At 39.8% G+C, this 138,951-nt stretch overlaps 7 protein-coding genes across 13 annotated transcripts in view; 5 read left to right on the plus strand and 2 right to left on the minus strand.

Moving 5' to 3' along the window:
* Positions 1 to 19,332: 19,332 nt before the first annotated feature.
* grhl1 (grainyhead-like transcription factor 1) lies at positions 19,333 to 36,077 on the plus strand. 2 transcript variants are annotated; one of them, XM_039785753.1, is made up of 16 exons: positions 19,333 to 19,511; positions 21,748 to 21,937; positions 22,212 to 22,285; positions 23,089 to 23,222; positions 23,317 to 23,435; positions 24,159 to 24,241; positions 24,573 to 24,726; positions 24,833 to 24,944; positions 25,349 to 25,443; positions 27,953 to 28,196; positions 28,800 to 28,927; positions 31,372 to 31,400; positions 31,629 to 31,711; positions 33,302 to 33,387; positions 33,927 to 33,991; positions 34,695 to 36,077. In XM_039785753.1, the coding sequence occupies exons 1-16, from the start codon at positions 19,492 to 19,494 to the stop codon at positions 34,807 to 34,809; spliced, it is 1,731 nt and encodes a 576-aa protein (XP_039641687.1). In that variant the 5' UTR covers positions 19,333 to 19,491; the 3' UTR covers positions 34,810 to 36,077. The 2 variants fall into 2 exon arrangements, with proteins under 2 accessions (XP_039641687.1, XP_039641686.1); XM_039785752.1 differs by having other exon boundaries at positions 19,334 to 19,511; positions 23,317 to 23,552.
* Positions 36,078 to 49,671: 13,594 nt separating this feature from the next.
* Positions 49,672 to 53,509, plus strand: klf11b (Kruppel-like factor 11b). Its single transcript, XM_039785754.1, has 4 exons — positions 49,672 to 49,861; positions 50,688 to 50,966; positions 51,492 to 52,455; positions 52,699 to 53,509. The coding sequence occupies exons 1-4, from the start codon at positions 49,823 to 49,825 to the stop codon at positions 52,998 to 53,000; spliced, it is 1,584 nt and encodes a 527-aa protein (XP_039641688.1). The 5' UTR covers positions 49,672 to 49,822; the 3' UTR covers positions 53,001 to 53,509.
* A 1,821-nt stretch (positions 53,510 to 55,330) lies between these two features.
* On the plus strand, positions 55,331 to 57,867 carry dnaaf2 (dynein axonemal assembly factor 2). The gene is made up of 2 exons (XM_039785756.1): positions 55,331 to 57,322; positions 57,406 to 57,867. The coding sequence occupies exons 1-2, from the start codon at positions 55,613 to 55,615 to the stop codon at positions 57,811 to 57,813; spliced, it is 2,118 nt and encodes a 705-aa protein (XP_039641690.1). The 5' UTR covers positions 55,331 to 55,612; the 3' UTR covers positions 57,814 to 57,867.
* A 76-nt stretch (positions 57,868 to 57,943) lies between these two features.
* lrr1 (leucine rich repeat protein 1) lies at positions 57,944 to 64,305 on the minus strand. The gene is made up of 5 exons (XM_039785757.1): positions 63,660 to 64,305; positions 61,017 to 61,115; positions 59,582 to 59,834; positions 58,747 to 59,212; positions 57,944 to 58,641 (listed from the first exon to the last, which is right to left on the minus strand). The coding sequence occupies exons 1-5, from the start codon at positions 63,840 to 63,842 to the stop codon at positions 58,386 to 58,388; spliced, it is 1,257 nt and encodes a 418-aa protein (XP_039641691.1). The 5' UTR covers positions 63,843 to 64,305; the 3' UTR covers positions 57,944 to 58,385.
* Positions 64,306 to 66,676: 2,371 nt separating this feature from the next.
* LOC120549153 (transmembrane protein 151B) lies at positions 66,677 to 71,448 on the minus strand. 2 transcript variants are annotated; one of them, XM_039785820.1, is made up of 2 exons: positions 70,774 to 71,448; positions 66,677 to 68,675 (listed from the first exon to the last, which is right to left on the minus strand). In XM_039785820.1, exons 1-2 carry the CDS (start codon positions 70,891 to 70,893, stop codon positions 67,047 to 67,049), a joined length of 1,749 nt encoding a protein of 582 aa, XP_039641754.1. In that variant the 5' UTR covers positions 70,894 to 71,448; the 3' UTR covers positions 66,677 to 67,046. The 2 variants fall into 2 exon arrangements, with proteins under 2 accessions (XP_039641754.1, XP_039641753.1); XM_039785819.1 differs by having other exon boundaries at positions 66,677 to 68,678.
* Positions 71,449 to 71,465: 17 nt separating this feature from the next.
* rpap1 (RNA polymerase II associated protein 1) lies at positions 71,466 to 87,666 on the plus strand. Of its 2 annotated transcripts, none has more exons than XM_039785818.1 (27): positions 71,466 to 71,551; positions 72,130 to 72,329; positions 73,014 to 73,162; positions 73,873 to 73,965; positions 74,251 to 74,437; positions 74,564 to 74,728; positions 74,893 to 75,132; positions 77,429 to 77,544; positions 77,647 to 77,745; positions 78,347 to 78,448; positions 78,534 to 78,701; positions 78,960 to 79,139; positions 79,259 to 79,393; positions 79,507 to 79,677; positions 80,471 to 80,628; positions 80,845 to 81,015; positions 81,110 to 81,305; positions 81,609 to 81,718; positions 81,958 to 82,153; positions 82,356 to 82,502; positions 82,711 to 82,853; positions 83,149 to 83,581; positions 83,808 to 83,926; positions 84,020 to 84,251; positions 84,431 to 84,607; positions 85,185 to 85,241; positions 86,489 to 87,666. In XM_039785818.1, the coding sequence occupies exons 2-27, from the start codon at positions 72,134 to 72,136 to the stop codon at positions 86,636 to 86,638; spliced, it is 4,290 nt and encodes a 1,429-aa protein (XP_039641752.1). In that variant the 5' UTR covers positions 71,466 to 71,551; positions 72,130 to 72,133; the 3' UTR covers positions 86,639 to 87,666. The 2 variants fall into 2 exon arrangements, with proteins under 2 accessions (XP_039641752.1, XP_039641751.1); XM_039785817.1 differs by having other exon boundaries at positions 71,492 to 71,602.
* Positions 87,667 to 124,865: 37,199 nt separating this feature from the next.
* The window catches only part of ltk (leukocyte receptor tyrosine kinase), a 70,496-nt gene continuing 56,410 nt past the window's right edge, over positions 124,866 to 138,951 (plus strand). For 2 of the 4 annotated variants that reach the window (XM_039785659.1, XM_039785660.1), the window contains exon 1: positions 124,866 to 125,111. In XM_039785659.1, coding sequence (XP_039641593.1) covers positions 125,060 to 125,111 — 52 coding nt within the window. In that variant the 5' untranslated portion in view covers positions 124,866 to 125,059. Of the gene's footprint in view, positions 125,112 to 125,443; positions 125,847 to 126,949; positions 126,969 to 138,951 lie in introns of those variants that run through there. The other 2 variants (XM_039785661.1, XM_039785662.1) reach the window with 2 other exon arrangements.

Genomic DNA, 138,951 nt, shown 5'->3' on the forward strand with positions numbered 1-138,951 from the left:
TCTGGTTTCCTGAAGGTCTAAACATACATTTATATTTTTAGGTCATATATGGCTTCTTGTGCAAACCACAAGTCAAGTCTTAGAGAGTTTCATAGTGGAGAAAGACAAAAGTTTGTAACCTGTTTTTGTAATGTACATATTATCTACATGTCCCAAGCTGTAGCATGGCAGACTGGAAATGTAGTTCACACAATACTGTGCTTCTGTAACCCTGGCATAATTATCATGGACCACATGAAATGGTTTGGGGGGTTGGTGTTAATTATTAAAGTGATGGTTCGGAGTAATTTCACCCTAGGGTCCTTTGCACCATGACCTCGAGCCAAACACGCCCCAGAAGCTTTTTTCACCTGGGTCTAACATTGGGAGAGTTAGCGTAGAGTAGCGTTAGCCGCTGAATAGCTTAACGCCAGAAGTTGGTGGATCGTGTCACTTAACCATTACCCAAAAAAAGTTCGAATAACACAAAGGTCTACACTAGTATATATAGGTTATGCACTCATAAAACGATGGATTGTAAAGTTTGTAAGTACACCAGAAGTTTATGTAAATAACACTTGCCTGCTGGCTTCTGCTCTCTGCTGTTGTTGTTGCTGCTGTAAGACGAGTGCTTAGGGACGTCTACAAATTACAACACCGAAAAGAGATGCAACAAAAATATTTATTAATTTAACTTATTTTTTAAAGTAAGTGCTGTAGTATAACTAGCAGGAGACAAGTAATAATTGAGGTAAGTTTGGAGACATTACCTTATTTAATCATTAAATTAATAAATATTTTTGTTGCATCTCTTTTCGGTGTTGTAATTTGTAAATGTCCCTAAGCACTCTTACCGCCCGGTAGTAACAGCAGCAGCAGCAGCAGAGCAGAAGCCAGCAGGCAAGTGTTATTTACATAAACTCTCGCGTGTACCACAAATTTTACAATCCATCGTTTTATGAGTGCCAACCTATTTGTACTACTGTAGACGTTTGGTATCATTTCGGGCATTATTAGTGGGGTAATGTTAAGAGACACTTCGGATCCATTAGCCTCTGCGCTAAGCTATTCAGCTGATAACGCTACGCTACGCTAACGCTCCCAATGTTCGACCCAGGTGAAAAAAGCTTCTGGGGGGGTGTTTGGCTCGAGATCATGGTGCAAAGGACCCTAGGGTGAAATTACTCCGAACCATCACTTTAAGTGTCTGAGTCAATTCCAAAGCAGGCAAATAGCAGCAGAAAGGTCACCAGGAACAGGGCACCAAGCTAATTTCTAATGATTAAAAAGTACCCTGCTATCATTTCCAGCTAATAATTTTGATGCTACTGTATTCTCAGATTTAACCATCACACACACCCATGCGCTCACATAACCCCTCGCTTACATGCAGATGCTCGCCCACGGTCCCTTGTTCTTGTTCTGCAGTTTGTGTAAAACAGAGCAGGCCATCATGAGTTTTCATCCCCTCCTCCCTCCCCTGATTATTCTAACTGACAGTGCACTCTGTCTTTTCTGGGTTGCCTCTGCATGCCTCTGGGGCACAGATTGGCACAGAGATAAACTTAGCAACCACTAGCCGGGTCAGACTGCAGCCCTAATAGAGAGAGAGAGAAAGAGAGAGCAAGAGAAGAGGAAGGGTGAGTGAGTGGGGGATGCAGTTTATGCCAGAATATATGAGACACAGCAGGTAAAACAGGTCAGCTTGAACACTGAAATTACGGAAAAAAGTTAGTTAGTTCTGTTGGCTTGTTAAGAATTTTACTGGATGTAATGAAGACAAAACGAGATAAACACTGTACACATATCATTAATGTTTAAGAAACTAGTTTTTTTGTTGAAAGTTAGATGAGAAGACTATAGTCTGGTACGTAACCAGCTGTGAACCATAACGTGTCGCTTTAGAGGTGGGAAGGTGGATTTTGTTACCTCTGAACCAGCAGTGCTAGCTGTGTCCTCCTGTTTCCAGTGTTTGTGCTAAGCCAAGCTAGCCAGCTGCTCACTGTAGCCTTATATTTAGCATATAAACATGAGGGCAGAATCGATCTTTTCATCTAACTCTCAGCAAGAATGCAAATAAACATATATCCCAAAACATTTTTAAGTTTAGTTTTGAACATGTTAAATAAAAAAGAACATGAACATTTGAGTACAGGCAAGAAAAACCAACACAAACAAAATCCTCAGCAAACACATCTTTCAAAATTCCAGCAACCTATTGCCACAAATCACTCCATCATACCAAGGCCATTCAGCTAAAGTGTTTGCTGTGTTGAGCTGCTGACATTTCCTTTACAACATTACACATGATATGAGAGGCTCTTTGCCTTTGCCATATTGTGAGCCCCTTTATCTCCATGTCTATGCTTTTATTTCCACCATGGTTCATTATCATTTTATCAATTGATTTACTCTCTCTTGACTCTCATGTTACAGATTCATACTCTTTTGCCTCGCTTACTTCCTGCTGTGGTCTTGTCACCATAGCAATGTGAGCTGCCTGCCTACTCTTTCTATTATCACTGAAAGACAATGGCTCTGTCGAAAAGAATTAAAAACAGAGAGATATTTTGAGTATCTAAGGTAAACTTTCATTTCCATTTCCACTTTTGCTGTATTATTAGAGGTTATTCTATAATAATAATTTATAATCTTTATTGATCCCCAATGGGGAAATTACAATTTACACATTGCTATTACACACTACACACAGGCTTGAAATACACACATATATGCTCAGGTCCTATACTCGCACTAATGGAGAGATGTCACAGTTAGTGGCCTGCAACTGCTGAACAGGTGCACTGAGCGGAGTTCGGTGCCTTGCTCAAGAGCACCTTGGCAGTGCCCAGGAGGTAAACTGGCATCTCTCCAGTTTACAGTCCACACTCCGTACGGGGACTTGAACCAGCGACGCTCCGGTTCCTAACCCAACTCCCTACGGACTGAGCTACTCTCATTGTGACTGGTAAAGAATAAGTGGGCTAAAATGTCCTTATTATTCATTATTTCTATTTGTTTACTATGCTAAACGCTATATTTGGAATAGGAAAGGAGCCAGGACTGGTACAAATATCCTGTGGCTATAAACACACAAAGGATATCCCTGGAGGAAGTACTGCCACACTGTCTTCTGGACACTATGCTTCAACAGGAAGTGATTTATGAACCAAATATGGAAAATCTGATACGATGTTTGGTGCTTGTTAGTGTGTTTCCTCCATATTTTCATCACTTTATGTTTTTTCTCATTCTATTCTCTACAAACATATTTACAACACTGTTGTATGTCCTGTTTATGACAGGAGTGTGAGTAAATCTGTTTGTTTTGTTTAACTTTAGGCTATTGTCTGATATTGTCTGATTATGCAACACTACCAGACACACACAGATGGATATCTGCATGATCTTCAGCTTTGATACTCGATGATTTTTTTCCACAAGCACAAAACTGTCGACACAACGGCTTTGTTTCACTGAGGTAATCTGGATAAAAGGCTGAGAAGCACAGACGGCAGAGCAGAGAGAGACAGAGAGAGGCTTCAATCTGTGTCCAGGCCTCAGGTCACGTTCTGCTCTAATGACGAGCACTCTGCTGTCCTTTCTATTTTTTCCTCCTCTTCTCCTCCTCCTCTCCTCCTCCTCTCCTCACCCAAGGTGACCCTGCCTGGTGATGATGCAGCAGAGAGCTTTTGCACCAAACTCCTCTCCTTTGTCATCTGTTGTTTGTCCTTTTCTGCTGTCCGCCATAAACCATTTTTTCACTCTGTAGCCTGCATACTAAACATCCATATTGCAATTTAAAATGTTTTATTTATGCAGGAAGTCACATTTACATTTTGTATCCCCTTTTTCTGATCCTTTGTCCTAAAATAGCCACCTCAAAATAGATAATTTTGTTTAAACTGTTTTAGATTACACTGAGAGGTATTTTTTAATATTTTGTTCAGCCCATTTATATCAATGAGGGTACTAAATAATAGAAACACCTCTTAAACAGCACCAAAAACCCTCTACCTGAATCAACACTTCTCTAAATGAAATCCTATATAGAGTTTTATATATATGTAGTATATTCGTTTTAGCTAAGTGTACTTAATACCTGGGTAATTAAGTGTATATCTGTTACTGTAGAGTGAGTGTGCTCATCCAGTCACACTTTAAATGCTTAAAATGGTCTGCATCCTGTTGAGATTTATCTCAAAAAACCTGCCTCTTTCTGTTTCTCCTTGCTTTTTCTCTCTCCCACTCCCTGACTTACTCCCTAACTGTTGCCATGGAGACCAAAGGCAGTAAAAAAAAATAAAAAGATTGACATGCTCACTGGAATCACTGTGTGATCTCCTGGCAGTGAGGGCATGTGGTGCATACAACACCAATAGAGAGACAGACAGACAGACAGATGAAGAGAGTCAAAAAGATAATTTTTTTTTGGGGGGGGGGCAGACAGCAGGAGGATGCCACGAGAGTGTGTCACTGCTGACTGGTCAGTAATCTGGCAGACACCTGGTACTACACACACAAAGGAAGAATGACAGAATAAATGGTGAGTCTGTGGCTTCACTGTGGCTTCTAGTGTTATAAGTAGAGGTTATTTTCCCTCTCTTTAATAGTGACTCTTGATATGACTCCATCAGTGCTGTTTACATTCCACCATGACAGTTGTCCCAGGGCATTAACTTGGCTGATAACTGGACTGCAGCATGCACCAGTAGACACAAAAAGAGAAACCAGACAGAAAGACCAAGACAGGAAGGTGTGTGTATAATTAATGTCATTTAGAAAGTATTTTTCAAAAACCTTTCTTCACAAACATTTTTTTTTTGTGTGTTTTTGTCATTTTCTAGACATGGAATAATAGTAATATATACTTATACGTTTAGCAGATACAAACAGTAGATTGAATAAGAGATGGGAATGGCATGCAACAGGGAATGTTGCGATTATATAGTGTGCATTTTAGCCACTGGACTACCGGGACACCCTAATAAAAATATATGTAGGTGGTCCACTTACTAGCTTTTTGCAGAGCTTTCAACCTCATCTCTTCAGTTGTGTCCATGACAATGAAGCAAACTTAATCCACAGAGGAAGACTCTGAGATGAGAAGCTCCAGAAAAAGCTATTTTGGACCTTTAGTTCTCTGTTAAACTGTGGATTAATTTATTTAGAGACAAGGAGAAGGAGAAAAAGACATTAGAAAGAAGGTTAAGTTACTATAGGTATATTCATTATTAGGCCTATTATGAGAAGTTTATTTATTGGTTGTACTTGTTTGTTTATTTAACAGGGACGATACTGAAACACATTGGAAGGACAAATGCAACAGATGTAATGTATCATTGAATGTTCACATCTTTCTTGTGTTTAAGCCATTGTTTCTCTTGGACATAATACATCCATGTGTGCTGTGGAACAAAAGAAACAAGAGGATATGTTATTCTTGGACTCTTACGTGTTGTGTGGACAGTAAAGTCGACCACATCAACACCCAGCACGCTGCCCTCGTCATGGGGATGAATGCAGACTTTTTTTCCCCTCTAGTGGGCGTGCACAGTCCCCTTTTTTTCCCCACTGCGTGATTCTTAATACATTTTCAAGCAGGCCCGACATGCAGCAGTTTCCATGGTTACCAGCGGCACGCCAACGTTTTGCAAGTGCAGGGTATTGGGAAGGAAGGGAGGTAGGCTACATGGGGACATCTGTGTGTGAGTGTGGTGAGGAGGAGGAGGAGGAGGAGGAGGAGGAGGCGGAGGCGGAGGAGGAGGAGGAGGAGGAGGAGGAGGAGAAGGAGAAGGAGGAGGAGGAGGAGGAGGAGGAGGAGGAGGAGGAATGATGTTGCCGCACTTCCCGTCTTGATATCCTGTTTCCTGTTTCCTCTCCTGAGTGGAGGGGAGTATCTGTCCATTCTCCATCTGTCTTGTTATAATATAGCCTACTGCCTTATCAGCCTCAGTGCATGTCTGTGGAACATGCAGCACAGAGCGTATTTCCCCTTTAAATAGATTCTTAATTGCGGCAGAACTCATTTGCAGATATCGGAGCGAGGTTTCGGGTTACAGACCCCTCGCTGTTTAGGTAGCTCCCTCGCCCTCCTGTTCACGGGTTTAATTATCTGTCATAATAAATTCCTTTTTTTTTTTTTTTTGCTTTGACATGGACACAAACAGATGAATGCCATACCCCCTCAACGCACTCATCAGGATGAAAGAAAAGGAAAGGAGGGGAGAATAAGATAAGAGAGCAAGAAGGGGTTAGAGAGAGAAGCATGAGCAAAACTCAACAGGGGAAAGAAAATGGTGAAATATTCATGAGAGAGAGAAAGAGAGAGGCGAGCAGAAAAGAAAGAGACAAAGAGTCAGACACAGTGCATGCATGTGTGTGTGTATTATTCCTAATACCAGGCCCTCACATATCAAACATTTTCTTTTATCTGCAGCGTCAGTTTAAGCCTGCTATTAATTTCCATAGACAAGAGCATCTCATCTTTACACTGTCCCTACAGGAAGATATTTACATAAAAATAGAGGGGTCAGAAAAGGCTGAGCGTGCATAAAGCCCTCTTTAGTTGTGTGAAGATGCGTTGTATGAGGCAGTGTGTGTGTGTGTGTGTGTGTGTGTGTGTGTGTGCGTGCGTGCGTGTGCGTGTGCGTCTGCGTGTGCGTGTGTGTGTGTGTGTGTAAAACTCAGTTTATTGCCTGAAGGCCGAACAGGACAGAAGGTGTGTTGGAACAGATCTTTAAAAAATATCAATGTTATACAACCTGTTTCTTTTATATGTGGAGTGGGTTTGATTACTGCATTTTGATTTCACATAAATGTTATCATATGCTGCCCTCATCTGGCTTGTAGCTGACACTGTTGCACTGTTAAATATGGTGCTGTCTCTGTGAGTGCAGAGAGGGGGGGATCATAATGATGCATTGTTGTGTCTGTCGTCTTATTACAGGTGTACTAAAACAAATACGACGTGTTTAGTTTCATTGTGCTTCTACTGTGCATTTATTGTATTTCACTGATCACCTTAGATTTTCAGTTGACTTTTAAGAAACATTAGTTATTTCCATGAAAGAAACATTGTAAAACTACACTTCTTCTGGCCTTTCCAAACAAATAATCCTGTCTTTTGTCTCCTCTCATCCAGACCATTGTAATGCAACGTCTTGTTGTTTCAGTCCAAAAAAACAGTGCCACCATTACAGTATTTTCTAAATTATGCTGCATGATTACATAAGAGTCTACGGAGATGCCATATCGCTGGCTTCCTGGTAAATTTAGGATTGAATTCAAAATACTTCTGATTACATTTAGGGTCGAACACGAGTCCAACATATATAATAATAGCCATAATTGCTGCCAAACAGGGATTTTAATCAGAAATACTGAGGTAAATCCTAGATGTGCCTTTTCGGCCTGGTTTAATTGTAAAAATTTAACTATTTGATCATTTCCAGACACATTATTTTAAAAAGGGAATTCATTTAAGGCTCGAAAAAGTGCAAACATGGCTGTAAAGAAAACAGGTGTGTAGGCTGACATACATCATGTATATCTTATTTTAATAATCACATTTGTGAAATTTTTCTTTAAAAGTTGGTCAGTGATTATAACCCTAGTAAAAATCCGACTAAAACTTTAAATTTATACAAGGCAACAGGTTTCTAAATCTCCCACAACCCCAAAAAATAGGAGGATATGACCTCAGTTTCCTCTAGCTTTGGGCCTGCATATACACCCACTAGGCTTCTCAGGTCATTAGAACAAGGTTTCTGGGTTCTACTAACTTTGCTGTGCATTTATAGCCCGGCTGTTTAGGTGCCTTTTTAAATAAGAAATCATGTCTGGTGATGAATACAATCCAAATCGTTATGTCTTGACAGCAGTCATTTCCAGTCATAATTTAAAATTGATTTACAGAGTTCAAAATACTCAAAAGTGAATAAAAAAAAGAATATTCCATATGTGTGTGTTTACATACACGTGCCACATACATGCCTATGGACATAGCTCTACAGCACACAATCTGAAACAATGACCCACATAAAAAGCAAAAAACAAAGGTGACGGTTAGCCTAACCCAGCTTGTCAACCGCAGTGATTTCTTTGCTCCACCCTGGTAAGAACAAGGACGGAGGTGTTGCTGGTTTGACTGGTCTGTAGATCAGCTAACAATAGCCATTCATGTAAAGAAGTTATTTTAGCAGCAGTTTCACACTCCCTCTGAGCTCTGCGCTCTGTTCACACAAAAAAGCCCAACACCTGATGTAGATGTAGATAGAAGAAAGTCAAGACTAAAGCAATTTGACTGATTTACTGTTATCAAACTGTTTATCAACTGCATAGATTATCAAGATTACAACAACGTTTATTAAGTAAAATGATTATCAAGTAGAATAAAATTTTTTAGATTAATGTAAGTACATTTTATTTTTAAATTAATAATACTTTCTCAACTGTATTTTCTGCATTTGCAACATAAACTCAACCAAACTAACTAATCTCTAGCTAAAAGACCTGTTTTTAGTTTTTTTCTCTATTGTACCTTTATATAGATTATATTGTATATTTATTTCCTGGAAACTTCCTACAAAATTATTAGGAAATACAGGCCCTTTGAGAAACGCAAGGTTATTAATGTCCTAACAACAATCTCTCCATGCTGCCAGGAATAACATTTTGTTGGGGCAATACTGAAATGTTTCTTGATTTATTTATTTGTACTAAAAATAGTCTGGTTTTCGAGTCAGTCTAACAAAATGGAGACGTTTTTGGAATATTTTTGTGTGTGTGTGGCATTTTTAGGCCTTTATTACAAAATGGACACGTTTTTAACTGTAAACTCCCTCACTAAAGCATATACAATACTGCAGATAAGGAAACTGTCTGCCATATTGTACTACAAATCAACTTTATATTTTTCTATAATGTAGTGTGTTGAAAAATCTACCCTGTTTCTCACCTCCCCCAGGCTCAGAGGTTTGGCCCTGGTTCAAGTGAAACTCCTCTGTTTTCTTCCACTCTCTGTCAAGGCCTAACATTAACTTTTTTTTAGTGTGGCTGTCTTGTCACTTGCCTCCAATCTATCTTTTGAAGTTCCTCAAGGATTCCCCAAAATCTTTCTGTTCCGGAGGAGGCAGGGTCCTGCTCAGTGTTTCAGCGAAGTTGATGCTTTTCTATACGTTACAGGTTAAACAGGTGGAGAGGACAAATGGGTTTCACTACAGCAGCTCCTTCACAACATGAAGATCGCAGTAATCGCCAAAAAGCAACGGTTGGCTTGAAGACAACAGAAACTCCTGCAGGTTTATACATGCCCTCTGAGAACCTGCTGACTGTATCACCACAGAGAAATTAAATCTGAGACTGTGTGTGTGTGTGTGTGTGTGTGTGTGTGTGTGTGTGTGTGTGTGTGTGTGTGTGTGTGTGTGTGTGTGTGTGTGTGTGTGTGTGTGTGTGTGTGTGTGTGTGTGTGTGTGTGTGTGTGTGGGTGTGTGATTTATAATCCCTGATTGAAACTTCTCCTATATTTCTTGTTCTAAACCTCTTTTGATTGTTGTGAACACTAATGAAAAAAAAGTGGTTTGATTGACACTTTTTACGTGTAAAATCTCTCCTCACAGGTATTCCCCTGTGTAAAAAATGGAGTGAAGTTGGAAGAATAGAGGGATTTGACCTCTGATAATTACAAAATAAAAGACTTTTCAAGGTTCAAGTTTCAAAATGGCAATGCTTCCATCCTAATCAACCCACACAGATTAACAAAACATCAGAAATTAATAATAAACCCATAGAGAAAAACAACATCAAACTATATGTTGCATGATAAAGCTGTGAACATCTGTTAAAAGAACCATTGAAATACAACTCAAAGACAAATGGCCACCTTACAAAGTTCTGGTTGTACTGTCGTATCCTCTGTGGAATGTGTTTAGGGGGAAACAGTGAAACAGAAAGATGGCCCGATTCCACTTTGACCAGTGTTGAAACGTCTCTACCAATAGGCAGGAAAAGGAACTACATCAGGTCTGGTCAAAGTCCCCTCAGTTAACTAAAAAAATCACAGCTGCAAATGAAGGCGGCGAGTGCGAGTGCAGCGGCTCTTTGCTCTCCAAATTGATGCATCCTGTAAGGATTATTTATTGTATTTATTGTATGCACCCAGTGGAGTTGCGCTCCTAATTTCGCTGTATTGTGACAATGACAATAAATGACAATAAAGGCATTCAAATTCAAATTCACTGATACTTGGGGTTTATGCATTGTGTGTTTATAGGCCTATATCGTGTCATTTTGACAGTTGTGAAAGTAAATTAAAGACATCATTTATCTAAGAGATATTACACTAAAGCTACAGGAAAACATCCAGCCAAATTAAAATGACTGGGAATGTCAAACTGTTGTTTTATAACAAAGTACATTTTGCAGAAACATGTAAAATTCTCTTTTTGTTTCCTCCTTCCTCCTGAAGACACATTTCAGGTTTGACAGCAAATCTGTTCAGGAAGGATTCCTCTCTGCTGGGTGGTGTGACTGAGTGTGTCACGCAAATGTGTTTGTGTGTGGGTGAGAGGGAACGTACGTATGCCTGACTACATGAATGTGACATGAACTCCCACTGCGCGCATAAATTCAGCTTTCCTTTCTCCCCTTTACTTTTTGATAGCTGCAGTTCTTTGTATGTCTTCTCTCTTGGGGGAAACGACATGTGTGCCAAATAGTCAATTCAGTGCTTAAAAGTAACTAAGTACATTTACTCAAGTACTCAAGTACCGAAGTACTACGATGAGGTACCAGAATATTTCCATTTTATGCAACCGTCTACTCCAACTTCACTACATTTCAGAAGCAGATTTTTACATTTATTTCACAGCTGTAGCTACTACAGTAGTTACTTTGCAGATAAAACTTTTAAAAACCTTTATTGAGCAAAAGATATAAATTGCATTGAATCTACAACACTATGAAAAATGCCTACATTGCTCTCTGTAAATCCTTTGCATAGTCCTGCATATTTGCAGTTGACCATGTGCACATTTTTATACATATATTATATACAATAGATTGCCTTAAAATTGAGTCATATGCATAATTTACATACATATTCATAATTTAATTTCTTTTATGTTTGAACTGAATCTTTAAAAGAAGTTAAAATGACTTCCACCTTGGTGTGCTACAACATTAAAATGCTACGTGCATGTTAACGCATCAGTCCAATGATATACAGATGTAGAACACTCACACTCACAGCTGTTTTTCTGTGTTATACCTATATACATTTTGCTGACACGTAAGTAGTAGAACTAAGTAAATACAAATGTTAATGTCTGGTACAAACTCCATTAAAATATATTTTTTACATTGTAGCATTGCTACTTTTACTTGAGTAAAAAAAACGGACTACTTCAGTGCAATGAAGAGTGAGGAGGCTGTGATTGCTACTTATTGCTGCAGTTAGAATCAATCACAGCAGAAAGAAAACTGGACTGGGCAGACTGGGTGGTTGAACCAGGTGACAAGTGGCAGAGCTTGTTTAGCAGTCTCCCACGCTTTCTTCAACAATAACTGCCTTCAGTCACAAGTCCCCTCACTGCTCCCATCCACGAACTACATTCAGCTCCCATGTGACATATAAATAAGGCCCACAGTTTTGTCTGCATGTTTCTGAAGTCACAACACCGCAATTAATAAAGGTTGAGCAATTATCAACCACAGAAAAAAAGGCAAAAAGGTGCTTTTGTTTGATTATTCTAAAACTTGATGCTTTATCAACATTGATATTATAAGACCTGTGAAGGTTGTAAACATCCAGACATTCAAGTTTCAAGTTTCAAAGTTTTTATTGTCATATGCACAGTAAGGAAACATGTACAATGAAATTCTTCCTTTGCTGTCCACAGAATGCCAAACAATGTAGAATCTACAATTCAAGCAGATAACAATAATATAATAAGTTTATTTAGCACCTTTTACAGAACAAAGTCACAAAGTGCTTCACAAGAGTAACAGTGTTAAAAATGAGACCAAAAAACAGTAAAAAGAACAAGCAATGAAAAAGAATGAAATAAAAATGGAAAATAAAACTTAACAAAATTGAGACAAAACATAAGACAAAGGCCAGTTTAAATAGGTGCGTCTTCAGCTTCAGCTTTAAAAGTGTCAACAGAGACCACAGAACGTCTGTAACCTACTGGTAATATACGGACGGAGCAGGTCAGAGATGTACACAGGTGCCTTAACATGCAAGGCTCTATATGTCAGAACAAGAACCCTAAAATGAGAGACAGATCCAGACTCACCACTTATGTCTGAGGCCTGATAAGAAGATTGAGGGATTTCAACTGTGGAGATCTCATCTGATCAGCATGTTACAGCAGCAGAGGTTGAGTTACAACATCACACTTACTCACCACTAAAAATAGTGGATTGGTTAAAACTGGAGATCGTAATCCCAGCTGATAATAGTGAGCTGTTTTTTTTTTCTACAGGTAAATTTAAAGAGTTCTGTCATTGTGTTTCAAGACATACATTATGTCTCTATGTGTGTTTTAAATGAAGGTGACAAGATTTCCCATGGATGTAAGTCTTAAAATAGTACATTGAAGCGACCATGAACACTCAAGAATGTTATGTGTTCTGTTGGCCTGCATTACTCAAACCTCACTCACTTATAGCTGACTGTAAATACAAAAACAGTCACTTTTTATCGAATTAAACATGTTACTAAATAGATACTTAGCCCAACAGTTACAGTTGGGAAGATAAAGGATGCACACAACATTTCCTCTAATAACAGCAATAGAATATTTGTTGAGTGTAATTTGGGTATATGCTACCTGCAAACATCCTCCTACATTTACCCATGGACATTTCAGAGCCTGAGTAACTTCTCCACAACACGGTTCTGTTTTCTATTTATCAGGTGGCTGAATCCCACTAACGTTTCACAGATCATGATCTCACCTCCAAATGAAGCTGAAGTCACAAGAACGCAAGGAGATGTAAACCTTCATTTGGCTTACAGTTTTACTGCAGTAGTCTGTTTTACAATATGAGGCATGAGACACCCACCCTGGATGGTCTTTGTTCATAGTTTTTTTGTTGTTGATAGAATTAGATATTTACTGGATCAAGTCTGTGAACATGTTGGAATGTTCTCAAATTGCAGCTTCACTTTCTCTGTTGTTTCACCATCAACCAACAGGTGCTGCCTCAGTAAATTTATGCTGCATATGATACATATGGTGGTATGTTTAAATATTAAGGGTTATGACAGTGTTTTTAAAGTTAAAAGGAAAATAAGGGATTGCTGGGGTTTCAGAGTATTTGGGATATCTATGCCGACCACTTTATAAGGTAGCCTACACCTTGCTAGTAAAGGGTTGGACCTCCTTTTGCCTTCAGAACTGCCTTACTTCATCATGGCATGGATTGCTGTGCTGGAAACATTGCTCAGATTTTGGTGACATGATATAGCATCACGCAGTTGTGTGTTTAAGAAACAGGTTGAGATGATTTGAACATTGTCACATGGCACGTTATCCTGCTGGAAGTAGCCATGTCTACATGCCTAAATGCATTGAGTTGCTGCCACGTGATTGGCTGATTAGATATTTGTGTTAACAAGCAGTAAAGTGTGACTGTATATGTAATTGATGACGGAATGTTTAGTAGAAAAAAAATAATTCATAATTAAAAGATTACCGAAAAGCAGAACCAACCCCTTTAATCGGACTGAATGGTCAGTGACATCCACAGCTCAGAGCTAAAACATCAGCAGTGTTTGAGCTAAAACAGCAGCAGTGTTGTGACGCAAAACACACAAACACTCAAGAATCCCAGAATCCCATAACACCTAAAATAAGTACTGACCTGTTTTCCTCCTTTGTGTGTGTGTGTGTGTGTGTGTATGTGTGCAGTAGCTCAGTTGTTTTAGGAGTAGCCCAGCAGCATGCGGGTCTGCCGTGCCCTCAGTGTATGTGTATGTTTTTACTGTCATCAACAGTGTGATACCATCTAAACCCGGCCTTAGCAAAGCACTGAAAAATAACAAGACCATGGAGGAGTTCTGATGAGGATGTATTGGCAAAAGAAAACCACAAGTAATTAAATACAGTAGCAATGACAATCCCACAAAGTCAATAAAATTATATTTTGGCATCAGACCCATCTGTCATCCAGGTAGAGTTGAGCAGATGCAAATAATATTCCTACAGATCATTTCAAACTTCAACTGCTCTGTGTCAGTCTGTGTCCACATATAGTATGTCTGTCAACATTTAGTGAGACAATAACCAACAATGTGATAATGATCTTCAAACACACTACAACACTGTTTCATTGTTCATGTAGGCTCTTCAGCTGTTTACCCAACAACAGCGAGCTTCACTGTGAGCTCCCAAACTTCAAACCTACTCTGACATTTCAGTGTGATTCAAACAGACCTCAATACAGTTACAAGCGCTCTCAGCTCAGACAAGTGCTCACATGCTAGAAAAGTGGGGATGGATTTGCATCTTATTTCCATCCCAGTTAGATGCCTGGAGTTAGGCGAAACGGCATTAAAAACCAACGGCCTTCTAGGAGGAGGGAGGTGGAAAAGAGGGATGGGATACAGGACAAGGGGGGGGGTTGAATCCCACTGAGCAAATTGATGACACAAGGCGTCCTGGAGGGTTTGAGTCGTTGGAAACTGTTGGGATTGGTTTCATGTTGCATCCAGGCTGCACTGACACATGCTTGGATGTCCACTGTCTGTGCTTTATTGCAGCACCGCCGCCTTTCATTTCTCGCTGTATGTTTGTGTTTCTCTTCCAAACAGTCATGAGATCATCTCTTTGCCTCGAGCTATTGAACACCAGCAACTACTGCAAGCCAGGCCAGGGTGTGTGTTTAATTAAAGCAACAACAAAAAAAAGCTTGCATTGAGTACTTCTTTTGCTTCGGATATCAAGATTATTTTCTCTCTTCAAGACAGGTTTTCTTTCTCTTTTGGCATGTTTTTAGGGTTTTTACTCCTGTTTTTGACTGTGTTTAAGTAAAGGGAGTAAATGTGTTTTGCACATTTGTAGTTAGATGTCACGAAGTGTTTCACAATAATAATAATAATAAAAAAATAAAAATAATTTAAAAAGTTTACTGATTGTTGTGCACAAATCTTAAATCCAACAGGAGAGAGTCACAAAGTTTAGGAGCCATGACTGAGTCTGGAACAAGGTAAAACAAATAAAACCAGATCAGAGAATCTTAGAGACAGGTTTAGGCAGGTGCTTGACCATACAGACCTCTAAAAGTAATCACAAGAATTGGGTTTTGAATTTGATGGGGACCTGGTCTAAAGCCCTGCAGCAGCAAGTAGTCTGGACCGTTTGTAAATGATTGAGTGAAGTTTGCTTACATTAGACAGTTGAAGATGAAATAAAAGCATGAATAATTATCACCATCTCAGTTTAAGACACAATAGGTCCAAGTTAAGCAAAATTCCTCAGCTGGAAAAACAGGAACAAATCAAACACTTCACATACTGGTCAAGAGATGAGTGCCTCTCAAAAGTGTCACGTACAGTAAAGAAGGAACCAAGGTTTTCCTGCACCTCAGGGACAAGAGCGGCAGGGGCACAGATAAACCTCTGTTTTATCAGGATTAAGTTGTAGAAAGAATCAACCATACATTCTAATCTTATTTAGGCATTCATGTTAATTAAATCATGTGTTGAGAGTGAAGTGTATTAACATCCTATTTTATTCTGCACATTCTATAACTTGTGTTTAAGTTATATCTGAACTATCTATATGCATGATGATCCGGATTAACCTTACCCTACTTTCAGAGGACACCTCTCTGGAAACATCTGGAAAGTGTTATCAATGGGGCCCCCAAGATGTTGAAAAGAAGGCCAGTTGGCTTGTAGCCATTGGTCAAGTATTGATCCCACCCTAAGTTATGAAGAATAGATATACCATGTGTTAACAGCAGAACCTCAGAGGACCATTCAGAGAATCGGGGAAAATGGTCATCTCCGGGCTCTTCAGAGCTTGTAAATTGATGCTGAATTCTTTGATGTAAATAAACCTTTATAATCAAGAAACAGTGTCGGCATATTCCTCTCTACACAGCAACGCACCATCGTTACTATACACTACAAGAGTTAAGAGAGATGTTTAATTGAATATCATCTGCGTAGCAGTGATCACATTTCATGAGTTTCTGGTTCGTTTCATTGATTATAAAATGTAGTATATAAAACCCGACGCAGCCTTGCTCCACTGTACTCTATCTACTCTATCTATCAGGACTTTTAGGTCAGGAAAATGAAATGTGCTATATGAATAAAGTTTTGCTTGCTTTGATTGATAATATATACTTTTAAAACATCTTAATATGTATACAAAGCAAAAGAGATTGGACCATAAACAGAACCCTGGGGCACACCACAAGACAAAGATGCAGAGGACGCAAAGTTGAAAAACTCCCATAAGAGAGGTACTTATTAATTTTCTTTAATTATCTTTGTATTTGAAGCTACCAGCACATTAAATACAGATTTAGATTTTACATTAAAAAAAAACACATGCTAAGATTAGAAAACACAATGCATTGTTAAATAATAAACCTGTGGTTTATAAGCTTTTTGGCTTGTGACCCCGTACAGAAAAGCAGTGTCTACTGTGCGCTTGTTAAGTTTCAAGTCTAACAGTTGAGGTTCAGAGAGGTAAAATGATCCAATATTTAAAAATGTAACTGAGTTTAGAGAAAAGTTAAAAAAAGTGAATACAAATGTTGCTTTTTATTCTTTCCTCTCCCATTAATCATCATCTCACAACTATACATTTTGCTAATAATTCTGAACTTTTACTTAAGTAGGATTTTAAATGCAAAGACTTCTACTTGTAATGGAGTATTTGTGCATTGCTGTATTTGTACTTTTACTCAAGGATCTGTCTAAATCTATCTATGTATCTATCTTCCACCTACCGAGAATAACTCTGCAGGTCTTTTCTCAGGTTTGATCTCTCGCTCTTTTTCGTTTGTCTGTTTTCCCCCCATGGTTTGGCCTCTCGGCTTCATGTCGAGTCAGGATCAGGTCAGACCCACCATCAGCACTCCAGGCATATATTCCCAGCTTCACACACACACACACACACACACACACACACACACACACACACACACACACACACACACACACACACACACAAACACACACCCTTGTATCCTCTCTCACTGTATTATCCCATGTCCTCAGTGCAAACACAAACAAGCTTCAGGAGAAGCAGGTGTCCTTCCATTGGGATAAATAAACAGTAAACCAGGATCTAGGAGCAGGAGGTTGAGTCCGTTTTGGTGTGTGGAGAGAGGAAGCGTGTGTGTGTGTGTGTGTGTGTGTGTGTGTGTGTGTGTGTGTGTGTGTGTGTGTGTGTGTGTGTGTGTGTGTGTGTGTGTGTGTGTGTGTGTGTGTGTGTGTTGGGGGGGGAGGGATTTATGTTAGTTTCTGTCTCAGTGGTGTTTGTGGGGAGAAACTTTGAATATTGCTGATAGCATCTTTTAAGCTCCCACTGTTAAGCTGTTTGTTTTCACTCAGGGTGTTTCTTTTCATCTCCTGTTTTGGGGTTTTAAGGTTTTATTGTAAAGTTTTTTTTTTACTTTTAAGCTTTTTTTATCACAATCATCACAGCTAGTTGTAGAGGATTATGAAAAATAAAGCCATGCAAACACAGTATGTCACATCGGACCAGCTCAAAATATCTGATAGATTGATAAACTTGTTTACAGTAAAGTTGGCAACTAATTGTTTAAATTTTTCATCCCAGGTTTCCATAAATAAACTCCCTGTTTCATGCTACTTGCAGCAGAATGCTGCAGATTAGATGTTAGCCGTTAAGAGTTGCCCCCCCTGATTTGGTTGTATGCTAATTCAGTTTTTCATTTGCACTTTTGATGGTTCTGGAGGTTTTGGGACTTATTTGCCTCTCACCTGCAGCTGTGCAGGCTGATGGTAATCTGTCCTCAATGAGAATGTCAACAACGTCATTATCCAGTAACACTGGCACAGGTGGGAGTATTTCTTCATAAAATGTGGAGAAAGTTAACCTAAGCAGAATGGAAAACTGACTCAGCCATGTGGAGGAAAATGTTACATATATTTTATTTTATCAGTTTGCAGGTGGTAATCTGATAAGATTTTAGGATTCAGTTTTCTTGGTGTCTTCTGGGGATGTAATGGAGGAAAGAAAACCTAACCTAAACTCAAATTACCTACGTTTACATTATGTTTTACTTCATTTTATTATTTTATTTATTGAAACAGATTTTTCCAAATTTCCAAGCTGAAAGATGTAAACGGACAGATCTAGAGCATTTCAGTCTCTGAATTTTGAACTTGCTGTAAAAGACATTAACTATAGAAGATACTCACTTGATTTGTCTAAGTCAGACTGCTGAAGCCTCATATTTTCTTCAGGTAAACTTTAGAGTATAGCCTATATGTACAGAACAAAGTGTGGGTTTTTTAATGGCCACAGCAAGTAAAACCTGTTTCAATGTTCATGTGGGCAACTGACTGAAAATGTTGAACCAACCCTTTAAAAACAGCTTCTTTATCGATGTCATTATAAACTGATCTTATTTTAAGCCTCATGTTAACTTACATGAAATGTATTTTAATGATCTCCATGCAGTGATGATTACAGATGTGACATTTGGGGAAAAGAGAGCACTGTATCTGGTCAGTCAATACCTGCAGATACAGGTGCGTGTATCTATTATTATTATGTTTGATTCTCATTGGAGGGCAGGCATTCCATACATATAGACTACATTACTGAACATAAAGTCTTCTTATCTAAAACATATGTAATTACCATTACTACCCATAATGCTATACCCATAAGAAGTTCCTTGCTCCTGCAGTCCTTAAATTAGCACCCCACCACTGATTTGTGCAAATAGCCTACATTCATCAGTTGTGTAGTTATAATATTGATGCATCTTTATTTATTTTTTATAGTTTTTTTTCCTTTAGTGTTTTATCCGCTTTTTCATTTAATCACCTTTGTTTTAATTTTAAACTCTTTAGTCACGTTTTTAACGAATTATGTAGGCCTAGCCAATTTGAACATAGACATATATTTCTTTCCAAATGAATAACCCAAATGATAAAATCACAGCTGTTAAACCCTGCTCCTCCTTTGGATCACCCTGAGTCCCTCTACAGCTCTCAGGTAGGCCACCAGATGAGCCAATCACAACCTCGGAGAGGGTAATTGACAGTGTGGCCCCGCCCTCCCAGACACCTGTAATCCAATCCGCTGGCCTGTCACAGGTAAAACCGGCCTTAATATCTAAGCATTGCCCCAAAAAAGCGAGAAAAGCCGACAAAACCCGTTCTCTCAGTAGGGGACACCTTGTTTGTTGCCGCGGCCCTCATCCAGCGTTAGCGGCGGAGTTTTTCACGGTAAAGAAGACGGATCGGATTTTCAGTACCAACTAGAAAGTCCAGTTCGACCGACAGAGATGTCACAGGAGCATGACAAGTAAGTTGTCCTGACGCTCCACTTTTAGCCTGCAGAACGAGCACGAGACACTATAAGCTTGTAATACTGACTGTAAATATTTGTTGGAATTTTTACACTTTTTCTGTGAGTTCATTGCACAGACGGATTTTAAAATCCGAGGAAACTTTGTGGTCAGCCTCTGACCTGCGGCTGCTGATATTTAAGCATTCTTTTAGGATTGTTTATTATAGCTTCTTTCTTTTTTAAACAAGGGAAGTATACTTAAGACTGGGCTGCCAAGTGGGAATGCGATTATATCTCATAGTTTCCCATGGTGTAACAGCGCTCATTTCACCTGTCATGTTCAAGCCTGTACAGGTGTATCTCCACCTGTCGTGCGAGTAGAGGCGCCTGTTAGAATAAAAACTGTCCCGTAGCAATGGGCGGTTTAGTGTTTGGTTTTGCTTTAAGCTCTAGAAGTTATGTGGATAGTCTTAATTATGTTTATTCAGGAATAAACATGGACCTCAGCAGGGAGCTGTCAGCTAAAGAAAGCTGGCTCTGCAGATGGTTATTCTATTCCTGTAAGAGTTTTGATCAACAGCTTCACAAAAATAGTATTCTTTTTTTAAAGACGAATAATTTTCATGTTGGTATAAATGCTTAGCCTATATTCTGTATGTTTTTTGAGGTCAATGACAAGGAGACTTTTAAGGGGAGTGAAATTGTACACCTGCTAGGCGTTGGCTCGCCTTTACACAGACAATGTAAGCAAGCACAGGGCCTTATGAGGTTTTGGTGGATTTTACTATAGGCTATATGACTATATGACTCAAATGTTTTGGGTGTCAAAAATTAGAGACTACATGCACACTTCTCTAAATGTTTAGTTTTTTTCATGCTTTTGTACATTAAAAGTGACAATTTGTTAATTTATGATGCATTACTGACTACAAGCAAAATCTAATTTTAATCTCAAAACAATCAAAGTCTTCTTTGTTTTGGTTTACTAATGGATTACATTTCCTTAGAGTTTTATTGCCAGTTAATAATGGATCTTATCAGGTTGCATTTTATGAATAGCACAATTAGATATAGGATTACTAATTATCACTTTGCTTTGACCACTGAGAGGGAAAGAAGCTATGTTTGTTGTAGATACTCAATGTGGAAGCTGAGCCAGTCTGTTTGCACTTCATCATAATTACTTTGTTGTGGCAGAAAATCCAGCAGATAGATTTGGTGGCGGGATGATTGAATGTGTGTGTAGTTTCCAAAGTTTGACAAGGAAAGCTAATGATCTATATGAAACTTTAATAACAAGAGCTCCACTAATGACTTTTCCTTGTTTTAGGCGTTACGCTTAGCCCATCTAAGTAAATAGAAGCTGAGCAAACATTACAATTTACAGTAAATAGGCATGTTCAGTGTTGAAATGTTGAATGTATCTCCCTTCTCAAAACTGAAGCTTTATTTCCTTTTAAATTTAAGCTGTTTACATGAGTTCAATGAACTTAAATGTACCCCTTTAATACCATTACAAGCAGATGAGACGCAGAAACACAAGCTGGTGTGTTCTAATTTGTCTAACTGAGTTCTGTTTACAAATACGTAACTCTAAAGGCTCTAAATGTTTGCAATGACTCTAAAGGCCTCACAAGGCGGAATAGGAGGAGAGGGATGCAGCCGGTGACTTAGATCATGATTTTATTACAAAAAAAACCAGTAGCATGGCGCTGGAATGTGGCAGGGTCAGGTGCGTCACTTGCGGTCAGTTCTCAGCCAATGAGAAGTCCCCGAACCAGAGTCGTCACACTGGATGAGCCTGTAGAGCGTCTTTCGCTAGAGACACTTCAGTGGTTCGATGGCTGAGATTTGTTGTGCAATCATCGAAAAGCTTGAACAACAGGTCTTACAGATAAAGAACATCTACATGGTTGATCTCTCACTCTTATAACCTGTTTGTGTGTTCTGAACGAGGTTGTGGTTGTACGTCTTGGCTTTGTAAACTGGTATACGTCAGTGAGGAAAAGCTATAATAAGAAGCTCATATAATCCAGAGTCTATATCTGCTCTTTGTCAACATGTATAAGTTGCATCCATAGAGCATATTTAAAGTAATACCATCAATTGTTGACATCAACTGAAACATGATTTGATAAAGCGTTTCAAATGACATCACATAAGCAGATCTCTGCATTAAAAAAAACATTAGCATCTTAATAATTTGGTTAGTACACAGCAACTTATGAAACATGCTCATCTTTTCTCGCAGTAAGCGTGCGGTCCTGGTTCTCCAGAACGAGCCAGGCTATGGCGGCCAGCGTCGCTCCTTCACCACAGAAGATGAAGCCTGGAAATCCTTTCTGGAGAACCCGCTGACGGCTGCCACTAAGGCCATGATGAGCATAAACGGAGACGAGGATAGCGCAGCAGCTCTCGGCCTGCTCTACGACTACTATAAGGTAACAGGAAAACCTTAAGAATACTGTCTTGACCATGCGGGAAATAATTCTCCAACTTTCTGAGCTCTTTTGTCAAAAATTCACAGTGGATCCGGAAGCAATCAAATCAGGCTTTACCTATATGATCTTCTTCCATACTGGCATCCGACAATGAAGCAGCATCTGTTAGACAGAGCCCTATGTCATGTAACTGATCTATAGACAGCAGGATGACCCGGCTTGTTGGATGTGATGTGGTCAGACGCTGAGCGGCTGTGTTTACCCTCCCATACAGGTGCCCAGGGAAAAGAGAACAATAACCCAGAGCAAGCCAGAAACCCTGGTCTGTGATGTGGATCCCAACAAAAGGTAAGCAGCAGCCCTTACCTAATACCACCCCTCTTTAAAAAATAAGAGCATGAAAAGCTGAGGCGATCTACGGCATGAAAGGAACAGAGGGATTCAAGCTATTTCACATTCTCTGAATTTTGCATGTTTATGTAGAAGCAGTACAGTGTGCAGCCTTAACTGCTCATTTATTAAAATCTATTTAAAACTGTACACATATTCATCTGTGGAGGAGCACTTTGTTTCTCCAAAAAGACTTTTCAGGAAGGAAAACAGCCTTGTTTTTAGCTTGAGGAGGCTTTAGGAGTCTCTCCGCTAGATTTGCTCTTCATTTAAAGTTAAAACACAGTTATACTAACTTTTTTTATCAGATGATCTCACTGAGACGCAAAAAGAATAAATATAAGCAGTCATTCGTGTCATAAGTGTAAAAAAATACACACGTAAAATAACAGATAAAGCTTTAAAATATCTAAGGAGAATAAAAGAATTAAGCCTGAGAGCTACTAATTCCTCCATCTAAGGGTAATCAATCAATCAGTTTCTCTCTTAATTGGTTGCATAGCAGTGAAAACATAAAATAAAAACACTAATCACATGAACACATTTACAAAACAGAAAAAAACACTAAGAACAGGTTAAAATATGAGTAAAAAAAAACATATAATCTTAATGTTAATTAGAATATAGGTCCTGAAAGGGTATACATGCTCATGTCAGGGTATATGAAAGAGTTAATGTTAGTTTTAGTTAATGGGATTCAAAATATGCTGGATAACACTTCAAATCCAATACTACACATGTGCTGTTTTTCTTTGATGCAGACACCAGCTCCAGTCTGGACACACCATGGCTCCTCATCAGGACAGCAGTATGGAGAACAGGATCCAGGTCCTTAAGGGGCCCTTCAATATTCTTCAGCTGGCCCAGGACAAGAGGGCCCAGTTTCCCTCACCAGGTCTGTTCACATTATTTTAAAATAAAAAGACACAAGCAGCTTAAAAACAGAAAACCTGATCGTCAGTTTGCTGATTTTTTTTTCTTCTACTCAGACACGACCGTCACTGTTTCTATTGCCGCCATGCCAAACTACCCATCCGTCAAGACAGAGGTGCCTACCCATGGCTTCTCAGTGACCGTGCCAAACAACTGTGCCGAAACTGACGGCCATGTGAGTGTCTTTGAACGCCAGCTCACCCACAACACGGTCCAGTTCAGCCCCAACACCCAGTCACGCACGCCCCCCGACTCCACCTTCTCTGAGAGTTACAAGGATGGTTCCCAGGAGGTGTGTGTTTCGATCCCCCTTTCTTAACCCCACTAATGCTCTCCCTATACCCCCCCTTCCCTCCTCTTTGCTCTCCTCTCCACTCTCAGATCTCTCCCATCACACAATAGGATATTCACCTGATCCCATGGAGCCAGCGGTGGGCTCAGCCTTCCCTGGTTTTATTTGAACATGCCAAAATAGCGGCCAGTGTGTTATTATGCCATTGTCTCACCAACACAATAAAGTGCTGTACTTTTCTCCTACAATAGCCAAAGCCCTTTCTCTCTCCTCTTTTTCTATTTAACCTGGAGGGAAATTACCTTAGAATAGAGTAACCCAACAAAACCCCTGTAAGGGAGGGGATGAGGGTGGGTTAGCAACATGAGGGAACTAAAATAAATGGGGATGAAGGGGAAGAACAGATTAATAAAATCTACACAAACTGTTATAAGTGGCGGAAGAAAGAGAAGAAAATCCCTGAGGGGCACTAAATTAAAGTATTCCTCTGGTGAATTATAAGAAGAAGATACTAAAATTAATCATTTCAGCAAAGTAGCTGTTTAATATCCTTTTTTTGCTGAGCCTTACTTCACACTCTTTATCTGTTTTCTTTGTGCGCTGCAGGTGTTTTCATTCCCAGGGGATCTCCAGTTACGTATGGCCTCCATGTCGCCTCGGGACTACAATCAGTTTAACCCCGTGCAGGGGTAAGTTGTACTGCCGCCGGCCCACCGTCCGACTTCCACCGCCATTCAGCTTTTTGACACAAGACAGCAGAATGGCCTCATTCATCAAAGTCACAGGGGAGACACCAGACTCCCCTTCGTTTAAAGTACAAGAGTCTGCACACACAGGCTTTATCTGGCCCAAAATACTGACTTTAAGGTCATGTTTTACCTGCAGCAGCTAAAAGAAGCGTGCACCATGCTGAATGCTATTGTTGCATTTTTCTCCAGTTTTACAAAAAAATAAATGCACTTTCTTCATGTTTTATTGTTGATGGTTAATTAATTCTGCTGCTATTTCACCGTATTTTAGGAATAACTTTGAGTACACTCTTGAGGCGTCCAAGTCTCTGCGTCAGAAGACCGGTGACGGGACAATGACTTACCTGAACAAGGGCCAGTTTTACCCGATCACCCTCAGGGAGGTTGACAACAAAGGCATGCAGCAACCCATCACCAAAGTCAGGGTAAGAAAGAACAGAAACAAGTAACAACATAGGATTACTGACATTAATCACATGCTAAATTCTCATTATAACATACTAAGTTGTCATTGTGTGTATGCATTGTCAGAGTGTAGTGATGGTGGTGTTTGGAGAGGAGAAGTGCAGAGATGATCAGCTGAAGCACTGGAAGTACTGGCACTCTAGACAGCACACTGCCAAACAGAGGTGTCTGGACATTGGTAAGAGCCACTTTTATTTAAGCTGTCAATTACAAATTGAAAAATATGTACTATTTGGCAGAACAAGAGTGCTGCAACAAAGGCTCAAATTAAAAAGAGTAAAATAAAGTCAAGTGTAACGTCTGAGACACAGATGGTGGTGATTTGAATGATCCAATGATTCATTCCTAGTTTTCATTGAGCAGGCGGATTAATCCTCCTGTGTCTGCACAGTTAAGTGTCTGGTTGAAAGGGCAGCTTAGCAGTAGCTGACAGAAAAAAGGTGTGTTTCTAGGGATTTATTCTGCAGCCTTTAAAACCTCAGCGTGTCTTACCGTAACTTAGTGAACAAAGTTTTTAATACACTTTTACGCTAGCCTGGTTGGTTCAGCTGTAATTAGTAAACTCTTGTTTTATTGTCACAGCTGACTATAAGGAGAGCTTCAACACCATTGGCAACATCGAGGAGATTTCCTATAACGCCATTTCCTTCACCTGGGACACCAATGAGGAGGCCAAAGTAAGACAATAAATCTAACATTCCCACACTGCTTCACAGATATACAACTGAGTGACACCATCTTCCAATCACCAGGCTGCTTCTGACATCATTCATGTAAGAACAAGGATAGTGTTTGGTCCACAGGGTTTCCACATACTTCCTTGTCTTGAACTCTTAATATGAGCCTTGAACCTTTTACATCAACACAACCTTAAGCCAAATAGACTACTCTTCTTTTTTTAAGGTCTTTTTAAGAACCAGAATTAAGGTTTCAGGTGTTGTTACCCTTTGTCGGTGATAGTCAGTGGCTTTGTTCATGTGATCCTCCAAAACAGTCGTTAAGGACAATTGGGGCCCAAATAGAAGAGTGGCGATGCTTTCACGTCGTTCCTCCCCTCCTCTTGTGTGTTTAGTCTTGTTGCGTAGAGACATGGAGGTGTGTGGTATGAGTTTTTCTTGACTGGTCCAACCTGCCTGTCACCTCTATTGTGATGCTGCGTGTTAAGGTATTTCTGCACACCAGACAGAAGTAACAAAGAGTGCAGGAATGAGGAAACTCAGCAGGGGAGGATGAGGACCAATCAGAGAGTTAACAAATAAAATCCTGTTCAACGAGTAGGAGAGATGACTGAAAGGAGGAGCTCCTGGCCTCTCTTCCACTCTTTTTTGGTTGTTGTTGACCCTCATGTCAGACTGCTCTGCCACTGATCCACTGTCAGTCTGAGATGGAGGATGACTGACAAGCTAACAGACGAAAAAGACAACGTGGCGCCATGGCTGATCTCCAGCGTCTTGCTCTCTGTAGGCAGTAGCTTCCCGTTGACTGCCATTCATTTTGGCGTCACTTTGACAGCAAATAACTTTACATCTGAAGCGTTTAAAGACTTTATTTGTCCATTGTTTATTTCTAAAGAAACACGACAATGTATAAAAGGCTCCATTACCTCTCAATCTCAAGTTATGGCTCTGTAGCAGACATTTTTGTAAAAATAGGCTAACGATTGTGTCATAACCACGCGACTTACTGTCGCATAGTAGAGGAATTATCGTATACTACAGGAGAAGCTCGCAGGCAGTTTCAACTTACATTAGCTGTTTAGTTTAATTACTAATATTTACTAGCATTTTAGTTAGCAATAATTAGCCTGTTCCTATGTTATGTTTACGCTCTCCGTCTCTGCAAGATTGGGAATGATTGAGATTTCTCTTGGCACAGCTACCAGAAGACTTACAACTTTCAGACAGGTTGCTCACGTCACATCTACATCGGCAAGCTCAGTTTGCAGCTGTGCAGTAACGCTCAGCGCTCACCGGAAAAGTGCTTCTAATAGACTTCACTGGTCTCTGTCCAGAGCAATGGGCTCTGTTGGTCCGTGTATTTTACTGTCTATGGGCTACACTTCCATCCTAAATAAAGTCACATGCACAAACCTTTCTGTCACGCAAGGTCACACACACACACACACACACCAGGATGTGAGTCTAACTGCCTTATGACTCGAGGCCTGTGTCCATAGGATGTTCTTGGTGTGTGTATTCTGTGTGTGAGAGCCGGGGTGTGTATGTGTGGCTTGCCCCTGAGGTAATTGCTCTGCAGCATATATGTATTTGTGGTGTATTTGCAGAAGGCAGCTTCTCTCTTATGTTTACCTGCTCTGGGGGCAGTTTACTGATGTTATCACAAAAAACATATTTTAATGACAATAATTTCTTGTCTGCTTTAAGTATAATTTAAGTTGCCAGAAACTCCCAATACAAGACAAATTAACACAGGTGCTTCAAAAAATTTACAAATCTTTATTAATAATCACTCCAAATATTATCTTATAACACTTCCAAGGGTGTAGAAAATAATGTTATACTATGTATACACACAAATACAGCAAAGACATGTAACAAATACAACTATACAGTATATTTACATGTGATTTTAATCCAACTCGACAGCCATAAATTAGATCAGCACTTTCAACTGGTTTTCTCAGCTTGTCTCTACATAATGTATACATAAAGTTATGTTACTATAAATAAACATGCTTAGTGTATTCACTGATAAATAGATGGGCTCCCAAGGATTTTACTTCTTAATGCAATGCTCAAATACATTCACAAAGAATACATTTCTTCCCTTTTAATAATATATATCAGCGTTATCTGCTGCTTACCCCTTGGTTCCTCTTTGTCAGGTGCTGCCAAACGCTATGTTTTAATAGTGTGTTTTGTTGACACAATGATAACCTGTTTTCAATACAAGCACCAGGAGGGCAAGGGAAAAGAAAGAAAGAAAAAAATATGAGCCTGTGATTACAAGAGTCAACCAAAAGAGGGCAACACAGAACACTGAATGTAGTCTGGGGACTGAACTGCAGAAAGGCCTTCAGTGTTTCACACATGAAGCTAATTGGAATTGGCCTATTATAGTGAAAACCATCTTTATGATGATGCTTGTAGATGTTTATATGTTTAATTTCTCCAACTTTGTACAGGTGCTTTAAAACACAACTGTTCCTCCTTCCTCCCTCCACAGATCTTCATCTCCGTCAACTGTCTAAGTACAGACTTCTCTTCCCAGAAGGGCGTGAAGGGTCTTCCTCTGAACCTGCAGATCGACACCTACAGCTACAACAACCGCAGCAACAAGCCCATCCACCGCGCCTACTGCCAGATCAAAGTCTTCTGTGACAAGGGAGCCGAGAGGAAGATCCGAGACGAGGAGAGGAAGCAGTCCCGCCGGAAAGGGAAGGTCACGGAGCTCAACCCTGGCCTGGCCTGTGAGTCCCTCAGTAGTACTTTACCTTGCACAAGCCATGCACAAGCGGGGGACTGAAACCACTGTTATTTGATCTACATTCTTTTCCTACCTAGTTTAAGTGTGTTCATGTATGGTATAGTTATACAATCTATTACACTTCTTAACAGATGAAAAAATCCACACACAGCCTCTTTCTTATCTCAAATCACCTATTTCAGAGTTATAAGATGATCTTTCTTTGTCTTAAAGCTGCACCAATCCATATTTTTACATTAACAATGGGTCAATGAACCAAAGGAGAAATAGGCCTATCACCCAACTCTGCAGTTCCTCTCAGCCCTACAGAGCGTTTTAGCTTCTTTCGGCTCATTATTTTGGTTTCACTAGCTGCAACTTACTGGACTGTTGGCCGAGACACGCGACTCTAAATAAATGCCAATGTTGCTTTGTGTTTTCTGGATGTGTAAATTGTAATTTTTTGGTAACACATTGTTAAAACCTCATAAGGTGTTCGCTTGTTGTTTTGCCCCCAAGACTTTGAAGATGTCCTTCTGCATTAATAGACACCGATGGACGCCTAATGATAGACTAAATGGCTCCCTGTTGTGTCTTTTCCTCTCAGATGTGGATGTCAAAATTCCCGTCCTTCAGAAACGCAACGATATGACCATCTTCAAAATGATGAACGACCACGAGACCCAGCCTGTCCTTTTCATACCTGACATTCACTTCTCTACCTTCCAGCGCCATGTAAGTGCCAGTCACAGACACAGAAGTCTAGCATGGATTAACAGTTCCTACATGTCATTTCTTTGACATCAACATTTTGTTTTGCTACATTTATGTAATATTCGTAGCATCTTAGATTGTCCATAAAGATGTTGTTTTTCTGCTTCTACCCACTCATAAGCCTGCAGGCTGAGGTGACCTGCTTGCTTGCTTGCTAGTTGGCATTCACAGTGAGTTCTGGTTTAGAACTCTGATAGGAGTTCTACATACCAATGGCTGTATTTCAAACCGCTTACTCACAGGATGACTCATTTACCAGTGACTCAAAACAAACCGGGAGTTTCAGAAGATACTACCTGTACTGCCAACTTAATGTGTTTGGATGCTCAGAGGAAATGGTGATGGAGAAAGGACTGCAGTTTTGTTAATGATGTGTAGATGTGGCACTATTTACAGTTTTTTTTCGATTGAACGACAGTGGGCACAACTGGAGTCACATGTGCAAAACTCTAACTACAGTCTCCACAGCAGCAGTTCATGTGGACCAAACTTTAGTTCATTTTTCATTGCTTGAACACAGTTTTCAAAACTCTACACACTTATCCCATGACTTTAACCACAACGTGCACAACACTGTAGATTTACAGCACTTTGTTCAAATGCTAACACACTGCTGTCAAAACTGTTAACCACACATTCAACACAGAATAGATTTCAGTCTGGTGCCTATCAAACACTGCTGATTGCAATTTTAGCTGAAAGCCTAAGCAAGTGTCTTATTTTAGACTAGTTAGTGAACATATATGGTATTTATACAGAGAAAGCTCAGAAAGTCTTTTTTTGTATACAAACACCAAATAAGAATGAAACAATTCTACACTGTACTGTTTGAGAGAAACGGGTAAAAGAGCAAAGCTACCAATATGTCCAGGTAAGATGTCTGAGGTTATGTAAACAGCTATAAAAAAAAGTGAAAAACACTATATCTTTACAATAGTAAAACTGCGTTCTTACTGTTTTTCAGAAAGTAATGGAGGTGAAAGCAATAGAAACACCACATTCATTTGTATTTAGAGATGATGCAGACATCCAATGTGATGAAGAAAACCTGCCACATGATGCTGGAGAGAGGCAGGATTAGTCACACTATTCGTTGGTACTGTTATGTACCTTTAGTTTTTTTTTCCCCAGTAATTCCATAAATTACTAGAGACAAAATACTTTATTGAAGAAAACTGCTGATTTTCATTCCTTCTTGTTTACCTTATGTAAAAATTGGTATGCTATACAATCTATATTTTTTCCTTAAATAAACTGTTGAGTAGTCAAGTCACTCAGATTGTTCAAACTGTAAAGATGAGAAAGTTTGTAATTTCTGTATTGGTGTTTGATGCTAGTGTTTTTACCCTCAGTGTGTTCTGAGTGACAGTGTGTGTTATCTCAGTGAGGCCTGTGCATACTGTTTGAGACGTGTGTTAAGAGTTGTGTTGCTTTGAATGAGTTTTGCAGGTGATGTGAACTGTTTAGCTCAGGTGACTGTAGGTAGTGCAGACTGTAGTTTGAGTTTTGCACATGTGACTCCAGTTGTGCCCGCTGTCGTTTAGCAATCGAAAAAAACTGTAAGCATGCGTGCAGTTTGTCAGGTTTTTATCTTCTCTGTGAGTGGACTCTGTGCTTTGCTTCTTCCTGTCAGAATGAACACGTCACATGACTCTTACAGAGGGGTGTGTGAATGTACATCTGGCCAGAACACATTAATTTTTTGGCTCAGTTCAGGCCCTTTTCATGTTTTAAAAAAAAATACTTGGAATACTTGTGGCCTATGAGTGCCCTCTGCTGGTCACATTATGAGCAGTCCCAGCTAAGTACAAGTTATAAAAGTACTCCCTTTATCCCTTTATCTCACTCTTACTAAGTTTACATTGCTACCAGCAAGGCTGAGGGGGGGATAGGAGCTTATTATTGTTGTTGTTGTTGTTGTTGTTGTTATTGTTGCCAATGACCTTTAACCTGACTGAACTGCTATCAGTTTCTGATAAACTCTGGGTTTACTGGGTTCCCTCTCAGAATAGAATTCTATAAACGGTAAAGCCTTCAATCAATCAATCAATCAATCAATCAATCAATCAATCAATCAATCAATCAATCAACAAAACAGCAGCTTTCCAAGACTTAAAAAAAACAAACATATTTTGATTGATCTTATCCATTATAACATTGTATTAAAGTTTGTACTGCAGCACTTGAAAAGTAGGACATTTTAAACATGCATTGCAGAATATATATTACAATTATATTTAACTTAATCTTAATTTCTGTTATAGCCATGAATATTGGGTACCTTATTCTCAGACATCTGTAGCTGATAGTATTAGCAATTTAAAGTAATCTCTGATACTATATATGGGCTTAGTTTTTGTTATCTTCCATATGAGTTCATTTCTCTGTTTCTGTTTCCTCTGCAGCCTTACCAGACAGAAGATGGAGAGGAGAGGTGAGTTCACTGAGGCCTTGGTTTCATACTTGCTTTTTTCACACATGCTTTTAAAGTAGTTTTGAACCGAGACAACCTTTGGCACCCTCCCAGTAAAAGGCATACAGAGACACATATGTTGTTTCTAGGAAATGCCCTGGGCTTTGTGCGCGTAAATATGAGTTTTATAGCCTGTTAGCTGGTTGTTAAGGGCATTTAAGCAGTGATTTGTGTGTGTTTCCACTGCAGCTCGGGCATGAAGCGATTACCCTTCAGTGATGATGAGTTCGGTTCACCCCCAAACAAAATGGCAAGAGAGGAAGCAAAGAAAGGTAGTGTGTGTGTGTGTGTGTGTGTGTGTGTGTGTGTGTGTGTGTGTGTGTGTGTGTGTGTGTGTGTGTGTGTGTGTGTGTGTGTGTGTGTGTGTGTGTGTGTGTGTGTGTGTCACTACTTCCACATACGCATGCAAACAAGTCTATGCCCTTTACCCTATATCCTATTCATAGGCATACAGCAAGCTTTTTTTCAATACTAAAATATGTAAATAAATGCTTTAGGATTTGTTATATCTAGAAGAGGAAAGTCTTGGGGTTTACCTTGATCATTTAAAACCTGTTTCACACAGATTTTGCCTAAATACACCTGCATATATTCAAGCTTCCCAAAGGCAGACTAGATCTTGCAAAATACGTTTGTGCAGCAGGATTTAAGTCTGGAAACGTAAACCATCGACGGAGAACTGATTGAGCTGTTCAGATGTATACCAAACCAATCAATAACTACAGTGAGGTTTCAAGGGGTCAACAGATGCTCCTGTTGCACAAAATAATGTATTTTTCCCCTCTGCTTTTTTGTGAAATACTGCATACCTTCACCTCATCAGGCCTGTAAAAGTCCTTCAAATGAACAATCCCCAAAGCCTTAATCACTCTTTGGTGATCTTTAAACTGCTCACAACTCATGTTACACTATACCAGACATTAACCTGTTATGAAAGGTGACAAGTAGACTTCTGAAGTAATTGTTGATGATTGAGCAAAAAGCATGTTCAATTTGTCACCTTAAATTTACTATAAATCAAATTAAATTCAGTTAATGGTTTAGGTGAAGTTTTTATAATCTTTCCACGACAGCCATCATGTTTTATTCCAGTTGGAAAATTGGCAGTGGTGCGATGGTTTGGAAGGGAGAGTGCTGCCAATCTATGTCAATGATGTCTTTCTCAAACAAAGTTATCCATGGCAGCTCCAGACCACAATGAACTATGGCCTATATATGCTGTAGCATTTATGAAACACCACCATATAGCCACTTACCAAACGCTTGTTTTTGATTTTGATTTTGCTCCATCCTGGACCTCAAACTAGTGAAAAGTCTTGTGTACATAGTTACGTCTTTAAGTATTTGTTATATTTAAAGGCCAAATATATCACAAGGTAACAGGTTGGAAAACAATACGAGAAAATCTATTCAGAGCATTATCTATTTTGAGACGACTAAGTGTTGTGAATGAGAGGTGGGTCTGACCATGTATGACGAGTGTGCTTCCTAGGTGTGCTTTGTCTGGGCCCAGTGCCACTTCTTTAATTATGGCTGATGGCCCATGCAGTCTGGCAGGGGAGTATTTAGTTAAAATGTCCTGCAAAGTTATGCAGTACATCTTCAAATTTACTAATGGATTAAACATATGTGTGCATGTGCTTGAGCTTCGATGCTACAAAATGTAGACTAGACGGGGATGCAGTAAAGCCACAAATCCTCAAACCCACACAAATAAACCAAACCAGCAGTTAAGCTGTTCAGACTGACGCAGTGACTTTTGTTTAAGGCCAGATCTGGGGTTTGTTTTTGTATCCAACCCATGAACATATGTGCTTTGCTTTGACGCCTTCTCGTCTCTTCTTTCTCTTTTCACCACACAGTACTGCTGTACGTGCGCAGGGAGACGGAGGAGGTGTTTGATGCCCTCATGCTGAAGAATCCCACGCTGAAAGGCCTGGTAGAAGCTGTAAGTTGTCCTCAGTTCATTGTACTGGTGGTGGCTCGTATTGCATTTCATGCACTTTTGTTTCTTATTGGTGGGCTCGGGCCATGCACTTGAAACCCAGGAGGGAGGCAGGTTAAATAAGCTGTGACAGGACACCCACCCAGGAATAATGTCGGGAAGAATAAGTACATGGATTGGATTGGGAAGAGAGAGAGAGAGAGAGAGAGAGTTAAAAAAAGGGACACAAGTGAACCATAAAGTCAGTAATGGAGGGGAGGGATAGGAAAAAAAAGTTGTGGAAGGGGAAACGTCCTGGGTAGTGAGAAGTAGAGGAGAATGTGGGAAAAGGGTGTGAAAAATGCAATGAGAAATAGAAGAATAGAAAGAGGCAGGTGTGAGGTTACTTTAGGGTACAAGGTTCATGTACAGTAATTATGGAGAACCAACAGTGGAGTTGATGAACAGGTGAACTGTTTTTTTTTTTGCATATGAACTTTGTTCAAGCTTTTATGTTTCTTGCAATAGTTTAACATTGATTTGTATTTGTTTTTTTCAACCAGATTTCTGAAAAGTATGAATTACCTTTGGATAAGGTTGAAAAGGTCTATAAGAAGTGCAAGAAAGGGTGAGTCAATAACACTGCACTACACAATGTCTGAAACTTTGTGAAGGACCAAACCTGACATTAATGAAAAACCAAATAAATATATTATATCTCCTTCAGCAGGATTTTCCCCAGGGCCTCTCTCAAATTGTCTCTTTATGTCATATCCCTGTTACAGGGAGGACAAACACAACACTCCTTTACACTTAACACTAAACAAAATTGACATTTTGCCTGATATATAGTTTAAAACGTGTTCATAATGGGAAATTTGCTTATTATTAAGTTAGATGAAAACATTGATACCACTCTTACAGTATATATGATAAGCAAACATGTAGCTGTAGAGAGCAGTGGGTTAACTTAGCTTAGCACAAAAACTGGAAACAGGGAAATGACTAGCCTGGCTCTGTTCAAAGGTAAGCTAACCGGCTGCTGGCTGTAGCTACATTTTGAAGAAAGTGTATAAGAGTATTTCCCAAATTGTCAAAACATTGCTTTAAAAGTAGAAGATAAAATAGTAACTGTACAAGTATTTTACACACACCTACTGTATATGTATACAGTAGTAGTAGTAGTAGCAGTATTTCCAAATAAGTCAGGATATTAGTCTTTCATTTTTTTTTGGATGAGGAGATATATATATATATATCTCCTATATATATATATATATATATATATATATATATACAGGTCACTAACACCCATATCCATGCTATAATAGGATCCTAGTCCACATGGATGACAACATCATCAAACATTACTCCAACGAAGACACGTTCCAGATCACCATGGAGGAGATGGGTGGCATGTTCAAACTCACGCTCACTGAAATCTGATTGGACAGGAAGAGGTGACCAGAGGGTTGGAGGATGAAGGAAATGGAGCCGTCAGTAGAAGTGGTTTACACGTCTAGCTATGTAGTGATTATGGACTTCATCTGAAACTTTAATTATGTTGTCTTTGTATTGTGCTATATTAATGTCAAGCAGAAGTCCCACAAGAGGTATTTAAAAAAAAAGCCATAGCTCTTAATAGACTGCAATGTTGATTAGATATGTAAGTTATACATTTTTGATTCATTTTAAAACCTTTTTTGTGCATACAAATCAACAAGTGACAACAGGTTTGATTGATGTGACACCTTCTTTTTGTATTCAGTAAGTTGCACCTCAGATAATAGTGCCTACTTTTGTAAATGATTGTGCAAAGCATTTGTGGTGCTGCTATACCTCATTCTATGCAAGCAGCAGTGTTTCTTTTAATGAGGAAAAACAGCTCATCTTTCCCTTACTAAAGCCATAGCACTGATGATTACAATCTGTAAAGTTGGGTATTTAGCACACAAAATGAAGACAGCAAATTGTTGATGGAGCCCCAGTGGTTCAGTGTATTAATACTAAACAACATGGCAGTATTTAGTGTGTAAAACTATCTTCAACCATCTTACAATTAGGGTAGAATATTGTAAATATGTGTGTGTTTTTTTTTTAACATAGGATACATGTTGTTTGTAAATGAAATGACTTTTCGTCAGATCAATATAAATAATGGTCTCTTTGAAAGTATTAATTAGTCACTAAATATATTGATAATAATGCTAAAACACAGCTACCCTTCCCCTGTAGTAGTAGTTTTCTGAATGTTGATGAAAAAGTTCGATGAATGTCTATTAATCCAGGCAGGCTGTTCTGGAAGTGCAATAAGATATTTAGGTTCAGACAAATTCAGAAAATGAATCTCCTATTGCCATAACTACAGTATATAATACATATTAACTGTTAAACCAGATTGTTTTTTAAAATGGAAATATTGTTGTATATATCCACTGAAAACAAAATGGATCTTTATGATCTCTCATTTTGTAACTCAGTACTTATTGTGTATATATTTATAAGAGCTGGATGTGGGTCATTGTTTTTTTTAACATATATATCCAAATTTCTATTATTCCTATTAATATAATGTTTGTTTTCCTTTTTATATGAAGTTATTCTAACATTACATGTCAAGGGACGAAACCTTAACATGTTTTCAATTGTTTTTGTTTTTATGTAAAGGATTTGATGCACAAAGTGCCCAATAAAGGCTCTCCAGTAGCTTCTGTTTTGGTTGTCTGAGACTTTTTTCTTCTCTAATAGTGTTCGACTTATTCTTTTCCTTTTCAAACATGGCCTACATAATACAAACTGCCCATCTTACAACCAGACGTGTATAAGTACTAGAGACCCATACTAGAGTAAACGTACAAGTGCTCTATCAAAAAAGTGACTTAAGTAGAAGTGCTCTTTAAGCACCACACTTAAGTAGAAGTACTAATGTATTCAACATTTTTTGTACTTAAGTATTGCAAGTAGTTTATTTTAAAATGTACTACTCAAGTACTGAAAGTAAAAGTACAAATATTGTGTTATTTAGTTATTAAAGAAAGCAGTCAAAAGTTTGAATGTCATATTGTTTATATTATTTCAAATGTATAGCCTAAAGGACACTGTAGCCAAAGGAATTAACAAATATTAAATATATTAAAAATAACAAATATTAACAAATACTGAAATAAAATGTACAATTATCACACTGTGCAAGTAAAATGAACATCCTCTCCAGCACAGTAACGATTAAAGCCCCAAAAAACGTATCACACACTAGCTAGTAACATGTGTGATGTACAGGAAAGTTAGCAAGCTAGCAAAATACAGATAAACTAGCAGCTTCACATCACAGGGTCAAACGGTTAACATTCAGGACTCACTGCAGACTGAAACTACTCAGGAATAGCTTCATCTGCTGCAACAATAACTAAATATAAAGAGTACAAACTTACATCGTCTCTGACTTCTGAACGTGCAACCGTAATGAAAAGAAAAATGACGCGATCTCTGGGATATCTTACGTTACGTACGTAACTAACGTACACACAATAACCTACACATTCTCCGTAGCGTAAGGAATTCACAACAGTAACGAGTAACGATGCAGTAAAAAAAGTATCGGAGTAAAAGTATAAAACTCATCGAAAATATGTACTCAAGTAAAAGTAGAAGTAGGAGAAAAAAAATAATACTCCAGTAGAATACAGATACAGCTTTTTAGTACTTAAGTAGATAGTGAAGTAGTTCTACTTTGTTACTATACAGCTCTGCTTACAACATACTTGTAATCTATGGATATGAAATGGTTTAATTAAGTAATAGTAGGTCTGTGGTTGATGTGTTGAGCTTCAGCAGAGATTAACTTTGCCTGTGCCAATGTTTTCTGTCTGTCTATAGGAACAGATGTCTGGGCATCAACCCTAACCCTGTGCACAGGAAACAGGCATGACAGGACAGCCTGGTGTCGGAAACTTGGCCACAAATTCTTGCATAAAGTAGGCTATTATTTGATATTTTAGCCACACCAGTGGTGCGGCTGTTGGGGCAGTAATGTCAATCAGCCGGTCCACCAGACTGAAATATTTCCACATCTATTAGGATGAATCCTAATGACTCTGGTGATCCCCTGACGTTTCCTCTAGCTCCACCATGAGCTTGATATTTGCGGTTTGAGTGAAATGTCCTGACAACTATTGGATGGTTGGCCATGAAATTTGGAACAGACATTCATGTTCCCCTTGTTATTGTAAATTACTTAAAAGCAGGGTTGGTAATGTTGTAAAGCTAGTAAGATTTGAAAGTAGCATCTCTTCGGGGCTCCGTCTAACCCCTCCCCCTGCCCTCGGGGCTCCAACCCACACACAGACGTGTACAAGCAACGTTACATCGCTGATTCAGAGCAGAGCAGAGAAAGTTTTACTTCATGTCTCTTTCACCAGTAAGCAAACACCTAAAATCATACCGAATGTTTAAAACAAACATCACTAATGTTAGTAAGGCTGCAACGACCCGCATTGAGCTTAGGCTTGTACACAGGAGGGGTAGACTATGTGCTAGTGATGGGTCGTTCGCGAATGAGTCGGCTCTAAGAGCCGGCTCTTGTAGGTGAACGACGGGAGCTGGCTCGCTAGCCGAAGAGCCGACTCTATTTTTAAAAATATAGCCTATAGAAATTAAATCATTATGTAATAATGAAATAATGAGTGAATTTTATTTTATTTAAAATAATTGACTAATTCAAAGAACAAAAAAATAATTATATAGGCACACTTGTTTTGAATGTTGTTTCTATACATTAAAAAGTTGTAATTTAAATGCAAATGTTTAATAGTATTCTTTTTTCATAACAAATCAATGCATTTTTAAAGAAATTGTGAGACACTGTGAGTATGATTTCATTTAATAATTTAATTAGAATTGTTTTTCACACCTATCATAGTCAAAACATAATTTTTTTTAAAGAGCCGTTTGTGAGCCAAAAGAGCTGGCTCTTTTCAGTGAGCTGAGTCAAACGAGCCGGCTCACGAAAAAGAGCCGGAATGCCCATCACTACTATGTGCAGCGGGGTAAGGAGGCATTTCATTGGTTCTTTCCAAGTGGACTGCAAGGCAGTGATTGGTTGGCATTTTTACAGGATTACAGCAGCTACAGATGACGGATCTTTTTCGCTCCTTTTTCAGAGCCTATAAGTTATTTATTGCTGTCAAGTAGTGAAGACCATTTCAAACAATATATTAAAAAGTGTATTGGAAACAGTTATCAACCCTGCATTTAACTTTTCATTTGTGTGTCTCAGATTCTCATTTTCTTCTTGCATGATTTCCTTTTTCTACATTTTAATGAGCATTCTTAGAGGGAGCCTGAGATCTAAGATTTTTGTTGCCAACGACTGCTTCTCTGTATTTGTTGTGCATATGACAACTTGAAACATGTAACACACTAAACTAACATGGTAACGAGTATATTTCATGTAACTGTCAGATGATGGACTCATGATGCCAACCACCTATCTATGTAGCACATGAGACTCTCTGAAGGTTCAGGTGTGCAGGTACAAAAAAGCCTGAAGTCTCATTTAGTTTTAATTTAACCAACTAGCTGCCAACATGCTGCCCTCTTCCCCTTTAGTGTAAGACCATCTGCACTGTAAACCCAGATTTAGTTGTAATTAAACTTTTCATTGGTCACTATTTATTCTTTCATGTTTTGTTAAAAACCATATACAGCACATACACAGACAGCCAGGTTGCCTCTTTGATGAAACCGCAGTAGTGCATACGGGAGAGAAACTGAAACTAAAGTATCGATCTTATCACACTGGTATAGATCAATATCAATACCAACGTTGGTATCGATATTATCAATATTTGGATCGATCCGCCCACCACTAATATTTGTTATGTTTCTTTGCAAGCTTTTGTGTGTAGTTTCTGTCTCCCCCATGAGGAATTCTAAGTAATGACAACAACACTGTCGGCACATCCACATGATACAAGCCTTCTGTACCACCCCCATCCCTCCCCCATGCAGTTGCTAGAAGCCAAGGAGGACACGGAGGATTAAAAAAACATGGTGGATGGTAAAATATCTTCACAGTTTCTGAACATAGCCCTACTGAGAAATACAGAGAGAGTTTTGTGGAGGTGATAGTCTAAATTAGCTTTGTATCAACTCATTTGGCAATGGCTTGAACGTAACGGACGTTCATTAATATTAAAAAGTTACGCACTAAAGCTTTAACTTAACATGCTTATTTTAGACAACATGACTCCAGAAAAAAATTATTGATGTTTACTAATGATTTTTAGTGACTACTAATGTAAACTTGATTTGTCTACTGCATCAATTTACCACTCTGTTTTAATACAACTTGACCTGTTATGTTTCACCTTGTGTAAAAACTTTCTAAAAAATGTCCAGTAAAGTCAACAAATTTTGGATAACAGTGTGGTCTGTCTCTCTTTTACTGTCTCTCTCATTCTCTACTGAGATGTCCTCATTTAAACCCACAGTTAGTGTCAGGATGCAGCTCCTGTCTTCTGTATAGATGACTCTGAGCGAGGTCAGGAAACTGGCCAGGCTCACAACTGGGACATATGGTCTAACTCTTTGTTTTCCATCATGCTTTCCTACTAACAGTCAAATGTTACATCAACAGAATAGCAAGTAGAGAATAATCTGGGCCAAACATTGAATCTCTATTGATCTCTGATAATCTGCTACTTTTTTGATTTTTGTCTGAATAAATGTGTTTTTATTAGGACTTACTACAAAAAACTTGTTAAGAGTGATGGTATTTTTAAAGGGGCTGTACACGATATTCAGAACATTAACACAGCAGTAAACGACTATTTGCTATGTAAAGATATAGTGGAGTAATGGCATCATGATCGGAGAATGAAGTCCCATTTCCTCTGTGTGTGTGTGTGTGTGTGTGTGTGTGTGTGTGTGTGTGTGTGTGTGTGTGTGTGTGTGTGTGTGTGTGTGTGTGTGTTGTAATCCCAGCTCCTCTGTTTTCATAGCTGGTCAGTCCGCACGTGCATGTTAGTGCATCTGAGCGCCTTGTGTGTTGGTATCAAACGCAGAGGGCCGTGTGTTTCTTTAGTTTCTTTCATATAATATCCAATTTCCTCCATGTTTGTAGCATGCCATAAGACTACAAAACTCTTGGGTGTGTCAGGGTTGCACAGATGCTTTGCACTGGCGCTAATGACTGGAATACCTATAAACAGAAGCAGTATTTTATTCAGTTTGCCTTGTATCTCTAAGAGGATTTATGACTGATAGCTTGTATGTAATTAATATAATACATACGTACGATTTTATTCTATTGTGTACATGTTTATGATAATTTAATGATCGGAATTACATAAATTACTTTTCAAACTACTTTTCTATCTTGCTACCTAGTTGAAAATGTCAACCCATGTAATAATTTTTGTCCATATTTTTAGAACACAACTTATATGAGTCCAGTGAGTTTCAATATTTTTTGGGGCAACCTCTTTTACAATAAGATAATATAATCTGGTGTTTTAACATATTTCAGTGGGTGGAGACCTCTTTTATTTATCTCTTGATTTTCTGCAGGAAAAACAATCCAACACTGAGAATTCAGCTTTCATAAACTAGTTGATTGGCTGTTGTCTGATGTCACATAGCTGGAGCAGAGATGCAAAGTGTAAATGTACACACATATGCATATGACAGTTTCCATGGAATATCACTTAGAGTCAGACGAAGTTGATTCATCGTTCAAACTGCCGGTAAATGATGTTTTCATGTGTATAGGTGTTTTTGCACTGTCTCTGCACTCTTGATGGTGTTACATGATATCCAGTCTCACTGTGACTAACCTCACATGGTAACTGAGCTACAGTATATTCAGTCAAAACTGACTTTTCTGAGGTTATATGCTGCACCATTTTGGGTTCTGCCCTCTTAAATTGCACACTGTTATGACAGTATAGTGTACCCTTGGCAGACCAGACCACAAATGACCTACTTTGATGCTGTTCAAACAACCCAAGTGCAGCTATAGCCACAGCTCTAATTTCACACTTTCAGAAAAATAAACCTATATTCCTTCTTCAGCACTGTAATCTCTATAAAGTCACCTCTGAGATTTGTCCTGTTCCATATTTGGTATCAGCCTCAGCCTGGAGTCGAGATAAACGTGATAAAAGCTCCTTCCAAGTTCATACTGAAACACTGGCTTCTTTTACAGAACTAGGCCTATACTCAAAGAAGAAATTAACCCCAAACAAATGTAATTTAATGTTGACAGAGCTGCAGGAGGTTTCGAGAATGAAGTTTCTTACATTTTCTCCTGGAATCATCTTCTCTATTGATTTTATTTGCAATTACAGCAATAGCCAATTCAAATATTATTCAACAGGGAAAATATATTTATATCTGCATTGTCTTCACTGTTTGAATCATTATGCTCCAATGTTTGTTGTCTATGATTCATACCTTTTTTTGATAGAACCACTTTCAAAGTAAAAAATACCTCCTGCTGTAGAGTTATTCACCCGCCATCTGTGAACTTGGTGATGTAACAGGAAATGTATTTTCATTGTGCCTACTGAAAATAGCTATGATCCTTTCAAACTAGCACTTAGAATAGAGACACACCTATCTACACACTGTTAAACCATGACCTTTTGCTGTTCTTGCACTATTTCGAATATTACGAAAAGTTAAATGAATATATTGTGGAGCAGAGACCACCTTCTATCAGTCACACCTACATTTGTCACTGAATTCATCTAAAATGCATATTCTAATCAGTTTCTGCATTACCTTGAACTGAGCAATTGTTAAAACACAGAACAAGATTATAATGAGGTTCAGAAAATATCTTAATTTCTCATCTGTTTTTCAACCTCTTGCCATCAGCAGCTCCACACACACACACACACACACACACACACACACACTGTAAATATGCTGTTGAATCTTACAAAGTCCATTTGCAGTAACACATCGACAAATGAGAGAAAGTATAATTGTGCTCCGTGTGAATGCTCTGTGTGTGTGTGTGTGTGTGTGTGTGTGTGTTTAAATAGGCCTACTCCATGTCATTCTAATAATATTCTCGAGGAAAGACTGTAATAGAATATAATTTGACCTATCTCTAAAATCAATGCTTCTTTATTTTAGTATATGAGGCATTACCCGAACAGGCACTGCACTACAGTCAGTTCTACATGCATATAAACACAGACAGTGTAATTGCACCAAGCTCTCACACGGACACAAAGCACACCATTGGGTCCCCAGCAATACACACGCTAAGTGTGAAGTAGATCGGATGAACGGTATATATTCATTCAGTAGATATTCAAATGAAAGACAGCCAGACGGACATACTCACAGAAAGAGATTCCTTCCTTTATAGATATAGATATATTATTGTCTTTTTATGTATGCAGAGTAGGATGTGTGGTTCCCTGTATGAGATTGGTTCCAGTTGTTGAGGCACTGCCCATCCCACCTGAGGAGCTGAAGATCTAGCTGGTTAGTCAGGGCCTTCAGGCAGTGTGTGAACTATAACATGGCTTTTGAGGGAGCTCACTTTTGCTTGCACGTGGCTCAAAGTGAGACTGTGACTCTTGTTGCAAAGAAACATTCATAGCTGCAAGCATGTAGCCTACCTTCTTTATGTCAGCACATCTGATATAAAATAATCAGTTAATGACCACATAACATTTCCACACAGGTATCAAAACCAAACACAGAGGTGTCAAAAGTATTCACATTCATTACTCAGGTAGAAGTATAGATACTAGGGTTTAAAAAGACTTCTGTAGAAGTATCAACTCAAGCTTTTTGTAAAACTGTAAAAGTACTGGTTTCAAAACTACTTAAAGTATAAAAGTAAAAGTAATGTAAGGAAAAAAATATATAATATCAATATGCTTTTTCAAATTAGACGGCGAGTTTTGGAAACAATTAGTTTGTGGTACTTGGGTGCGCAGACCTTGCAGCGCATTCGAAAGGAGTTGTTTTTGCATCCAACCATTTTGAAAAATTCTTCCAGGTATGGCCAGGGATGTAGAAGGGTTGGCTGGTCTTCCTGGCTACCAACCTCCTCGCTGGTGCTTGGTTGGGACATTTCGTTCTCTTAAGTGTCTGCCACGGACCTCTTCGTACTAGGCTACATACGTCTGCTATTTCCTTACTGGAGTGTGACGTGATTTGTGTCATGTGCAGGTGCGATGGATCGCATACAAACCAAAAGGGTGTCGGAATGATATACTGTACGTTTATACTTCTCATCCAACCACAATCAAATTCACTCTATCCGGATGGCTTGATTTATCTGGATAGGTTTTGGGATTTTTTTTTAACGATGACAAGCCGGAATGAAAACAAGCCGAACTGAAATAGGAGTAACGAGGCTATTTTTAAAATGTAAGGAGTTGAAGTAAAAAGTCTGCTGTAAAATAATGACTCCAGCAAAGTATAGATACCCATAATGTCTACTTAAGTGAGGTAACGAAGTATTTGTACTTCGTTACTTGACACCTCTGACCAAACATCACAGTTTGATACAAGACGGCCAACTAAAGTATACCATATACTCTACAGAGTGAGTGAGGTTTTTTGACATTGCACCATGGCTATCTTTATTGAAGTGAATTAGTGGTGACTAGTGAATCACCCTCATGCATAAATCATACATTGATAATAGCCTAATTTTACGCACGATCCATGGAAGTGAAGATACAGAAAAAATGGCATAAAGTCAATTTTTAGAGACCCACCCAACATTTTACTCATTAGGGGAACATACGTCTTTTTAAGCTGGCTTCCCTGTAGTTTGCATCCTGCCTTTAGTAGCAGCTCTGAACAGCACCCACAGGTCCTTTTTTCTTGGTAGTTTGCCTCTTTGTTTGAGGTTTTAAATTCCTAAGTTCTTTGTGCATAAATAACTTCAGTTTACCAATTCAATTAGGTTTTAAGTTGCTTCCACTTCCACTAGTGAGCTGGGGCGTAACACAGCTCAATACAACAAAATAAGCTTTACAGCATATGATGTGATCTTGTGTCTGATAGAATTTATTAGAAGAGGGGCGCCCGGATGGCTCATCTGGTAGAGCGTGTGCTCCATTTACAAAGGCTCAGTCCTTGTTGCAGCATCCACAGGTTCGACTCTGACCTGCAGCCCTTTGCTGCATGTCATTCCCCCTCTCTCTCCCCTTTCACATCTTCAGCTGTGCTATATAATAAAGGCCTAAAATGCCCAAAAAATTATCTTAAAAAAAAGAAAAGAAAAGAGAATTAACTAGAAGTGAAGTGCATGTGTCACTGCTGAACCAAAAGCTCAGTAGGTCTCCAGTCTCCATCTGTGCATAAAAGAAATCTATTGTCTTGTGAATTATATGTAGAAAAGTACTTAAAGGCGGTCTTAAAATGGACTACAGTTCAATATAATACTGTAGCTCACTGAAAAGAGATGATGAGTAGTACAGAGTGTGCTTTTTTCATAGCGTTGTATGGCGAGCCATCACAAAAGAATAACATTTTCCCCACAGCCAGACAACCAGACAGAAAATTATTCAGTGTATTATTTAATAATATCCAAGCCTTAATCATTAGGTACCACACATGCTCAGACAGTCTCCAGGGGAGCTCCTCCAGGGAGCCCTCAACCCTGCCTCCTGTTCCTCGTGTTGCCAGGACAACAGAAAGCAGCTAGCAGCACATGAGTCAGTGTCTCATAGCAACAGATTGGCTTTAGAATTGCAATCCGACCAATCAGGAGCCAGCTGTTTGTAGAGGAATCCCTGTTGTTGCTCCATTCTTATGTGTAGGAGGAGAAAAGGTGGGGCCACATGAGTAGCGTGGCACACAAAGCATCTTTCAGTGCAGTGTTTACTATACAAGATGGCTCGAACAACAAGCCATCTGTGGTTTGTTATTAGGCAATATGTACTATCAATAACACAATCAGTAATAACTGATCATGAAGTATTTTTTTTCTTTTCAGATTTTTTGGGCATTCCTGCCTTTATTCGATAGGAAAGCTGAGATATGAAAGGGAGGAGAGAGGGGAAAGACATGCAGGAAAACCATCAGAGGTCAGATTCGAACCCTGGATCTTCTGCATCGAGGATTAAACCTCTACATGTGCCCCCTTTCTACCAACTGACCTATTTGTATGCACTGGCAAAATACTGAGACAGAATTTCAATGAGATTCACATAAACATGGTACTTTTGGTGACAAAAACCACGCCAAAGATTGTCCATGTAAACCTGTACTGACCACCAGAGGCCATCAAATTTCTCAATTATCCAAATGTTTTGTTTTGTAGCCATGTAATTCAATTGTTGGTCTAAAAGTCCAATATTTACCTCTTTATCTCATATTTTTCTTATTTCTTATTAGTGATAGTTTGCAGATGGCACACAAGACTTTACCATGAAATGTAGGAGATAATGTAGTAAATATGCCCACTTTGCATCTTTTGAAGCCATATTGAAATTAATGTGTAATATTTAGGAGCTGAAGTAAAGGCTGAATGGGTTTACACATTGAAGTAATTGGGGTAATTAAAGATGGAATTTTCATTTTAAGCTAAAATATTCCTTTAAAATGCACCATGCACTTTACTCCTGCAGTTACGTGTCTCTCACAGAACAGAATACACTATTTGACTGCAATAAAACATTGAATGCCAAAATAGCATTCTGACATACAGAAATCAGTAAAGTAAACACCATTCCATCTTTTCAGGAAGAGCACTTGCACACATCAACTCAACATGCTTTGACTTGTCATTTAGTACATCTTTTGCATAGCATGTTTTTTTGTTATGTGCTTTTCCATCACATTTTTCATTCATAGCAGAGTAAGAATTTTCTTATTCCTTTCCATCCGTGCCAAGTAATTGCAGTGACCTGAAATTAAAAAAGAAGGGCAAAAGAAAGGTAGGAAGAAAGGATGAAGGATCCTTTTTGAGGGTTTCTACACTGCTGGCTGTGTCCTTTCACCTAGATGCCAGCTTGTAGTGATGGTGGGGAGGAGCAGTTGACTGACAAGTGTTTTCCAAGTTCAGCTGAGCTCACAAAGCATTCCAGACATATGTATAACATTGGCATTAGCTTCTGTGACTTAAATAAAAACCAATCAAAAATCCAACCTTGTAAATTTATAATAAAAAATTGCAATTCAGAGGCATAAGACCCAAGTGCTACTTCAAAATAATAATAATAAATCTGAAAAATCCAGTTTTGCATTCCATCAAAACAAGAAAGACAAAAGCGCAGTGATTTCACAACACCAAAGTATTCCTCATTTTGTAGCACTAAGGTATTCTTTTGGTTCTCGCCTGTCTGCTGTCCTAACAAAAAATGTTAATAATAAATCTGACAATGCAATAAATAAAAGCTTTCAGTGAAATCATGTATTCCAGTGAATATAATATGTGTGAGATGATTTTCATTTAACCATAGGGAATAATCTTATAAATGAGTTTTGTGAGCTTTTTGGAATACTGAATACAATTTCTGTAGCGTGTAGCTTTAAATATTAGTAATATGCAACATAAATCCAGAGATAAACAGTCTCATTAAAGTATTCCCACCTTGAGAGCTCTCTTGTAGCCTAACATTTTATAAAAAAAAATCTTTGCAAACACATACATTTGCAGTCCTCAATGTGAGCTTAAATGATTCAAAATGAATTGTGAAATTGTGTGGTCTTACATGAATTGTAATTGAAGAGAAAACTATTTTAAAAAATCTGAATTTATGAACTCAAGGCCTCATGTTTCTCCACTCAGCAATCTGAAGGACATTTTCAAAATAATACCACTTTATAACAACATTGCAATAAGTTATGTGTTGATTATGGTCAAACCTGTAATGGAAATCTATCAAATATGACAACATTATACATTTAGAGTGGATATACTTCATGTGGAAGTATGATCTTGTCAAGATGACACAGCCTATAGTTGCCTGTCAGAGCTCAGGGGCTGTTAGTGAAATATAGCCCCTGGGTGATATATTTAACCCTGCTGGGGCAACTCCCCCCTTTTGAGTTCGCTCCTGGAGTTCCTGAGTTGGGGGAGTTGGCCGGATAGGGGAGTTGTGCATGTGGAGGCCCAGATAGTAACCTTTCCTCCAGATTCCCTGACTAAGTTGAAACCGCTTGGCCCACTTATATCACAAACAGGCTGCTGTGCTAAGGCCGGGGCTGCCTGTAATACGGGCGTGCTAACTTGTTTTCCTCGAAACTCCTCCCTCTTCTCTGCTGGCACTGCAGCTACACTGCCACAGCTCCAAGACCTCAATGCTCCCTGGGTTCATGCTTATGTGAGTCACTGAGGCACGGCTGCTAAGGACAGGGCAACACACCTGCTACACCCCTTTCTCCTGTAGGCAAGCTGCAAACAAACACCAATTTACCAATTTCACAAAAGGTGTGAAAGTGTTGTCATATTTTTTATATATACATAAGCAGAAAAGATCAGGGTCTCATTCTCATGAAATTGACACTGGTCCTACTATTGTTTTTACCAAAGCATCTTGGTTGTGTTGAACTGGTAATATTTCCGAATTCACATTGGAGCCTCCATGGCTTCCAGAAGTTCACTAGGACTTCTGACACATTTTTTCTTTGTCTAAATGCAGTCGGTGATATAACAGCATATGTAGGTCAAGACCAATTTGAATTCTCTTAAGTGTACTTGTGGGATTGATCTCATAGAAATTGTCAGAGAACAGCCCAAGATTCGTTGAAACAAATATTTAAAAATATATATTTAGTATCAGGAGAACAAAGAACAATATACTTTTCTCTGCACCCAGGAAAAAAGGTTATCAGTGCAGTGCATCTATAGACTTGAATGCCTATGGAAATGAATTTGTCTGCAAATTTAACAATATAAATACTTATGTACATGTGTATATAATGGGGCATTGAGTTTGGCTCCACCCCAAAATTCCTGAAAGAGTGACTGCACCAACAGACAAAAAAAGTGTCAAAAGAGTGGGATACACCATTACATTGTTGCCTAATGTATGTATCATTTATCAAGGTTAATTAGTGACTTCTTTTGGGTCACCTGGTTTACTCTGAAACCACAATAATATTGATACATCTAATTTTGAAGGGATAATGATAAATTATTACACTGGTAACATGGTTAAGGGCTACATCAATAATATAGATCACACAAAGCATTTTACTCACTTCTAGCTTAGTGACTATGTGTCGTGATATGAAATGTGAAGGTGATGACAACTAAGCACTTGTTTATCTGCTTTTTCTGTGAGGAAGCTGCACCAACAGCTCAAAAAAAACAAGACAGAAACCCGCGTTTCATCTGGACACTGGTGTTGCATTCAGGTATTGTGAGAAATGTGGTACATATGCCCTTTCTTCTTCCCCCCTCGCTTTCAAATTGACAATAGAGTTGAAAAATAAAGGTTTCTTTGGATCGACCTTTTCCATTGGCAACAAGAAGTTATATGGAATCAAGTCAACGGGAATATGTCAATGTCTAATAGCCTGAAACATAGTAGGCCTAAGTGTTTATAACGTGTATCAACATAGCCTAATTAATCCTTCCTGGAAAGTTGTTTTGCACGGTTAAACTCTAAACTCAACTCATATATTCAAAAGCTGGTTGAAATTATTTATTTAAGTCAAAGGGCAAAACTTTGTATTTTGACATCAGCTAGACATGGACCTTAAATATTCTTCCTTTTATTTAAAAAATGCAGTGCAACCATTAGACCTACAGACTTACACATAAATCCATATAAGCGGACCACCTATGTAAAACTAAGCAACTTTTAAGTCAGTTCTTTTCATTCAATTCCCTTTGTTTTCATAGAACATTCTATGCAAAAATACAGTAACAATAGGCCTACAGTAGGTCATTTTGTGAATTTGCCCTATGTAGGCTATAGAAAAAGAGATTTGGTTTAGATTTGCTATTTGTTTCTAAAATAATTTTCTATTTTGGATGACTTATTATAGGCTGCTGCATCGAGCCGTCAGGTCGTTTTATGCAAGTTATTCCCATACCCCGTGAATGCAGCATAGACTCGATCGACCTTTTCCCTAGTTAAGCGGATGGCAGTTCATCGGGTTTACACTGACACTGCTGACTCTCAAGGCCACGCCCACCAACGGCCACGCACCCTATTTCCTCCAACCGTCCGGCTAGCACGCACTGTTCACGCGCTCTCTGCTCTTCCATTGGCTGAAGCTCCGCACACACTCAATTGTGATTGGCCAAGTGTTGCCACCCGCCAGTGCGTGTTGAGAGTTTTGTTTTTCTTTTTTTCTCCTTCCCATGTTTTACACACACAGCTGAGAGAAAAGGGGAGCCAGTCAGAGAAAAAGACGACCTCAACCCAACCCCAGTACAGGCAGCAGCACTGGCAACCGCCGTCTCTTTGTTCTGTACTGGCTTTGACAACAAAAAAGTGATATTAAGACATTTTATTCCTCAATGCCATCGCGAAAATTTACAGAGATGGACTCAAACGGGGTAAGTTAAGACATTTTTTTTAAATTGTAACTTTAGCTAGGGCGCGATATTTATTTTGCAGTCCAGTGATATTCAATTATTTACCTAAACTAAAGCTAAGTCATCAGCTAAATTCTTCTTTCTGTACAATTTTGTTAATATTATTTTGTCACGTCCAAGTGGTGCCAAATCAGCCATATTAAATTAAAATGTAAACACCTGTTTTCATCACACATTCATTTAGCAATTTTGATTGTCATTCTTTAAAAAGTCATAACCTACGTATGGTAATCTCAACTGTAATTTAAACAATTACGGAAGCCTGTCAATGTTGACAAATTGTTTAATCTAGTTGAGTTTTGTGGAGGATCAGTAATATGTTTTTTTACTGTAAAAATGTATAATGAAGTTATAACGTAATAAGCCTACTTCCTGATGCAAACCGCTTTATGGGGATTTCACATGGCTCATCTCGGCAGCACGTCACTGTTTGGTCTATATTCGGCAATGGGAGGTGTCCTGGCTCTAAGCCAAAGGCAGTGCATGCTGGGCTGGAGTGTAGTCACCAACACCCCCTTCCAATTTGGCTGGGAAATTTAGATTGGGGAACAGTGATGAGCAGATAATTGGAAATAGATTTTTTATTTTTATTTTTTTTACCATTCTGTTCAATAGAATAGAAACCTTTCCCTTGTTTACATTTATGCCATAATCAGATCGGTATCAAAGTGGAATCAACAAAGCGAATCGTGCAGGTTAAGATTAACCCAGATGACCCAATGATGTGGCAATACTGTACTTTAATTTCAATTCTTTTTATCTGAAGTTTATTTATTGTTCCTTTCAGACTGAGTATATGGACCATTGTGCGTCCAATTCAAAGAGAAGGAGGCATGACAGTGAACAGTCTTACCCGAGGGGAACCTGTGGCCTGGAGTACACGGACCTGGAGGCAGCTGAAGCGCTGGTGTGTATGAGCTCATGGGGCCAGGGCCACTTCCTCGGCAGCAGCAGGCCAAACCCCTGCAAGCCCAGACCCCTCACCCCCGCTTCGGATTCCTGTGACTCACTCATGCCGTCAGAACTTCCAGACCCCCCAAAGGACTTTGTGTCCCTCTCCTCCCTGGTAAGTGACTTATCATGCTGTACAGGTGTCAACCAATTGACTAATATGTAAGTCAGTTTAGCAACATCAGGGTCTGCCCCCTCTTAATAATAGCCGGCACTGAAATTACACAGAGCTGTGAACCCACAGCTTACTTGATTCGATTAGATAGACTTAATAGATTACTGATGTTTAATTGGTAAACATTCCTGAGAGTCAAGGTTTGCATTAAACCCTATGACCTTTTTGATGTGAATGTGTAAAGATAACTGTGTGACCATGGTTTATGACGTGAGACCAGGGCAGGTGACAGGTGCTGCAGCAAGAAAAGCCATGATACTGATCGGTGGTACTGACAGAGTTTCTCCTCTTAAAGGCAGGGTCATAAAAATCACAGTTTATAGCTCTTAATAGAGTGATTTGTGTGTGTACCTGCTTGCCACCTGTGTGGCATATCTCTGAAAACACTTTATGCTGTACAACCAGAGAAACACACACCTATTCAGATTGCATTGGGGTTAATTCTTCTCTCCCTTCTCTTTCCAGTGTATGACTCCCCCTCACAGCCCCATCTTTGTTGAGGCATCCAGCGCTGTGCTCCAGTCAAGCTCTGGCCTGGCTGTGTCCTCACAACACTGTGGGTCCTGGGTCCATCAGCCTATCCTGGCACCCATTGCTGAAAAGACCCCCTCCCTCCCCCCTCTGTCACAGCCCTGCAGAGCCATGGCGACCAGTGTCATCCGCCACACCGCAGACAGCACCCCTTGCCAACACCGCATTCCAGTGGCCCCCAATCCAAAGAAAACTAGAGACACAGTAACGGCTGCAACGGTCTGCCAGCAGCAGCAACACATTACAAAGACTGAGCAGAAAACCACACCCCCGACTCCTCCAGCTCCTCTCACACCCACATTATCTGCCTCAAGAATAGAGCAGCATGCCAGTCCCTCAAATCCATGTTTGAACAGTGTCTCCACCCCCACTCCTGTCAATATGCAACTGCAAAACAGCCTAGCCACTCCCTCTGCTCCTGCAACCCTGTCCCCGCACTCAGTCCCGAGCCCTCAAATCATTTGCCAGATGTTCCCTGTCAGCACCCAATCAGGTATAATCTCAGCCTTCATCCCTGGTGCGGTTCAGACATCCAGTAATGGGATTCGGACCACCACCACGCCCATCCTCCCCCAGCCCACCTCAGCCAATGGCGCCCCTCTCCAGCAGTCCCTCATCGTGGGCTCAGCGATGCCCCAGGGCACGGTGATGCTGGTTCTCCCTCAATCCTCTGTCTCTCAGGCCCCTCACTGCCCTCAGACTGTCATGACCCTGGGCAACACCAAGCTACTACCTCTGGCCCCGGCCCCTGTGTATGTGCCAGCGGGGCCCAGCAGCGGTACAACAGCAACAAAGATGGACTTTTCCCGCAGGAGAAACTATGTCTGCAACTTCCCGGGCTGCAGGAAGACGTATTTTAAGAGCTCACACCTCAAGGCTCACCTAAGAACACACACAGGTGAGGGTTTAATGCATTTTTTAGTGTGTGATTTGGTTGATACTGGTGAGGATGTGGAATAAAATGGGACCACAGATGAGTGTTGCATCCTGTTTGTAAAACATTCCTTTCTTGGCCTTGTTATTCTTGATGGGAAGAGAGTGAGCTCATTGTTATTTCTCAGACAGTGGGATGTGTGAAGTTTTTATGACTATACTGTGATTCACTTGCTGACTCCCTACTCTCCCTGTTTCCCTCCCTTAGGTGAGAAGCCTTTCAGCTGCAGCTGGGACGGCTGTGATAAGAGGTTTGCCCGCTCTGACGAGCTCTCCCGTCACCGGCGAACACACACCGGTGAGAAGAAATTTGTGTGTCCCGTGTGCGACCGGCGATTTATGCGCAGTGATCACCTCACCAAACACGCCCGCCGCCATATGACCACAAAGAAAATTCCCTCGTGGCAAGCTGATGTCAGGAGCCTGAACAAAATGGCTGCAGGCAAGACAACTCCCTCAAAACCCGGCCTTGCCACACTAAGCATGCTGGTACCTGCCGGCTCAAAGTAGACAATAAACACTGCCATCCTACCCACTCCCAAGATACCACAGGGACACAGGAAGCAGCCAAGCACACAAGGCTGCTGCTATTTTACTCATGGGAATGAAAGAACAAACATGCACTGGACTTTTTTTCCTTTCTACTGCTCATTTGTACATGTATTTTTCTTTAAGGGATTGTTTTGTTTACTTTGATATAATTGATAATATTAATGCACTGTTGCCAAAGCTTTTGTAGGAAGTTTGTCTTATACATTTCATCTTCTCCACCCCTCCTACAAAACTTTCTCTATGTTTGTGTTGATACTGATATATATATATATATATATATATATATATGAATGTATTGTTTGTTGTACTATGAAATTCATTTATTTGTCATATTTGTGGGAAAACATGAAAAATAATGTACATATGAATATTAATCATCAGTACTATGATTATACCTTGATTATATCCCCCTGTCTAACTTTTTCACATTATTTAATACATATTTGTAATAAAAAAGATTAAGTCAATCTTTGTGCATTTTGTGACCTTTCCGATATCTAATCCGGGAAAAAAGAATCAGTCAGTGTGGGATCTTAGTATAGTCAGCAATCTTTCCCGGTTGTCTCATGCAGAAATGCAGTGAGTGGTGCCTTCCCACATCCTGTGTGCGTCACCCCCACCGGCCTCTTTTGCTCTACTAGCGGAATGAATTTTGGTGTTATAAAAGCTCTTTTGGTGACACCATCTGGGGACATTGTGTCCTGTTCGTTAGCTCAGAGCAAGAGTGTTGATGAGTCAGCAGACAAGACAGACAGAGATTTGTTTGTCTTTTTAGAGTTTATTAACTAATCGTTTGAGCCCATTCAGCACTGTCACATGAACACAAGGGGGTGGTGGGGCTGTGTGACTCTTGCATAATACACTACTGAGTTTTATTCACTCAAAAATCTCTTATCAATCTGGCATCATTTATCAAACACCAGTCGTTACACGTTCTTAGTATTGTCATATACACAACATTCACAGTGAAGCAGTCATTGGCAATGACATGCTTAGTTCTCATGCTCCCTACAACATTACATACAAATATGTATATAAAAAAGAAAATCAGGTGAGTAAAATCTAATTAGAATCTAATAAAGACACAAAATAGTGCAGCAGTTATATAAATGAAATATGACATACTATAAAATACTGTAGTAGACAGGTGTACAGTAATAGTAAAATGTATATACTTTAATACAAACAGGTTGTGTAAATGAAAAATGTGAAATATAATATGATAATGAATAGAAGGAAAATGGTCTTGTCCATCCTTGGCCATAAAAAATAACATGGGGTAAGTAGAAGGAAGACATTTTCAGCTAGAGAATTTGGGATGTGAAGGGATGGGAAGTGGAAATTAAAAGGGCTTATCTCTCTCTCTCTCTCTCTCTCTCTCTCTCTCTCTCTCTCTCTCTCTCTCTCTCTCTCTCTCTCTCTCTCTCTTTATTTATTTATTACCAGTGGTCCCATACCCAGTAACAGCAACATCTCTTCCAATCAGACAGTGAGAAATATGAACTGTTGGGGGTGCGACCAATCACTTCTCTTCCCTGCTTACCCGCCCCTTTGCCTTACTGACCGACTTACTGACTGGCTGTGTGCCACCTCAACGGTGATCTACAGCAACATCTGGTGGCGGACTCTTGTCATTTGATCATTTACAGTGCTGAACAAAATCCTGTTGGATTGACATGTTTAGTGAAGTATAACAGTTGAGGTGATCATAATGCACTTCACAATTGGTGCTCATTGCCAAAAATGGTACTGGATTGTATGTTTATTTTTTTTATTTATTTTATTATTTCAGGACAATGCACATTTGATGAACATGTACAACAGCACACGTAAAAAATACCAGATTGTAGCCCAAAGGCTAATTTCCATATGTAGTCCATTATGTAGTCTAATATGTCATTGCCAATAGTACTGGTTATTAAGAAACTCAAAGTTATTCATCTGCAAGGAAAGTTTGTTTGCTGCATTGAATATACAGAATTTAGGAGGGATTTTGTAATAATGGAATGTGAGTTAAAAGGCATTTAAACTAAAAAGCCAAATATATTTACAGTTCAATTTATGCGTCGTTAAAAATGCAATTACATAAAGTAAGAGTTAATATCTTGTTTTATTCATGTTTTTTGGTGCATAAAAGTAAAGTTTTTTTTAATGGGTTAATCTTATTTAAACTAAACTACATTTGTAATTCTTACTATTAACGTTATATCTATTCAGTAAACTATTTTCATTAATTCAATCTCTGTCGGATTTATGGCAATAAAAATGTTTCTCAGGGAAGTGTTTTCTTGTTGCACCAATGGCCCTTGTGTTGCTAGGTTACATCACCACAACTAGGACGGTTTGCTCATGGGTTTGCTGGAGGGCGATAACACGAGCTAAAACCCACGGAAGTGGACACAAAACCACACCAAGTTCTGCATTTCTTTTCCAGAGAGGACAGCTTGTAACACTTTTTATTTAGCTTACTTTGCTTCGGACTTATTTTTGTGACGTTTAGCTAGCTAGCTAGCTAGCTCACGAAAATTGTGTGGTCGCTAATTTCACTATTTCTCCTCGTAATAATCAGCATGGAGGCCGGAGGTAAACTGGAAGAACTAAACATGACAGTGGATGAAGTCGACAGACTGACACAAGCTTTCAAAGACGAGAAATTCAGGGAAATGTTTCGCGATTACGCCAATGAAATATCAGATCCTGAGAATAAGAAAAAGTATGAAGAGGAGATCAAACTTTTGGAGCAGGAGAGAGGAAACACGATTGAATTTATCCACCCGGAACCATTTAGGGCTCTCAGGACGAGTGTAAACGGCAAGCAGAAGTGTTTTATCAACATCTGCGCCAATGAAAAAGTTGGAAAGCCTGAATGTAAATGGGGTGTGTCGGAGGATGGCCGCAGAGGACAGTCCTGGTCCCTGCCTCACAGTCTGCACCCAGGGAGACAAAGCGTAGATCCAAAAGGGAACAAGGCCATGATCTATGATGTTATTTTCCACCCTGACACTCTCCACATTGCAAGCAAAAACAAGAGATTTATGGATATAGTTCACAGCACAGCCATTCAGGGAATCCAGAATGCTTTTAAAGTGACTCTAGATAAAAACAATGTGAGGGAGATGAATACAAAATACAAAGGCCTCCCGCAGCCTTGTGTCATCCGAAAACCCATACTTGGATATAAAACCAAGGAGCCCTCAGAGGAGCCTGACCCTCTTGCATTCCCATACCCGGATAAAAAAGGACCTACCACATCCCAGGAAACCAAGCCCACAGAATCACCCGCAACAAAGAACAGCAGTGATGCTGAACCTAAAAGCTCCCCGATCCAGCCTCAGAAAGCCAAAGAGCCTACCGAGCCAAACTACACTGTAAGATATAGATCTTTTATTGATCTACAGGACTTCAGATGTTCTAGAGACTCTGCCCAAAGCCCCAGGCCCAAAGAAATAGTGTTTACCATCGACATGCCACTTCTGAAGGCGGCCACAGATGCCAGCCTTGAGGTAAAAGAGAGACTGTTGTTGCTGGAGTCCAAGAAACCAGCCTACAGACTGGAGCTGCCCTTAGCCTACCCTGTGGATGATGATAAAGGAGAGGCAAAGTTCAACAAACAGAGAGGACAGCTTACAGTCACGCTGCCTGTTCTTCCTTCGAACGAAGCGTTTGATTTTGCTGCAGGGTCTGCTCACACTAGTGTTAATGATGACGAGAGACAGGAGGAGAAAAGCGAGGTGGAAGAGGATAATAACTGGAAGGAGAAAGAAAAAGAAAGCCAGAAAACTGAGGAGGAGCAAAGAGGTGTTGAAAAGGATTTGAGGCAGCAGACAAGGTTAGAGAAAGGTGAAGAAGAGGGAGAAAAAGGTCAGGACAAAGAAGAGGAGCAGATGAGGGAAGGCCAGGAAGGTGTAGAGGGAGAGGACAGTGGAGTGGAGGAGGAGAAATTGAAAGAGCAGGAGCAGGGAAATGAAAACGAAGTTGGAAACTTGAACCTACAGAAGACGAAGCAACACAAGGATACAAATGATTCCAGTCCAACAAGTCTTCAGTGTGATATCGTTGATGTTTCTGCTGAAGAAGAAAAATCATTGCCTGTTGATAGCAGGCTTGTGGCCTCACCTGAGACAGAAAACCAGCCTGTTTTAATCACTGCTGAACATTCAAGCTGCATAGGAAAAGGAGTAGTAATTCTGAACTCATGTTTAGAGTCAACACCCAAAATGAAGGCTTCAGACATCAAGGAAGAGACTGAAAAGACACGAGAGAGTGTACATGGAAATGAGGTGAGATAAATCCTAACAATGGTGCTGTCAAAATGCTGTAAGTGTCTGATCAAACTAAGCTGCTTATATTTTCTTTGCTTCAGGTGGAAACAGATGCTGCATTTCTACATCTCAGATCCACTGAGGAATCCCAAAGTTCCACAGCAGCTAATACTACTAGCCCGAACATCAAGGACTGCTGCACTTCCCAGGAGTCCAGCGAGATGCCTGCGACAGATGAAGCAAACAATTCAAGTAGAGAAAGTTCAGGCAACAGGGCGACTTCCTTCTCTGAGGAACGTGCCGTGGGCTCCGTAAAGAGGGAGAGGGAGAGCGTAGACGAAGACGACCTACTGACGGAGCAAATCTTCCACAACCCAGAGCACGGCAACAAGCCACCCCCCGTGTTATTGAGGGAAATTGATAAAGATGGAAATGAAAAGATCATAAGTGATCATTCCACATCTGCTGGGTTCATCTTCCAAAACTCCCTGATGTATGAGCTGGACTGAGGACTGTGTGCAGAGGAAGGTTCAGGGCAAGTTGTTCAGATTTTTTTTTTTTTTCATCAATCAGGTTTGAATGCAAGTTATATCAGTTAAAAACGTCTGCAGTGTCCAACAATATTAAAATGATCCAAAATGATGAATACGTTTATTTTATTGATTTTTTTCTTCACATGTATATAAAAATTGTGGGTCATTAACACCATCAAAACCAACTCCCTTTAGCAAACACTCAGAGCCTGAGCCACTGTGTTCAGAAAAATAAAAAAAAACTTGAATTCATCTAATTTCTTTATACCCATGCCTAGTAGAAGGAGGTCAGTAGGGCTACCTGCAGTTTTCTTTAAGAGGTAGGAAGAACAGGAAAGAAGATGTGTGACACTGAAAGTGTAAAACAGGCTGCTTGAAGTAATTTTAATAACAAAGCTCAACAGAGTCAATATTGTCCTTTCATTTATAGGCATTACCAGAAAACTGTACCCTCCGACAGCATCTCGTAGCTTGCAATCCATTTCAAAATCCACAGCAATTTCCAGGCGTTAGTGTGTTTCCTGTCAAACGGAAGAGTTTGTTCTGCCTCATCTGATTCCTCTCTGGAGGGAGTTGTCTAAAAACTTTGAGTAGCAGAAGAGGGAGCAGAAGTGCTGATGCACGGGAGCATCTGTGCCACCCATGTCGTCCACCAGGACCACTGTGTGAGAGACTTGGTGCAGGTTCATGCTGACCGCCGTCTCGATGTAGAAATTGATGCATACGCGGCCGCAGTCGCAGGTCTTGGCTACTTCGAGGTCCCGACACAAGTGGGCAGGAATGAGGTGAGGTCCGTATGGTAACCTGCGAGGTCAATCGGAAAGATACAATTAGGAGTGTGCTGTAAGAACCACAGTACCAGTGTTAAGATACAGTATGGTATATATACTGAGCATGTTTAACTCTAACCTGAGGTTGGCCACAGCTCTGGAAGCCAGTTCTTGAAGTGGAAGGGGGATTGCAATTTTCATTGTGTGGTTAAACGGGTTAAACGGATTCCCAAACAGGTCCAGGTTCTCCAGACTCAGCTTACGGAAGTCACTGGGCAACACAGCTAGCTGGTTGTGCGCCGCTGACAGGAACCTCAACTTCGAGAGACGGCCGACGTGGAACGGCAAACGGACGAGCTCGTTGTCGTCCAGCTTGAGGTTCACCAGTTCTTTGAGCAGGCAGAAGTGAGCGGGGAGGGACTGCAGTCGATTCTGGCTGAGGTCCAGGAGCTGGAGGGTCCGCTGCAGTGTGGACAGGCAGAGGGCCTCGCTGAAGGCTTCCAGCTGGTTGTTGTGGAGGATGAGCTCAGAGAGGCAGCTGAGGTCACCGATGGTGGCGGGGAGTTTCTTGATGTGGTTGTTACTGAGGTCTAGCTTGCGGAGAGCTACAAAAACAAAGAAAAATACCACTACTTAAAAGGGCTAATCCAGCTATTTAGTATTGCACTTAAATACATTTAAAAAAAAAAAAAAAAGTGATCAAAATCGAAGCAGCAGAACGCTTGTCCCAAGGTCATAAAACACCAGATCCTACATTTTCCATCATGCAACTCGTCAAGGTTATTTTCTCACAGAAGACACTATACAACTATTTTCGCGTTTAGTAGGACCCCTCCTTCATCAATGCTCTGTAATCTTCTCTATAAAAACAAAAAGGGAGTAAAGTGCAGAAACAGAATGTAAATCAAGCACTACTCTGTAGGCCAAAATATAACCACCAGTGTGTAGTTAACAACCCCAGCAACTCACTCTACCTTTAAGGGACAGCATCCGCATATCCACCCGGGACAGTTTGCAGTAGGAGACCTGCAGCTGCTCCAGAGAGTAGGGGAAGTTGGAGGTGAGGGGGTAGTCCTTCTTGGAGACGATGCTGAGCTTCTTCTTGGGTTGTTCTACGTCTCTGGCGCGAACTGGAGTGAGCGTGGAGAGAGGAAGGCTGCCCGCGTCACTTCCTCTGTCTGCCAAACGAGCGGCTGAGAGGAAGTTCTTTAAGCTGTTAGCATCGGCCTACGAATGAATAAATAAAGAATGAATGAAGTTACCGGTGTTAATAGGTAAGAGAAAAAGCAGACTCGCAGTATCTTCTCAGGTGGTCGTGTATGACCGGATTCCTTAAAATATATAACCTAAATTCACTAGCCTGGAATATCTTGACACACTTCTTTTGAATGCACACGATGAACTTTTTGCTGCTGGGAATAAAAATGTGAGCGATTCTGAATGTAAAGTACAGGGATTAGACACAATATAATGAATACCTGTACAGTACAATATTATCCACAAAATACACACACACACACAAAGAGATATTGGGGTGTTGATTTAAATGTATGGTCAATTTGTTTACGATTAAAAAAATGTGGCCCTGTAGTTTAATTAGGGTTGGGCGTCGAGAACCGATTCCTACTTGGAATCGTTTCAAAAATTACGATTCCATCGGAATCGTTTCTTTATTGGAATCGTTTGGAGGATTTGGTTTCAAATCTGATCATGGGTTCCAAATTTAATATGCGCAAGTTTTGGTTTCCGTAGCGGCCAGGCGCTTGTTGTGTTGCAGCCTTGGAGCACAGTCAGCGGTGCTCTAGTGTGGCTTTATTTTACATTGAAAAAGGCCCGTCAAACTGCAACCCACCTTTAAATCAAAATAAAACTTTCCTCTTATTTGTGAAATAAGCATGTGACCCATTTCAACTCCACCACTCAAAGAATCGGAAAACGAGAATCGATAAGAACCGGAATCCAAACGAAGAATCGGAATCAGAATCGTTAATATCCAAACGATGCCCAACCCTAAGTTTAATTGTAGTTTGGTTCACACATTTTCCCACAATTTAGGAACTTCGGTTTCTTCTGTTTATCTGCCTAATGTGGCATCAGTCTGTGTGTGGGTGTGTGTGTGAGTGCATTTCTTTCAACATGACAGGATGAACTATGTTAGGATCTAGGTGAAAGGTCACCACTGGTCTCAAAACAGCCAGGAGGGATTTACAGCAACTGGAAACAACGAGGCTTCTATGGTGACTGTCCAGGCATCAGCTGCAGTCAAAACAACCAAATGTGTCTGTCTAGTTGTGACACATTTTTCAATGAAATAAGATTGTACCTGAAAATCTTGATCTGGACAAAAAAACAAACAAAAAAACAGTTGTGTATAGTTAGACTGTAAATCCACCATGTTGGATGTCGTACCTTGCTTAAACAAATGTCAACAGCAGGTTCCTTTAATCTCACAGTGGCCTTGCCTTCCGCCACAAACCAAGTGAAGAACTTCTCTATGTTGTCTTTCAGCTGCGAAAGAGAAAGTTGGCAAATGTCAGTGATGGAAAAATACAAGAGTGACTCACTGTCTCAACAAGTGTAGACAGGAATACTGAAAGCATTTGAACCTTTTCGTCAACATAAAGGTTTATAACTTTACAGCGCTAATTTCTTTTGAAATCAGAAGCTTCTGAGGAGCACCTGAAGGCAGCATTTTGAAACCATGAAAACAATACTTCTTGGGTTTCCAATCTAGGTCTTTCTGGGAAAGATAATGAATAACTGATTTATTATGTGACGGGATTGAGTTAGTTGAAAACCAACAACACAGTCAAAGTTGCTGGAATGTTTTTATATGCATTATTTGATACTGTCCATTTAAAAAAGAAACTAGCACAAGATCTGACAAATAATAATAATTATAAATAATAATAATAATAACAACATGATAAACTCATTTTCTGTCTAGTGTAAGAGCTAAGATAACCTAGAAATCTAGACGCACCCTGGCGGCAGCAAATTTAATTTGCAGCCCGGGGGGTCTAGACACTTGTTGACTTGCGAGCTGGAAAAACCAAACACTGGTCAGGCCAATCACATCGTGTATAGAGTCGGTGGGCGGGCTTATGGTTGCTGCTGATGGGAACAGCGGACTTCTGGAAGACTTGGAGTTAAGCTTTTCTTTGAGAAAAGAACGGCACTGAAATCATTCTTAAAAAAGGATGATGTGTTTGGAGTTTTGCCGACCATATACGGCCAAAGTTTAATCTATCAACTACCTTCGCTACCTTCTTTGTTGCTCTGCCTGGTTGTAGAGTTATCCTATTGCGTGCAGAGAGAATTTGAAAGACAACCGTTTATCCCGCCCCTCGGATTGAGCCCTGTCAATGGTGAGTTCCCAGACCCAACATCTTGATGTGGGTCTGGCTTGTCAGGCTAGAGCTAAGAGCAATGTAGTATGTAAATTGGATGAAATTAAAATGTTTTTTATGTGTATATTAAGTCTTTTTTTGCATCCAAATAGTAATTCTCTTTTTTGAAATGACAGTTTAAGGATAAAATGACAAAAATTACAAAGATGACAACAACAACACATCGACACAACACTGGTACATTAACTCAAACATAAATTATACAGCACCACAAACAAACATTTTTTGCACATCTTTCTGCTCTACCACAGCACATCATATAACATTTTTTGCTGCTTGTGACAGTCTTGTGTTTTTGTCTTGTGATATTGTTGTCGTTTATTGTTTTAGTGTAGTAAAACATATCTGTTGAGCACTTTTTTTTACTCATGTGGTAGGAATGCCTTGTCTTATCTGTTGTTCATTTTTTCATTCTTCACCGTGGGATAGTGAGAAAAGAACTTTCGATTCCTCTGCATGTCTAGTATATGTGAAGAAATTGACAATAAAGCTGACTTGACTTGACTAAAACATCAATGAAAGAGAGGAGGGGGATATATTCATTCTCTTGAGTTGATGTTAATGTGTAAATGTCTGACGCAACCAACAGGTAAGTTTGATGATTTAATGGTTGCTTTTTTCTTATTCTAAGTACAACTTTGCTCTTCAAGTCCATCAGAGGGCTGATTCAGGCAAATTTCATCTTTTTGTTTAAAAAGAAAGAACTGTCTGGCGCAAATGCATGCTGGGAAAGGGTCTAAGAGTCCCCTGCCTGGATGGATGGACTGAAATATAGACAGGTCCTATAGACCGAATTACTGTGACGTCGCGCTAATGCAAAAATCATTGAAAATTGAATTGCGGAGATATGTAAAATCTGCAAACTTGTTTATTTCTGTTGTCATTTTCAACAGTAACTAACATTTATCGATTTAAACCAAATCTAGTGTTACGAATGGTAGCATTTCACCGCCAGTCGGACTGACTGCTAGATTGGTTGGTGTCATTTTCTTTTGTCTGTAGCCCCAACAGGTAAATTAGTTCTCCAACCTAACGTTAGTGAAAGCGTTGACATATGAAAGCATCAAACATACATTTTAAATGAATGAAATGAGAGTATATCCAGTTGTTCCTCGTCCCTGTTTGCTCAGGGCCGTTAAATTGTATGTACGGGACAGGAGTTTTCTACCCCAAAGTTTTTGTAAACAAACACTGTGATTGAGTTTACATATTCAGAAACAGTGCCTTTAAACGAGCCGTCAGGACTTCTGCAAGTTGTGATGTCACAACTATGCTATATACAGGTAGAAAGTGGCGCTACTGTGCCGTTATAGGCATTCCCCGGCTGAAAAGACGGTGCAGAGACTCCGAGTAAAGATGCAGAAGACCCAGAAATGCTGACCAATCAGAGCAGATTAGGCTTTTAGGGAGGGGGGCTTAAAGAGACAGGCACTAAAACTGAGCTTTTCAGACAGAGGGTGAATACAGGTATATTCCGACAGACACTATGACATTTTTTTTGTTTTTTGAACATTAAAGCATGTAAACATATTCTAGTAGAAACCCAAATACAAGTATGAACCTGAAAATTAGCATAATATGGGACCTTTAACAAACAGCAGTAGTACAGTACAGACAATCAACAATAACAACAGACATTTACCTTGTACTTTGAGCCTGCTCTGTCTTTAGCTGTGCAGATCATCATGTAAATGTTGTTGCGTTGACTCGTCTTGTCCAAATGCTTACCGATGGACAGCACAGCTCTCGCCCCCTTCCCTCGACTTTTCATCCCAAAAGTTGGGAGCATCCGATTTACCACCTCGACATCACACTGCAGCTTCATCGCAATCGAATACTAAAAAAACAAACACTTGAAGCCCGAGTCAGAGTGAACTAAAGGTTTAAATACCAGAGAAAAATCCAGAAACTTCCTCGAAAAAGTAACGATAGCTAGTAAATTACTGGTATAGACATATATTCGTATGTATCTATATATCTAGCTATGAGTTATTGGAACTACTGACACAACAACACACATAGCTACGTCCTCGTCACGTATGTCAACAACCAGACCAGCCCTCTGTACCGAGCTGCAGCTGCATCTGAACGCCTGTCGAAGACACTGCATACAGCAGAGGATACTAAGCCTTTAGTTGGCAGCTGCGGTGAGCTTGACAGTGTTAATGAATTGTTAAGAGGATAAGTTTTCGGTTGTCAGTTGGTTGGTTAGCTGCTGTTAGCATAATCTCGCGCGCGTGGGAAGTGACGTCATGGAAGCGCTCGTTTTTTTTCAGCCTGGGCGTAGAGCCAAGCGTAGAGCAGGAGAGTGACAGACCCCTTCCTGTTTGTCTTCATTTGACTTTTTATAAATGAACAATATATATTATACGTGGTGGGAAGTAACTAAGTACATTTACTCATGCACTGTACAATTTTGAGGTACTTTTTGGTAACTTTAGTTAGGCTACTAGTTACTATTCAGATTCAGATAAAATAATACAAAATATAATCAACGAATTAAATATTATTTATTATTAAGGAAATCCCAAACTAGCAGTGGGCCCGACTACTATTTTTGTCTATGAGTAAATATTAGCCTAACTAACTAGTAATAAGTAATACAATGTAGCTTCACTTTACCAGCTGCAATATTAAAGTAATATTATATACATTATTCTGAAATGGGCCATTCTGCATAATGAGTACTTTTACTTTATACTGTGGGAGAAAAACCCTCAGCTAGGCCAGATGTCATAGGATCCTCTCACACATTTCATATCTACTACAGGAACAACAAAGGTTATGCAAGTAACTTATGTGCTATGATTAAAATAAACATATAGGTTCTATATTAATTATTTAAATAACCGAATTATATTGTAACTATAGGGAATACCTTTGATTGATCTGGTGGTGTTTGTTTCTCACTTTAAAAAAACTTGCTTAAAGCTTTTATCAGCAAGGACGAAGGATATAACTCTAGGACTCTATTCATTGAAAAAAATACAATTGCTGACGTATCTGTTTTTTTCAGTAAGACACAGACAGTCAGACAATCAGACACACAAATATATATATATATATATATATATATATATATATATATATATATATATATATATATATATATACTAATTTGATCATATATAAACAGAAATATAAAGTCTTTAGCAATTGTGGCATCTAGTGGTCAGCAGAAAGAAAGACTTCCCCAAAAACTATACCAGGGAGAAACATTTTTTACTTCACGACATTTATTTGACAGCTGTAGTTACTTTGCACAATCAGATTTTCCATACAAATAAAACGGGCATTTTATAAACATAATGCATTGTTATAGATTGAACTACTCAGTATTTAAAAAAGTAGTTAAAATTGCCTCCAGATTAACCAACAACAGCATTACATTGCTGCTTACTCATTAATGCATCTGTAATAATAATCTAGAAAAGTAATATATATAATATTATAACATTTACAATAATGTTAGGTCTGATAATATTTTTGTACTTTTACTTAAATTTGGGGGGCAAGACTTTTCTTACTTCATACTAAATATTTTTGAAGTATTGTTTTTACCTAAATACTTTTTCCACCACTGATGACGGAAGTTTATTTATTTCTCCCCACAATGTAAACAAAAATCTTCTAAACTCCGGTTCCTAAAAAGTAGCCATAAAGCTTAAAATGAAGGTTCATCGCCTGAAAACAACCATGTCTACATATGTCAATAATTACGTTTATATGCATTTTGAAATCTTAAACAAGAAAATATATCAGGTCCCAGAGTTACATGACAAACTGCCTTACCTTGATGATCACAGAATAAGAGGAATTTACCGGTACAAATCATATCAAAAACATTGTATTATTGTTATTCATAAAAAACAACAGGTTATACTTCTTCTCTTTCCTCTCTTCTGCTTTATTTCTTTATGTTGTTCCTGTATTTTGCCCAGATGGCTCCAGTTGAAACATCATGCTGAATTGAAACTTTTGCTGGCATAGATTAGGTTTATTTGTACCAACCGCCCTATAGCAACCACAATGGAAAGTTGTTGGTTGAAATCATTGAATGTCAGCGTAGTCATTCCAGTGTTTCTTCCCTTGCAGCTGTACCCGAGGACGGCAGAGGAACCAGTGAGCTGTGAGTCTGAGAGTGTCTGACATTGTCACCTCAGATCAACATGATCACAGGAGAAACTTAACTCTTATCTCTCTTCTTTTTCATCTTCTAGATCAACACACACATTTGTTTGCAACCTTAAATAAAAAAATAAAATAGCAATTTGCCACAGTGATATAACCCCATCCTGTAAGATGACTCCTTTAATGTATTTTCCACATTTAAAGTATTCCCTTCAATCTGGTTATGAGTAAACTGATTCCTTCAGGACTTCTTTTATTGCTTACATGTTGTCACTTTATGTTCCCACTCATCATATCCCTCATCATTAAAAGCTATATGGTGTTTTCCTTTATAGTGTTTGGTTTCACTATCAAGGAAAAGACAATTTGGTATTAACATGCAACTTTTCTTATTTCTTGTATTATTACATATGCCTATAAGTGGCACAATCCTCACACATATAATAACACATACAAGGCCAATGTAAGAACTGGTGAAGTTTTGCATCATGTGGTTTTTGAAAAATATAAGTGATGAAAACAGTAGGATGCTGAGGCCGTGCAGTTTTAATGTATCAGTGTTAGTATGCACCATTTAGTTAGTTATTATTGACATTATACACACTGTAGAAGTTGCTGCCACAAGGAGGGTATGGCAATGCAGAGGTGATGCATTTAAACACACTTCAAACATTTTGTCCCACACCTGCAGACACAATTTAACTGCAATAATATGGACATGTGCAATTCAGTACAGGGAGGGACTATTTGACCTTTTGGGGACTGTGTAAAAAACGTTTCTTTTATTTCATATTTACAATGGAATTTCCTGAAAGAGGTCCATAAATCTTCATTAGTGTCATTCTGTCTATGGAGCAAACAGTGACCAACACCATCCATCATTACTGATTTATGTCCTTCACAGAGCTGTCTCCACACAGGACGACCCTCTCCGTATATAATATCGTCTCACTTCCCTCCCGTCCTCACTGCCACAGCCCTCAGACCGATGCACAATGAGCACTGGGAAGAACCGGGCGTCCCTATAAGTCGGGGGACTATCGCTGAGTGCCAGCTGGCTGGAGTCGGACCTGCAGCACTGCTCGTCCACGCAGCAGGGGTCAGTCAGGTTGCTGCTGTGGCTCCTCCACAGAGCCACGGTGCGATGGGAGCCGTACATGCGGCAGAGAGAGAAGCGAGACGTGTCTGAGGAAAGGTGCGAGTGGAGCAGCGCTCCCCGGCAGGAGAAGATGGAGGAGCAGCTGGAGCTGGTGACGGGCCTCCTCCTGCCTCCTCCATCACCTCGTCCATTCGGCTCCCTGCATTGCTCGCAGTCCTCCTGGCGTTGTAGAGCGCCGTAACTCTGAGCAGTCTGGCTGCTGTCCAGAAGGAAGCAGTTTGAGGATGAGGTGCATTCAGTGTCTAGTAATGAGTTAGAGTCTGCTGTGCTCATGTTTATCAGCATGGCCTCTGAGTAGCTAGGAACCACCTGACGGTTACAGCGTATGTGCCACTCCATTTCAGTGCTGTCCAGTGTGTCTACTCTGGGAATAACACACCCAGTATTATTCCCCAAAGGCCTGTCTTCATCCAGAGGAGAGGGGCTGCTGTGGCTGTACTCTGACCCAAATAGTTTCTCTATGCGGTAGTGCACATAAGCAGTGCGGTACTCTATCAGCACTCTCAGAGGCCAGGACAACATCAGCAGAGCTGCTGGCCAGAAGGCAACCTGGGAAGTGTACCAAGGCATCCTATCTGGGTCTACATAGGCTAGCAGGTTTTCTCTGAAGTCCACATTCTTCAAGTGCATCCCCTCCCTGGCCTCCATGTAATCATCCAAACCCTCAATTTCAGAGAAGAACCTGGCTCTCTGGTTGAGGTAATCATTTTCTGGGCCGGCCTCTGTGAAGCTGAAACATTTGGTGAAGCGCAGGCGAGTTGCTGTATGTCCCTCCAAGCCTCTGAGGTCACGCGATACATCTTTCATCCCACAGTGGCTGTAGTCAAACTCTCCCTCAGCAACATGGGTGTTCACTCTCTCATGGTACACCTGCATGGTGGTGTAGGCATCCCCGTTACGGTATCGAGTGACTTGCCGAGTCCGTCGGACAAAGTGGTAGCTGATAGCCTTCCACCATATGCAAGGGTGGGCCTGTCTCATCCGCAGCACGCGCTCATACACACTGTACACGTCTGCTTTGCTCTGCAGCTCGCTCCTGGCTCTGCAGTGCCAGCACTCCACCATGTATACGACATAGAGCATGAACAGAAAGGCCAGCGGAATGTAGATGTAGCCGTCAGAGCAGGGGCTGTCATGGTAGATCATTGAGCGTCCTCCAACGCCCATCCCAGAGGCCCCCCGCACGGAGGAGGTGGAGGAGGCCTTGAAGGACAAGGTGAGGTTGGAGTTGAAGCTGATTTTGGTGACTAGGGTCAGCTGACACCAGGTCACCGCGCCTAGGCAGCTGTACATGAGCAGAGAGAGCAGCAGGCAGCGCCAGTGGGACTCCCGGCAAACACAAGCACTCAGGGACTGCTTTACTGGATGCTGCTGCAGAGAGAGAGAAAGTAATGAGGAAAAGGCACTTAGAGAAATGAGGCCCTAAAACCTGGGGGCGACATGCAGTGGAAATGCAAAAGAACGTGACTGCACTAATAGACTGCCAAGTTTTTCCATACCTAAGCACAAAGTAAATCAAACTAAAGAAAGCTCAGTGGAATTAAATTAGGGTCCCTGGGAGGCTGCTATGCAAAGCAGCTGACATAAATAATTAAGTAATAAGTAATTGATAACGCAAATAATTGTCAGATGCACCCCAACATGACACACTAAGGCTTGTGTATGCATTCACTTACAGAATAGTGGTCAAATATAGTCTATATCTACTCAAGAGTAATTTAGTAACATTTTGAAGTGTATACATTATAGGGAAATATGACACATTAACATTAAACTACCCAACATGTATGTATGTAAAATAATTAAAATGAGCTCCACCTGGAAAAATGTTGCCTATATATTAACAAATCAGTAAATATATTGAAATAATATAACATTCGCTGCATAAGTAGTAGCCTATTTTAACATTTTGTTAATAATACTTTACTACTTTTGCAGTAGTAAAATGCTTGTCTGTTTTTAAACAGACACACACACACACCTCTGATCTATATTAATCTGCTGAGTATTGGGTGGTTAGCTCAAGGCAGACAAACAGAAAACAGAAATGCTCACATTTGCAATACTGACCAGAAGTCGAATTGTTCCATTCATCAAAGACACACTGGCCTAAAGCTATTTAATCAGTAACACTAACAGTAAAAGAAGCTAGAGCATAACCCTTTACTGCAACATTTAATTAGTGCATCTGCAAAGGAGGGTAGTTTGGGAGATTCACACATTCAAAATTTGATCCCATATTGTCAGTCACATTTATTATGACTTCTAAATAACTTTATGGTACTTTCTAATATCTTTGTCTGGTTCGTGTGGTGACAATCGTCCCCATGAGATCCTGTGTTCTTGTAGACTACCTCTGGTGTTTTATGAAGCGATTTATGCTGACAACCAGCCAATCCATTACTGCACTGACACAGGGGTGGGGATGTCATTTTGCTGGTTCCATCTCAGTTATATTTGGAACAGAGATTTAATTATTGTGTACCAGAGAAGACGGACTTTCCAGTAGTCCAGGCCCCATGACTGTAGCCATTACAGACTATAGATTGTACTTATTTACCTAAAAAAAAAAACTATGGGATGATTTTTGATCATGTCTTTATACACAAGATGTGCAAAAATCCTTTAAATAGTTTGTCTAAGTACAATTTCTAGTTAATTTAAGGTTATACCAATCAAAACAATATAAGCCCTAACCATACTAAATATGTTGGCTAAAGATAAATAGGACATTTGTAAAAAAAAAATTAAAAAAAGACACAAGTTGATTGTAACAAAATTGTACTTTAATCTACTCAGCAGTATAAAATAGGACTTAGCAGTTACATGAACAATGAGGTAAGGCAACTCGTGCTCTCTTACTATCTGTGCATGGCTGGCTGCACACAACCTCCCAGATGGAATCACAGTAATTACTCCATGACAGTAAAGACAGAGGGCATAGTGGAGCAAACACAAACACATTCACCTATCAACGCTTAAAATTATGGTTCGGCTTTGCGGAAAATAATTGTTTGCTGGTTTAACAACTCTCTGAATAAAATGCATGTGTTTGTTAAGGTGAGAGTATCTTTCCACATCACTGGATTCTACAGCCACTATGTGAAACAAATGGACTATTCTGACATTTCAGCAAGCAGAGAGGCTAGCTGTTCGGCTGCAGGTGGAAGGTTGAGTGGTGATGGCACAGAAGAGGATGGCAAGACACAGAACAGAAATCAAAATGCATGTGTTTGAAATCTAAGCTATATATATTTTCAAAATAATTTAATAAACTAAGGTTAATTAACTTGCATCTATTTGTTTTGCACAACAAGCATGGTTCAGAATTGCTGTTATTTCCTTTATTTATTTTCCAAAAGTAATCAATTGATCAGAACTATTCACAGTTGATGTTTCTTCATGTTTTTAAGATTTTAAAAATCAAATAATGAACGCCTGGCATGTACAGCTAGGCTACACCTACCTCCTCCAGGACATCGCTCTCAGCCGGTGAGTCCTCTTCCTCCTGCTCCTCTCCCTCCTCAGCATCATCGGGAGCGCTGGCCGCCGTGTCCTCCGCAGAGTCCAGATCGGAGGAGAGCATGCTGCACTTTTCGCATGTCAGAGACAGATTATGAACTCACTCCTTTTTATTCACTTTCTGTGCCCCCTTCAGTCTCACACCGTCTGGGCCGGAGCCAGCAGGCTGCTGTTGCTGCACGGAGCGGGGATCCCGCGGGGGTGCCGACTGGCCGGACGGAGGGGGGCGGGGTTGAGGGATTTCACCGCAGCAAAGGCAGCAGAGATTGACCATGATGCAGTCAGCGAGGCTTGTTATCAATGTCCAATATAAATTACATTTAAAAAAGCAACAAAAAAAAAGCATCACCCTCAATTTTCATCCCTATGGTTCATCCAGATGCCGGTGCACTGTCCAGTGTCCTGGAGAAGGGAGGAAGGATTACGCGAGATGTAGGCTAGCCATAGACAGTAAAAGAAATGTAGCTTAGGTATGTGGTAAACCCTGCGAGTTTACACAACATAAATCAGCTAAGATGCGTTAAAATATTCGCCTCAACTCAGATATATAGTGTATGCCCCCGAAGCCTATTATTTAGGAGAAAGAGAGGGATATGGGGGGGAAGTCGCTACGCGTCCCTTTCTGTTTATTCTGGCTGAGCTTTTATCTTGAAGGTTGAGTTTGGTGTCACATTAAAATTATTCCGTGTGGTGTTGCGAGTTGCGTATCACGGACCCAGCAGGTTAGCTAACACAACTGTGAAATATTTTGAAACATCAAAGATAGTAACACGGTAATGATACTGCTTGGTATTGTGTTGGATAGTATCAGTTTCAGCTAGATGAGCGTTAAGCTAACGTTAGCTAACTGTACGTTAACGTTACATTCATCCTCGGTGTGTCGGATGTAACGTTAAACTTAACTAGCTAACGTTACACGTGAAAACAAAAAGCAATATCCAGCTAACGTTAGATACAATGTAATTAGCTATTACGTTATTGATATTGATGCTATTTATTTGCCTTTATTGCGCTACTTGCACTAACGTTAGCGCCTACCTTTAATAATTGCTACTTGCCGATTAATTTAACCAAAGGTCAGCAGATATGAGATAATGTTAAATTCACAGTATTTTTCTTGAATTACGATGGTCTCCAATCTGTCAGACCAGAGTTCTGTTAAAGTGTTATTCTCTGTCTGTCAACAGGGGCGTTACGCAGTTATTTTTGTGGGCACCCAGATTGTATAGAGACACAAATAAATAGGAAAATTAGTCACAACAGTGGACATGTATTTAGTATAATCTTTTGTGTCCTTAAGAGGGATGTTGCGGCGTCCCAAGCCAACTGACTCTGAGGCAGACCTCCTAAGAGAGCAGGAGAAGTTTCTGACCTCTGGTGCCCCGTCTGCTGCCAATGTGGTCCGCCGTCCTGACAAGAGGAGAGGCGAGGATGGCGTAGAAGAAGGGGGACATAACGGGGAGAATGAAGGAAGACAGAAGGATGTTGTCACCATAGAAGGTAAGAGATGTGTCTGGTCTTTTTATTATGGAGAATAAAAACTCATTGACACTTGACATTTTGTTGGTTTTCTTAGGGGGCTCAACATGAGGCTACGATGGTACTTAACATGTATGAGTTACACACTTAAATATGTCTAATAATGGACCATATACCGTATGCATTAGATTATTTACAGGTGCCCTGCCATACAAAACTGTTTTTACTTGCATTTTTTGAAATATGTTAGGTCCATATGTGTTTGTGTTATGTGGTGAATGTGAAAATGAACTGCTACCTCCTCTGTCAGCTCTAGCTACTGAAAAGAAATAAACAGAGAAATCAGGCCAATTACAAAAGCTGGTCAGTCTGACATCATACTGCCTGAGCTCATTACTATTCATTAGCTCGCCCACTTGGGCTGGGTAAAAGATTTTGCCAGCCAGGCTCTCATTGGCTAGCTGTTAGCCAATCAGATTCAAACAGCTTAGCTTGTTGAATATTAATGAGAACTGGCAGAAATCGAGTCTTCCTGTAGGCTTTCTATACCACACTAGAATGGCTTGAAACAAGGTATTACAAGGCATTTTTTCCACAAAAAATGCCAGAGTCCATGGTAGAACTTCAGACGTTAACACAAAGTAATGAAATACGTGTGGCAGGGCACCTTTAACACCTAATGTTAAACTTTTATGTTTTCTCTAGATCTTCCAGACCAACTACCGTCTTTGACGCCAGCCCCTCCCAAGAAGTCTCGCTTTAAAGCTAGTCGTGTCACTTTTGAGGATGAGGATGCTGGGGAGATACTGGACCGACATGACACTCACGTTAGTGCTGTTCTCTCCAGGATCGTTGTAAGTACCTATATTCACCAATATAAGAATGGAAATGCAAAGTGTGAATCAGTGACTGTGTGTTAAAGTGCTCATATTATGCTCATTTTGAGGTTGTATTTAGAGGTTGTACCAGAATAGGTTTATATGGTTTCATTTTCAAAAAACACTATATTTTTGATGTACTGTACATTGCTGCAGCTCCTCTTTTCACCCTGTGTGTTGAGCTCTCCGTATTTAGCTACAGAGTGAGGCATTGCACTTCTGTTCCATCTTTGTTTGGAGTCGCAGTACCTAGGTCAGCACTGCTAGCTAGTCAGTTGCAGAGTATGAGGGCGTGCCATGCTAGGAGCTAGGCGAGGAAGTAAAGGCTGGACTACAACAGAGCTGTTTGGAGCATTTTGTTAACAGTGTTTTCTCTGGAAGATGGTACATCCCTTTGGGGTGGACTTTGGGCTTTTTCACTTTGTAAACCTATAATGTGCACACAAATATATATAACCCAATAAAGGAAAGGGAAAAAGCATAATATGAGCACTTTAAATAAAGTAGAGCATTTTCCCTGTTGGACCTTTCCAAGTATACATGCATGCAGTGTGTCACTTAAATTTTTTTCAGTGGATTTTCTCTGTTATCCAAGTTAGCTGATATCATGTTTAGCTTCAGACAATTCAGTTTTTTTTGTTTGTTTTTTTCACCAATGGATCTGTAACATTATTATTTTTTTTAAGGAGAGAGATACCAGCTCTACTCCGATATCTCTTCCAGCATTTACTGGCATGGCTTTCCCCAAAGTATTGCACCGATCTGAAACCAGCAGTCAGGTAAAAAGACATTAATGCCAATTCTGCATAAATTGTGTGACTTTTAGAGTTTTAAAGTGTATAAATATAAAAATGGCAACAAACTCTGGTCATTTATAATGAAGAAAACTGCTTCTCTTTATACAGAATCACATATTACTTTAAAAAAAATATATACAAAACTTATGAAGATTTATTATTACAAGCTGTTTTTCCGTACTCACACATTGTATCTTGTATCATTGTATTGTAACAATATTTGCCTTCAACTTGATTTTTTTAAAGTTTTTTCATCCTTACGACCAGGTGCCACTGTCTTCCGCTGGTGGAAAGAAGAGTATCTTTGCACGTCAAATTGCAGCTCAGAGACTTAATGAGGGAAAGACGCCTTCACATTGTGCACCTAAAGCTGCCCAGACACCTGAACACAGAGAGCAGAACCTGCATCCTGAGAACAGCATGGATACAGATCAGTGTGGTGCTGCAGTTGATCGTAAGTAAATGTAATTCATATCTGTCCACGCATATGTCAGAATTCTTAAAGAATAATTGAATTGGTCTGTGGTGAAAGATATTTAACCCCCTCTTCACATTATTTTGATATCCTCTCTACTCACAGAGCTAACTGCACGCTCAGGTCCCAGCCTGCTGTCTGGTCAGGGGTTTGGGGGCCCAGATAGCTTAGGAGAGACCATGAGGATCCACAGGGAGAACCAGGTTAAACTCCAGGCCATGTCTCCGTCTGAGATTCTGCAGGAGCAGAGGAAACTCTTATCTCAGCTCGGTATGCAATGATGTTGTCCAAGTGATGGTGAATTAATATAATATATGTTGAGATGAAGACATAGTATATGTTGAGTTTGTATCTTAACTAGCAAAGTACATCAAAACCTTTTTTTCCATTGTGTTGGTACCACTGCGTATAACACGATTATTTCTGCTTCCCAGATCCTAGACTGGTGGACTTTGTTAGATCTCGCAAAGCCCAGAGCGTCCCGTCCTCTGCCTCCGTATCCAAACAACCCCAGGGCAAAAGCAGCAAGGACAATTTTCCTCTTGAAAATGTGAGCAGAGAGTCAGACTCCTCTGCTGCTGCTGCTGCTGCTGCTGTGCTGTTTCAGAAACCCCAGGAAGTAGAAATGGAAGGAGAGGAAGAACTGCCACCACAACCACCAGCTGCTGTGACAGGTATGATGGATTCAAAAGCAACCTCTTCATCACGTCTACCTTGTCAGTTGTCCCTGGTCTCTGCTGCTGCTGGAGATATAAATTAATCAACAGCATTGAAGTTATATGGATGACTATTCTATATAATATTTTACATTACTTTACATTATTTTCTTGCTTGTTTAAATTGCAGTGGTGGAATGTAACTAAGTACAATTACTCAAGGACTGTACTTATTACTTATTTTAGGTTCTTTATATTACTTTACTCCATTTTTATTTCCATTTTATTCAACTTTATACTTCTATTCCACTACATTTCAGAGGGAAATATTGAAAGTTTTTTATTTGTCTGACGGCTATAGTTACTTTTCAGATTACAATTTTACATACCCTTTCTGTGTTTGTTGATTTTTAATGTAAATGTTTCTGAAGTAAGAAATGATCATTTATGGGTTGATAAAATTCTCTTACTTCCCCTCTTGGATCAGCTGGAAAATGCATTGTCACAAAGTGGAAAGCAGGGCTGTTTTTCTGAGCTCATGAAAAGTTTATTTTTGGTCAGAGGTTCTCACAGGACAGTGATGCTACAAACATATGATGATCTAATAGGATATGATGCATTGCTGTAGATTACAGACCAAACAATATCTAAAGTAGTTGCAACATACTAGAGCCTGACCGATATATCGGTGGGCCGATGTTATCGGCCGATATTAGGCATTTTCCAAACTATTGGTATCGGCATTTATAATGGCCGATAAATGAATATTTTAAAAATAAAATAAAACCGGACGAAACCCCCTTCAACCATGTTATGAGTGTTGCCGTTGCATAGTGTGTCCACCACTCTACAACATCCCTGTTGGCAACACTTGTGTTTAACCCTTTAAGTTTCATATCTTAAGTTTGTAGTTTTATGCATTTTATTTATCAGAACTTTAATATATTTTGATATTCCTCTGTTCTGTTGCGACAATAAAACAAACAAGTTTTTTTTTTTTTAAACTGCATTATCATATTATTTTAGTGAGGACTCATAAATAACTACAAATAACTAGTCTGGCTATCACCAGACCAAGCTCAATCCTTTTAAGATTGAACATTAGTCTGGGGAGTCTGCTCTGTATTTTCTCTGCACAAGAGCGTGATCAACGGGCACAGTTCAAATGAATCTGTTCGCAATTGGATAGTCCTTCAACCAATCAGACCAACGATCCGGGTGACGTAGCAGCGACAGCGGCATCAACGGGTTGCTATATTTGTATTTTGTATTTGTAATATTTGTATCAATATCGGCCTTAAAAATCCTTTATCGGTCGGGCTCTGCAACATACACAGGGATGCAGCAGTAATATTAATCCAGAAACATCATATTAAAACACTGACAGGGACCATTTGTTTCTGTAGAATGAGGACTTTTACTTTTGATACTTGAAGTACATTTAGCTGATAATACTTGCATACTTTTACTTAAGCATGGTGGTTTTGAATGCAGGGCTTACTTGTAGTGGAGTATTTTCACAATGTGGTATTAGTACTTTTACTTAAGTGAAGGATCTGAATACTTTTTCCATCATTGCTAAATTATGACCTTGTTGCTTAGACTGTCAAATGTTTGATCAGTGGTGTATTTTGAGGGAGAAGCCCTAAATGTACTACTGTGAAGAAGACCATGACATCTGGCTGTTTGCCATTCCTACCTTCATCTCCCTCCTAATGTATCTCACTCACCCGATTCTCTTTCCTTCACTCTCTCTGCTCCCCCTCTCCCAAGCATCCATTCTTTAACTAATGCGATGCTTCTGCTGCATGGCTAAAAACCCAACATAAAGCTGATTATTGACTTCACTTTGTGTGATTAGCAGAAAGGCTAGGGTGAGCCAGAAGTAGCCACTCTCTGCAATTAAGTTACTGCAGATCATTCAAAGAATTCTCAGTTGTTGTTGATGAAAGTGTTGCTAATGGATCGTATGAAGACAGATCTTGCACATCATTTATGCCATCATCTTTTTTCAAAAAACATAATGAACAGAGCTGGTTTTAGTCATTCTGTTATTCTGGCCAAAGATTCTATATTGCCTCCTCTACTTTCCTTTTTAAAGAAGACCCCATATACTTGTTTTAGGTTGATTATGAATAGCTAACCGTTGCATCAGCTTCTTGCATAGAATCTTTAACCATAGCTGAGGGAAGTTGGGGTGCTGGGGTTAATGAGTGTAGCAGTAGTTTGTTTGAAGTGGTGGCACATATCATACCAATTATTACAAGCAATCACACATGGATTAAAAGTCTTGCTTCTGCCCTTCTGTGTGAAGAGGATGATCTGCTGCTGAAGCCTCAGAAGGAATGGGTCCACATGGATAAGCTGGAGCCAGAGAAGTTGGAGTGGATGAGAGACTTGCCTTCACCCAGAAGGAAAGGAACCAAGAAGGTAAGGAGATATTTCTTACAATACCAGTAGAGGCCCTTTTCATCAATCTTGGATTGAGAAAATGTGTTAGCCAACACATTCTGTGGTTCTGTGTCCTGATAGGCCATGCAGGCTCGGTTTGACTTTGCGGGGAGCTTGATTCCACCCACTGAGGATCTGCCCACCCATTTAGGCCTGCACCACCATGGAGAAGAGCCTGAGGTCAGTAAAAAAACGTTGAAAAACAAAAATGTCTCCTTTTATTAATATTATATAATTTTTATTTTTGTGTCTTTAATGTTTCAAGTATTGATAATATGTGTAACGCCTTTCAGGTCTATTTTTCATGATTTTTTTTTGCATTGAAAAGTTGGGGTTGGCTCACAACGCACAACAGCAGTACTGGATAACTGCAAAGTTAGATTCTGATTAGTTCTGAACTTCAGTTTTAACTGTAATTTCAACTTATTACGATGGCTCATTGCTGCCAGTACAGTACAATCCTTTTAATTTCCGGTCTTATTCATGTTTTTGTAAATAGAACTTTGGAGTCATGTAGAAGCATTGGTTACATTTCCTCCAGAGAGCACGTTTGTGAAAAGGTTTGGATCTGATAGCCTTTACACACAACCTGCTGTTCTATAAAATTTCCACTTTATATTTGAGTGTCATGCCACTCTTTATGAGACTTGTAAAAAAAGTGAAGCATCATTGTGAGACTGAAAACCAGATTCATCTCAAAGTTAGTTTTCGTTAGTTAGTTAGTAACCAGGTCTTTTTCTTTGTAATGATTTTACTCTTGACATTGAGGCTTTCTCTCCAGCGGGCAGGTTACTCCCTGCAGGAACTCTTCCTGCTGTCTCGGAGTCAGCTCATCCAGCAGAGGAGCCTGGCCCTCAGCACTCTGGCCAACATCCTCTCAAAGGTACACAAACAAACAAACACACATAGTGTCGCAGCAGAGGCACATGTCTGTAGTCACTCATGTGGCTGCATTTCTTACTCTGTAGGCACGTTCCGGGGAGTACCTGTCAGTTCTGCAAGGCAGCGTGGTGTCCACGCTGCTCGACGCCGGCCTGCTCTTCCTGCTCCGCTTTGCGTTGGACGACGGGGTGGAGGGAGTGATTACTGCAGCTGTACATGCACTTAAAGCACTCCTTGTTTGTCCAGAGGATGAAGTAAGACCACTTGAAGCATTACAGCATGTCAATAAAACGTCAGTATATTTCATGTCATTTTACCTGTAAAGACTCACTAAGGTATGGTCACAATAAAGTTGATCAGTTAATCACAAAATGTGTCAGAAACCCAGAAGCAAAAACTTGCTTTGTAGAAGAGATAGTACACGTTGGTTGTCTGTTACAGTTCTTCTCTAAGACGATCCCAATCCAGTGGCTAGTTCCTCTTATTCATATCTAATTTGTTTGCTCTCTCAGGAGTGTTTGGACTGCACCTTCTCCTGGTTTCGCGGCCTAGCCTCCTTCCCTCTGCTGCCGTCTACTCAGGAAGAGGAAGAAGAGGAGGAGGAAGGGCTGCCCGAATGTATGAAGGAGACAGCTAAGGAGAAGGAAGAGAGGAAGAGCGATCATGATGTGGCCAGGCAGGATGTTGTCAAGGTAAACATGTTTACATTTTACATGTTTTCCTTGGCTTTTTCATATTTATAATATATTGTAAAAGTATAGTAAGATGTTAAGGTAAGGTGAAATGATTATTCTTCCTGTCTGTGTTTCAGGGTCTGTTGAAGATGAAACTGCTCCCCAGGCTGCGTTACATCCTTGAGGTGGTCCGACCTTCTCCTCGAGTAGTCCAGAACGTCCTGCAGATTCTGACTCGTATCGCTAGGCACTCCTCCTCATCTGCCACACAGGTAGCAACACTCACTTAATCAACTGTTTGTCTACCATGCTTGTAGTACGATTAATTATCATTGTCTATATTTTTCTTCTGGCCAAATTCAGTAAAATTGCATTTCACTCTCAGGTGCTTGACTGTCCTCGCTTGATGGAGATGTTGGTGTCAGAGTTCCTTCCCACTTCCTGGACAGCACCATCTTCTCCCCTTCCTCTGTCTGTTTATGGACTCCCACTGGCCAGTGCCATGAAGCTGTTGAGAGTTTTGGCTACCTCTGGCAGACATGCCTGTGCCAGACTGGTAAGTGCTGCTGTGGAATCTGTGAGGGCCGGTGCTAGCAACAGTTTTTAATTGCCTGATAATGTATTAGAATAACAGTTTAGTTATTTCAGGTCTTTACTGACTAAATGAACTGTGTCTATACTGATGCAGCCTAGCATATATATGAAAGTATCCAGTGGTGGGTGAAGTGTGCAGACACCTTTCTTTATTGATCATGTTCAAGTCATTTGTTGTGCATAGTACAGTATGTGCATGGGTCTGAAATCCAACTTCTTGAATTACTTATCATCTGTAAAATACACAATTGATAGCCTGTTTGACACCAGACCCTTCTCAATTGTAACTGAGAGTGGGTCTGGGAAAGGTTCATTGACCGTTCATTTCCAAAGGGGTGTCACCAACGGACGCTGCTCAAATGCCTCTGGGCGCATTGGATAGTCCTTCAACCAATCAGACCAACGATCCGGGTGACGCTGCGCTTCGGTAGCCTCACGGCCTGTGAGTGGCGTAAAGCCCGCCTCAGCGGTTGTGATTGGTGCCTCGATTTTGGGGACATTGGAAATGGGTTTGAATGGGCTCTTCGCCAGACTGACTTGCAGAGCAAATCTCAAATTTGCCGGAAGTTCGTCTGGGTTTACCCAGGCTACACAATTGATAAAATACAAGTGGAAAATAAAATGTATTTATTTGCGTGTTTGTAACCTCTGCTCACAATAAGTAGCAAATAATCATTATCCAATTTGTATCTGATGTATTCCCTCAATCCCACATGTAAGCATTGATAGCTTACCTTTTACTTTCCTCTCCCCAGTTTAACTCTCTTGGAGTGAGGGAGCGTCTGCCTTGTCTGCTGAGTGCTGAGCCCAGTGAGCTGCTGCTGGAACCGGCCGAGGCCCTCAGGATCACCACTGAGGCATACAGGCTGTGGGCTGTGGCAGCTGGCTATGGACAGGCCTGCAAATTATTCATGTAAGTTAACACATTGATGCTGGCCTCCAGAGGCGGAAAGATTCCTCGTCAGGAGTAATATAAATTTAAATCCAGCCTGATTAGAGACAGCAAATCTGTATCGAACAGCCTTATAATTAAAGTACTTACAGTAGCTTGACACCGTCTAATCCTCTCCTCTGCTCTTCTCTCGCTGTGCTTGTCTTTAATCGCTATACTGTCATTATGTTCCCACAGAGACCTGTATCCAGGCTTAGCGAAGGCTCTACAATCAGTTCACAGAGTCCTAGTACCCTCAGATCCTCTGTTGCATCTGCAGCTCCAGCGGGTCCTGGCTCTGCTTTCTCTGCTCACACAGGTCACACACACTGCTGGTTGCCACCAGGAGCTACAGGCCGGCATGGTCAGGTACAAATGAGGATTAAAGTGGATTTATGATATCATCACACAACACACTTGAATCTTTTTTATCTACATGTTACCCTCTGTGTTTTTACCACAGCTCTCAGGGAGAAGAGTGCCCTCCTCCTCCTCCAGTGTCTTGGGGTCATGTCTCAGGGTTGCAGGCATCCTTGTTGGGACATTTGAAGGGCTTTGTGAAGAGCCTTGATCATCCAGTTCAGAAAGACAGCAGCCTGGCTGTGATACCAGCTTACCTGGCCTACCTAGCAGCTTACTACCATCAGCTCTCCAGACAGGTACCGCTTCCTGCCGTGTTAGGACATATCAATTTCAACTTTTTTATTACAGATATATTATTATCTCTCAAGTATATGTCTGAAAAATGACAGGACAGTGGAATCAGGCATGGAATGAAACATATTAAAAATCAATCTGAGGAAATAAGTCCACATCTATATGGTTGAACTCTTTGCTTTACCAAGTACCAACTACTTAACAAATTAAACAAAGGTGGCCATTAGCTCAGGCTACATGTCAACAAAATGTAACTGTAAAATGAAAAACTACTTAAACTACTGTAATGTGACTTTCTTCCTCAGAACTGTTTTAAACCAGTAGAGACCCTTCAAGAACTGGAGCAGCTGACCTCTGAGGTTCTCCTCTCCCTGCTGTCCCACCATGTTGTTCAAGACCTGATAAAGAACCTGAAGTATGTCGGATTTACTGTGAGGCCAGTGTCGTCATTGTGTTTCTCTTTGTTATTCCTTGTCATATTGTCAGATAATACAATTCATGTTTAAGTAATGAAAACAAATGGCAGTTGCTTTTGTTTTTTCTTGTAAAATTTGTTCTTGACCGTACTCGACAGCACAGTCTGAATTTCATTTGTTGACAGAACTTCATTTGTTGACAGCTTTTTCTATTATTGATCAATATTTTTTATACCAGGCCTTCCTCCGTCGTCTGTAATGTCCAGTCCAGTCATCAGGGCCCAGAGACTTCTCCCAGCCTCCCTGGTTTGGCCTGCCCAGGATGGAGGGACCGCCCGGGGCTGGTTGTTCCCAGCTCCCCCTTCCCTCTTCTCACAGGCCTGGGGCTCCTCCTGGAAACGATCACAGGCATCCACAAAGGCCTCAGCTGCAAGGTAAAGTTTAAATGCTTTAGGGAGTATTTTATATAATGCAGGGACAGGGACTGACAATAATGAGAGTCTGCAGGGTTTTTTTTCTCGACTATATCACTGCTAAGCACACCCCTCATCCAAAAATGAGGAACTAATCCCATATGTTTTATCTTAACACCCCCCTCCCCTCCTCCACCACAACCTTCCTTTTTCCCCTCTCTAGTTCACTGGTCTCTTACTGTCAGAACCTGTGATTGGTTACTTGCGAAGTTGCAGTCAGGCTACACCCACCCTGTCTCACACCAGAGCCTGGCTTCTCCGTCATGAACACCACCTCCTCTACCTGCTGCTCCGGCTGGCACACGGACTGGTAGGCTCTGACCTGAAACATGCAGTTTATTCTCTGTTTTAGTCGGCTACATTTTGTACTTCATTGTAATGCTCAATAACACATCTTAATTTTCACCAAACCAATTTCATTTTTACTCTCTCTCTCTCTATATCTATCTATCTATCTATCTATATCTATCTATCTATATCTATATATCTCTTTTTTTTCTTTTTCTTTTTTTTCTCAGGTTCCCATTGAGCCCGACGTAGCCAAGCATGCCTCACTGTACCACCAGGTGGCGCTGGTTCTACTGCCATGGTTATTACCAGGCAGCGAATACCTGGGACATGAACTGTTGTCCACCATTATCTTCAGCAAGGACTTTATATCGTAAGTTTACATTTACTTTACTAAGTTTAAGTTGGGATTGATTGCCAATCAAGCTAAAGAGCCTTTCTTGTTTTGATTGCATATAATATATTCTTCTTTCTAAATAATTATTTAGTGCTTGATAAACAGGACAGATTATTATAGTCTAATTTTACAAATTATTTTACATTCAAAATTGTATTTCTTTAGAATTGGATGAAATTAGGCAATAACTCTTTTCCACCAAAAGTAATGTTCCTCATTCTTTGCTTCCTCATTATTACAGTATCACTCAGTTAATTTGTTTGCTTTACAGGGAGGGCCGCAGCGGAGGACCTGAGGCTGTAGAGCTGGGAGAGCTGAAACTCCAAGAGGAAACGCCACTACGCACCTCTCCCTCTCTGCACACTGTCGGAGCTCTGCTGAGAGAAGCCTGCGTCCAGCTGCCATCCATACGAGGCTGCTTCCTCACTCAACTGGCCCATCTGGAGCCATCCGTACTGACGTCCCGAGACGCTCTCCTCGGCCGCAACCCCTGGATCAGCTCCCATCTCCTCCCAGAGCTCACGGGTCCAACCGTGCCATCTGATTGGCCTTTCCTCCCACTCGTCAGCCTGTATGAGCGGACTGGCGTGTCCGATGGTGGAGGGTTAGCGGTGGAAGAACTCCCACAGGGGGCTCTGCAGGCGGTGACCCACTGTCTGCAGTGGCTGCTGCTGCTGGAGGTCTGGAGGGAGGAAGCTCTAAAGGTACAGAAACAAGTCAAGCCAGGTCAATTTTTTATTTAGCAAATTAATCAAAAAATAATTGTGAATTGTTGCCCAAATAACCATATATTTATGCTAAATAAATACTAGTCATTAATACTGATCCCCTGGTGGCCAAGCTTCTCTCGTGTGTTTCTGTCAGGCAGTATTGCATTGTATTTGTTAAAGTACATGTAACTAACCTCCAGAACATTTTGTCATGTTGCAGGTGATCCTTCCTGTCGCCAAGCTCGCCCGCCTGTCCTGTGTATTCCTGTGTTCCAGTGACTTGTTCCTGGAGAGACCTGTTCAGAAACTGACCTGGGGTCTGTTCAGACTGCTGACCAGGTCTGAATGTGTTTAATACCCTTGTTCTTGCAGTGAAAACCTGAATTGAGTACATATAACAGGGTTATTAAACTGTAACTTTTCCATTTACAGGCAATCCAGGCTGGACTCTTTGGACCTGAACGTCCCTCCTCCGGGTCTGGCCTCCTTCCAGGACTTGTACTTTGCTCTTTTGACCCAGTACGAAGCTGTGTCCTTTGGAGACCGTCTCTTTGGCTGCTGGGTCCTCTTACCCCTGCAGAGGACGTACAGCGCCAGCATGAAGCTTGCTGTGTTTGGAGAACATGTGGGTATGTTGAGGTCACTGGGAGTCACTCTGGAACAGGTAAGGATGAGGACGTTGCTACTTTTTACTCTCATTAGCTGCCTTTTCATGTGTTAAGATGCCTTATACAGTATTTTTTGTAATTGTTGTCTGACTCTTACTACTAACACAAATATTAAAATTTTCATACAACACATGATTTGGATCAAGTTATTGTCTCTCTGTCCCTTCATTTGAAGCTCTCCATTCCTATCGAGCGGTTCACTTCCCCCCCTGAAGACTCCCTCCCTCTCCTTCGTCTCTACTTCCGCTCTTTGGTAATGGGGACCCTGAAACCCCGCTGGTGCCCTCTCTTATATGTGGTTACTTTGTCTCATGTCAACTCCTTCATCTTCTCTCAGGACGCTGCAGCACAGGTATTGCACTGCATGGCATCCAAGCCACACTTAAATTTTCTGATTATGTATTTATGTTAAGATTGTTTTTTATGGCTTTTTCAATCAGCCACAGTGAAACCAGCCACATATGTAGTGATTTAGCAAATCCAGAAGGGGTTTCAGCTGCACTGATTAGGAGCTTGTGAGAAGGGCTCAGTGGCTTTACAGGGAGTTATGCACATTTAATGCGCCAAATATGAGCTCATTGGATGCAAAATCTTGAAGATTTTGTCTCTGCAAAACTCATGTTATTGATTAAATGTCAATGGAGGAGCCTCTGGATTGGTCTCATGAATTCATCCTAGCTCTTTTATCTTCCTAAATATTGAAATAAGTCACGACATGTGACTTTTGTTTAACTGTGAGGTTTGGGGGTAAACTCCGTATAATAAGAAACACATTCAGCGACTTATTTACATTCACAAAGACGTTATTTTAGAGCAGTGCGGCTGAAAACGCTCATGTATGCAGGTGAAGAGTTTGAGTAAAAACTGTGATGTGAAGTGCAGTACATAAAAAAGGCTTTCGATCTTTAATCTCCTCGTCCTTTTTCCAGGAAGTTGAAGCAGCTCGACACAGTATGCTGAGGAAAATCTACTACCTGACTGATGAGGTACTCCTCTTCTTTTTTGCAATCCATAATTTTTTCTCCTTCACGCTGTCTCTCTCTGATCCTCATACCCTGCAGTGTGTTTATTGATTGTACCAACTCTTCCCCTCGCCTCTCACCTAACTTTCTGATGATGTTTTCTCCACATTCCTCAGACATCCCAGTTTGTTTCTCCTCTTATTGACCGCCATCCAAGTCACTGTTTTAAATCTTCCTCAGTTTTCTATTTGTGTTAGTTATGCATGTGGTTATCTCATTTTTTATATTTTAATGTAATTATTTTTACAGCATATCCAACAGTCTGTTTTTGTTTTTTAGTTTCTCCTAGCTTATTTCAAGCTTTTCTGTAATTTCAGTATCATGGAATACATTTGCAACATATACTCGGACCAATTAATGCATCCCATCTATAACACCGCAAATCACACACCTTGTGTGGTTCTTTACCTAAACGCTTTGTTTAAACCAGTGCATACCCAACCTTTTTTTGTCTGTTCCTCTGTCTGATCAAAGTAACCCTTTACTGACATCCTGAATACTGACAATACCTGTAATATGTTCTTTTGAATTCATCCTAAAATGAATGTTTTTTTAACATTGTTGATTATATAACATTGGATATCGTTGTAGTAGTTCTTCATATAGTTGTCCTGTCAGTGTTGAGGTTGGTTTGATTCGTACTACCACTGCTCGAAGAGGCAGAATTTGGACGTTTCAACCATTTATTCATTACTTTTAAAGCAACACTAGAGCACTTTTCCCGCTTCGGTCCCCCTACAGGTTGGAAGCGGAATTTTCCATTACATTACATTATGCAAGTTTGCCAGATCAGGTAGCGGATCTGTAGTTTGAATGAGACATAATGAGACATTACGACAGCGGTAATGGACAATTAGGCTTCCAACCTGTAGGGGGACCGAAGCGGGAAAAGTGCTTTAGTGTTGCTTTAAGTTAGCTAACTAATTTAACTGACTTATCTATTACTTTAAGCTATGAAACGTATTTATCCATTACTTTTAGCTATCCATTTCAATTAGTTTTAGCTAATTGTTGTTTAGACATATCTGCTAGCTTGCTAAAAAGTTTTCATGCACTTAAATGCAACACATGGTGTTCTGGTGTTACAGCTGAATCAATGTGTCAGTATAAATAAAAAATGAGCTACTCTACAATCTTTTCACATACTCCTGGCAACCACCACCTCTGCTACACTTCTCACCTCCTTCTCACTCTCTTTGTCTCATTTCCAGGTGTTGAGGAACCACTTGCTGCTCTTCCGTCTGCCACAAAAGCACTCAGAGTTTGGCTTTGATACGTACAAACAGTTGCCTCCCATTAGGGAAAAACGTTTGGAGAGCGTCCTGAGACGGCAGGACAGCAGTGATGACAAAGGAGACTGAAGGCAGCAGGGAATGGAAAAATAAAAAGTACTGAGCCAAAAACAAAAGATCCAGAGGAGGGGACAGTATGGAGCAAATGGAAGGAGAGACTAGAACACGAGAAGAAGATGCTGAGAAAGAAAAGAGACAAAGTAAGACATTAATTTCAACTACTAAAGGTTTCACATTAAGATTGGCCTTGGAACCAGAGCCAACATGGTCACAAGAACATTTTCTGTTGCCTCTTTCCTTAAAGGAACCCTAACATGAGGTAGATTTGGCCAGCCTTCAATGAAGTACCAATTGCAAATAATTTTTTAATCACTTATTCGAAACTTCGAGCATAATACAGGTACATTTTTCATTATAAGACTATATTTTACTGACAGTCAGTGGAAATTGTCGGTTTAATGTAAGTTTTGGTTTTCTGAGGGTACTTGAACCTGTCTGAACTGAAACTCAAATCAACCCAAAGGATAAATACAAGTGCTAAAAATGAAATGCAGATGCAGCGGGACACGGGTCCCATTAACCTTTGCTAGAAGCAAACCGTCTTTCCACACCAGTGCTTTGCTGGTTGGTGTGTGTCTGATGGGCTTGAAAAAGAGACCACGTTGATTTTTGGCATCTCGGAGTAAAGACAAATGTTCTACTTTACAGGTGCCTGAAATTGTCTTTTTTTCTGTGAATAAAACACGATTTCAAGTTTGTGTAACTTTAATGTTTTTAATACTTTAATCACTCTGATTCAGCACTGCAATTACAGCCCAAACAATATAGCTGAGTTTGTAAGGCCTATTTTTTTATTGACAGCTGCACCACAAATGCAAGAGCTCACAATTTTTTTAAATAGTGCAGCAAAGATATTGTTTTAAATGGGTTTAAGCAAATTAAAATGGGGTTAAAGACCCACAGACATCCAGACTGGGTCTCTTGGGACTATCGAGATAAGCGTTGTTCCCTCTCGGTGTCACTGATCGATTACACTCACTCTCAAGTCCTTCACAGACGGACCTTATTTGGTTTCCATTAAAGCTTCTCTAACTGTTGCCAGTGTTAAATCGGATTTGGAAAATGTCCATAAGTGTCCGGTGTGTTTTCCGTGTGTGTGCTCGGTTAGATAACAAGTTGTGGGAATGGATCGAGTATCACCGCATAACATTAACAACTTATCACATATTTATGAAGTTAAACTTCTTACGTAACTAATATATACAAAAACTATAAACAGGATGAGTTATATCTAAAAATATTGTTTATATTTAAAATAATATATATTATTCCACTTGGATTTGAATTTTTTAGATACAACTTGAAGAGGTGAATATAGTTTTTTGTATTACTTATGCACATAAAAATATTCTGATTTAATAAAATACATGTTTACCAGAAAACCTTGTAAATCATGTTTTTACTATTTATAAGCATAGCTATTTAGTTTAAGGATTCCAAACTCCTCTGTGGGTAAAGAAAAATAAGTCGTAAAACCGCCCTGCGGGGTTTGCACATTTTGCAGAACTATAGTGGGTTGCAGTGTTTTCTCCCATTAAGTGTTGCTATGTGTATGCCAGTATGTTTCCGTGTCCTGGCTGTGAAAACAAATATCCCTCTGGCAAAATACATCCGAATCTAATCTATCTAAAAGTTGTTACTGCTTCTAACGTAACACTAAGAAATACTCAAAATGTAGATCTTTAAATGCTTGATAGCAACACATCTCATTATGTTTTTACTGCAGCTGTAAAAACCCTCTGTCCACCTTCCCTGATTCATAGACATGTTTTTGAAGTGAGATCAGTCTACCTCAGTAAACGGCTCATAGAATTTATACAACAGATTGTATTCATACATTAATTTATTTGTTGTTGATGTCCTGTGAAGCTCCTGCTGAAGCAGGTGGAGTCCATCTTTGTCAACATTAAAAGGATGTTCTTAGTTAAATGCTAAACTCCTGCATCCTCCAGGGATGTAACAAATTCCTTCTTGCACTACGTATAAAATAAAAGCAATGTGATACTTGAAAGGCAAGAAACATTCAGGTTGTTGTCTCAAATACAGTTTTACTTGTCTTTACGTCTACAATGCAGTAATATAGTTGGTGAAGCAAATTTCAGCTTCTGGTTAAACAGATTTGTTTCCATTTTTTTCAGTTTCACCATTGTCTTTCATTGGCATCAGGCAGCTCACTGTCATGTTTATTCACTCCTTTGGCTCTCTCTGATAGACCAAACTGACGCGTTTTTATTGAGACAAAAGGTCTATTGATTCATCGGCTAGATTCTTGTTTCTCAGTGAAATTCCTTGGCATGTAATTAGCCAATGAATTAGACCATGGCATCTCCTGTGGGTACTAATAGTGGTCATGCGGTTCACTCCACATCTGGTCTGTATATTTGGTCTCATGGAGAATTGTGCAAGATTGTTCCGTGACAAAGGTGAGAAATCTGAAAACAGCCCCACTTAACTTAATCATAAAACTGCCCAACGTGATTCAAAAGTAAATCACCTTCAGGGAAACTACACTTCGACTTTTTTTCAATAGTACGGTTGCTATTTCTCTTTTTTTACTGCAACACCAATAATGTATTTTATATATTAAATAGTTAATTTAAAAACCTACATTTGTTCCAAGATGATTACATAATATTTTTCAATGAACCTCCTCATTTGGATATAGTAAAAAGGTTTGATTTAAAAAAAAAAAAAAAAAAAAGGAAGAGACCATTTTAGAGAAAAATCTTCTTTTCTTCTGTAGAAAAAGCACAAGGTCAGTGAACTTTTACAAGACCTCCTATTTATTTTGGATCTACTGCCGCGACAGTTCAGGATCTTATATCCACTCTGTTTTGATTGCATTGGACAATTTATGAATGTGAACCTCGAACATAACCATAGGCCTTGTCCCACATTAAAGGAGAGGAAATTAAGTGGTTTGTGTGTTGACGTGCAAAAACAAGTTACTTAATTAAACTGCAAAAACCCAAACATTTAATGAATAATTCCACATTCTGGAAACTAGTTTGTCTGTCCTGCTCATCAACCATGTCACTTCTTTTTTCCTTGCAGTTTAAATTCCTTTCTCTTTCCTTTCCACCACCATCTTTGCCCTCGAGGATCTTTCAGCCTGCCGATCTGTCCTACAAAAGCCCAAGTACATTAGCATGGCAAAGTCTTACAGGGCTGGCTTTTTTTTCTCCAATCTTGACGTCTCACTCTCCTGCCAGCTAATAAAGCTTTTTAGGATTTTGAGGATAGAATATTGGACACTGGAGATCCGTATTTCAAAACTCTAACATCCCACTGCGGATTCACTGTTTTACTCAGCCATTTAAACGCAGGATATTAAAAAGAATCAGGAGCCAATTATACCTTAGATTAAACCTTTAAATAAATATGTTGAATAATTGTGGTTGCTTCGGGTTTTTTTTTGGTTCATTTTCCGTAGCTGTTTCGACAGCCTGTGTAATTACTTCTGTAATAAAAGCTTTTAAATTCTTCAAAATGCAGAGCCAATAAATGGACGGTAAAGTGAAAATCTAATTTAAAACGGTTCATCAATGGTTTTTCCACTAATTGACACACTATTGTAAAAACAAGACTTCTGAAAGCATGTTGGTGGATATCTGCCAAAATTAAGTATAAATATCAAATTAATACAAAAATGATACAATCAAAACGACAGGTACAAAATACGACAATAGAAAACTGTTAATCAAAGATGGTCATTTGGAGTCGGTCTGTATTTGGTCAGGATTTGTCTCTGCTTTGTGTTTCTAAAGTTAGTTTTGAGTTTTGGTTTGATTCGTCAAATGTTCCAGATAGCCATCTTTTGTTAATTTGATAATTTGGTTTACTCTAATTAGTGGTGGCAAAGCAGTGTGGGTCTGAAGTTGAACAGTAGTGGCTGTAATTTGATCAGTAAGTCTCAGGACCAGCTGATAGAAGACACTCTTTTGGGGATTCAGTTTCTGGGTTTGTAGTGCCTGAAATCTCAGACGAGATCTTAGATGAGATAAGTCAAATCATAAAAAATGAATACACCAGGGCTGCTCCCAGAGGAGTTTGACCATGAACATAAAACAGATTAAAGGCTTCATCAAATATTCCACCAAGATTTAACAGTGCGATGGTTTGAAGTGACTGCAATGCAAAGAACGGCAGATGTTCATTCCTGCGGGAAAAATAAAGCACCATGTCCAAGGGAGCGGCTAACAAGGTCTCTGATAATAATAAAAACACACATTTGAGCTGTTGAGCCCCAGGAGGTTATTAACAACAAATACTTCTGACGTAAGAGACTGAAACAGTGTGCCTTTTATTTATAATTTACTAAGTGACAGCTGCACAAGTAAAATTGTGTGTGTGTGTGTGTGTGTGTGTGTGTGTGTGTGTGTGTGTGTGTGTGTGTGTGTGTGTGTGTGTGTGTGTGTGTGTGTGTGTGTGTGTGTGTGTGTGTGTGTGTGTGTGTGTGTGTGTGTGTGTGTGTGTGTGTGTTTTAGCTTTTGACGTCAAAAGACGTGAGCTTTGAAGATGATATAGAATCACATGCAGAGCATCTCCAAAGGTACTAACAAAGCTGAGAGAGAAGGGGATTTCTCTTTTTGGCTCCTTTTATTTCTTGGTTCAGTTTTAACAAACATTCCTCTATCTCCAAGGTTTGTGATTTGCATTTTGGAAATATAGGTTACATTTTTATAATGGCAAAATTGAGATTCACTTAAACTCCTTGAAAATCCCCTTCAGACAGATTACTGTATTTTAAGATTCAGATAGTGCTTCCAGAAAAGTCCAAATAATAGATCCTCTTTGAAGACTTTGACAGCTTTGGAGTGAGATTATGCTCCTTCAGCATTGTAATTCTCTTGTTTCACCAGGAAGAGATGCTGTTTAGACAGCTGTCACTCTCTCTGCTCCAACTTTCCAAAGTTGGAGACATGCAGGGACTTAAGTGGACTGAATGAGTGTCACCAGGTCCTAATGCCATTAGGCGCTGTTGTAATTCACTGAAATTGATTATATTAGAGGGGAGACATGATGCTCTCACGATGTCCCGCTAACAAAGCCTGCCTTCAGGCCACAGCTACTCTGATGTCAAAAACAAGAAGAAAGAATAAGAGGCAAAGAGGCTAGAAATTCAAATGTGACTTTACAAAGCAGCTGGTGTGAAACTTTTTTTTTAAAGGGGTATGTGTGTCGATAAAAAGCCCAGCATACATGCATTTGACTGTGCTAATGCATGTTTATTTGTACGTGTAAATTAACTGCATTTATTTAAATACATTCCACAGAAGATTTAGTAATGGTATAGATTAATGCTTCCCACCAAGCCTCTCTGATTGCAGTGCTTGAAAAAGAAAACGAACACACTGAATACATTAATTTTAATGTTGAGGGGCTGGTGTTGGTGCGTGTGAGTGTGAGTTACAAACTTCTATGCCTGTTGCCATTCATTAAAAAGTATTAAACTAGACAGAAAATGTTCATCAGTGTCTGCCTTCACGTGTATAATGCTTTATGTTCCAAATAAAGCTGATGTCGCGTGCGCTAACGCCCTCAGACTAAGTCATCTGCTGGATACATATTCAAAACACCCCACAGACTCGCCGCCACTGTGTGTTTGAGTCAGGTTTGCTGCTTGCATCTCTTTTTTTCTTGTCCACTGTCTCCTTTCTTTGTAGTTCGGTGAGTATTAAATATTTAACGTCCAGCTAACGAGGGACTGTGCCTCTCGAGCCTGGTCGAGATCTGTGAAGCTGAAGGATTCACCAGATTACTCTTTCAAAGGGCCGTCAAGCGATGAGAAGCTCATTTTAAAAGAGATGAGTTTTTAGCTTGAAACCACCTGGGAATTCCTCCACTTCCTGTGTGTGTGTGTGTGTGTGTGTGTGTGTGTGTGTGTGTGTGTGTGTGTGTGTGTGTGTGTGTGTGTGTGTGTGTGTGTGTGTGTGTGTGTGTGTGTGTGTGTGTGTGTGTGTGTGTGTGTGTGTGTGTGTGTGTGTGTGTCGAAGCGGAGGGAAAACAAAGAAGAGCATTTTACTGGAGCAATCTGGATATAAGTCTGGGGTTATGTACGTACCTTCAGTTTTCCTTTTTTTTTTACTGTAGGCTATGAACCCAGATGTATTGTCAGTGTGTGGGCTGGAAATAATGCAACTTTATATGTTGCACATGTGCACCTGCAACCACAAAGGACCACCTGACTCAGTTAGCCTCAGCTCTATAGAGCATTTTAGCACCGTTCAGCTCAAAACAATCCTTAAATACATACTTATATAATTTCTGAGATCTCAACAAACAAAACAAAAACTTTTACAAAAAAAGTACCCTTGTAAAAGTTGTACTTTGTAGTCTGAAATGTGATGGATGTTTACAATGGACTGTCTGGGTTAAATTCCACAGTCTGGGCGCCCAGATAGCTCAGTTAGTAGAGCGGGCGTCCATATATAGAGGGTTACTCCTCTACGCAGCAGGTCCGGGTTCAACTCCGTTCATGTCTTCATCTGTCCTGTCAAAATAAAGGCCTAAAATGCCCAAAACATTGTCTTTAAATTCCACAGTCACAGTCCCTCCCCATGAATACGTTTACTTAACCTGGAGGCAAATCTTCCTCCCACATCGGACTTCTTTCAAGCAGCATTTGTTGTTGTTGTTGTTGATGTTGTTGTTGTTGTTGTTGTTTGTTTTAGTGTTTGTTTTTTGGCCACTTGGGGGCAGTGGAACAACCTGTAAACACAACATTGACATATCTTCACTGTTGTTATGGTGAACCAACGTCTTAGCAAAACATTTCCTTATTGCACTTTCAGCAGACACGGAGCAATTTTAGCATTCACATTAACATTACATAAAGTCATTTGATCCATTGTAAAGATAAAGATATTGATAATTGCAGCTGACATTGTCACACTCCCAGATCTCAGCAATTAACTTGTATGCTTGCAGACCGAGTCAAACTCTGAAACAACAAATGATTTGTTATATTCTTGTATAACCTTTGTAAGTTACACCGAACACAGCTGAAACTTCCATAAACACCCCAAATGTTGTTTTTTCTTCTTTTTTTTATCTTTGATGATACTTAAAGTGCCCTTAGTATGACAAAATCTTTTTCTGGGATTTGGGGTGTTATTTTGTGTCTCTGGTGCTTCCACCCTAGAGCTTAGATCGGCCCAAAAAATCAAGCCCGACCCAGCCCGAGCACGTTGTGTCCGATCCTGGCCCGGCCCGACACATTAACTGTAATTATGAGCCCGAGCCCGATTTAAACCGACTCTTTTTTAACATGTGGGCCGTTATAACTGACGTTCTCAACTACAATTCAGAGTTGTTTGAACTGCAGAAATCTGTTTAGAATAATGCAACAAGGACGAAGCATGTAAACTGCACTGTTTGTTTATTCAGCACAGCAGGCCCGGTGTGATGCGTGCGAGTAGAGGGGAGACTCCGCGCATGACACGTGTTGCATTTTGTAACTGCAGCCTAGATTTTGTACACATTTGTTACTTTTATATAGCCTATATATATTTATAATATTTCTGATTATGGCATAGCTTTCTCCCCACCCAATTAGGCTTTAAAAAAGGATAGTGCCCGAGGATAGTGGCGGAAAATAACGGCCCGAGAATCTAAACTCTATTCCAAACACATACAAACTTAGAAAAAAAAACATCCATGCTGTTTTGAGTGAGATACGGTTTTTGAATGTGTTCCGCCTTCAGTCTCCGGGTGAGCCGGTCAAAATCTGCACGGCTTTCTACGTAACTAGCCGAAACGAGGGGCCTAGGGGGCTAACCGTTAGCATGCTAGCACTAGCATGCTAGCACTAGCATGCTAGCTCATTCTCAATGGCAAAACACTGCTACAACACACACAAATTCACCCAAATCTACAAAATAAATTGTATAGAACTACTTACATGTCCCTGTTCTGCAGGTATTCCACACAAAGTTGGAAATGCGCCCTCGTTTAGAAGAAGTCTCCCAGCTAATCCTGCCTTGTACATGCCGAAGTTGCAGAAACAGCTAGCTAGCTCATGTAATCCTTACCTAGCTACTGCGCATGTGCAACTGACAACAAAGATCTTACCGAAGTTGCGAGGTCTCAATCTGTAGCTAAAACAGAGACCTGACACAGGGTGAAAAGAGGAGCCGCAGCAATGTGCAGTACAACAAAAATATGGTCTTTTTTGAAAATTAAACCATGTAAACCTATTCTGATACAATCTCAAATTACAATTATGAACCTGAAAATTAGCATAATATGGCTACTTTAATGTTGGACAGGGTTTATTCAAGCTTGTGGATTTCTTCTATGTAAATTTCAGTCGTAACTCCTCTGGACTCGTGAGGGTGGCTTGACAGAGCTGTCTTCGGATTCAATATGCCCACATACATGAAGCTTCGTGAAGCCTTTAAAGGCTGCAGGGCGATTCAATTCATACGGTCACCCATGGATGATCTTAATGTGCACATATGCTCACTGATTCATCAACTTAACAGCTGTTGTATATCAGCAGTATGACTTTTCAACATGAATTATGGGGGGAAATAAATTGTTATTGTTCTTTACTGAGTTTTTATAGTTTAAATGTTTTACTGTATCCTTATGCATCAACCCAGTGATGTCTGTTGGAAAATAGACTATTTTATGAGTCTTGTTTTCAGTTGTACCTCAAAATTTACTTGAAAATGTATCATACTGAAATCAACTGAAGACATGAATGGGAAGCAATAAATGAATCCTGGTAACAACATAGCACGATTCTGACAGGGTCTCGTACTGGAAAACTCTGGAGGTCTCTCTTATGTTGTACTACGTCAATCATTTATATTTGTGACCACTGCTTCTCTTTCTTAAAGCATTCTTGACTATGTTTGAAGTCTGTTTAAAAACTTCCCTAAAATAGCAATTTCAATGTTTTGATGCATCTGATTTTAAAGTGGTGATAATTGAAATGCTGATTGGAAAACCTTTATTATAGCATGACACAAATGCTACTAATTGCCATCCAATAAAATATGACTCACTTATAGCAGTTTATTTTGAAGCATGAACTATTGATAATGAGGGAAAACATTACACATTGTTTCCATCAGGGAGAAGTACGGTGGCCGAGACGGTTCAACACAAACACAAAAGCTACAACACAAACACAAAAGCCACAACACAAACGCAAAAGCTACAACACAAATACATAAGCCACAACACAAATACATAAGCCACAACACAAATACATAAGTAACAACAGAACTTTCCTCCTGAAGCCTGTACTACGAATCAAGATCAACATGCTCTGGATTTATTTCCGTTACCCGGCTTCACCTAACCTAACAACCGCGGTCCTGCATAAGCTGTGCCACGACGGTGGTTATCAACTAGTTCAATCAGCCCAGGGTTTCCCAATCCAGCGACGCACACGTTCACATAAAAGAGGCGTTGTTTGCACAGCATGACCAATCACAAACATCTACCAGAGCTGCATATGTTACATAAGAAGAACAAACTATAATTCTGCAAAATGCAATACAGTCGCTGCTTCCTAAAACAGCTGGCAGTGGGAAGCCATCGTGAGAGCAAATAAAAAATACAAAAACATAATTCAAACCGATGCGCATTGGCAACACACAGCTCAAGAAGCCGACAAATGGCCAATACGTAATTCCCTGCGCTGAAAATGTATACCTTTCATAAAAATACCCGGGTGTGTCCCGTGCCGTCGTCAGTCTGGGGGGCTGTCGGCCTTCATTTTGGCTGACCTGACATGTTCAATTGGCGGCAGGGCAGTCGGGACTCACATGGAAATGGCGAGCGGGATGAGCGTGACTAGAGTCTCTCATAATCTGACGAAAATCTTTTAAACTGACCTTTGTTGAGCTGAAATGAAGACCGATTCAGCAACTGCATGGCCTATTTCTCGCTTAAAATGTTTTCAGAAACATGTTTCAGTGAACTATTTTAGTACAATATGAGATCGTATTCTGAACGGCCGCCATGACAGTCTGGCTTTGAAAACAAACCCATGTCACACGTCCAATCAGCTGCCGGTTTTCATTTCTTGGGCAACAATACAGAGTAGCGCCGCCTGCTGCTATGTAGACGTATTATGTTTCTCAAGTCAGTGTCGCCTCAGTGTGTTCCGAGGCAGTTTTTTGGACCTCGGGGACGCGACTGATCATTTCCACTGGCTTTTCTGCCGAGGGTCGGCCTTCTGGTTGGTTTGTAAGCACCTTTAGGTGTTCAGCATAAGTTACCATGGCGATTTAAACGTACAATATGTAACTTTCTGCCACTAGGGGTCTCTCAACCAAAACAATGGACGGTAAAACTGGACTTTTGATGACGTTGGGAAGTTGCGTGGAATTATGGGAGTTTTAAGTGTTAAACACCTTCGCTGCCAGTTAGAATGCATCAGTTCACGGACGAGTTTACCCGTTCAAGTTTATTCACGTTACGTTTATTCATTCTAATAAAATAGCTGCAGTTTCCCCAACATAATTACGTTTTTCTTGATTAGATTTTTATTTGTAGCTGACCAGTTAGCTCGTGAGCCAGCAAGCTAACAGTAGCCAGCCGCTAAAACACAAAATATTTCACATATCGGTGTCACCTTTTGGATCGTTTCAACACCCGGGGGCGGCGGGTTTGTTGTGTAACGCTTAGCTAGCTATAAAAACGAGGCTGAGAGACAGGTGTGGGTGGGGATTGTCGGGGAATCTCGCGACAGCGAGCCAGGACGTTCGATCCGGTTGTGCAGCAGCAGAACATCTCCCAGCTGCCGGAATTATCTCCCCTTCACTTTTCAGTAATCTTAACATTTCGTTTTGGTGCTTAACTCACCTTTTGTCAGGTTAATTTAGCTAACCGTAAGAACAGCTTAACGCGAAGAGGGAGAAATTCGGCAGGGAGGAGATTTTCAGCACATACCCGGTAGCGCTGCGGAGATGTAGCTAACTCTATGGATGGCGCTGTTGTGACTCTGTGCCTGGTCTGATATGGTCCGTTTCCGACGTTTAATTAAACTGCCGTTAAGCGTCGTAAGCACCAGGCACTGGAGATAAGTTCGGCCGTGGGGTTGCTGTAATAAAAGTAGCGCTGATAGCTGACTGGAGGGCTAACGATAGCTAGCTAGCTATATGTCCCGGGCTGTTGTCAGCTGTCATCCCCGACTGAGTCTCTCTGCGCCGGGGAGTGAGGCAAACAGACCGGGGTGTTCTAGCCGGCTAAATTAGCATTAGATTAATCGTCTATCTATACAGTTAACGTTGCTAGTGAAGTTATTCGTGGGTTAGCCCAGTCCTGTTAACGTGTAGCAACAGTCATACTAAAGCGTGTTGAATGATGTTGTAACCTCATAATGTTACCCACAAAGCATTAGCATCAATGTTAGCTACTTGTCGATATTGAACTTTCAAAATAAATAAGGTATCTGTTGTATTACTGTGATAAAAAGTGTGATGTAATTAATCACAAAATGATGCTTTATGGCGCCAAAAAGCAGTATTACGGTTACAAGTATTTTTTTCTGTGACATTGTATGATTTACAATTACTCCTGAACGTATCATCTTTGGTGCCAGTGTTCTGACGGAAGTTAGAGTAACTGGAGGGTGAAAGGTTATATGACGCCACAATGGCGCGGGTGGACTAAAGAAGCGATACGCGTGTCTGAAAATAAAATAACAGATTTCTCTGGGTTTGACATTTGGTGGAAACATTTGGGATAGTGTAAGAACACAACTCATAAAAATATATAACATAGGTATGGTCATTTTTAGACATTTTAAAGCAGAAATGTTACATATTGTACCTTTAACCCGGTAACAAGCGATCCACCGTCGTGATACACAAAACCCTGGGTTGAACCTGAAGTTACCTCGTTAACGCCAAATCTCGCTTCGTAGTACAGGCCTCTGGCCCGTTTCAGGAAGGAGGTTTAACAAACTCTGAGTCTAAAGACCCTGACACACCAACCCGATTATCAGCCGTCGGACAGTCTGGCGAGGTCAGTGACTTGAGTGTGTTCCGTGCCGTCGTCAGTCGGAGGAGCCGTCAGCCTTCATTTGGGCCGATTTGACATGTTGAATCGGAAGGCGGGCAGTCGGACTCAATAACCAATCTGACTGGTGGAGTGCTAACCCGGAAATGACGAGCGGGATGAGCGTGACTAGAGTCTCTCGAAATCTGATGAAAATCTTTTAAACTGACCTTTGTCGATCTGAAATGAAGACAGATTCAGTAACTGCATGGCCTATTTCTCGCTTAAAATGTTTTCAGAAACGCGTTTCGGTGAACTATTTTCATAAAATACGAGAACGTATTCTGAACAAGCCGCCATGATGGTCTGGCTTTGAAATTCCAGAGAAGCCAGATCCACGTGACGCGTTCATCCAATCAGCTGCCGGTTTTCATTTTTTGGGTGACAATACAGATTAGCGCCGCCTGCTGTTTATGGAGAAATATTACGTCTTGCGCACGTGCAGAACGTACACTCAAGTCGGCATCGCTTCGGTGTGTTCCGAGCCACTTTTTTGACCAACTTGGGGAGGCAGTCAGTCCGACTGCCTCTTCTGCCAAAGGTCGGCCGTCGGGTTGGTGTGTCAGAGCCTTAACCCTGAACTCTGAGTATATTTACCCTGAGATGGGAAACTCTTGAGTTTTTGGTTCCAGAACAGCTGATATGAGTTGGTTCAAACAACTCAGAGTAGGTTCACTCAGAGTTAAGCGCGTATAAAAAAGGCATTATAAAAAGGCAGCATGAATGGAGCCATGATACTATGTTTCACCATGGTAACAACCACAAACAAACTGGTTGGCGGAAATAGTCATGCACACATACAGCGAGTTTGAACATATATTTCGTTAAAAAGGCAACACAGTGGCTGCTGTAAAAGAGAGAGAATTTGCGTGGGAGAAAATTGCTGCTAGAGTAAATGCGTAAGTACCAATATAGTGTATTAATATCATATTTAATCATAAGTATAATATCACTGGTGAAATGGTATTGAACCTATAGTCTATAAAAGTCCTAGTCCTACTAATCCCATTCTGAGGCTGCAGCACCATCATTAACAGAATTATAATTCATAATCTTTTATTTCAAAGGGTTTACGTCGTTCACCTGCAATACTGTGGAACTCCTTTTTAATGGCTTTTAATGGTTTGTGTCCAGGGAACGTTTAAAAAACGTTTCAGAGCAAGTCACACTCTTCTGACGGCTCTGCATATAGTGGTTTTTACTTATATGCTCCGCATGACCAGTGTTGTAAAGAAAACGTAATGCGACACAAAGAATCTTCTGGGATGTAGAGCATGTCAACAATGGGTGACGTTAGAGGACGGATAAGGTTATGTAGGCTACATAACTGGTAGACTGGGAAGAAAAACAATACCGCTCAAATAGGTAGGCTAGTATCTGGAGATGAAAATGCATCTATAGTCGGGGCCTCAATATCATCTCCTGACGTATCTTTAACTCTCTGTGAAGTAATAAAGCTTCTTCATCAACGGGATCCTCGACAAAAGGAAATGTCATGTTTTGAGAAACCACCGTAGATAAGATCCTTTCTAAGGCTCATTTTCATCATGGTAAAAAGGCTGCTTTTAGTCACATGAAAGTGATGTGCCAAACATCCTGACCCCCAAAATCTAAAATGATGACACCACAGACAACTCATCCCTATTTACACAAGAGCGTTAAAAACACATTAACATGCATGTAACTGGAAAGGTGGAAATGTAAATTAAGCTTTTGCATTTCAGCCATTAACCTACAAACAGCAGTGCTGTTATTAAACAGGAGCTCAGAGTGAGTGAGTGAGTGAGTGGTCAGTAGGCTAATTAATTAGAGCACTGTGTGTGTGTGTGTGTGTGTGTGTGTGTGTGTGTGTGTGTGTGTGTGTGTGTGTGTGTGTGTGTGTGTGTGTGTGTGTGTGTGTGTGTGTGTGTGTGTGTGTGTGTGTGGATGTGCTTATAAACCCATTAAAACCATCAATACTGAAGCGATCACTTTGAACAACAGCTTTGTGTTAATTATAACCTTATAAAACCCTGAATGCGATGTAATGATATATCTCAACATAAACTACTACATCAGCCGAGTGCACTACAAACAAAACAGTGCACTTTGAACAGAGAGAGTGCGATTGTGTGCATTGTGAGGATGTGCAGGGTGATCATACTTTAGGATTTAGTTGCCCCAGTTAATGGAGTCATGGAGGCAGACTTTTGGGAACATCCAATAGACACAGTTGACTAAGTGAGGATTTTGTTCTTTCTCGTTAATTTTAACGACGTATGCAACCAACCTACTACATTTAATGGGAAGCTTCAACCAAAATTAAAAACCAAAACACACAATGGAAGGGAATGTTTTGTGGTAGTAGTGGAAAATTACATTTAAAAATCTTCTAGAACAATCATAGGCTACATAGGCTATACATAACTTAATTTTTACTGAAGAAAAATCCTTATTAACACTATTAACAGCATGTTCTGTGGATTGCCCAGATCTTTCTTTCTCACAGCAAGCACTTTCACTTGCCAAACCCAAGGGTAACTAATGACAAAATTAGCTGTTGCACTGCATTACAATAATTGCTGTAACAGAGCTGTTATTAATGTTATTAAGTCCATCTGTGTGTTTCCTGCAGCAGAGGCCTACATTTTTATAGTATGGGTTCAATGTTCAATTTATTTATTAAGCACATATTAATACAACAGAAGTTGACCACAGTGCTGTACAAGAGATAAAATAACCCAATCATCAAGACATTTAAATTCTGGACCTTACCACTACTAAACACTACTAAAATCCTATCACACCATTAACACAGCACTCATAAATGATCAAAAGCCAGAGTGAAAAAGTAAGCTTTGAACTCCCAAAACCCGGAATCCTACAATGTCAGTGATGCAAACAATAATACACAGCCATAGGGGGTGGGGGGGGCGGATCCCCGATATTGTAAGCAAGTGTAAGAATAAAACGTCTACTGATTGGAAATAAATTGTCCACCAGCTAGTCGCTATTACGTTGTCTGCTGTTTGGTGCTTGGCAGGTATTGTACAGTTGGGTTTTAGAGCTTTTTATGCTGAAAACAGCTGCCTGTTGTGGCGGAAAGTGATGAGAGGTGAGAGTGAACTAAAACAGTAAAGTTGTGGGCCAGAAAACCTAAAAGATGCTACAAGAAGCTTTAAAACTCTATAGCGCTATAGTCTCTGTGGGTTCATTGCTACAAGTGATCCCATTCATATGCAAGTAGATCTGATCTGTAGTTAACGTAAAAATATTCATTGTACTCATACCCTTAAATAATCCTTTTTTGAACGTTGACCCTCAACGTCCTTATCTTAAACTGGCCCCTTAAAGACACATAGCCTATACCAACCTAAACCTACTCACTCTGAGAGGTTTTCTTAATTTATCTGCCTTTTTGAGCACATTTGGTTCACATTTGCATTATGTCCCTGTTTCGCTGACAAACACTCGGCTGATGCAGACAGCTCATGCTGCGGAGAAATCTGGAATTGAACTTCCTTCCTCCCTGATCCAGCTGTCTAACTCGCACATGCTTTGGTGTGATCCGTATGAGAATTTCATTTGGTGTTAATTTTGTAAAGCTCTCAAACCATTCAGGCTCAGATTGATAAGCTGTATTTTCTCCACTGTAATTTCTCCACCGCAGCTTTGGCTTTCTCTCCGTTACATGTTAACATCCAGCTGGCAGCTCTGGTGACTGCGCGTGTCCGTGTCCGTGTGTGCTGCTGCTGTGTTGACATTCCATATGTGCAGACCTCCATGACATTCCTGGCTGTGTAAGGACCGTATTATTTCCATCCTGTACAAAATCTTCACATGTTTTCTCAGTGAAATGCTCATCACATCAGTCAGAATAAACAATTCTCAGAACAGATTCAAGTGTAATTTTGAGCTGCATGTTTTTTTCTGAACTGTGTATGTTGTGGATGGAACATAGTGAATAGGATGGACATGTTAACAGACTGTCTGGGATTATCAGGGAAATCTGCTTTCTTACCATGTTAGCAGGCTGATGTTAGCATTTAGCTCAAACAAACGTACAGCCTCATAGAGCCACAAGCGTAGTCTTATTTGATATCAGAATATTTTCCTCATATGTATATTTTCCCCTTATGTCCTAAATTTTGCCTTGCCTTTTTTTTAAAGCGTGGGTTCCTCGTTATCAGCCTTCAAAGTCTATAGGGATTTAATATCAGGCTATAGCTATATCCCAAGGCTAGAATCTAACCTGGGTTGTGGTTATATTTGCGCTAACTACTCGGCTACCAAGGAGCACCTATAGAACTATATTTGACTTGACCTAAAGCAGATTAGAATACCTGGTCATGTAAGGACAAGAGAACATAGTGATAAATGCATGTCCAAAAATGTTTGGCTTGAGTTCTTCTCAACAGGAATGTCGAGGTATCGCTTTCACATTCTTCATTGGCGATTTTGCCAGATACAAAGGGATCATAAATCATCTAACTACACTGTGCTTATTTATTACTGTAGCTACTTCTCCATCACCCTCAAATACACATAAGGCAATGAAATGCAGATATAAGAGACATTAATAACACCAGCTGCTGTTGTACTGCCTCACCTATGTAAAAAATGCAGCCGAAGATGTTCTTTTAATAAATATGAGTACAGGTTCCTATTTCAGAGGAGCTAGGTGAGGTTCTTTGTTTCCTCTTGGACCGAAATCTTGTTTTTCCTTCCCCCTACCTCCTGACATGAAGCTGACACAGCGAGGCACGGCTTCTCCATGCTGGATCTTAGATGTAAACAGCTACATAGTAGACATAATGCATTTCCTGGGATTTCTTTCCTCTCCTCTGTATGATGATTCAAATACTGTAAATGTGAAGTCCATGGGAGGAGACATCTGTAAGGAAATGGCGTTCAGGCTGATCAAAACGTGCTGAAGTTATTCCTAAAATCTGCTGCCTGTGGCTTCAGCTCAGAGAGTGAATTTGTTGTGGGATTTCACCAAGTGTCCCACTTCTTTTAATCTAGCCGTGAGAACTGAGTTTGTGGCTGTGACCTGATATACGATGCAGTGTCTAGTGTGTGTGTGTGTGTGTGTGTGTGTGTATTTGTGGTATATGTATGACCCACAAGTGTCTTTCTAGTCTTCCATTGCAGTTATTTCCCAACCTTAGAAAAGATTGGCGAATATAGCTGATTTAAAAAACAACAATAACGTAGACAGAGCTGGCCAGTATCTAAAGAAATTACTTACAATTACAATTTGAAATCCAGTGATTACGTTACCGTTATTAAACCCTGTAACAGGCCATTACTTTGATATTTGTGGGTTGGCTTGGTCTCTGTCATACTTGGAGTTAGATGCAGGGTTGATATCAGTTTCATCTCTCTTTGTGGACAGACAATACCCATTGATGACCTCAGCACTCTGTATGTTACTTTATGAGTCGATAGTTTCCCCTCATGCAAACTAAAGAAGAAAAGTCAAAACATAATTATTTTCCCCTAAGATTTTCACAGGTGCTGTGGTCACAAATGTAGCTAGTTCAGGACGTGTTAGCAGAGGCAGGAGGCGCGTGGAAGCTGTTAGCTTCTACCAAAAGAGGAGAAATGTTACTCCCTGTAATTTAGAAGTTGTCTTAATTGTTTTTTGTATGTATGCTAACATTGGCAACTGGTATACTTACATTTAGGAATCCTCTGGTGTCCCTTCCAAAGCTTCACTATTAAGACAGGACTTCTGCAGTGCTGTGTGCAGTACAGTGGCTAACGTTAACCTAGCTGTTGATAGTCAGGAAATACCTCCTTTTCTTTTTTTGGAAATACCTCCAAAATGTCTGCTTTTTTTTTTTTTTGTCTGCTTAAACCATGATGTGTCGTTTTCTATGTTAAATGTTGTGTTAAATACATAAAATGTGATGTGTGGAGACTTTGGAGTTGTTTAAAGGCACCTTTGAGCGAAGCTGAGTTGTTGAAGTAACGTGTAATGAGTCATAATAACTTTTGCTTTTGAGTAAATCGTTTTTTCAATGGATGATAGATTAAATATATACCCATATATATTAAGTTAAATGTAACACCGAAAATAAAACAAAAATAGGAAAACAAATTGGTGTGATGCTAATCTGGTAGCATCTATTGTAACATGTGTTGTCAAAATAACTAATAAATTACTACAAAGATAACTGCACTGGACACATATTCCACTGACCTGGTATAACAATAGTTGTAACACCAGCTTCATTTGAGACTTCTTTTTTTCAAAACTCTAAAAAGCCTGCCACTTCATGTTTAATGTACTGAATAAAGGCGACTGAATCTGAACATAAACAATTCCATGATCATATTTTTGGTATGAAAAATAATTGTAGCAATATTGACCTTATAGTGTTAATAGTGTTAAATTACACCCAGTTTAAAATCAGTTCAAATGAATGTGTGGAACATGATGAAGCTATGGGGTACACAAAAAAATCTGGGAACTCCTGTTCCAATGCATTCCTCAACAAATGCTTCTATTGAACAAGTTTATTCTTGCTGTTAATGTTTCAGTTTTGCCAATTTCTAGACTAGATAGATAAGAAAGATGCACCAAAGGAAGGAGGACTGGTTCAAGGTAGGTTCATGTAGATATAACTTTAGAAAGGAAGACAGTGTAACAGTTTATGATACAAATTTATGGTACAAATCAAAACAGATGAGAGAGGCTTTGTTCAAAATGTTCATGGAATGTAACATATTCACAAAAATAATAATGTAGGCTTATATGAGGCGTGAACGTGTGAACTTGTTTTGGCACGTTTTCTGAGCAAAATAAACCAATGTCTGGTGCACTGTACTTTGGATTCTGCGGTCCATTTATTCACAGTTCTGTATACAGGCTTACTGTAATGTTCCACTCAGAGACAATAGTAAGGTTATGGCATTAACCTGTTTTTAAACCACCCATAACACGTACAGATGTGTTGCAAGTCTCAGAAAACTGAGCTCTCACTCAACAACAACAAGTCACCAGCAGGCCACACCTGCCCCCATTCACCTCTACTCCACCAACCAACAGCACTCACACTGACCAGAGAATGCATGTACTCTGCTTTCTTGTGATTGGCAGAGAGATGGGAGGTGATAGACTGGCTCCGCTAATCCAGAACTCCCAACTGTACTAAATCAATTTGAAAAACATTGGGTACTGTACATATAGGATTATGGCTGAAGGCTGACTGTTTCATGTCTGCAAGTCATCTGTGTAAGCTTGAACACAAAAATTTGAACAATATGTGAAAGCAATATTCAAACCAGTTTAAATTCAGATTCACAGCATCTGGTTTTTAGTAAAAGCATAAATAGACCACATCAAATACAAACCGCAGCTGGCAGCTCAAAACAAAACAAACTCTTAAAACACATCTGTACTGTATGAAATGGTTTATAGGTCACAGAATATGTCACTAGTGTGATTTTGGAGGGATTAATTGATACAGTATAAATTGAGGGAGATTAGATCTAGGGGAACTATAACACTGAATTTGCTTGGACAAATGATTGCTTGGCCTGTGGTATTGCTGCCCAAAACGCACTTAATATGCTACTCAACTGTTTACTACTGACTTACAGGATACTTGTAGCCTATAAATCAAGACGCACCCTAGCGGCAGCAAATGTAATTTGCAGCCAGGGTCAGTCTAGCAACTCTCCATTGGCTTGCAAGCTGGAAAAACCAAATTCTGGTCAGGCCAATCACATTGTGTATAGAGTCGGTGGGCGGGCTTAACATAAGGATGGCAGAGTTGCGACAGTTCCGCGTGAATTCCCTGCTACTTGAAAACAAAGAAGATGGCTGCAGCTGCTGGTAAACAGCGGTCTTTGGCCGCGACTCTGGAAGACTTGGAGTTAAGCGCTGAAGTCATTCTTAAAAAAGGAAGATGTGTTCGGAGTTTTGCCGACCGGATACAGCAAAAGTTTAATCTATCAACTAGCGTTGCTCTGGTTGGCTATGAGTGCAGAGGGAATTTGAAAGACAACCGTTTATCCTACTATCTACTTCCGGTCCATGGGACCTTCATTCAGATAAAATATGAACTAGAGTCAATGGAGAGATGATAATTATTTTTTGATCCCGTTTTAATTGAGCCATGGGTTACAAATTTGATGTTTGTCAATTTAAAACATTATTTTTCAACCGAAGAAAGTCTCAGTTTATTGTTAAACTGTTGAAGTATAAGACTGTGAAAATACGTAATTAGAAAGACTACACACTTCAATGTCTCATGGATGACGTCTCGCTGAAGCTACGATGTCTGTGTGTACCGTACCGGGGATGTAACGTTACTAAAATATGCAGCGGATCTTGCTTGTTCTTTTGCTTATCTGCTGAAAACACTTCACTGGATAAAACCCAGCAGTTAAGATAACGTTACATGTGTTGTTTAACAGAGCTAAGCTAGCTAGCTAGCGAGCAAGCCGAGCATCAAGCTAGGTTAGGTAGATTGTGTGAGACGGGAGATGTAGTTCACTGAGCGGTTTCACACAAAACTAAGTGGTCATATGACAAACCTACGGCTTTCTTCGGTTGAAAAATGATCTTTTAAATTGACGAACATCATATTTGTAATCCATGGCTCAATTCAAACGGGATCAAAAAATAATTTGCTTCTCCCCGTTCACTACCGTTCATATTTTTTCTGAGTTAAGGTCCCATGAGGTCCACCAGAAGGGGCGTGAGCTCGTCTCTCTATGGTGAGTTCCCAAACCCAACATCTTGATGTGGGTCTGGCTTGTCAGGCTAGTGTACTTGTACTTCAGAGGAAAATATTGTACTAGTAGATTTATCTGATAGAGAAATGTTACTTTACTCCACCTTGAACAGACGTGAAGTAAATCTAAGTACATTGTGCTGATAATGCCTCTCTTTCATTCCAAGTAAACATTTGAATGCAGCATGACTTGAACTGTGCTGTTTTGGTCTTTAGAAGAAAATGTTTATTAGTTTGACTCACATTTAAGTTATTTGTATCCTTATTCGTTTTAGTCGACGACAACTGGTTGAATGATTAAGAATGCAGCTTTGCAGTTACTCTGAGTTCTCTCAGTGATGCATGGTTCAGTTGCACCCACCCAGCACATTATGAGAGCCAATCTGCATACGTGTGTGTGTTTGTGTGTGTGTGTGATTAAGTAAAAAGTAACGTTAAAGCATGGATTTAATTCACTCTTTCAGCCTTTATTCAGAGCTGTCATTATCATTTCCATTACCTCATCGCTACCTTTAATGGATAGAAAACAGTCAGCATTTCTGTAGTAGCTACACTGCACTCTTTTGGCTCTGCTGTTACAATACAACCTGTTGCATGCAAACACAAACATGTGTCAGTGTTGTATAGCCTAGACATATTTAGTTCTGTTTTTTTTGTAATGCAATGTATCTGAGTTTGTAACATTTAGACAGCATCAAAATTAGATTTGAAAAAGCATGCAATTTTATGTAAAAGTTGTTATGATTGATGCAAAGCATGTGCTGTGATCACCGACCCCATCACATGTAATTCCATCATTTCTGCTAGCGATGGTGTGTCTTTGCTTATCTGTCCGACCGGAGCTGGAGGAGAGCGGACAGGATTAGCAGGAGCGGTTTGTCTGAAAATACTGTTGCACACAGTATAGTATAAGTTTACTCGCCCAACACCACTCCGGTTTTTGTTGTGGTCCTGAACTTTTGTTCAATTTGTGACCCGTTTCTGTGTTTGGTGGATTCTAGCTTCTTGCTCATTAGCAACCATTGTTTAAATAAGTAACTTGCACTTTCTGCCACAATTTACTTGACATTGTGCCCAGCAGCACTTTGCAGCCCAAAGAGCATCTCCTCCACAGACATTCATCCACTGTAGGTAAGCACTCTTTCTTCTTTGTCATTTTATTTTTTTTTGGCTATTAGGTTTCCATGGGAATTTCTCCCTCATACTGAAGTAAGTTTTTGTGTCGCTAGTCAATCCCGCGCTATCTGGAATCCAACAATGCCTTGCGAAGTGATTCGCTCATCCTGTCGCACTGCTTTTAGTGGGACAGTGCAACTCTCTGCAGGAAACAAAATGTCTAACTATCCTAACCGCCTTGTATGAATGAATAAACGTGTAAGTTGTACAGAAGAGGGCAAACACAAATGAAAGTCACACATCGTATTCAATATCAGTTTACATCTTTCATTTCAGGAATACAGCTTACATATACAATACATGTTCTTCACATCTGGACTCTGCTGCTCTTAACATGTTTATAATCTCTGTGTTAGTTTCAACAACAGTGGCCTAACCTGGAGTGCCTGGACATGACTTTCTTGGTCATAATTCTTCTTCCTTTTTGTGAACAGTGGCCTAATTGTTAACATCGTTTTCCAACTTGTTGTCATTAAAACACATTGCATGACTACAGTTTTAGGACTGCTAATAAATCCTCAGCGTCCCCTGTGAGGAAACCTTAAGCTCACATTGCAGCAGAGTTTTTTTCTTCTGGATATTGATGGTGTACATATTTTCTGTGGAAAGTGTTTTTATTTTGATTCTGTCTTGCATCACACTGCTGCACTGATACTAAACACAGTGGCTTGTCCCTAACCATATTTATATTGTATTTGTATTCACTGTCCCCGAGTTTTCAGGCATTTTGGCCCTTCCACATATCATAAAAAAAGATTTCATTGTGTGGTCCCCTTTCAGAAATGGTTACTTGTTCTTAAACAAAATCACACTTTTCATTTCTCCTTTTTTGGGTTGTTGTATTTGAGTAATTGCCACTAAAATATTTTCATCAGGTCATTATGATTACACAAGGAAATAAGTCTATTATGTTAGCAGTTCTGTGAGGCTGTACTTTGGCAAAGTGGGGCTTTGAGCTAAATGCTAATAACAGCATGCTAACATGCTCATACTGTAATGATAATGCTAACATGCTGATGCTTAGTATGTTACAGTAAAGTGGTAACGTTTGGTAATTAACAATAAACACAAATTTCCACACAACTGCACTGTTGATGTAACTATAATGCTTACATCAAAAGTACAGTTACATTATAATGGGAAACGTTTGTTTCTCTTCTCTAATTTGTTGTTGTTTTCAGCTGCCGGTATTGTGTGTGTGTATGTGTGTGTGTACTGTATTCCTTGATCATGTGAATTAATAAAATAATAAAAAAAAATGTTTGTTATGCATTAAAAATCTTGTCTGTGGTAGAAAAATATTTATGGCTTGTATGGCGCAGCTAAATTCACATTGGTGTGGTTAGAAGAACCTTAAATGAAGCAGTGATGCGCCTGTGTGGCTTACCATTGATTTTTTCTTTAATGGAGCTGTTTGTTGCAAATTGCAGAGGCTCTAACAGGTCAGTGAGTTTATTTGACCTGTTTTTAATTATGCCAATTATGTCGAAGGCTGGCTGTGAACGTCAGTGAGTTTCCTATTGACCATGAAGCACTTTAGAAATCCCTTCCTACAGGAAACAACAACATTCGAGTTAGCAACCTACACGCTGAAAATGGCAAGTTTTAAATAATATTTGGATCTTGCAATAAAGCATGCCTGCTTGGTTCTTTCGGTGAATGATTGTAAAGATTTACAAATATGTTTATGGCATTTACTAACAAGGACGTGCTAGCATGTTTGCCCACTAGCCCCTTTTATTTGACACAGCCATCGTCAGTCGGAGTTGGTTTGCCAATTTTTATATATATATAAAATATATATATATATTTTTTTTCAACAGACAAACACAACTGAACAAGAGCAACAACCCTCTCCCACCCCCCACCCTCTGCGGTCTCGAGGAAAACAAAAACAAACAAATAAAGGGGGGAGCCAGCACTGAGCTATCATTTTCTTGGTCGCGGTTGATCCAGCTAGCCAAATTTTCTTCTGTCTCCCAAGTAAGTGTAATTTAGAGTCATCATTAAGTAACAAGACAATCGGGTCAGTAGGAAGTCGACATCCTATCACATCAGCTATTATTGATGTTGTTTTATTCCAAAACACATCTTTTAATTCTGAGAGCAGCATGCATCAGTGACACTGACTTGCCCAATGTACTGATCCATTCCACTACACCATGAGCATCTGTGATATTGGTTTAATACATTTCTGCAAGAGCCATGTATAGTTTGCAAATGGTTTGTGGTTAAAACGCGTCGAGTGAGCTCCTCCAGAGCTAAAGTATAGACAGGCTTCACCTCTAGGACACCATCGATACAATTGTTTGTCTTGTTTTTTAGTAAAAGTCTCATTACATAGTCGACAGACTCGAACATATCTAGATGTCAAGGTTAAAACCGGGCTCAGGTTGTTTGATAACCCCAAATATGCAGACATCTAGTTTGCATATTAACAAAGAGAATTTTACAGAAGCTGTACAAGATCAGGGTAAAGATGAACACTTTTCAACCATAGTTAGTCTGTCTAGACATCTTGAGCTGCAAATAATCAAAATATAATGCTCAGTGGGGGAGAGATGTTTTTATTGACAAATAGGTGACTGTGACGTTGTAAGCACAGCAGAAAATCACTGTCTCACACCCCTATTTTTTCCTATTTTGATGTATTTTACAGGGCCTCATTTAAAAAAAAATATCACCTGAGACGGGGTAACAGCTGCGAAAATCTCTTCTGGTTATAGTAGGAAATAATTGGATCATGAAAATCTGGGCCGTGTAAACCTAGCTTCTGTTTTAATTCGTAAAGTTATGATCCATCACCACCTTTAACAAATTATGCTAAAACAAAAAAAGTTAAAAGGATCAAAATCTTATTGTCATAATTGTCAATACAGTGGTGGTTGAACCCCTATCCACTACTGGGAGATTTATGACTGCTCTTCTATTACTGAAGAGACTCACAGATGGGTTACACAGCACTCCGTTTGTCTGTGGCACCTCTGTTTCTCTCTTATTATTCGTCAGCTCCTTCATTATCCTACTTTATCTGAAGCATTCTTTCTTAAAGTGGGCCACTTGGAGCTTGAAGTGAAACCTGGTCGGAGATCAATAAAGCAGTTTTTTACTTAATGGCTGCAGTCTATACGTGCCCCTGCCTGAGCCCCTCAGATCAGTTAAACCTAGTAACTCTGTCTTAGGCAATTCAATGCCGACTCTGTTGTTGATGAGTGTCAGGAATTGTGAGGTTACTTTATTTGTCTTTTATGACGACTGAATCTGAAGAGTGTGAGGCCACCACTTCACACCTGGTTTCGGCAGTGATCAAGGTGTTGGGAAGAATCTTGTAGTTACACTCTAGAAGCCAATCAATCAAACCCTTCAGTTGGCATGTGTGGCAGAAGGAATAATGTGTGTTACCAGCATTAAGTCATCCCCTCTTATTAAATCCTGTCTATACCCGTCTTCCCATCTCTCCTTATGTGACTGGGGCCTGTAATTGGCTCGGGTAACTCTACTCCAGAGACGGATTTGGCCTAAACAGACAACCTAATACTCCTCATTTCATTAAACCATTTAAAATCACACTTTTGTGGCGAGGTCCTTGCTAGTGAAGAGGGTATAATGTTACTGTCAGCTGATTAGATTACATGTCTTTGATATAGGCATGCTTTATTTGTGAAAATTAGATTCAGCAAAGTTTGGCAAGATTCTGTTACTCTCACTTTTTATCATTTGGGTCAACTGAAACCTATTAGTGACATCTTTTAATTTTTTTCTACATGTTTTACAGAGTTTTTCTACGAAGCCCCTAAAGGGACATGGGGAATCTTTTTTTTCTGGTGCCCACAAGAAACTTTCTTGTGAGCCCGAGATACTTTCTGATGTGCAAAAGATGCGAAAGTATCTCGTGCTCAGGATAAACCAATCTGAATACCAGTCAGAATGGCTGCCGAGGAGGAGGTATTCATCTTCCTGAAAACGCAACAAAATGTATCTGATAGTGTCATGAACAAGCTTAAAGATGGTAAGGTACTGTTAACATTAGGACGAGAAGTTATTAGTTAAATTTTAATTCCCCATGTCCCTTTGGGGGCTCTGTATTATTCAGATAAAAGTACACAATCTTATGTGCATGTTTCATTCAGTCCAAAGCTTACCTCTTAGCAATGTAACATTTTATCATGTTTTACTTTTCATGATTTGTGTCTAAATTGATGTTAAGTGTACTTTTCTTACCATTGTTTTGTTAATCTCACAGGACAACAAAGTTCCCAGCTGAGACAATAACTATTTATATGAATTGGATTGATTTTGAATTTCATTAGAGAATTTTTTTTATCTCTACAGTGGCAGTGCTGCTCTATCTGGAACGTTATTATTGGAATATCAAAAGACACAATACCCAGGCCAATATGTTAAATATTTATATTGGATGTGGACGTACAGTAGATGTAAAGCACAGAGATGTAGGGTCAGCGCCAACATGTGTGTACATTTTCTGTTATTATGTGGATTTGTGTAGTGGATTTTATTCTGGGAAAGACAATTTAATCTGCTGAGAACTGTGGTCTACTGAAAGTACAAGTAATAGCAAACCCACTCATGAACATGCTGCACTCCTTCGTGATCAGTGCTGAATTACTTTACATCTGTGCCAAGACCTCCTCCTGTAATATCTAACAGAAATGGAAGTATAAGCTGAGCTTAACATTTGGCAGGATGGCAGACAGGAATATATCTTTAACCTCCAGGACAGCATCTGTCTTGCAAATACAGACAGTGAAGATATATCTTTTAGCTGATCCAAAAAGAAGCCCAGAGTAGTGTGTTTCTGACTGAACTTATTGTCTGGTTTCCTTCTGGAAATTGTATTATTTTTCAGTTTTGTCTTTTTTACATTTATAACTCTGGAGGGACTTGAGATAATATTCCCCACTGAGCTCAGACTCTCATCTGTTTTCTGCTTGTCTGGCTCATCTGCCCGGGCACACTACACTAATCCATTCCCTGGCCCGCTTGAAAGAGGTGGGCCAGGCCTCGGGCCAATATACCCCCTTAGCATAAAGACAGAAACCTGGGAAACAGCTAGCCTGACTTTGTCCAAAGGTAGCCTAACAAAAGCTGTCTACTAACACCTATAAAGCTTTTATAATGTATATGTTGTATCTCATTTAATATTTCAAAAACCCAAATATAAAAATACAACGTGTTGACTTTAGTGAGAAGTTTAATTATTTGAACTTTGTTCAAAGCCAAGCTAACGGTTTCCTCCTGCTGTCTTTATGCTAAGCTAAGCTAACCTGTCGCTGGTTCTAGCTTCAAATTGATCAGATATGAAAGTGGTATCAATCTTCTCATCTAACTCTTAGCAGGATCACGAATAATTGTCAAAATATTGCAAAGATGCACGTCATTTAAAAAAATATTCCGTTATCCCCTAAAAGATTTACCAGTTACACTTGCTTACCACCCCACCACCATCCCAAATGACAAATCTGATAAATGTTTTACTCGTCAGCACTAGAAGTGGGGGCTGGGTACACCTATACAATAGTGTTTTTGAGCGCTGTAAGCTTATGTAGCTGGTTGAAGGCTTGTTACTGTGATGATGACGTCTGCTGATAGAGTGAAGAAATTGACTCAATGAGGAGCACTAACTTTGTTCTACAGCCGCCACACTGACAAGGCTGCCTGTCGATATGTCTGCATACATTTCTGTTAATCAGCCTGGTGAGCGCAGACATCGGCTGATGCCAATTATCTCAAACTGGCATTAATCGGACCGATTAATCGGTCTATCACTATTCCAGACAGTCCTTTTTTTCTGTCTGTATTCTTATATTGTCTCTTGATTTGTTTCCACATTTCACTTGCTACATGTCTCCGGTCTGTTTTCTTTGGATTTCCCATCTGCTCTCCTTCATGTCAATTCAGCTAATGTTAATAAACGAATTACAGTATAACCCTCCTTTTAATATTTCAATTTATAACGCTGACTTCTATATTTTTTTTTATTAAATTCAGGACAATTTGTTTTTTTCTGTTCTTTTGATCATTTCATCATTTCATCTAACATTGTCTACTCTGTTCCTTTCCAATGTTTATAGGCTACTTAATGCAGCCCTCCTTGACTTTCAGGCATTTTCTATTTGTTGGAGGGCATCACCTCATTTTTTGATATTATTATTGGTTATAAAGTCTGCCTCTGGATTTCATCTTTTGCCAAAAGGAAGGAATTTACATTCAGTCAGAGATTTTACTATCATGCCAAGATCAGCAAAACAAACCACAATTTTCGAAAAATGTCAATTTTTACTGAGAATTGTTGAAAAATGTGTATTTACAAAATCTTTCTTCTTCTCTCTCTCACACAGGCATACAGTAAACCTACTGTCCCAACTAATATCCCCATTAAAAGAAATCATATATATATATATGTATATATATATATATATATATGCTCATTTGTCATTTTGGTCCATAAACCAACTCTGTTAGGTACTGTACAGGGAGACTACTTTACTTTACAGTAACTGCGACACACTTTCTGATAAGACTGTCTTACACACAGACAAACACACTAAAGATAGAAGAAACACAACCTGACAGACCCAGACAGCTTCGTATTTCACATTTATTAGATTAGACATCAAGAGCAAGTTATTTCCTGTCAACTGTGGTTAATACTGTATGTTTGCTGCTGCATGACAACATCTGTTAATACATCTGTCTAATGAAGTCATTAAGAGAGGCTTAGCATATTGTAAACTTCTAAAGGGAGTAAATGAGATAAGTGAATATAAACAAAGAATCAAATGCAGCTTTAAAAGTGACTCTTATTAGATTGAGCCCCTTCATTTTGCCCCTCCATTACTTTTTATCCCATTTTTAGATACACAGCAAAACAGAAGTAACACAAATACAGTATCTGGATCACATCTAACAGAAAAAATATGTAAAATGTTCTAAATATGCACACAGAGAGTACATTTATCATCCTACAGTTATCATCCTACAGTTAGTAGTAACATTTAGGCTGACTGTGTTCACCTCATGCCATCAGCTGCACAAATGTTGTAGAGGATGTAAATAACTTCATGAATATTAGATGTTCAAGCAATCTGCATGATCAGCAACACAAGTGAAAAATATCTCTCAATGGTTCAAGTCAGATTTAATGTCTGGCACTTAAAATGATGGTTCGGAGTAATTTCACGCTAGGGTCCTTTGCACCACAACCTCGAGCCAAACAACCCCCCAGAAGCTTTTTTCACATGGGTCGAACATTGAGTTAGCGTTATCAGCTGAATAGCTTAGTGCAGGCGCTAATGGATCCAAGAGTGTATCTTGTACATTACCCCACTAATAATGCCCGAAATTATACCAAACTTCTACTCTAGTACAAATAGGTTATGTACTCAAAACAATGGATTGGAAAGTTTGTAAGTACACCAGGAGTTTATTTAAATAACACTTGCCTGCTGTCTTCTGCTCTCTGCTGCTACTGTTACCGGCAGTAAGACGAGTGCTTAGGGACGTCTACAAATTACAACGCTGAAAAGAGATACAACAAAAATATTATTATTGACTTATTTTTTAAAAGTGCTGCAGTACAACTAGCAGGAGACAAGTTCTAATTGAGGTAAGTTTGGAGACACTACCTTATTTAATCATTAAATTAATAAATATTTCCAATCCATCGTTTTATGAGTACATAACCTATTTGTAGTGTAGAAGTTTTGTATCATTTCGGGCATTATTAGTGGGGTAATGTACGAGATACACTCTTGGATCCATTAGTGCCTGCACTAAGCTATTCAGCTGATAACGCTAACTCTCCCAATGTTTGACCCAGGTGAAAAAAGCTTCTGGGGGTTTGTTTGGCTCAAGGTCATGGTGCAAAGGACCCTAGGGTGAAATTACTCCAAACCATCACTTTAAGTTCCATTTCAAGACACATCAAATTAACCAGCTATAGAGCCTACTGGAGCACACATTTATTTGGCTGCATCCCTGCAATCAAAGGATCAAGAGGTTCAAGTTGTTGCATTTGCAGGCATGTCTAAAGTGCTCTTGAGCAAGACATCAAACCCTCAGCAGCTCCACAAAAGGTGTAAATGACCCAGAACTCGGACCTCCTTGCAGGAGAGGAAAAATTAAATGACGTTTGCTGAACGATAAACTGCCAAAATGGATACTCATGGTGAGTTTATACCTGTAACCATGCTTAAACAAAAGCAGACAATGTGATCAACAAAAAAAGTTTGTTTCAATCAGCGTGTTTGTTTCTTGGCAAGCAATAATTTCTTTCAAACCCATAAATGGTTGGAATCTTTCCGAAATGACAAGCCATGTGTTTAGACGTTTTGTCCAAGCAATGATCAATGGGATAACAAGAAAAACATTGTTCTTCAGGCTAATTAAATGTGACTCACAGAAATGTTTGAAACCACATGCTTAGCGGTGGAAATTAAATTTTTGTCTCAAACAAACACATACTGACACAAAGTAACAGCAACACTTGAATCAACCCTTCACTGACAGAAATTGAACATTAAAAGAGCCTTTCAAAATTCTGTATTTGACTGCTGTCCGATGGATGCATCATCCTCCTCTGATAAGAAAAAGACATATTTGTGGGCTTAATTCTTTTTTTATTGAAGACACCTCTCTTTTGCACTTCTCTCACCATCTCGTCCTCCATCAATCCAACAAACCAGACTCTGTTCACGGAAGAAGAAATGTCATGTAATGAGACCTGAGACAAAGCCTTACTTCTGCAGGCGATTCAAAGTAATGAGGTTCTTCTAATTGAATTGCATGATTAGATTTGAGATCATCCTGAGAGATGGTATACATAGTCAAACAAAGGTCAGGGGAACGTGGTGAGAGAAAGACGACATCTAGCTGCCTTAACTCCAGCTCGGTCATTAGGTATAGTCAGAAACCCTGGACAGCCTGCATGAAGTTCGAGGAATATCATTAAATGCCCACATGAAATGAGTAATTTCAGGGACCTGAGCAAAAGACCTCCAGATTGGCCTCACAGTGTAACAAAATCTAGGATCTAGGATGTTGGATGAAGACCCTACAAAGCAAAAGTTCCAGACACTCTAAAAACACTTTAGCTTGTAGGGCAGCACAGTATGAGACCTCAAAGAAACACTCCAGGATGTTAAGCTCCAAAAACAACACATTTCCTGGCCACTAGAAAGGCAGCGGAAACAAGCTGTAAACACAACATTGACATATCACCACATTTTAAAGGTTTGTAGTGAGTATCGCTTACTGTTTGGAGACACACAGCGTTCAAACTTGGCCCCTCCTCCACAGCCAGAGACAGAGAGAGCAGCAGTGGTAGAGCGAGCTAGACAGTGAAGCGCTGTAGTAGTCTATTGTTTTTTGTAAAATAATGCATATTTTACTTTTAAGTTGATATGGCAAACAAGTTATAGCTCTGTTTTGGTCTCCACCAACTACTTAAGGAAATATTTGTGGGGTTTTTTGTGCTAAATGCTCCATTCTGTTCACCATCTCTGTTAGTGTTGGGGTTTGGTTTTTGAAGCTTTTTTGATTTAAATTCTTTTTGGGGGGCATTTTAGGCCTTTATTTATGAGAGGACTGCTTAGACATGAAAGGGGAGAGAGAGGGGGAATGACATGCAGCAAAGGGCCGCAGGTCAGAACCGAACCTGCGGCCACTGTGTCAAGGACTGAGCATCTGTATATGGGCGCGCGCTCTACTAGGTGAGCTACCCAGGCGCCCAAAGCTTTGTTTGATGAAAACATTTTCCTGCTGTTCCTGAAAATGGTGGCCCAATGGTTAGCACTGTGGCCTCACAGCAAGAATGTTCTGGGTTCGAATCCAGGTCGTTCCAGGACTTTCTGTGTGGAGTTTGTATGTTCTCCCCATGTTTGTGTGGGTTTCCTCCGGGTGCTCTGGTTCCCCACCATCAAAAAAAACATGTACTGGCTTCTCCAGTCAGTGCCCTTGATCAAGGCACTGGTTCAGATCTGGAGTTGGTCTCCGGGCGCTATAAATGGCTACCCACTGCTCCCTTGAGGGATGGGTTAAATGCAGAGAATGAATTCCGCTACATGTATGTGTATGTGACAATAAAGTACCTTTACTTTACAAATATAGATAGATTAAACATTTGGGACTTTCTCTTAATTTGTTGTCTCTCAAGTTGTGCTTTGGGTTCATTATTATAAAAATATAGATTGTATAGCTGCTTTTTTTAACTTTTTGATACACTGTTACTGTTTGGCCTGTTAGTAACCCCAATGAATTTAGAGGCTGTGTTGCTTTTGGTTTCCATGATACTGTCAGCATTACCTATTAGCTCTCACACTCCTGCATAATCTTACATAATTGTCATCTGTTTGTTCATGTGCATTCCAGCTGATATTCACCTCCTCCTTGCCTCCCTGCTTTACTTCTGTTTTATCTTGTGAGTTCCTGTGTTTCCAACTTATGAAGCACATATAAGTGTAAAGAACACCTGCAATAACCTGCAAGTTGCATTCTGGTCTATATAGCTAGGAAAAATGTGTTGAATGGTAAATCAAGAAAGAAGCTCCTGCTCTGTGGTTTTGTGGTGCTGAAACTGAAACAGTTAATACAGCTGATACAGATAGTGACTTAGAAATGGCGGAAATCTATTCTACTGTTGAAGCTATGCTGAAGTATAGTGATCTGTTTTCTCTGTTTCCCAATTCACCACAGCAAGAAGACAAACTGTAAAGGCCCCATTCACTTTATAGGTTTTTTTAACATTAATATGCGTTCCCCCAGGCTGCCAATGGTCCCCCAGTGGCTAGAAATGGCGATAGGTGTAAACCGAGCCCTGGGTATCCTGCTCTGCCTCTGAGAAAATGAAAGCTCAGATGGGCAGATCTGGAATCTTGCTCCTTATGAGGTCATAATGAGCATGGTTACCTCTCCTTTCTCTGCTTTGCCCACCCAGAGAATTTGGCCCACCCATGAGAGAGAGACATCATGGCTTTCAAACAAGTAAAGTGGCAGTTGGTCAAGGCCACACCCCCACCCTCCACCTTGCCCCCCCCACCCCCTCTCTCCTCCTCAATAGCTACAGACCCAGAAATGGCACATACTAAGGAAAGTTCATTGTGGGACTGGCTCTAGTGGCTGTAATTCTGCACCAAGTCTTAATTTCGGGAAAGAGACTTCAGATACAGTATTAAGGGACCACTAAGGTCTATATAAAATCATCCAAAGAGATTTTAAATCTATTCCAGTTTTTCTTGAACTTGAATATGAACATCAGTATAATTGTAACTTGCATGCTTTACACAGCAGGGTCGGAACTTCACTGGCTTCCATTCACCAAAAATAGCTGTAAAATTATAATTGTTTTGCATAAGTGAAGAAAAGAAAGCCACAGGTAAAAACGTAATTTTGTTCTCTGATTTGATTTGCTGCATGTGTTTCAGTTTCTAGTATGTTTTTTTTAATATTTTTTTATATGCAGCCCACTTATGTTATGTCTTCTTGGATTTCTGCAAAAACCCAAAATCTGACAAAATTGTCTTGTATTCCACGTAGAAATCTATACTGGTTGTGATTCTGACAAAAGCACACGCCACACTGATGAGCAGAGGTGGCAGTTTGTATATTTTCTTTGGACAGCTTTCAAAGTCTTGATAAAATGATACACTGGATGCTGAAAGGCAGCCACGGCTGTAATTCAAACATGGGGTATTCTACTTCACAACATCAGATTTAGCAGAGGTGCAATTTGAAGTAATTCATTGGTCAGATTTGGCTGAGGCTTTGGCACCCGGTTTGGTAGAGACCTCTGTGGAGAATATGAGACAGACAATCACAATCAGTGGTTTGCTCTTATTCAGCTCTGTCACCATTGTGGCCAGTGCCATCGCCCTGTGGAAATCTCTTTTGCTGGCAGATTTGTGCCGAAAACTGCATGTCCAAACATTGAGCTTTTAGACTCTGCAACGATTCCTGAAGAGATAGAGATAATATAATATCTGAAAACAGTCGAAAAATTTCTACATACACAAAGAAAAGATGCTGTACAAAAATAAATTTGTGACATAATCTTGTAAGGGGAGGTAATTATTCACATGAAATGTTCATATGGGCACATTGGGTTATAAAGTGACCTGTTTCAACCCTTGTTTTGTGTAACACCTTTGGGTTGAACTCACTCACCTCAGCCTTTCAGAATGAAAATGAATTTCTCCTTTGCAACATCCCGTAAGAGGAAAAAAGGCCGGAGAGTTTATTTAAGGCAGCAGCAGGTAGCTGGAGGTTGGTGAGTACACCAATACCTAACTAGGACTACAGATGGAAAGTAGCATAATGCTAAATCTGGTGCAGCCATCTTTTTAATGTAACTGCACATTGTCCTGCTAAATAAACTAAACTAACGATGTACAGGCGCAACACGACCATTATAATCTGACACCTCTCACTACTATTCTGCCGATACTCTCATGCCACTGATTCAAATAAGATTTAAGGGGTGATAGAATGCAAAACCAAGTTTACCTTGTCATAGTTGAATTACGACAGTTCAGTGGGTAAAATAGGCATACATAGAACCTCAAAGTCCCATTGACACCTATTTCCTATGCAAATCTCACAATTTGAAACTGCTGCTGAAAACGGGCGAATCTCAACAAAGCTCATAGTTGACATCAACTCGGTGGCTGTACTTTATTTGGCTCTAGTCTGTACCTTTGTCATGCCCCAACATTTACATACAAACCACTGATCTGAGACCAGCTGGTCTTCTGAATCTAGGTCGTGCAGATCTCAGAAATTTTATTGTTCGTCTGCTATTTCTAAATTACTAAATTCACTTCTGAGACTTTTTATGCGAGAAATCAACTATGTAGAGCTCAAATATGGGCCAAAAATGTATGGCTAATTGCAAATTTGGTACGACTGTGTCGGACTTGAGAAGCTCCACAGTCTGACGTGACAGCGAGGCGTTTATTTCCCCAATTGTTTGTTTAAATAACTGAAGTTAAGTAAAAATGCTCCACAAGAGATTGCGGGCGTAAGCTCGCTAACCGCCCTCCCTCTCACACACACCGGCCATTTAGCAGAAAGAGGGGAGGGAGAGCAGCGAGCTGCCGGGCGTGGAGCTCCGTCAGGGCAGCAGCATTTGGTGGTCCAGTAACCCAGAAACGGTGACTTTGCGCTGGGTATGGAGCGCCGCGGGCTGCCAGCCGTGACCGAGCTCCAGCCAGCTCACAGCGGGGTCTGTGAAGAACGACAGGCCAGGTTCCACGTCAGACTGTGGAGCTCCTGAACTCTGACATAGTCTGACCAAATTTGCAATTAGCCATACATTTTCGTAAAACGCCACATATTTGAGCTCTACATAGTTGATTTCTCGCATAAAAATGTCTCAGAAGTGAATTTAGTAATGAAATAGCAGATGAACAATGTATAACATTTCTGTACAGTGTGTGTGACATGGTGTGCACCAGCATGGAGGGAAGGGGCTCTGTGTGTGTGTGTGTGTGTGTGTGTGTGTGTGTGTGTGTGTGTGCTTCAACCAACCAATCAATGTGCAGCTCATCTAAATATTCATGAGCATACCATATAAGGCAGAAAAGCTCTTGTTTCATCCAGGGCTTTTTCACAGGGTTGCATTAGGGCCCATAGAACAGCAGCTGGGACATTTTCAGCCCAACCAATGTTACATACCCTATTAGGAGACCTTAAGGAACAGTGTGAAATACCCTATATAATCATTCTATCACCCCTTTAATGTTCATGTATTTGTTCATTAAGGGATTCTTTGTAAGCTCCCATAAAGATCAAAGCGCTTTCCACCAAATCTGTAACTGTAGAACCTTTTGCCATAAATGGTTCATTCAATTCATTTAAATATTTTGTATTTATAGTGTAAAATTATAACATCATAATCATAATAAATAAGTTATATCAAAAACACTTTACAGGTAGAGTAGGTCTAGACCATATCCTAAAATTACCAACAATTCAAGACCAAGCATTTGGTGCGACAGTGGCGAGGAAAAACGTCCTTTTAACAGGCAGAAACCTCGGAGAGAACCTGACTCTTGGTGGGTGGCCATCTGCTGCTGCTGGTTGGAACACAGAGACAGATATACAGAAATATTATTCATAATAATTATAGAAGTGGGCATGATGAACAATGACAATTATAGTAACGATAACGATAATAGAACTATGACTGGTAATAATAGTAGGAGCAGTGCAGGGCGCATTATTATGGATCCTGCATAACTTCTAGGCAAGTCCCGCCCTATGAAGCAGCTCGATTGGTTGGGGTTAGGCATTGAGCTTGAGTGGTTAAGGTTAGGATAGCCGATATGTCAAGAGATATGACCTGAACAAATCGGGTTACGTTACCTTGCGTAAGCATGGACGCCTGGCCAATAGTAGTGTGTGAATGCTATTGAAGGGTGGGTCTTACCTAGAAGTTGCGTGGATTCCATACTAACACGTGCAGGGTGTAGCAGGGTGTTGAGCAGGACCACAGCAGCAGCTGCAAACACGATTCAGGTGCCACCACAATCCAAGAAATGAATTAATTTGTTGAGGTAAATGTCTCTGACTGAAATAGGAAGGTATATCACGTAAATCCCATGGCTGACATATGGCTTTACTGGTGTAGATGTATAATGCTGTAGGATCAGATGTACATGAAGGTAAAGATGACTATAAGGGTCAAGAACTTGTCCATCAGAAAGTGGCTGCCAAAGCCTAATAAGAAGAAACATATGTGGATTCTGAGCTCATACCTGACTCTGGGGGGAATACTGAATTATTAAAAGATGGTTTCACCTATTGTTATTTGTTGCTGAATTGAACAGTTTACAGAGAAGAAAGACAGACAAGGTGGGAGTTTGAAAAACAAACAAAAAAGCCAGTTTGAAAACCAGTCTTAAAAGCCTTTTAATGGGCGGAACACATGGAGTCATTATAGGTGCTCTACTTTCTGTTCATTTGAGGAGGTGTATTTGAATGAGCCTATAGCATCTGTTGTCTCTTCTTCTCCATTGCTCAACAAAATTAAACCTACCCGCCTGGATGAATTAGATAGTCTCTTAAAGTCTTTGATAAGATGACCTTTCAAAATCAAGTGCATTTCCTGGTGCTTTCATAGCCACAAAGACACATTACACCTTTGAAAGAAGAAGTTACTATTGTCCAGAGCCACCTCTGCTGTCGTTCTGCAAATCTGCAGGGTGAAGTGCTTTGAAGAGTGACAAACCTGCTACTCAAACTGCTGCTGATTGACAGATTCACAGATGAAGGTCCTCTTCAGTGGGCGGATGAAGCCTTGAATGATTGAAATACCACAAAGGCACGCATTTCATCAATAAACTTCACAAAAAGATTATTATATAGTTAAAAAGAATTAAGACGGCATAGTATAATTTAGTAAAATGTTTTTTGCATCACCATCTGCATTGTTCAAACATAAATATAGATCTCAGAAATCCACAGTTTTGCACGTTCACCGTAAGCTGAGGACTGCTTAGTTTACTCTGATCTTTGATCATCAAAGGTGAAAAACCTCTTCAACACAGAGGCAAAGTGGGTTTACGTGTCTGAGCAGTTTATTAGTTTATTATTTATATTATATTTAACAAAATATGAACATTATGGTCTTCATAGGATTTATTGCAGGACTGTTGTATTAGACTGCATTAGGTGTAGCTAGGTGTACCTAATAAACTTATATACTTGCAACTGAGTGTATATCAAATAATTAAACACGCAAAAAGGGCCTATCTAAATATTCTTTTACTTTTAAGTATACCTAAAACAAGTACAAGACATATTTTAGGTAAATTATATGCAGAACTTTTACTTGTAAATTATGGGATTATTTACATATTTTGTTTATTCGGCAGGGAAATACTTTTTGATCTGTAGAAAAAAAGAATGAGCCCCAAAGCCTAGTTCATCTGTTGGCCCTGGCAACATGTTAAATGCACTATAGAAAAATAGAATATTAAGTAGGGCCTCTGTTACTTTTACCTGAATAAAGAATCTGAATAGGTTCTTCCACCAAAGTATAATAACTATCTATGGTCTCTGCTGTTTCTAGTAAGGATTTAAATGTTTTAACTTTATTCTTTATGGACAAGCTGCCACCTGCAGCTGGAGCACACAGATAAAACTCAGAAACTGAAGATAAGAGTGAAGAGTGAAGCCTGAGAAAATGAATGTCTTTAGGACCAAGAGCCTTTATGACTGGTGACTAACACACACAGAGAGAGAGAGAGAGAGAAAAAAAAAAAAAAAAAAAAGGGTTGTCGTCACTAGGAGCTGCAGCAGCATCAGCATCACTGGAATGAGTAACTGCGCAACTTGGAGAAACAACTACAATACACTGTGCGAAGAGCGAGCGCGTGTGTATCTCCGTTTTTGTGCTTCACGAGCCTGTTGGTAAATGTATTCATGAGGACGTAAAGGTGCCAAAAACTACACGGACTCTCTGTGGACCTGCCGGAAAACGGGAGCCATGGATTATATCAAAAACTACAATACTTATCTCTCCATCGTCATTTTGATAAGTAAGTACCGTAATTAACTTTTAGCCTACCTCAATTAGTGTTTTTATGAAGCAAGATCAAATGTTTAACCACACAACAACCTTTCCCTCTTCATTCCTTTATTAGGCTACTTAAATGTTTTCTTTAAATGATTAAATTAACCAATTTACCAACAATAGACAGGTCTATATTCAAACGTAGCGCATATTTTTAACCGAATTTTCAGAAATGTAGTCTATGTGCATTTCCATCCACTAACATTAGGAGTTGGTTCATCGAGACAAGCACTAGGCGGCGCTAATTCTCCTGACAGGGGCCATTAAATAGTTGCAGAAGAAGACGCAACGCGATGAAAACACAGCGCCAGTCAAACAAACCTAGGAAAAATAGAATAATTGCATTTATTTCGTGTATTAATTTGAAGTTTACAGTCTCCACTTATCTGATGTCTGCCGCCATTTTTCATATCTTCAATGAATCGGAAGTAGCCTAGGCTAGATCATGATTAATTGGCTAACTTTTTCGCATTTGGCTTTATCGATCCATTAACTTTTCCTCTTTTTCCAGAATTTTCGGCATTTTCTTTATGAGCAAATTTGAAAATGAGCATTAAAAACATTGATTGGTTGATGCAAACGCACCTAGCATGTGTCAAATCAATTAGCTGCTCGTGTGGAAAAGGGATCACCAGTTGAGCGTGTATTCCAGTAATTAGCCAGAGTCTGTTGCAGTTTGATTTCATCTCTCGGAGTGCCTGTGAGTATAACGTTATAGCAACTCCCTCTCTCTCTTTCTCATTTCCACGCACACATCCAGAGGTGTTTTCACATCCACTTTGAAAAACGGCATCACAGGTGGTCTATATTCTCTTTTGGCAAATTTTTTTTGTTTTTTTTTTTTATTCACTCACACCCCCCCCACAACAAAAAAAAAAAAAAAAAGGCTCCCCACCCCCTTTTTTAAAAATTTGGGGGGGTGGAAAAAAAAATATTGTAGTGTTAGTTTTAATGTTTATAGAAGCAAAAATAATAGAGAAAACTATGACATTTCTCTTCACAAGTTAAGGTAGCAGTGAAGCAGCTAAATGGTCAGATGTAATTTTGTAATTATGTTTAAACTTGTAGGCTAGACTAACTGAAAAAAACGTACAAACTGATGAAAAATATATAATTATTCACAATTTCTTTTCAATTTGAAATCCCCCATCAGTCTTTATTTTTTGTTGTTGTTGTATAGAATCCAAAATTACAGACTTACCACCATATGATTGGAGTGAGTGTTTACGACCTGCAGAGGCTTGTCATGTGGGCATAGAAATTATGATGAGCTCATTTGGATACACCAGAACTGACTTATTTTCATCACTGTGACTTCAGCTGGCTTTAAATGAAGAACATTTGTTCACCTTTTACATATTAGGGCCTGATGTGGATCATGCCTCATGCCAGGGCTTGTTTTTCAGGAAACTGGTAAATGCACATGTAGTTTGTGCTGTTTCACACAGGGTTCTCTCCTCTAATGTGGCCCCACATGCTTTGCACCCACGGTCTTGTATCTGCTGAATTTGTACTTCAGCCAGAGGCTTTCCTATTAAGATGGCAGTGAATTCATTAGTTCACATGTCTTCAAACAACACCACCTTTTCTTAAACTAAAGACAGGAAAAGTGTGTCTCTCTTGGCTTGTACCCTCTTTGGCTTCAACAGCCACAGAGGCTGCACCAGTGTAAGTGGCTCTCACTGCAGTCAATACCAGTGAAAGGAGAACACCCAGGGCAAGCTTTGCCAAAACTCACAGTCTTATGTCAGACCCCCCCTCCCCCCTCCCTCTCTGTTCCTGAGTCCTCTCCAGCATGCAGCCTAGTTTAGCAGCAAGTGAGGTATGATTTTCTCATACATCTCCTTGAAATTATGTTTATAGGCTACTACTAATTTGCTTTACAGTAAGTGAAAAGTTTTTTCTTATTAGCTGACTGAGGCAGTGCTTTTAATGAATGTTTCTTTAAAAGGTGCAAAATGTTCACACTGATTCTATCAGCAAAATTATGATATATCCACTGTAGCCATACCTATCTGCTGGTAGCAACTAAAGCACGATTAAGTTGTTCTATAGTTAGGTTTAGGCTTGGTTAAGTTTGGGCAATGAGTATGGTCTAGGCTAAATATTGAAAAAGTTGACTGATTTGATGCACGAGACACACCATGATTACTTTTCTGAAATATAGAACAAATGTGGCTAGAGTGAATAGAATGCTCCTTTTGTAGTTCATTTCAGCCTGGAAATATGATAAAAACAAAAGTGGCAGAATGCTATCACTTTTCCATGCAGTCAGTGCTTGCTTGCTGTTGGTTCTCCAGTAAAAAAAATTACATAAAGGCAATGCAATCACTTTGGCCTATTGTATACATTATGCAGCCTGATGTACTGTAGAAACACTGGAGGTATTCATCACTGGTTGAGACTGTTAACTGTTCCCTTCTCCCCTCCTCTAACGCTTTTGCAAATGCCAAGTAACATCTTTCAAAATGGCACAAAGGGGAGAACAGCCAAAATGCAGCTATGCCATTAGTAATTAAGAGAGAAAGAGAAGCCTATGCTGATTTTCCCCAAAAACAAGGATTGTAAATGATGCTTTTGTTATCTTGAAAACATTTGAAATATGCAAAAAGATGGGGTACAAAAAGTCACATCCCAGCCTGTAATTCTATGTACCTTTTCAGTTTGCTACCCAGTTTGAAGTCAGACGAAATACATCCTTATATTTCAGTAGAGGCCCCAGTTTTGATTTGACTTTAGCTTTTATTCTTATTGAAGATATTGGCTGACTGCAACAGAGACAGATTTAGGGGTACGTCAGACAGTACTTCATTACTAATTCATACTGAAACCAGCAGGCTCTTAGTTAATTACTGTGGACGTTTGACTGCAATGAAAATGTGCGCTTAAGAAGTCACACTGGTCATAACTGTAAATTATGTTGTTTTGATTGGTAATTTAAGAACAGTGATTCTCGAACTTTGCATGTGTTGTGTTAAAGAAAACTAATAATTTGTGTTTATTTTGCACCTCTCCGTCACCATGTGTCTATGAATGTTAAAAAAAGACGAGTCTGAGCTGCACTTAATTAGCAGAGTTTGAATCTCAGTGCAGGCAGTCGCTCAGCCCATCCCTTGGGTGATTCTATTTAAACCAGTGTAGACCTTCAGAGTTCATGCTTTGATATATTTCTAGACAAACTCACCTTTTACATTTACGTTCAGCTTAATTCCATTTAAGTCAGATTTAATCCTGTTGGTAGAATTTAGGTATGACATTTTACGTATTATGAGGCATAAATGGTAAAGTGCACAATTTTTTTTTTTTTTTTTTTTTAGATTAAAAGAAATGATGATGTCAGATGTCTGGCTGGATCCCTCAGTTCAGCCTTTCCTCAGCGGTGCAAACTTTATCCCTTTTGCATCCATGAATTTTTCTTTTCCCTGCGCACGTGTCATATTCGTGGTGTACCTCCTCTCAGAATTTCTCTGGCAGGCTTTGGGGACAGACTTCATCTTGTGATACTTTATTTTTGCTTGAGCTCTTTGTGTTGATTGTTTCCCACCTTCTGAACCAGCAACAGTCGGTTACACAAAGAGTGTTTCCGCCGTCCTTGTAATGATGTTGTTGGATTAGAGTCTCATATCTGTTGCTCAGGTGTAGTTAGAGTGTAATTGTGTATCTACAGTCTGCAAAAAGAGAGAGATAGCAGATCAAAGCTGTGCCTCAAGGGTGTCACTCTGCTGCCTGGATAACAGACAAGTGAACAGCCAGCTCTGCATCTCTCACGTTCAAGGGCAACCATGCGACCCCATGGGTCGAGGAAAGTCAGATGTTGTTTGAAGTTTTATTTTAAATTATTTTTTTTCTCATCAAAAACAGTATGACATCTCATGACATCAAGCTGACTGTTGGCAAGAGTGAAATGTTAGACTTGGCATGAAACGTTGAAGCTGCATCTTAGATAATCAACAGCCGAGACAGCGACTAACCGACTCCTATAATAATCTGCGTCTGTCTATCAGGGAAATAAGAAACAGAGGGAGTCTTCTGGTGCTCTTATAGCAAATCTTCGCTCAAACAGACAAACAACATTTTGTTACCAGGAAGTATTTTGATATATTTGACCTTGTGATTTAAATTTTCTCCATTTTGCTGGAAACATTGCTTTAACACACTATAAAAAAAGAGAATTGGTCTTAAATCGCTGGACAGCAAATATTTGTTTTGGTCCACCAGAGCACAGCGAGTGAGTCATACAGGAGATTTCGCTGACTTTGGTTGGCCACAGACATAGCTTATGAGTAGGGCTGCAGCTGTCGATTCTTTTAGTAATCGATTAATCTAGCACTTTATCGATCGATTAATCGATACATTTTTTTGGCTTTTTTATCAACCCAAACTAGGGGGAAAAAAGCAACATTTTCGGAAAAAAGCAACATTTGTATTGCCTACATTGCTTACAATATCATCTCTCAAAAAACTAAACATTAAGTGCATTTAAGTGCCATATTACATTGTTTTTAAAGATTCTTTTTTTCAAATGATATCAAACTAAGGCATACATTAAACATACACAAACATTACATTAAGTTGTGCAACTTAACTTTCAGAACTACAAGTTTCAACCTGACACTGATCTGTATACAGTAGGCCTATATGTAAATATTAGTTATACTCAACCTATTTTCATTTATATATTTGATTATGTCAGAGAGAGAAAAAAAAAAAAAAAAAAAAAAAAAAAAAAAAAAAAAAAAAAAAAAGAGAGATGCGCAACAATCAGCTGTTTTTCCGAAGGGATAGTCAACGCGTCGGCTCTTTAGATCAGATCGTGGTCACCACTACGTATTTTCTTGTCTTTGATTTTGATAGTCGTGTTTGGTGTAGTTCCACTGTCTATACGACTCAGTGATTTACTTTTGTCGGTCCTCTTCGTGGAATGGAGGATTAAGTTAGACTCCACGTTTTCTGTTGAGATGCTAAAGCACTGACGTCGTGCTATTATCGTGGTAAGCTAGTTTGATTTTGCAGTAGACATACTGTACAGAGTTTTAGTTTTAATTACGTTTGAACTGATTCCAAACTTTGGACACTTAGGTCTCTTACCCCTCGTTATTTACGCTCTGGCATGTGTCGCCAGCAGCAGAATGAGCCGCGTCTGTGCGACAGTAATAATGCTCCGTGCGGAAACACCGTCCGTCAGCGATACAACGTTGGTAACATTGATTTAACGAAGCTTCGAGGCAAGTCATTTTGCATCGAGGATTTTTTGTAATGGAGTTATTCGACGAATCGTTTCAGCCCTACTTATGAGTGAAGTGTGTCTGCACATATTTCATAGACACTGCTGTTTGATCTATGTGAAGGAAGGTCCGCACAGTGCCACACCAGCGCATTCAGACTGAGTGGGAATTGGACTTTGTGGTTAGAGATGAGAAGGACGGCTTCAGTCCCTTAAAGGGGTGATAGAATGCAAAACCGATTTTACCCTGTCATAGTCGAATAACGACAGTTCGGTGGGTAAATAGGACATACATAGAAGCTCAAAGTCCCACTGACACCCCTTTACTATGAAAATCTCATATTTTGAAACTGCCGCTGAAAACGGGCGAATCCCAACAAAGCTGAGTTGCTTACGCAAGCGTCTCAAAATCCGGAACCTTAAGAGAACAGTCACGCCCCAACATTTACATAGGCTACACAACTGACCTGAGATCAGGTAGTCTTCTGAATCTAGCTAGGTCACGCAGATCTCTGCTATTCCATTACAAAATTCACTTCTGAAACTTTTTATGTGAGAAATCAACCATATAAAGCTCAAATATGGGCCGCTTTTTACGAAAAGGATGGCTAATTGCAAATTTTCTCCGACTGTGTGCGGAGTTTAGTGCCGGTGTTGGTGCTGCCTGGGTTGCTACATCGCCACCCTGACCGCAGTGTCAGCGAGCTTACTCACGCCGCAATCTTTTACCGCAGCCCGCAGGTTCCAGTTAATCTTATAATGGGTATGTGTGTTGAGTTATTTAAACAAACAATCGGGGAAATAAAGCCTCTTGTCCGCGAGTCTCATTGATAGATCCGCGGTGAGATGGAGTCCATCAATGAGAGCTAGCTAGCCTCCTCCTAACTCTGACATTCACAAAAATACATTCAATTGATATCCGAAATCGGACAAAGCTTTGTAAGACCTTGAGGAACCTGTAATATTCATGCCGTGACGAAATTCAAACCGTAAATATACTTTAGTTATGCGAAAGTGAGCAAGCTGCGATATTTCCCCATTGTAATGAATGGGACATATAGCAAGCAGCTGCTCGTCCTACAAAGACGCCTTGCGTTCATAAAAATGCCTTAAAATCAAATCGGACACAACGGTTAGCTTTATAAGACATTGGGGAATTATGTTATATAAGTGGCGTGACGAAATTCAAACTGTAAATATAATTTAGTTATGGCGACAGTGTAGCTAGCTAGCTGCGGTATTTCCCCATTGTAATGAATGGGACATATAGCAAGCAGCTGCTGGCCTCGCGTTCATAATAATGCCTTAAAATCAAAGTGGCGTGACGAAATTCAAACCGTAAATATATTATAGTTATGCCGGCAGCTGGCCGCGGAGCCCCGTAGTGTAGTATCCACAAAGGGTGACTTTGCCCTGGGTATGGAGCCCAGCAGGCTGCCGCTTTCTCGTCAGACCGTGTGGAGCTCCTAAAGTCCGACACGTCTTACCAAATTTGCAATTAGCCATCAATTTTTGTAAAACGGCCCATATTTGAGCTTTATATAGTTGATTTCTCGCTTAAAAAAGTCTCAGAAGTGAATTTGGTAATGAAACATTGCAGTGTCTGGAATATGAGATTCTGTCGCTTCTCTAATGTATGTGTATTGGGGATTCGCTCAACCAATCAGCGCGCGTCTCTAATATGTGCGTATGGCAAGTCGCTCAACCAATCAGCGTGCAGCTCATCTAAATATTCATGACCATACCATATTTGGAAGAAAAGCTCTTGTTACAAATAGGGCCAAAACACAGGGATGCATAAGGGCCAATAAAATATCAACCAGGCCATTTTCAGCCCAACCAATGTTACATACCCCATTAGGAGACCACAAGGAACAGTGTGAAATACCCTATATAATCATTCTATCACCCCTTTAAGTTCCCCTCGTCCTCAGAATGTTAACCAGACACATGTCAGTACAGACACCGCTAGTTGGTACTGTAGAAGGCTGATTTTAACCATATCCTGTAAACGTTGGGCTACATTTACACAGTGTATGACCCTTTTCTGATCTTCCATCGCCATAGTTAATAGATTTTTAATCCCTAAGGGGCAGCACAACAAGCTGTAAACATAACACTGGCTTATTAGCAGCTTTTAAGTTGATATTGTGATTGAGTTAGCCAACAGTGGCCAATATCATCCAGAAGGTATGGAGCAACATTTGCATTAATTTGGTGTCCAATATTTACTGTGAGCTCTATTTGAGTGCCTGCTAACTCCTGAGGGAAATCATGGAAACTACACATGAAAATGGAATTCTGTTATAAACGCGGAATCGCACGGAATTTGCATATATTTTGATGACATATTAAATTTTTTTTTTTTTGCTTCCTTCTCATTTTTCAGTTTAAAACAAGCGTAGAAAGGTCTCAACAACAAGCAGACAGGTCTCTACCTATACCGTGGCCAAATGGCACAGCCTGTTGCCTAGTAACCATACGTCATCACGTTCACGTTGAGTTTGTTGCAAGGGAAAAAACGTCGAAACGAGTGCCGCCTCCCGATAAGACAACGGTGGCAAAAAAATTAAGAAACTCTGAATTAACTGCTAAATACCGGCCTGAACAATACCCCAACAACTACTATGAGTCTGGACAACAACTGTTTTGTAAGTTTTGTCAACATAGTGTTGACTGGACCCGCAAAGATACTTGTAACGTCCATTTGAAATCAAAAGCTCATCTCAAGAACAAAGCTAAATCTACAGTGGGAAAATCCCTCCAGGTTACCATTGAGGCAACAACCAAATCAATAGATGCAAGGCGGGAGTTTGTGGAAGATTTTGTTGCAATGTGTGCTGAAGCTGACATACCGCTAGAGAAAATGAAGAGGATATGTCCGTTTCTTGTTAAACATTGCAAGCAGGGAGGCGCGCTTCCAGAAAACGTCAGCAGGCAGACCCCCTGCCGCGGGTCTTTGACCAGCACATGCAAAAAGTGCTGCAACCGAGATCACAGTGTCCTCAACATTGTTATAGGTGAGCATCCAATTAGCTTTTATTTAGGTAATTTTGAATGTGCTTTGCAGAATATATTAACAGTTTAAATAAAAAAAGCTGAATTGTGAGTTTGTGTCACTGAGTTTTTAAAGGTCAATACTGCTTAGAAGTGAAAAGAAAACAAGCAAATCTGAAAAATCCAAAATGGCTAAAAATTAAATAAAACAAGGAATTTGAAAAAAAAATAAAACGGATTTCAGCCCCTACTAATGTAAGTCGAAACTGCCTGCGAGCTTCTCCTGTACCGTACGGTAATTCCTCTACTATGCAACAGTAAGTTGCGTGGTTATGACACAATCGTTAGCCTATATTTTGCAAAAACGTCATAACGTGAGATAGAAGGTAATGGAGCCTTTTATACATTGTCTTGTTTCTTTAGAAATAAACAATGGACAAATAAAGTCTTTAAACGTTTCAGATGTAAAGTTATTTGCTGTCAAAGTGACGTCAAAATGAATGGCAGTCAATGTAATGCTAACGGGGGGTGATGGCTTGTTAGCATCAAAATGGCGCCATAGGAGCTACGTGTTGTGAGGAGAGGCTTACCCCCTTGGCTTTATCTGACTGTTGTGGGTGCTGGTCAGGTAGTGTACAGTGTGATTTAAGAGCTCTTTCGCTGAAAACCGCTGTCTGCTGTGCTTAGGAGAGCAGTGAGAGTGAACCAAAACAATAAAGTGAGGACTGATAACAGAGCCAGGCTAGCTGTTTCCCTCAGTTTCCAGTCTTTGTGCTAAGCTGAGTTAGCTGGCTGCTGGCTGTAGCTACATATTTAGCATAGAGACATGAGAGGGCTATTCATTTTCTCATGTAATTCATGGCAAGAAAGTGAATAAGTATATTTCCCAAAATGTCAACCTTTTTTTTAAGGCTTGGTTTCGTTTCTCTTCTGCTTCTTGGAACTATCATAAGGTAATGCTACTTCTACCAATGCTCCAGCCAGACAGCATTCAATGTCATTATTTGTACAAGAGGATCCTGTCAGGAAAACATTTTTAAGCGGTTCAACAAACCATCCTGTGGCTGTTCTAAAAAGGTAATTTACTGAGTTATCTGGACAGATTTACTGTGTCAAACTTAGAACGGGTCTTTGTTGTTGTAGTTTCAGGTTACTCCAGATAATTCGGTAAACCCACATCTTGCAACAGACCACTGTTTTACTCCAATATAAGCATTAAATTGTATCGTTGCTAATGTAAAAAGCATTACATAGCATCAGAACGTACAGTATTATTATATAACCTGTCAATCAATATGAAAGTGATACCAGTCTTGAATTTGTTCATTTTTTATGTGGATTGTGGATTTTACTATTAGCTTGAGCAAAATGCAAATTGATACAGGTATGGACAGCGGCAGTTTATTTAGACTCTAGTTGTAGCAGTAAAGGTTTGACCCTCCAGAGGTTGACATTTACAAACACACTCTTTCATGACTTCATACAAGAATGTATACTACACGTGAAAAATTCAGTGCATAAACACATCACATTAATGTAATGAAAGCTTTTCACCATCACCATCAAGCTTTTAGTCTCCTCAAAATCGCATGTTCTGTTTCTACCTTGTTCCAGGTCACCTTGAATTAAAATGCTTAGTGGCTTAGGTGTATGCTGCATTTTATCTTCATATCCTTAAATGGTTGTCACAGAAAACAGACATAGTGTGTCTGAAAGTCTGGGTATTGTTGTTGATTAAGGACCATCTGAGAAGAAACTGCATACCGGTACGATATACCAGCTAACTGAAGCCAAGCTGCAACCAATTAAATCATAAATTGAGTTATCGGACTTAATTCTTTTGGAAATACCGAAAGCCTGATTCACTGCTCATGAATGGGTCTTCAGAAGTGTGTCTAGATGCAGACAGACATTCAAGGGTCTCAGCGAAGATATGCACATTTTGACATGGACGTACACAATTGTCGTCTAGTTACAACACACAATGTTTGATTGCATAAATGTGAAATTTTACTGGCTGTTTTTTATTTTTGGATGTCACATTAGGAAAGCCCCTTACCAATAAAAGTGCAAAATTACTCCCATCTGAAAGTCTATTTCTAAGAACAAAGGAGTGTTTTGCGAACAAACCATGTTTTGAAATGTTTGATGTATATTTATTATCCCTATATAGTAACTTGCTTTTCTACTGTGTTTCTTCGGCTTCTCCATTTATCACCAATTTCTTTATATTGTTGTTCTGTATTTTGGAGTTGAGTTAGATCCAGTGAACTGATTCATGTTTTGTTAGTTCAAAGCTGGGGCTCTGAAGTGCTGAAGTTTTAAAGTTGTTGCATTTCTTCACTTGAAGAATTATTACATACTTTATACTATTATATAAGTTCTGCACTTTTCTTAACCAGCCTGTCTGTGTATGGGATGTAAATGTAGGAGTTCAAAAACAGCATTTGTTGTTTTGTTCAAGGCCTAAAATGACCTAGCCTGGGATCCAGACAAATCTGTGATTGTATTTGCTCTGGCCTACAGTGGCTACAGACGTATTGATGCTACACCTTCACAGCTCATCTCTGCACGCTGCTGTCTGTTTACATTTGTCTGTCGCTCAGCGCTATGCACGTTTCGTTGCTCTGATTGGTTGATGTCTATCCAATCGCATCTAAAGGCCTTTTTGTATACGTATATTGATAACGCCCCTTTGAAAATTGAATATGAACTTGGAGGTTCCAGACTAACTCGCATTGGTGATTTGGTCTCAGTATGGTTATGTTTACCTGACAGGGACCTAGTGGTGGAATGTAACTTAAGTACATTTACTCAAGTAGCCTACTCTACTAAAATCCAATTTTGAGGTACTTGTTCTTTACTTGAGTACATTGTTACTTTTCAGAGGTAAAGGATTTATCCTACTACATTTATCTAAAAGCTGTAGTTACTAGTTACTTTCCATGTCAAGATTTTACATGTAAAACATAATCGGCTTCAAAATATGATTCATTATTAATTAAACTACATAACAGTATATCACTATGAGTTGGGTCATTTTGCATAAGTAGTACTTACTTCACTTTAAGATACTTTGAGTAAGATTTTGAATGCAGGACTTTACCTTGTAGTTGAGTAATTTTATACTGTGGTATTACTATTTTTACGTGAGCAGAAGATCTTAATACTTCCTCTACCACTGCAAGGAACACTAGCGGCTGTGAAACTTTGTGTGTTTTGGATGGATGGATGGGAGAAGGACGGCTTCAGTCCCTTAAGTTCCCCTCGTCCTCAGAATGTTAACCAGACACATGTCAGTACAGGCACCGCTAGTTGGTACTGTAGAAGGCTGATTTTAACCATATCCTGTAAACGTTGGGCTACATTTACAGTGTATGACCCTTTTCTGATTTTCCATCGCCATAGTTAATAGATTTTTAATCCCTAAGGGGCAGCACAACAAGCTGTAAACATAACACTGGCTTATTAGCAGTTTTTAAGTTGATATTGTGATTGAGTTAGCCAACAGTGGGCAATATCATCCAGAAGGTATGGAGCAACATTAGCATTAATTTGGTGTCCAATATTTACTGTGAGCTCTATTTGAGTGCCTGCTAACTCCTGAGGGAAATCACGGAATCTACACATGAAAATGGAATTCTGTTATAAACGCGGAATCGCACGGAATTTGCATATATTTTGTTGACATATTGAACGATTTTTTTTTTTTACTTCCTTCTCATTTTTCAGTTTAAAACAAGCGTAGAAAGGTCTCAACAAGCAGAGACAGGTCTCTACCTATACCGTGGCCAAATGGCACAGCCTGTTGCCTAGTAACCATACGTCATCACGTTCACGTTGAGTTTGTTGCGAGGGAAAAAATGTTGAAGCGAGTGGCGCCTCCCGATAAGAAAAAGATAAGATAAAAAAACTCTGAATTAACTGCTAAATACCGGGCTGAACAATACCCCAACGACTACTATGAGTCTGGACAACGACTGTTTTGTAAATTTTGTCAACATACTGTTGACTGGACCCGCAAAGATACTTGTAACATCCATTTGAAATCAAAAGCTCATCTCAAGAACAAAGCTAAATCTACAGTGGGAAAATCCCTCCAGGTTACCATTGAGGCAACGACAAAATCAATAGATGCAAGGCGGGAGTTTGTGGAAGATTTTGTTGCAATGTGTGCTGAAGCTGACATACCGCTAGAGAAAATGATGATATTAGTTTAATTCAAAATCTATCTAAACAGGCATCGAGATTAGTCACCTGGTATATACCTGGCAGCATCATATACCTCAATCATCAGGCATCAATTATTTTCATATTGGCCGCAGACACAATGTCAGTGTCGGTCTTCACTTGGACTTCAACCTCTTTGGACTCAGTCTCGACTAGTCCTAGTCTTGGACTCGACAAAGGTGGTCTTGACTACAGTCATGACTGTGAACATAAGTCATAACCCTAGCAAAGGCCAATTATTTGCTTCAATTTCCAGTGCTAATGAAAACTTACAGTAATTGTTTTCAAGTTGCCTAAATGTAGAAAGTTCATAGTCATACTGGTATAAATGGTTTCCAAATATGTGTGTTTGAGTCTGGAGCTTAAAAGATGAGGATTTGGGAGGTTATAGCAGTGTTTGCTTCTTTTGGATGGGCCTCTGAGCGCAGACGAGCATAAATGTCTTTTGCAGTTTGTGACGGGCAGTTGAGAGATGGAATATAAAATGCAACAAGAATGTGTTTAAAGCTAAGGTTTAAGGTTAAGTTCAGCTTTAAATGGCTACACATTGCATTTGAAAAAATAAACCCTGAACTGAAATGATGACTCCAATGTTTTCACAGTTAAAGTTCCCTCATATGTTGTTTCTGACTGATAATGTATCAAACACCAGTACAAACAAGCTGTTCGCCTCTGGAAGAATGATTATTTTATGTCTGACCTTACCAAAAAAAAAGATTCCGGGGGAGATTTTCTTTATCTGAATTGATTGTCTAAGGCACAGTTTCTCAACTGCGGCCCTATTCGATCCTCAAAGCATCATGCAAACATTACTATTTTATGTTTAAGACATAAAGGGAGATCTGCGCTACACACGTTATACATGAAATTGAAATAAATAAATTTCCCTTTTTTTTTTTTTTTTTTTTTTTTTTTTCTTCAAACATCAGTATATTACAAATCTTCCAGGACCCTCTCTGCTTATGTGACCTTGAGTGACCCCACATGAGATCCCGACCCCAAGATTGAGAAACTCGAGGGTGCACAATCACTGGTGTCCTGCGCTTTGTATACCCATCATCCACCCAAACAACCTCCATGGATAAATGAAGTGCTTTATTAATACTAAAAAAACGTTGCCTATGAACATAATCCAGGCAGCGATTATGTTTGTCACCACAGGGTACTTGGTAAAATTAGTATAATCTAATTGAAGCTACCTAGCGAGTTTCAGGAGCCGGACCACACCTCAACCGCGCCGCAGACCACAAGTGGAAGAACTACAAGCAAGTTCAAACCTCACACCCCAATCATAGATTTTTCATTAATAAATCGTTTAAAGTGATGGTTCAGAGTAATTTAACCCTAGGCTGCT

Source organism: Perca fluviatilis, chromosome 20, assembly GCF_010015445.1.
Source record: "Perca fluviatilis chromosome 20, GENO_Pfluv_1.0, whole genome shotgun sequence".
Lineage (NCBI taxonomy): Eukaryota > Metazoa > Chordata > Actinopteri > Perciformes > Percidae > Perca > Perca fluviatilis.

What these genes read in the sequence shown, in the direction of transcription:
- grhl1 (XM_039785752.1), top strand. Translation starts at nt 19,492, where the DNA reads ATGTCACAGGAGCATGACAA. An exon ending in ACAGAGGTGTCTGGACATTG is followed by an intron (nt 24,945 to 25,348) that starts GTAAGAGCCACT and finishes TTATTGTCACAG; the next exon opens with CTGACTATAAGGAGAGCTTC. An exon ending in ACAGAAGATGGAGAGGAGAG is followed by an intron (nt 31,401 to 31,628) that starts GTGAGTTCACTG and finishes TTTCCACTGCAG; the next exon opens with CTCGGGCATGAAGCGATTAC.
- klf11b (XM_039785754.1), top strand. Translation starts at nt 49,823, where the DNA reads ATGCCATCGCGAAAATTTACAGAGATGGACTCAAACGGG. An exon ending in CAGAGATGGACTCAAACGGG is followed by an intron (nt 49,862 to 50,687) that starts GTAAGTTAAGAC and finishes TGTTCCTTTCAG; the next exon opens with ACTGAGTATATGGACCATTG. An exon ending in TTGTGTCCCTCTCCTCCCTG is followed by an intron (nt 50,967 to 51,491) that starts GTAAGTGACTTA and finishes TTCTCTTTCCAG; the next exon opens with TGTATGACTCCCCCTCACAG.
- dnaaf2 (XM_039785756.1), top strand. Translation starts at nt 55,613, where the DNA reads ATGGAGGCCGGAGGTAAACTGGAAGAACTAAACATGACAGTGGATGAA. An exon ending in AGAGTGTACATGGAAATGAG is followed by an intron (nt 57,323 to 57,405) that starts GTGAGATAAATC and finishes TCTTTGCTTCAG; the next exon opens with GTGGAAACAGATGCTGCATT.
- lrr1 (XM_039785757.1), bottom strand. Translation starts at nt 63,842, where the DNA reads ATGAAGCTGCAGTGTGATGTCGAGGTGGTAAATCGGATGCTCCCAACT. An exon ending in GCGGATGCTGTCCCTTAAAG is followed by an intron (nt 59,213 to 59,581) that starts GTAGAGTGAGTT and finishes TTGTTTTTGTAG; the next exon opens with CTCTCCGCAAGCTAGACCTC. An exon ending in AGAGCTGTGGCCAACCTCAG is followed by an intron (nt 58,642 to 58,746) that starts GTTAGAGTTAAA and finishes TTGACCTCGCAG; the next exon opens with GTTACCATACGGACCTCACC.
- LOC120549153 (XM_039785819.1), bottom strand. Translation starts at nt 70,893, where the DNA reads ATGCTCTCCTCCGATCTGGACTCTGCGGAGGACACGGCGGCCAGCGCT. An exon ending in AGAGCGATGTCCTGGAGGAG is followed by an intron (nt 68,679 to 70,773) that starts GTAGGTGTAGCC and finishes CTCTCTCTGCAG; the next exon opens with CAGCATCCAGTAAAGCAGTC.
- rpap1 (XM_039785818.1), top strand. Translation starts at nt 72,134, where the DNA reads ATGTTGCGGCGTCCCAAGCCAACTGACTCTGAGGCAGACCTCCTAAGA. An exon ending in CCAGGCAGGATGTTGTCAAG is followed by an intron (nt 79,140 to 79,258) that starts GTAAACATGTTT and finishes TCTGTGTTTCAG; the next exon opens with GGTCTGTTGAAGATGAAACT. An exon ending in GACCTGATAAAGAACCTGAA is followed by an intron (nt 81,719 to 81,957) that starts GTATGTCGGATT and finishes TTTTTATACCAG; the next exon opens with GCCTTCCTCCGTCGTCTGTA.